The 140,871-nt window shown below is 54.0% G+C and overlaps 2 protein-coding genes across 5 annotated transcripts; one reads left to right on the top strand and one right to left on the bottom strand.

The window, feature by feature from the left end:
* Positions 1–45,199: 45,199 nt before the first annotated feature.
* On the bottom strand, positions 45,200–48,990 carry LOC128943791 (collagen alpha-1(I) chain-like). Its single transcript, XM_054286700.1, has 4 exons — positions 48,535–48,990; positions 46,781–48,415; positions 46,414–46,720; positions 45,200–45,390 (listed from the first exon to the last, which is right to left on the bottom strand). The coding sequence occupies exons 1-4, from the start codon at positions 48,988–48,990 to the stop codon at positions 45,200–45,202; spliced, it is 2,589 nt and encodes an 862-aa protein (XP_054142675.1).
* On the top strand, positions 47,658–94,349 carry LRFN5 (leucine rich repeat and fibronectin type III domain containing 5). 4 transcript variants are annotated; one of them, XM_054286838.1, is made up of 4 exons: positions 47,658–47,764; positions 84,959–86,366; positions 87,347–88,050; positions 93,948–94,349. In XM_054286838.1, exons 2-4 carry the CDS (start codon positions 84,979–84,981, stop codon positions 94,055–94,057), a joined length of 2,202 nt encoding a protein of 733 aa, XP_054142813.1. In that variant the 5' UTR covers positions 47,658–47,764; positions 84,959–84,978; the 3' UTR covers positions 94,058–94,349. The 4 variants fall into 4 exon arrangements, with proteins under 4 accessions (XP_054142813.1, XP_054142810.1, XP_054142811.1 ...); XM_054286835.1 differs by lacking the exon at positions 93,948–94,349 and having other exon boundaries at positions 87,347–88,521; XM_054286836.1 differs by lacking the exon at positions 93,948–94,349 and having other exon boundaries at positions 47,658–47,776; positions 87,347–88,521.
* Positions 94,350–140,871: the final 46,522 nt, after the last annotated feature.

Raw genomic sequence — 140,871 nt, 5'->3', positions numbered from 1 at the left:
GTGCAGTGTCTTCTGTGTAGTTTTTGTTATACAATTTTGCTATAATAAGCAAAAGTGCTTTATAAAAATGTTTGAGCCATAAACCAAAACACTTCAGTGTCTGAGGAGCCCAGCCAGTGCGTGGATGGGCACAGCTTGCAGAGAGGGCCCCACAGCTGACCCTCATGTGCAGGGTGGTGAGCCTGCCACGATGGACAGGAAGGGTAGAAGTTGCCTGTGTTCCACAGTGTGATCTCCTGTGCTCCACCACTCTGTGCTCAGGGCATTTAAAGTTAAAGACTTGGTGGTATTTTCTTCTGAGAATTTGTCCTAGTGATTTCTCAGTTATCTGTATTTTTGATCTCTGTAACAGTCCATCTTGGCAAAAAGCCCTATTTATTTACACATTTCTTTTCTTGCTTCAGAATTCTACCTGGTATTTTTATTTCCCAGCTCTTGCACTAAAGAAAGAGCAAGGAGACTATTTGCTTTCTCCAGCCACCTTATTTCTTCCAGACCTTCAGCACTTCCTGGCACACATTTTCCTCCTTGCCAGTTTGAGGAATCCCGTTGCATTTACACATTATTTAGACCTGTTCTCTGCTCCCCTTTTTGAACCACAGATTAATTTAGGTTGAAAAGGATGTCTGGAGGCGCTGATTCAGCTGTCTGCTCAAAGCATGGGCACTGTCACAGTCAGGCTGCTGACCCTGGGGGTCATTCCATGGTTTTGGGAGACACAGGAAACTTCCCTCAAAAAGCTGTTAGACCCCATTGCCTCCTTCGCCTGTTCCTATGTCTGTTCCTATGTTCCTAAACCACTCCTCCCTATTCCCTGATTGTCCCTTATCTTTGTACAGCCCCCAGACCAGGGTCAGCCTGAGAGAGAAACCGAGACCCTCTGTGTGTGGGTGCTGGGACCTGATCATCTCACAGGTGGCTGAATTAATCATTGGTGGATGTTATGCAAAGGCCCTTTTTGCTTCCCTACCCTGGGCCGTACCAGCAGCAGCTCAGCCTGCTGCACACTGCCTGTTCCCCAGTGCAGTGTGTGTGTCCCTGCTTTCCCAGGCCGTGCTGGGGACAGCTGAAGCCAGGACAAGCCACACTCACTGCTCATGCTTTCCCTCACCCGCACAACAGCCCTGTCCCCTTGGGCAGCTCTCAGGCTTCTCAGGCACAGCCTGCCCAGGCACAGCCGGGTGCTCACTGGCACTGGGGGCTTGGTACCTCTGGGCAGGGCCGGGCAGTGCCGCTCACTGGTGTCAGGAGCCAGGACATCCCTCTGGCCGTGCTGAGCAGCCAGACCCTGCCAGGGGGCCCAGAGACCCTGGCACAGAGCCCAGAATGCCCCTGTGGGTCTGATTATGGCTGTGGAGCAAGTTACCAACCTTGTATGAAGATCAGCAAGCCCCAACACTTAAAGTAGAATATTAGTGAAGTTATCACGGGGTGGAAATGTAGATTTTAGGGGTTTTGGTATAGGGGTTCAGGAGGCAAGATGGAGGGAACTAGGCCTATCCAGCCTTTCTCCTTCTTCTTGGCCTCCATCTTCTGCTGTGATGGTGGCACTTTGGGATTGGTTTAGAGTAGAAGCTCACTGTCTAACATAGGTGATAGGTATTGGAAAGTAATTGTAAATATTGTACACAAAGTTTTTAGTATAAAGACATAACACTGCCCTGGGGTGGCAGAGTGCCTCTGACTGTCCTGCTGAGTGAACCTTGGCATGGCAGGAGAAAATTTTTTATAGATAAGATAAAATATACAACCTTGAGACCAAGAAATGAAGAGCTCTGACTCCTTCTTCAAGCGCCGGGCTGGGAAAAGAGACTTTTGAACTTTTCTCAGGGTCACTGTGACAAGCTAGAGATCCTGACACACGGGCACCATAGCTCGTCCCATCACATCTGTAATTGCATGGTGTTCCCTTGGATGAGCTCTGGCAGGGAGCTTTCCTCTCAGCAGCCGAAGAGCACTGAGCTGACATGTTCTTTTTGCTATTTTAACTCACATCATCATTCCTGAATGGCAGAGATTAGTTTTCACAGCTCATCAGGGCCTCTGTACAACCCAGATTTTATTTCCTGCGTGCCCATCATTTTAATGCTCATCTTCACTGAATTTCACCCGGTGTGCCTCAGAGGGTGCGGGGAGCACTTTGCTGCCTGGTGGTGTTTCCTGTGCTCGTGTCTGTCAGGACTCCCCTGGAGGCTGCTGTGGCCATCATTCACCTGTGCCCACCTGAGCACAGGTGGTGTCCTCTGCCCTGCCAGGATGGGCCTGAGCTGGCCAGGGGCAGAGGGGACACACAGTGACAGCCCAACAGCCACCAGACAGGGCTGGGGCTGAGGCTGCTGCTGCCAAGGGTTTGGGGGTAGGGGTGGAGAAGAAGAACACCTTCATGGCAGCTTTTGGAAGCTGCAGCACTGCCCTCAGTGGGTGGTGAAACCATTGAGAGACCCTTCACTAGTCTGATTGGGTACAAATAAATGCCAGTGCAGAATTTTATTGAGGCATGGCCCTACCAGGACAGCCATTTATCAGTGATCTTCTCAGAATGGAGAGGGAAGACAAGACATCTGTCTGACAGGCATGTCTGCACTGAGTGGGCCTGGAGCTGACCATACCACAGAGGTGTGAGGCACTGAGAACGGATGGAGGGATAAAATGCTGGCAGGATAAGCCCTGCTATTTATTACAATAGCTTTACTTCTCCAGAAGTGCTCCTTGTCCTGTAGAGTCCTTGAGAGCTGCTGTTACTCATGTCAGACACAGCCAGCCTGACCCACTGTCACTGAGTGAGGCACATCCAGTGAGGCTGGGGAGCTGCTGGGCTGTGCAGGGGGAAACTGGGACATGGCCTGGCCACGCCACATTCCTGTTAATCACTTACATAAATTAGGTGTGACAGTCAGCCAGAAACTCCCCAGTTTTAGACAGGAAAGCTTGAGGGAATTTACCTCGCTTCACAAAGAATTGGCTGGATTTTCAGCTGGAGGTAAAGAAGGACCACACTAATATAAATATAAAAGTCTGTCCGGCAGAGCAGGTCCTGTGCTATGGGGAAGGCTTGAACCTTTGCCCTCGCATGAGAATCTTAGAATCACAGGATGGTTTGGGTCAAAAGGGACCTTTAGGCACCATCTAATCTCATGCCTTGCCACCAGCAGTGGCATCTTTCACTAGACCAGCTTGGTCCAGACCCCATCCAGGCTGAGATTGAATGTTTCTGGAAATGGGGCAGCCACTACTCTGGTGCCAGTCTTAAGAACTCACAAGCATTTTCTGCTCAAGACTTTTCCTCTCCTCTGTCATATTTACATGTTCTCCCAGGGCTTTTGGCCAAGCTGGTTAGTAATTTCTGTTAACTTCCTTTTAGTCTGAGCAATCCCAGCTCCCTTCAATGTCTCGTTGTGTACTCAGACACCTGTTCCTCCTGGTGCCAGTGACTGACAGCAGTAGCTGTGGGCAGGCCCCAAGCTGTTGAACAAGCCATTTGGGAATCATATTCTCTTTAGCCACTAGAATTATTGATAGCAGCTTTGCTTTCCTTTCTTGGGACACTTAACACTCAAGGATTTAATGATTTGGCCAATTGTGAGAATTAAGCTTTTAGCTCATGGTGGACTTCCAGCCCTACTCTCTGGCTGGGACGGGGTGATGCTCTCATTTTCTTTACAAGACCTGACCATGTTTGTTGTTTTGGTAGAAGCTGAATTGCTGAGGCTGTTGCTGATGCCCTGCAGCATGGCTGTGACTGCTCCCATGGCTATGACTGAACTGGCCCCATTCAAGCCACCAACTTGGCAGTGCTCCTGATGACCCTGGGAAGGGCTTAGTGCCTCCGTGGGCTGAGATTTGCCCTTTCCTCTGGCTCCTTGCTGCTCCTTTTTGGGTTGTGCTCCTTTGGTGCAGCAGATCCAGCACCCCTTGGTGCTGGGTCCTCATCCATCAGCTCCCAGCCAGCCCTGCCTGTGCAGCACGTGGAGAATGAGCAGGATTGCTTCACCTTCATCCCAACCAGGGCTGGGGCATCAGCCATGACTTACCTCTGCCCCCTTCTCCCATTTAATGCACTGCAGAGGATGGCCACAAACACTGGTGTTGAGATGTTAATGATCACCAAAATTACGTGCTACTTCTCTGCTGTGTAAATGTGGAGCATAGGGTGGAATTGCAATTGCGGAGCAATTGAATTGCTGTAATCCTTGCATGGAAAATGAGAGCAACATCAATGCCACCAAAGCTCCAAGAGCCTGGGGCTTACAATGTTCATCTATTTACAAGCTAACACTCTTCATAAAGGTTTAGAGAAAATATTGGTGATGTGCACACCACATATTGTCATCACAAAACCAAAATGGTACAACAGAATCTATTGATTTTTGTAGCTCAGACATTATATGGACACAAAAGAGGGCAAACTTTTGTCACAGCCCCAGGCCCTCAGGACTGAGCCCTCCCCTCTGTCCCTCCTGTCTCCATGTCCCACACGGACAGACTGCATGGAAACAGGCACTCTTTTAGCCAATAACTCACTCAAGAAGCACAGCTCTGTGAGGAGAGGCCAACCAACTCTCCTGATTCTTTGGTGCCAGCTTTGGGGTGTGAGGATGCTCCCGCACACCACTGACACACATTCCTGCCTGCCTGCACAGTTTATCTCCCAGACAGAGGGATGTGTGGAGCTATGGGTGCATGAAATACACCCAGCTGAAACAGGGCCGGGGCAGGTGGAGGGGACAGAGCTGTGTGCCCCACAGGTGTGCTGGCACTGGGGACAGCTGTGACACTGGGCAGGGCAAGTCTGCTGTTCAGCACAAATTGAGGCTGAAAAGACCCTCTAAAGGGAGCCATTTGGAAAAACATCCTGTGCCAAATGAAATAATGGTGTCCAGAACTAGAGCTGCTGCACAGTGTGTCCTGTGGCTGGTGGTGCTGGCAGGGGCATGGGCACTGAGCTGCCCTCACCAGGGTCATGCCGGGCACATGCTGGCACAGGCCTGGGCTGCTGCCAGCTGGGTCACTGGCTTTGCTCGTGATGCCACTGAGACCTAGGCCAGAAAATGACAAAATGGAAAGAAATCCTCTCTGGACCCCTGTGACTTTGATGCATGAATATTTTTTAGTCTCATTTCTGCCTACAGTGAGTGCTGGATCCAAATCCCCCCTGATCCCACTTGTCACCGAAGCTGTTTTCTGCCTTTCTCAACTGAAACTGTTGTTCATTTGCTCTGGGTTTGCCCTATGAATGATTTTTACCCAGCTGTTCACAGTGAGCTCCCCCTGCTACTTTCCTTGGGTCTTTATGGACGGCTGCACCTCCTCACTGGCTTCCAGGGGAAAATTCCACAGCTGTGGGCACTGCAGGGAGCTGTGCTGGGAGCAGGGTGCCAGGCTAGGCTCAGGGTCTGCTGTGGCTGGGCCAGCTGGGGACACCTCCCTGGCAGTGGCATTTGAGCACCAGTCTGGGCCAGGGACTGTGTGGGTGCTGTGCTGCAGGTTTCAGCTAAGGCAGAATGCCTGTGATACCTGTCTTGGTTTGGAAAGCCAGGAGTCTGCTGAGGAAGGCAGGCACCTCCCTGAAATGGAGAATGTGAACCCTCCCCACACCTCCCAATTGCTATAAATTTTACATTAACTGGCTTTTAGGCAAAAATATGGGAGCAGGAAATAACAGTTCTTTAATAGGGAAGGAAAAAAATCAAAGGATAAAATAAACAATGCAGTACACTAGAACAACACTGCCAGAGTCAGAACCCAACCTGACACCCTGTGGGTCAGGCTGCTGGCAGCAGTCCCACTGGAATTGTGGCTCAGCCCTCCTGCAGTGTCAGGGCTGGTTCTGCTGGAGCAGGGATCCTGGAGAAGGGTGCAGTCTCTTCCTCTGAAGATCCAGGGGAAGAAGAGGCAGCTGCTGTTCGTCTGGGCAATCCAGTGGAGAAGCCGTGCTGGTGTTCCAGAATCTCCAGATTATATCCAGGTAGGAATGCTTGGCTCCTCGCTCTGGGCTCACATCTGCCAATGGGATGCTGTAGTTCTTATCAGCCATGCAGGGACATTCAATGGCTGTTATCAGCAGGTGTCCCCTCCTGAGGGAGGTGTGAATGTGGTCACTCAAAGAGAGAGATAAGGCAAACTGCCCACTTGACAAAGATAATCTGCCATACAGATGGTAATGGAAAATATCTTGCATTGCAATCTTCAACAATACCCCATCAAGTATGGCTGCGATACCCTGTAAATCCCATCAAGCAATGTCAAACAGCCACGCATAATTCTATGCCTAAATTCTACATGAAGGCTGACTGTATGTTTTTAACTAGATAACTAACTCACAGGTAACATGAGCAGGTGAGGGTTGGTGTACACCACCCTTTTTTCCATTTCAGAGCAAACATGTCTAATCACAGGCTCTGGAATGTATCCAGATTGTTCTGGGTCCTTGTGAGGGCAAGGGATAAAAAAGGAAAATAATTCAAGTAATAAGGGAGCTGCAAGAAATTGTGAAGCAATAAGCACTGCAGTGGAGGAAGGCTTTATAATAAACTGTTCAAAAGGATGTGAAAGCAAAGGAAATGCTGCTGTCAGTGGAAGAGAAATAGTTTTATAGTTTTAAAGTCAATCCCTTTAACTGTACAAACTGTTAAATGAAAGGTTGTGTTTAACGAGTTGAAACAAGTTGCAAATTCTTGAAAGAAAGGGGATTGCTGAGACTGTGACACACATTAAATAGCTGCCAGGGCTGCCTGATGTGTATTTAAAGGAGGATCCTGTGTCTTCTGTAATTAATTTCATCACAAGTGTGATATGTGCATGCCTAACACATCACAGGAGAATGTGCAGATGTGGATTGTTCATAGCACTGTCATTAATTCCACCACTGCGGACAATCAGCTCATGGAAATCAGTTGCCAAATCCCAGCTGGATCCTGCAACACAGAGTTTGAACCCTTCTCAAGAGAGATGAAGTGCTGCATTCCTGGAAAGCGGAAATCAAAACTCTTGTGAATTGGATGGCCTCATTTGCTCTACAGCTAATTACACTTGGTCTGTTTCTGCTCCACATTAGCAACACCTTTTGAATACTTTAAGCAAAGAAAAACCCCAAAAAACCAAAAACTTCCCTGTGCTTGGGAGCAGGGCATCTGCCTCACTTGAAGCCAGCACTTGGTGGCCTGTCACAGACATCTTTTATGGAAAATCCTTTCCTTAGGATTTTTCCTCCTGAGAAGCTGACAGGCCTCAGGAACAAAATGTAAACAATGGTTATCTGCTGCTGTGGAATGGAACAGGTGCATCTGGGATTGGTCTCATGTGGTTGTTTGTAATTAATGGCCAATCAGAGTCAGCTGGCTCGGACAGAGAGCCGAGCCACAAACCTTTGTTATCATTCTGTTCTATTCTATCCTTAGCTCGCCTTCTGATGAAATCCTTTCTTCTATTCTTTTAGTATAGTTTTAATATAATATATATCATAAAATAATAAATCAGCCTTCTGAAACATGGAGTCAGATCCTCATCTCCTCTCATCCTGGGACCCCTGTGAACACCACCACAGTGGCCTTTGCTCCATGCAGGTTTTGGTGGTGCCCTGGCTCCTGGTAATGTCCAGGAAATGGCATTTTGAGGGGCTGGAGTTCACCATGACACCTGATAATGCCTGCAGGGACACTGGAGAGGACAGGGGAGCATCAAGGGCTGCACAGCACCCTACAGCACCCTATAGCACCCCACAGAACCCCACAGCACCCTATAGCACCCCACAGCACCTGCTCCTTCCAGCCACGCACCCCTCAGGGCAGAGCCTGAAACAGCTCCCAGGGGCTCAGGGATCCAGGGGATCAGCTCTGAGCTGGCTGCTCTCCAAGGGCCAGTGCCTGGCAGGGACTCATGGAGCAGCTTTCAGATATTCACAAACAACCTGAGAAATAAAGTGTGCAAGTGTAAAGTGTGCACTGATAGCTGAGCACCTAAAGTGGTTTAAGCTTAGGCTGGTGCATCCAGGACTGGACACAGCTGGGGTGTATGGAAGTGGGCTGGAGAGAGAATTGGTGCTCTGTGTCTGGGAACTCTCGCTGTTGAGGTGCAGACACCAGCTGCAGCAGGAATCAGGGTCCTCAGCTGCACATTCCTAAATCTGAGATTCTCTGAGGGTACAGCTGCACTGAACCGGGGCTGTGCTCAGCCCTGATGCCCTGACTGATGCCTGCTGAGTGTGGGGGGTGTGAGGCCAGTTCACAGTGTGTCACTGCATATATCACACCTGAGAGAACCACAATACACAGAGCATCACTACAGGATTTCAGAAGGCTTAAACCCACGCAGAGTAACACCACACCTCTTCAGAATGCTACATCTGCCCTTCTTATTCTTCAGTCCAGCCTTTTATCCCCTCGTGTTCATGCAGTGCCCCTGTGTGCCTTCTGCTCCCTTTGTGACTGGTCAGTGATTGCTCACCTGGGCACTCCATGGCTCACCTGTGCTGCTCACCTGGGCACTGCGTGGCTCAGTGCTGTCAGTGCTGCTCACGTGGGCACTCCATGGCTGTCAGTGCTGCCCACCTGGGCACTCCACGGCTCACCTGTGCTGCTCACCTGCTCCTCACAGCTGCACTCGCTGGGGATGGGGCTGAGCCAGCCCCAGTCCCAGTGACCCCAAACTGTGCCCCTGTCCTGGACCGGGAGCTGGGCAGAGCTTGGGCCCCTCCTGCTGCTGGTGGGGGCTGTGCCCCTCTGGGACCTGCTGCCCCCAGAACCCCCTGTGGTATCTGTCTGTCTGTCTGTCTGTGGTACCTGTCCGTGGTGCCTGTCCATGGTGTCTGTCTGCCTGGACCCTTCCCTTCCCCTCTGCTGCCAGCAGCTGCTGCCTGAGCCAGGGGAATGAAGATCCCTGGGCTCAGGACTCTTCCTCCCCCTCTCCTTTACCATCCCTGACACTGAGAACTGGCCCAGACAGACCAGGAGTCTGTCGGTGCCTTGCACTCATTATCAAACCTTGCACCCCTCAATCAGCAGCTTCTGGTTAATAATCAGGGACACCTGAACAGAAAAAGCCAGGGCCCTCTCTGCTCCCTGTCCTTGCTGCACCCACCTGGCCTGCGTGCCGTGTCCCAGAGCTGCCCATGTGGAAGGAGATGCTCTCTGTCTGTCCCTGAGGAAGCTCTCTGACAGCTCTCCTGATTCACCTCCCGCTTTGCCTCGGGCAGGACAGAGCAGAGCAAATCAGTTCTGGGGGCAGCAATCAGGAGCGCTATTAATAGGGCTGATTGCCAGTGACCTGGAAATGCTGCTGATCCTGCCAGGATGCAGCTCTGCTCCATGCTCCCAAACCAGCCTGGCTTTCCATGGAGCTGCCCAGTGCTGCAGCCTGGGATTGCTGTCAGGGGCCTTTTGTGAGCCAGCCCAGGGTGATGCCAACCATCCCTGCTGGTGTGCACGGGGTGTCACTGATCCGCCAGGGCTCTCCTCCTCTGGGAAACGAAATTGCAGTGAGCAACGGCACTGTCATTACTGTGAAAAACGCCAATCACGTGGTTTTAAAATTTTAAAAGTTTAATAGTAATAAAATGGTTATAAAAATAGTAATACAATTAGAGTAATAATAATTTGGACAATTTGGATTAGGACAATATGAGACAACAGAAACAAAGAGTTACAGACAGTCCAGGTACCTCTTTCTGGGCAGCACATGAACAGAAGATTAACCCTTAAAAGCAACAGCCTGTTGCATATTCATACAGCTCATCCATGATGCATAAATTCCATTCAAACACAGGATTCTTCGTCTGGATCCTAACAGCACCTTTGAGGTGGGAAGAAGTTCCTTTCTTCTGATAAGAGAGTAATAAATTCTCTTTCTCTGAAAGATTCAGGTGTCCTGTGGCTGCTATCTCCATGGGAGTCTTTTCTTTAAAAAAGTATCCTACATAGCATCGTTACTATTTTAACAATTTTTATAACCTATAACTATATTTAACACACTACTTAAGAGAACACAGCATTACTTTCTAACACAACCATATAATATTCATTTTAATATTTGCAAAAACCAATCATAAAATGCATGCATTTTTCACAATTATGCTCTCAGGAGTGGAGAGGTCTGCAGGCTTCCATGGAGGCATTTCTGATCAGGAATGAGACCATAAAGGAGGGTTCTCATTTCAAAGGGATTCAGCCTGGTTACCTCAGGCTCACAGTTTCTGTGATGACTAAAATAGAGCTGAAGGAAGGCTCTTGTCAGGAAGACTGATGCTACAATGCTCCCAAGCTTGAGAAGTATCTCATTGTTTTGAAGGAAAAAAACCCAAGTGGAACTGGGAGATGAACAGTGATTCCTTCAGTTGGTTTAAACTTGTGCTGAGGTCCCTTCTGCCTGAAGCTCTGAATTACCAGTTTAGGTTTAATCCTGATTTTCTTAAATAATCATAATTGTTCAGACCATGCGCAGTGCAGGCTCAGTTCAGCTCCCAGCTGAGTGTGCTTGGGTGGTGGCAGCCCCCGTGCCAGCACAGACATTCCCCTTGGCAAAGTGCCTTGGTACAGCTCTCCCAGAGAGGAACACAGAGACTGAGCCACAGACTCTGGGGAAGGGACACGTTCCCTGGCACACCCTGCAGTGCCTGTGCCAGCTGTCCTCAGCACAGGGAGCTGCATCCTGTGCCCTGGGCTGCACACAGCCTCCCCTGCGGCAGGAGCCCGTCCTGCTGCCACTCCTGGCTGCCCTCCCTCTGTGCTGGCATCCCTGGGGCAGTGCCCACCCCTGGCATCCCTGGGGCAGTGCCAAGCCGTGGGACATCCCTGTTCCCTGTACTGCCCCAGCCTCGACGCTGTGCCAGGGTATGTGTACTGGGGTGTGTACAGGAGTGTGCAGTGACACACAGGGGACATGTGGGGAAGATGAAACAGGAAAGCCTTACAAATACAATTGCCTGGCAAAAGGTTTTGAGAATATGGAAACTGTAAGCGAGATTGAAATGAAAGCAAGCTTTGAGATACCTCAGTTACTGAACAACTGGAAAACAATGGTGTGACCAGCTGAAGGTGATCCCCTTTGGATGGAACAACACCCTCTGCTTGCAGACAGGCCCAAGGGTCAGAGCAGACCCTGCAGCTCGGCAGAAGGGGCCAAAGAGGAGTTTTTAGGGTTTAAAATGTAACACAGTGTGGGAATGTAATGATTCTTATAGGCTGTATGGAAATGCTGTAGGATTTGTAACTTGTACTGGATTGGTTAGTGAGAATCAGAATATTCAGCACAGAAGAAGATTTATTGTATTGGAATGGGAATCTTGCTCTCTTGCACTTTCACTCTCTTATGCTTCTGCTCTCTTGCTCCTCTTACTCTCTCACCCTCTCATCCTCTCTGCCTCTCTCTCTCTGGGGCCTGCTCCAGCTGTGTTTGGCAGCTCCCAGCAGGGCCCTGCACCCAGGCCCTGTGCAATAAACCCCAAATCCCAGCAGGGCCCTGCACCCAGGCCCTCTGCAATAAACCACAGGTTCCAGACCTGGCTGCAGAGATCTCTCATCTCCGTCCATCCTGACTGTCCTACCCCCATCGGTCCCACACTCTGTGACACAGAGAAATTCCCCCTCTGCTCTCCCCTCCCCGTGTGCCCTCTCTGACCCTTCCCTTTTTTTTGCTCCTTCTCTGCCCCTTGGCTCCCCACACTTTTCAGGGTTTTGCATTACATGGCATTACTGAATCCCCTCGTTATAGGAGAAAATCCCATACCTGATCCCATTCAGCTTCCCAGCTATAGTTTATCCTGCTTTCATGTGGGCAATTATTTAACATGCTGTGCAGGATCCCTTTTATCCATTTTATTTCTAGGCAGTCTCCAAACCCCTGTGGCCTCAGCAGTGGCCCTTTCCCAGCAGGACAAGGTGGGGGACAGACAGCCAGGGGTGCTCCAGGCCCTGAGCTGGGCAGGGCAGGGCAGGGCTGGCTGTTCCCTGCCTCTGCCCAGCCCTGCAGTGCATTTGTGAGTCAGTAATGACTGGCACCAGTTACCCCCTGTGCCAGCCCTGCTGGTCCTCCTGTTCCTGAAATCAGCTGGATTTGTGTTATTCAGACACAAACCTGAGGAAGGCAGGAGTTACCTAGGAAAATCTGCTTTTAGTCAGAGCAAGAGCAATTCTGCCTTGGAAGGAGACAGAGTTGGCTGGGGCCTCCCATGCTTTCTCACTAAAGCATTCCCTGGGTGTCAGAGGGGCTGAGGTGGCTGGTGGATGTGCCAACACACTGACAGGAGGGACCATTCCCTCCTCCTGTCTGCTGCTCATGTACCTGTGAGAGCCCCTGGCACTGGGCACAGAGGCACAAAGGCACAAAGGCACCCCTGTGTGAGGCCTCCCAGCGCCCAGGGCAGGACCTGAGGTGTCAGGGCTGCCTGCCTGTGGGACAGAGCATGCAGAAAGCCCAGCAGAACCTTTGTGTGGCCACAGCTATGGCAGCCAGCAGCTCCTTCCAAAGCTGCCACCCATCAAAGCCTGGTGAGTCACTCCAGGTTCAGAGAACAGGGAGTTCCTTGAGTGTACATCTGACATGTTCACTAGGATGGAGAGCTCATCATCAAAATTTTCTGCCAGATACACAAATTATTTCTGAAGGTCTGTATTACCACTGTTTGTGGACAGAGTCACTGAAACTTTCCCTCTTAGAACAGCTGCTGTGAGTAATTTCATTGCTAAGCCATATGGCAGAGCTCTTATGTAATTTCATTTGAAAATGTGATTCCTCTGGTGGTGTCAGTGCTTCATCCTGGGCTGTTGCTGCTCCCGGTGTGCATGCTGGGCTCCTGGCACAGAGAGGAGCCCTGTGAGAGCAGGGGAGAGCAGAGCCCCCCAGGGCCAGGCTGGGACAGTGACCATCCCCAGGGGCTGCAGGGGCAGCCTGAGAGGGGGCACAGCCCCGCTCTGGTGCTTGTGAGACAGGAAGAGCTGACTGGGGGAAGGAAGAGAGCCCCCAAGGGCTGCTCTGAGCTTTCCATCCCAGAGCAAAGCCAGGCTCCAGCCATGGGGAGCAGGGTGTGGGAATCCACAAAATCAGAGGGGTTTGGGAAAGCTGCAGAAGGCAGGCCTCAGAGACAGCAGAACTGTGAGCAGAGCTAAGCAGCAGCCATGAGATTGGTCAGCAGAAAAATTATTTAAACCGTAGGAAAGCGAGGACAAATAGAACAATGGCCTGTGTCTTAATGCTTGGCTAGAATAGCTCTCTAAGCTACAGAAAAGTTTATCTAGTGAGATATTAAGAAGGTTAAAGCTTAATAATGGAGCTGTGTGCAATGTGTTTGAAGGCTCACAAGCAGGTATTGTATTTGAAATAAGCAAGCATTGTTTAACCAAAGGTACCTGTGCTTCCAGTGGTTGGATGGAACTACTGTCAATGTGCTTTTGCTTTGTGGGATTGGTCACAAAACTCATAAAGTGAGTTGTGACATTGAGTTCTGTGTCTGCTGCTTGAGATGTGAGCTGGTGGCATCTTCCCATAGCCCATGGAATGAGGTTGATGCTGGAAAATCAAACAGCCCGAGGTGTGTTCCCAGCAGCCCTGTCCTGTTTGTGGTCTGTAAATAGCCCACAGCTGGCGATACAGGTGGGCAGGCCAAGCACACGTCACTGGTTCATGGAAAATCACAGACACCCTCTCACATCAGCACTGGTGAGCCCACACCCGGGGTGCTGTCACCTTTAGTGCCAACAAACCCAAACAGGCACGGAGGCAGAGCTGGGGCTGGCACCTGCCACCCCTTGGGGCAGCCGGGGGGCTGGCCCTGCCCTGGGCAGCTGCAGGGTCTGCTGGCTCTTGTGGGGGCCTTTGGGGGGCACAGGGGAGGGGGCCAAAGGACAGAGCCTCAGCACAGCTTTGGGCACACTCAGGATTTCCCTGTGCTCCCTGCAAAGTTAGAGCAGAAATTATTTTCCAGACTAAGGGTGTATACGTTTGGCAGCCAGGGCGGTGCTCCCAGAGATGAGACCAGCAGCGGGAAATGGAGAGTACAATAAAGACCTTATTCACAAAGGTGTTAACTCACTGCTGCAGTTACACAGCTGTTTGTTCTTTAAAGGAGGAACTTAACACAGTAATAATGCAGTTATAATATTTGCCATTCTGCACACTAATAAAAGCCAAACAGTTTTCAGGAGTGATGCAAACAGTTCTGTCCCCTCTCCAGAAGGGCCTTTAGATCTCAGAGTTCACAGAAAACTTTTCCAGGGTACAGCATGCTCCAGACATTACCAGAATTCTGCCCATTTGTATTGTTGAGCCCAGAAGTGAGAACAGCACCTGAGCTGTGAGAATTTCCCTGCAGCCTGTGCCCCCTCCTGCCCCAGAGCCTTCATGCATTCACACCAGGCCCCTTTTCTGTCTGCAGAGCTCAGCCCCAAAACTTGATCTTCAAGCAAGTGCTGGAGCTCTTTCAACTCCCTCAGGAAACATTTCATCTTTTTCACTTTTACCCTGTTTTTAGAAACAAACTCACTGCTGCATTTCATCAGAATTTACTCACAGTTCCACTCCACTTGAACTTTCACTCCTGAAATCAATGAATCGTTTCATAAAAAATTCAGAGCAGATATTGCTGGGTGGTGAGGGAATGGTTCTTTACAAACTGCTTCTTTACAGAGAGCTGTTGATTAAATCCTCGCAGGCACTGCTGAGCCGCAGGGCTCTGTGGAGGTGGAGTGGGGAAGGTTTCCACAGAGAGCAGACAGGGTCTGGTGCCCATGCACCATCGGTGCTGGTTATTTATTGTGACTGCCCCCGAGGGCCAGGAGAGAGAGGGGTTTGTTAATGGAGCCCAGGCTGTCCCTGCTCCCGCGGCCTGCGATGCCCTCGGAGCGAAGGGAAGGGCACAGAGCCCCAGGCAGGGTCAGTGGTGTTTGTTAGAGATGTCCCTGCCTGACAATGAAACCTCTCAGGCACCGGCTGGGTGAAACATTCTGTATTTGCCAATTGGCTTAAAGGCAAAAGGGAGGAAAAGGAGTTCCCTGAACATTTCTACTCCTGTTTGCACAAAGACACCCAGGCACCTGTCCTCTGACCACAGAGGCCACCTAGGAAGGGCAAACAGTGAGTGCTCAATGCCCAAGCATTATTGAATATGATGTATATATAATATTTTATTTATATTTAATATATATTTAATATAATATTCCTCTTATTAAATATATTATTATATAATATATAGTATGTAATATATAGTGTATAATATATTATAATTACATATTATATATTATATATTACATATTATATATTATATAAATATAAATATATAAATATATAATATATAATAGGTGTTATTTTTATATATTATATATTAAATTATATATTAAATATAATATTATTATATTATTAAATATAATAATAAGAGGAAGATGAGAGAGAAATGTGAATAAATCAAATTATCAGGTTTTACCACCAGGTTTATTCTTTTATTTTCCCTTTTCTTTTCTTTTCTTTTCTTTTCTTTTCTTTTCTTTTCTTTTTTCTTTATTTTTTTTTTTTTTTCTTTAAGTGCAATTTGGTATAAAAGGAACTATTACCAGGAGATTGCATGGTAAACTGAGAAAAAAATGGAACTACAGCTTGGATTGTTATGGCATTTAACAGAAGTTACTAATGAAAAGGTGACAATAGTTGCATGCTGAAGGTTGCACTTGACTGAGATGGAGGGGATGCTGATAGAGCATCTCCAGTACATCAGTCAGTGCTGAGCACATGCTAACAGGAATTCAATTTATTCCCACCAACCTTTGCTCTTTCTCTTGTGAAAGGGTTTTAATTAGCTTATTGTGAATGGTCAGTAGCTGCTTACTCTGGAAGAGCCTTGCAGATTTAATGAAGCACCATTCTTTCTGAATTTGTGCTGGAGAAGTGACAATGACAAATTTTAAGCTGAATTACTTGCCATATGTGATCAGTTAATGGAAAACCTTGCTCATCCCAATTATTAATTACTGTCCTGTTATTTTCCCCATTAAGCAGCAGTCTGTGGCTTCAGCAGTGTGTCCAGCAGCCAACATGCTGCTGTCCCTGGCAAGAAAGCCATTTGGGCACAGGAAAATCCCTTTGGTCCGGGTCACAGGCACTATTACTGGTTTGGTGCTTTCTACATTAGACATTATTGTGCCTGACACAGTGAGAGCCCGTGCAGGAGTGCAGCTGGGGGAGGAGAGCTGGGCTCCCCAAGCAACACTGTTTAATTTTTGTTCATTTTCTCAAATACCCTCGAGCATCTCTGCGTTCTGGAGGCTCAGACAGGAGGGATTTTGGTCCATTAGGAGAAGATTAGCCCAAAATAAGAAGATGAGCCAGGTGCTGGCTGCACTGCAGCCCCCAAAGCTGTGGGAGATACCTGAGCAGGAGGCAGGGCAGCTGAACGTACCTGGACAGGTGTGAGGTGGGGCGAGGGCTGGGTGCTCCAAGGGTGCTGGAGCTCCTGCAGTGCCAGCACCTGCCCGGGTCACTGCCTATCCCTGGCCAGGGGCTGTGCACAAAGCCCCAACAGGACGGGCTGCTAGGAACGTGCCTTGAGCTGTTTGATTTTCCAGCATCAGCCTCATTCCATGGCTATGGCAATGGGAAGATGCCACCAGCTCACATCCCAGGCAGCAGACACAGAACTCAATGTCACAACTCACTTTACGAGTTTTGTGACCAATCCCACAAAGCAAAAGCACATTGACAGTAGTTCCATCCAACCACTGTAAGCACAGGTACCTTTGGTTAAACAATGCTTGCTTATTTCATATACAACACCTTCTTGTGAGCCTTCAAACACAACGCACACAGCTCCATTGTTAAGCTTAGAACTCCCTAATATCTTGCTAAATAAACTTTTCTGTAGCTTAGAGAGCTATTCAGACAAGCGTTAATACACAGGCCATTGTTCTATTTGTCCTTGCTTTCCTACAGTTTAAATCATTTTTCTGCTGACCAATCTCATGGCTGCTGCTTAGCTCCAATCCCTGTTCCACTGTCTCTGAGGCCTGCCTTGTGCAGCTTTCCCAAACTCTCTGATTTTGTGGATTCCCATAATTCCCCCTCTCTGTTAACCTAAAAAGAAACATTCATAGTCGTGTCATTTATTACTTGTGTTTCATAGCCATACTATAATATTTCTGCTTATTACTTGCTTAAAGCATTTTTGTGTGGATTTGTATATTCCCACAACTGCCCTGCGCTGTGGGGCAGCAGCATCACAGGAACAGTGAGCAGAGGGCTTGGGCTCCCTTTGCAGGAGCTGTTTGCACCTTTTCCTGCATCACCTGAGTTCATGATTCCTTCTGCACGCTTCAGGGGAGGCCAGGCTCCCACCTCAGCCAGAGCTTCACACTGGTGGCATTAGGTGATTTCTTAAGGACAAGGTCAGAGTTTTGATGGGATCAGATGATTTCTTAAGGACAAGGTCAGAGTTTTCCTGAAGATGGTGGTGAAGGTGGGAGCAAACAAAGCTGTCCCAGGTCAGGGGAGCAAGCACTGGAGACCCTTTATACCTTCCTAATGGCATTGCTTTATTTATTTACTTATTTCACTGAGTTCTGTATTGATCAGGTCCTCCAGCTCCATGTGCCATGGGTTATCACTGTGCTGGGAGAGCTGTGCTACCCACAGGACAGAGACAGGCTCACCATGGATTCATCAGCACCTTTGTACACCTGAGGCAGCAGCATTAAACAAAATAGTAAATATTCCAGCCCCCTGCAGCCAGGGCATCTGCCAGCTCCCAGCCTGGCTTCCCAAAGGAAAGCATGTGCTCATTCCTCTCTGCTGCCAGCTCCGAGTCAGGACAATGACCCAGATTCGTTCCTTGTGCAGGGAGAGACGGGAAAAGCTGCAGCAGCACAGGGCAGAACGCATCAGCCTTTCCAAGAGAGAGCTTAGCAATGGCAGCAATCACAAATGGGGACGGATTTTCATGAGGAGTCAATTCCATGCCTTTCAGCAGTGACTTCTGTCTGAAGATGATCTGTGCACACGCTGCAGCTAAAAACCTCACACAATTGACAGGACATAAACTCAACAGTTAAACACATTATAGAGACTGCTCAGGGAGATGAAAGGAGGCATTAAAAACAGCAAACCTTGTGTAAAGGTTAATTAAAACATTAATAATGCAAGGTTTCAATTGTTCATACATAAATAAAAAGACATTTAATGGTAGATATGCACTGAGCCTTGCTGCACTGGACATGACATTGGGATAGAGAGAGCACATGAGAGCCCTCCAGTGATGGGGGCCCGTCCCTGGGAAGGCTGTTCCAGTCAATGACCGCTCTCCTTGTTAAAATTTATTCTATAATGAGAGGAAACCTCTCCTGGCACAGCTTGTACCCACCACCCACTGCCTTCCTCATGGGCTCCTCCTGCAGAGAGACCTCTATCCTCCTCAGATCTGCCCTGTATGTCCTGGGCTGCCGGGCTGGGGAGAAGGGACTGAACTTCAGTCTTTGCTCACAGGGCAGGTTTGCCAGGGTCACCTGTACTGCCCTACTTTGGATCCTCTTTGACACCGGCCAGGGGCTATTTACAAATCACAAATGAGACGGGACTGCTGGGAACGTGCCTTGAGCTGTTTGATTTTTCCAGCATCAATCTCATTCCATGACTATGACAATGGGAAGATGCCAGCAGCTCACATCCCAGCAGCAGACACAGAACTCAGTGTCACAGCTCACTTTATGAGTTTTGTGACCAATCACACAAAGCAAAAGCACATTGACAGTAGTTCCATCCAACCACTGGAAGCACAGGTACCTTTGGTTAAACAATGCCTGCTTATTTCAAATACAATCCCTGCTTGTGAGCCTTCAAACACAACGCACACAGCTCCATTATTGTGCTTTAACCTTCCTAATATCTCACTGGATAAACTTTTCTGTAGCTTAAAGAGTTATTCTAGACAAGTGTTAATACACAGACCATTGTTCTAGTTGTCCTTGCTTTTCTACAGTTTAAATAATTTTTCTGCTGACCAATCTCATGGCTGCTGCTTAGCTCCAATCCCAGTTCTGCTGTCTCTGGGGCCCGCATCGTGCAGCTTTCCCAAACTCTCTGATTTTGTGGATTCCCACACTCTCCAGTCTGCTTTGTTTTTGGATTGTGGGGCCCAGAACTGGGCATGGCCAGCAGGGCTGGGGCCAGGCAGGGACACTGCTCTGCAGCCTGGAACCCACAATGGCCCTCACACAGCCCTGCCAGGGCTGCCACCCCCTCGTGTGCCCTTGGTGTGACCCCAGAGCATCCCTCGGAGCCGGCCGGCTCTGCACCTGCCCCTGTGACACACCGTGTCCCCCCCGTGTCCCCAGCACCGTGTGTCTGTGCAAACACTGCTTCTGTGGGGCCGTAATAACGCTCTCAGTTTCTCCCTTCAAGCTGTCTTTGACAAGTCATTTAGAGTTTGCCTGCTTTCATCAGCTTTTACAGCGTAGCAAAGTTGGCAGGCAATTCTCAACTACCTGACTTGTCTCTTGTCTGATGATTGATTTCCAGTGGGAGTAAGTTTTGATATTTGAAAAGATCCAACCTATTATTATTGAGCGTTTGAGCTGTGTAATGGCAGTATCTGTCTGACAAACCCAGAAGGATATTGGAGCAGAAGGCTCAAAGGCTTAAGGAAATTCTAGATCATGTATAAAATATTGCCCAGTGCATTGTCTCTGGTGTCAGACAGAGAATGCAGAGGCCACAATGTCAGGAGGATGCAGCCAAGTTGAGGGGAAAAAAGGTGCGCACGGAATATTTCAACAAAGTGAGGAGAAATGTTAGCTTCTGTGAAGAATGAAAGATATGGCAGACAATGGGATGAAAAGGCTGATTCTGACCTACATAGCCAGGCAGGATCCCTGCTGACAGAGAGGAAAATGATGCCTTTGATCTGCAGGGGATATCAAGGCTCTGGGCAGAGAGAGCTGATGAATCCTGCTGGAAAGGAAGAAATGACAGCAGCCCCAGTGGAGCCTGGCCCTCACTGCAGACAGGGCAGCAGCACACCTGGGGTGCAGCCAGGGCCCAGCTGAGCCTGGGGACAGGGCAGCAGGAACGTCCCCTTGGACAGGACAGCAGAAATGTCCCCTTGGGAGGGACAGGCCAGAGTCACCTCCTTGGCACAGACAAACTGACCCTGAGAGATGGGAGCCTCAGGGCTGGAGCTGGGCTGGCAGGGTCACAGCTGGGAGGGCTGCCAGGGGCTGGGGGCCAGAGGGGGACCTGAGAGTGCTAACAAGAGGCTGCTGGTGAACAGAGAGAGCCCTGGGAGCCCTGGGAGTGCTAACAAGAGGCTGCTGGTAACCAGAGAGAGCCCTGGGAGCCCTGCAAAGGAGCTGCTGGTGACCAGAGCAGCCCTGGGAGCCCTGCCAGGGGCTGCTGTCCAGCTCCAGCTGAGCTCACTGTCTTGCACAGGCAGGTGTGCTTTACCTGGAGAACAGGCAGAAGTTGCTGTCTCAGCCATGCAGGTGTCCCTTTGTGCCTCAGTGCCCGAGCCAGACCAGCTGCTCGGGTGTGGGACTCACTGCACAGAGCGTGGGCTCCCAAGGGCAGAGCACACACTGGGCTGGGAGCTGGGGCAGGGCCTGGTGCAGCAGGAAACCAGCTGCGAGTCTTGGAGAAACCCCTTCATTGTGCAGCAGATGGAAAAGACATTTGTTTTCTCCCTTGGTGCCAAGGAAAAGACCCCATCATCCCTCACCTCATTTCCAGGCACAGTCTCACCCAGAGCACTGCCATTGCTCCCCTGCCTCTGAGCCCAGCCTCACCTGAGTCACTGCTATTGCTCACCCATCCCCAGGTACAGCCTCACCTGGGTCACTGCTATTGCTCACCCATCCCCAGGTACAGCCTCACCTGGGTCACTGCTATTGCTCACCCATCCCCAGGTACAGCCTCACCTGAGTCACTGCTATTGCTCACCCATCCCCAGGTACAGCCTCACCTGGGTCACTGCTATTGCTCACCCATCCCCAGGTACAGCCTCACCTGGGTCACTGCTATTGCTCACCCATCCCCAGGTACAGCCTCACCTGGGTCACTGCTATTGCTCACCCATCCCCAGGTACAGCCTCACCTGGGTCACTGCTATTGCTCACCCATCCCCAGGTACAGCCTCACCTGGGTCACTGCTATTGCTCACCCATCCCCAGGTACAGCCTCACCTGGGTCACTGCTATTGCTCACCTGTCCCCAGGCACAGCCTTGTGTTTTCTCCTTCCTTTGGTCTGGGAGTTCAGACCAGCCTCAGCCCTGGCAAGGAACAGCTCAAATATACACCTGTATACACAAATATACACTTGTATATACAAATATGCACCTATATTTACAAATATACACTTGTATTTACAAATATACATCTGTATTTACAAATATACACCTGTATTTATAAATATACACCTGTGCATACAAATATACATCTGTATTTACAAATATACACCTGTGCATACAGCTGTACACCTGTGTTCCAGGCAGCAGCAGGTTTTGAGAGCAAGGGCAGGAGGTGCTGTTTCCCCATAGTGCCCAGGAAGCTGCAGTGCCACATTCAAATGCAGGGAGAGATGCTGCCTCATTAGCATATTATTCTCTTTTTACTAATCAAGTCAGCATGAATAATTTTGCTTCTGATTGTGTTTGATTGTATTAGGGGATGACAGACTTGAAAGTTCTTTTTTTAACAAGTCTGCAGGAGGCAGCAGCACCATTCCTGCTCTATTTTTAGTGGATGTTGCAGAGAGAGCTCTGTGCCTGTTTCACTGCCAGGATCGTACAGCTGGAATTCCAAGGGAGAAAAGAACACACAGCAGTGTTAAAGGAAGCTGTATACCCATCTGTGTGTTGTCCGAGGAGGTTAAAAGCAGCTCCTGCCTCCACTCTGGACTGACTGCAGTGCTTCTGGATGAACCCAGATGTGCCACGATGGCTTTAAAGCTCACGGCCAAAACTGCATTTTAAAAATCACACTTAACTTGCCTGCACTTACCATGCCCCAAAATGAAGTGGAGATGTTTTCTGCTCCAGTGACAAAGAGCAATTTACCTGTCATGGCTGAGGTTATAATTACAGGTGAAAGCTGTGTGAAAGTGGGAAGTGCATTTCCCTGTAGCATCAAACGCCAGTGCTGGTCCTTTCGGGTCACAGAGGTTCTGAGGCCACCCCACAGCACAGCTCCAGCCCCCAGTGAGGTCTGTGGGCAGCTGCTGTTTTCCCAAGGGGCGTTCCAGGTGGGATCTGCAGAGCAGTGAGAGTCCCCCGAGCTGCTGGAGCAGCCACAGCAGCCCCAAACCCTGGTGTGGGGCTGAGGACCCTCCTGTGGGTTCAGCCCCTGCATGAGGCTCCCTGGAGCTCTGAGAATGAGGGGCAGCACACCCAGGGGGCAGGCAAGGCCAGGGCAGGCAGGGCAGGGAGGGGTGTCCTGGGACCTGGCAATGGCCAGGGATGGCCAAACCCCGCAGGGAACGGGCCTGGCTCTGCTCCAATGGCCAAACCCCGCAGGGAACGGGCCTGGCTCTGCTCCAATGGCCAGGGATGGCCAAACCCCACAGGGAAAGGGGCTGGCTGTGCCCCAATGGCCAGGGATGGCCAAACCCCGCAGGGAACGGGCCTGGCTCTGCTCCAATGGCCAAACCCCGCAGGGAACGGGCCTGGCTCTGCTCCAATGGCCAAACCCCGCAGGGAACGGGCCTGGCTCTGCTCCAATGGCCAAGGATGGCCAAACCCTGCAGGGAAAGGGCCTGGCTCTGCTCCAATGGCCAAACCCCGCAGGGAACGGGCCTGGCTCTGCTCCAATGGCCAAACCCCGCAGGGAAAGGGCCTGGCTCTGCTCCAATGGCCAAACCCCGCAGGGAACAGGCCTGGCTGTGCTCCAATGGCCAAGGATGGCCAAACCCTGCAGGGAACGGGCCTGGCTCTGCTCCAATGGCCAAACCCCGCAGGGAACGGGCCTGGCTCTGCTCCAATGGCCAAGGATGGCCAAACCCTGCAGGGAAAGGGCCTGGCTCTGCTCCAATGGCCAAAGATTGGCCAAACCCCACAGGGAAAGGGCCTGGCTCTGCTCCAATGGCCAAACCCCGCAGGGAAAGGGCCTGGCTCTGCTCCAATGGCCAGGGATGGCCAAACCCCGCAGGGAACGGGCCTGGCTCTGCTCCAATGGCCAAACCCCGCAGGGAACGGGCCTGGCTCTGCTCCAATGGCCAGGGATGGCCAAACCCCACAGGGAAAGGGGCTGGCTGTGCCCCAATGGCCAGGGATGGCCAAACCCCGCAGGGAACGGGCCTGGCTCTGCTCCAATGGCCAAACCCTACAGGGAAAGGGCCTGGCTCTGCTCCAATGGCCAAACCCCGCAGGGAACGGGCCTGGCTCTGCTCCAATGGCCAAACCCCGCAGGGAAAGGGCCTGGCTCTGCTCCAATGGCCAAACCCCGCAGGGAACAGGCCTGGCTGTGCTCCAATGGCCAAGGATGGCCAAACCCTGCAGGGAACGGGCCTGGCTCTGCTCCAATGGCCAAACCCCGCAGGGAAAGGGCCTGGCTCTGCTCCAATGGCCAAACCCCGCAGGGAACGGGCCTGGCTCTGCTCCAATGGCCAAGGATGGCCAAACCCTGCAGGGAAAGGGCCTGGCTCTGCTCCAATGGCCAAAGATTGGCCAAACCCCACAGGGAAAGGGCCTGGCTCTGCTCCAATGGCCAAACCCCGCAGGGAAAGGGCCTGGCTCTGCTCCAATGGCCAGGGATGGCCAAACCCCGCAGGGAACGGGCCTGGCTCTGCTCCAATGGCCAAACCCCGCAGGGAACGGGCCTGGCTCTGCTCCAATGGCCAAACCCTACAGGGAAAGGGCCTGGCTCTGCTCCAATGGCCAAACCCCGCAGGGAACGGGCCTGGCTCTGCTCCAATGGCCAGGGATGGCCAAACCCCGCAGGGAACGGGCCTGGCTCTGCTCCAATGGCCAAACCCCGCAGGGAACGGGCCTGGCTCTGCTCCAATGGCCAAACCCTGCAGGGAAAGGGCCTGGCTCTGCTCCAATGGCCAAAGATTGGCCAAACCCCGCAGGGAACGGGGCTGGCTCTGCTCCAATGGCCAAACCCTGCAGGGAACGGGCCTGGCTCTGCTCCAATGGCCAAGGATGGCCAAACCCTGCAGGGAAAGGGCCTGGCTCTGCTCCAATGGCCAAAGATTGGCCAAACCCCACAGGGAAAGGGCCTGGCTCTGCTCCAATGGCCAAACCCCGCAGGGAAAGGGCCTGGCTCTGCTCCAATGGCCAGGGATGGCCAAACCCCGCAGGGAACGGGCCTGGCTCTGCTCCAATGGCCAAACCCCGCAGGGAACGGGCCTGGCTCTGCTCCAATAGCCAGGGATGGCCAAACCCCACAGGGAAAGGGGCTGGCTGTGCCCCAATGGCCAGGGATGGCCAAACCCCGCAGGGAACGGGCCTGGCTCTGCTCCAATGGCCATACCCTACAGGGAAAGGGCCTGGCTCTGCTCCAATGGCCAAACCCCGCAGGGAACGGGCCTGGCTCTGCTCCAATGGCCAAACCCCGCAGGGAAAGGGCCTGGCTCTGCTCCAATGGCCAAACCCCGCAGGGAACAGGCCTGGCTGTGCTCCAATGGCCAAGGATGGCCAAACCCTGCAGGGAACGGGCCTGGCTCTGCTCCAATGGCCAAACCCCGCAGGGAAAGGGCCTGGCTCTGCTCCAATGGCCAAACCCCGCAGGGAACGGGCCTGGCTCTGCTCCAATGGCCAAGGATGGCCAAACCCTGCAGGGAAAGGGCCTGGCTCTGCTCCAATGGCCAAAGATTGGCCAAACCCCACAGGGAAAGGGCCTGGCTCTGCTCCAATGGCCAAACCCCGCAGGGAAAGGGCCTGGCTCTGCTCCAATGGCCAGGGATGGCCAAACCCCGCAGGGAACGGGCCTGGCTCTGCTCCAATGGCCAAACCCCGCAGGGAACGGGCCTGGCTCTGCTCCAATGGCCAGGGATGGCCAAACCCCACAGGGAAAGGGGCTGGCTGTGCCCCAATGGCCAGGGATGGCCAAACCCCGCAGGGAACGGGCCTGGCTCTGCTCCAATGGCCAAACCCTACAGGGAAAGGGCCTGGCTCTGCTCCAATGGCCAAACCCCGCAGGGAACGGGCCTGGCTCTGCTCCAATGGCCAGGGATGGCCAAACCCCGCAGGGAACGGGCCTGGCTCTGCTCCAATGGCCAAACCCCGCAGGGAACGGGCCTGGCTCTGCTCCAATGGCCAAACCCTGCAGGGAAAGGGCCTGGCTCTGCTCCAATGGCCAAAGATTGGCCAAACCCCGCAGGGAACGGGGCTGGCTCTGCTCCAATGGCCAAACCCCGCAGGGAACGGGCCTGGCTCTGCTCCAATGGCCAAACCCCGCAGGGAAAGGGTCTGGCTGTGCCCCAATGGCCAAAGATTGGCCAAACCCCGCAGGGAAAGGGCCTGGCTGTGCTCCAATGGCCAGGGATGGCCAAACCCCGCAGGGAAAGGGCCTGGCTGTGCTCCAATGGCCAAGGATTGGCCAAACCCCACAGGAAAAGGGTCTGGCTCTGCTCCATGCCAGTGCCCAAACCCCACAGGGAAAGGGTCTGGCCACTCAGTGCTGTGCTCAGTGCCTCGGGTGTGACACAAACCCAGCCCCTGTGAGCATAGCTGTGACCCAGCCCTGCAGGGCCACAGCCACAGAGTGCCCTGGAGCCCACAGGGACTGACCCCAAAATCCAGCCCCGAGGCACTGCCCTCAGCATGGGGCACTGGGGCTGTGTAGGGAGCAGGGCTGGCTTGCCTGTCCTGGGGATGTCACTGCCATGGGGATGCCACTGCCATGGGGGATGTCACTGCCCTGGGGATGCCACTGCCATGGGGGATGTCACTGCCCTGGGGATGCCACAGCCCTGGGGATGCCACAGCCCTGGGAATGCCACTGCCATGGGGGATGTCACTGCCCTGGGGATGCCACAGCCCTGAGCATGTCACAGCCCTGGGGATGCCACAGCCCTGGGGATGTCACTGCCATGGGGGATGTCACTGCCATGGGGATGTCACTGCCATGGGGGATGTCACTGCCCTGGGGATGCCACAGCCCTGGGGATGTCACTGCCATGGGGGATGTCACTGCCCTGGGGATGCCACAGCCCTGAGCATGTCACAGCCCTGGGGATGCCACAGCCCTGGGGATGCCACTGCCATGGGGATGCCACTGCCATGGGGGATGTCACTGCCCTGGGGATGCCACAGCCCTGGGGATGCCACTGCCATGGGGGATGTCACTGCCCTGGGGATGCCACTGCCCTGAGCATGTCACAGCCCTGGGGATGCCACAGCCCTGGGGATGTCACTGCCATGGGGGATGTCACTGCCATGGGGATGTCACTGCCATGGGGGATGTCACTGCCCTGGGGATGCCACAGCCCTGGGGATGTCACTGCCATGGGGGATGTCACTGCCCTGGGGATGCCACAGCCCTGGGGATGCCACTGCCATGGGGGATGTCACTGCCCTGGGGATGCCACTGCCCTGAGCATGTCACAGCCCTGGGGATGCCACAGCCCTGGGGATGTCACTGCCATGGGGGATGTCACTGCCATGGGGATGCCACTGCCATGGGGGATGTCACTGCCCTGGGGATGTCACTGCCATGGGGGATGCCACAGCCCTGGGGATGCCACAGCCCTGGGGATGCCACAGCCCTGGGGATGTCACTGCCATGGGGGATGTCACTGCCCTGGGGATGTCACTGCCATGGGGATGCCACTGCCATGGGGGATGTCACTGCCCTGGGGATGTCACTGCCATGGGGGATGCCACAGCCCTGGGGATGCCACAGCCCTGGGGATGTCACAGCCCTGGGGGACACCACTGCCCTAGGGATGTCACTGCCATGGGGGATGTCACTGCCATGGGGATGTCACTGCCATGGGGGATGCCACTACCATGGGGGATGCCACAGACCTGGGGGACCCCACTGCCCTGGGCTTCTGGGGTACACTGGGAAGGAGTGGGGCCCATTTTCCTCTTGTAAGGCTCGCACTGAACTGGCTTCTGTAGTGTTCTGGGTCTGTGCCTTACAGAAGAATGCTTCAAATAAATCACCAAAACCATTTGGGGATAGGAAGAGAATTCTTATCTGGCAAGGGTTGAAGGGCTCCACCTGATTATCTTGCCTGAAATACAGCTAAATCCTGACTGTGGCGTGTGTTTTCAAGGAAAGCTTGTCTGGTACTAGGAAGCTTTTAAATCTGGTTGAAGAAACAAAGAGTCTGACTGAGAGCCAAAGAATGAAATGAACAGTAGGAAGGCAGGAGCTCTGGGAGTGCTGGGGACCAAAGCTGTGTCACACAGCCAAGGGACTGGGGCCTGCCCTGGTTCTGGCAGTGGCTGCAGCCAGGAGGAGTGTCCCAGGAGATGGGCAAGGGAAAGGCTCTGCTGCTGTGGGGATGCTGCAGGTGTGCTGGAACTCAGCGCATCCCTCCGGGTGTCCAGAGTTGCCAAGGACCCCGCTGGGGGGCTCGGAGACCCTGGCACACAGCCCAGAGCACCTGGGGATTTTATTGTGACCCCTGGAGCAAGTTACCAGCTTTGCATGAGGACGTGAGAGTCACAGAAGTTCAAATAGTATAATAATAAAATTATCACCAGGTGAAAATGTAGATTTTAGGATTTTTGGTATGGGGGTTATGGGAACAAGATGAAGGAATCTGGGCATGTCCAGCCTTCCTTCTTCTTCTTGTTCTCCATTTTCTGCAGTGATGTTGGCACTTTGGGATTGGGTTAGAGTGGAAGTGCACTGTCTAACACAGGTGATGGGTATTGGGAATTAAGTGTAAATATGTTATACGTAGTTTGTAGTGTAAAAGGACAACACAGAGTGCCTGTGGCTGCCCTGCTGAGCAGATCTCAGCTGGGCAGAAAGAAAATTTTATAGATAAGAGTTAATAAACAACCTCAAGAGTGAAAAGTGAAGAGCTCTGACTCGTTCTTCAGACGCACGGGCTGAAACAGAGACACCCTGCACATCCCGGGGCAGCAATTAACAACCAAAACCCGAGACAGGTGGAGGGGATCCTGCCCACGGTGCTGTGCTCCACCCTGCTGGAGCCAAGGGGCATTCAGAGCCGCACCCCAGGCTTTGTGGTGCTTATGAAATGAGGAGAACTGGATCCCCTGAACATCATCAACTCTTGGCTTGATGTGAGCCCAGGTGCTCTTTGACCTTCAGGGGTTACCTGTGGCACTGACACACCCTGCAGACACAGCACAGGGGTTACCTGTGGCACTGGGGTTACCTCTGGCACTGACACACCCTGCAGACACAGCACAGGGGTTACCTGTGGCACTGGGGTTACCTCTGGCACTGACACACCCTGCAGACACATCCCTGTGGTACAGGGGGGCAGGAGCTGCTCAGCTTTGGGGGTGAAAAGGAGATTGTGGACAAGTGAGACATTACCTGGCACTTCAGCTGAGTGCACACGCCCCTGCACACCCAGACAGGAAAATTTCATTTTTCTCCAGTGGATCCTAAGTAGGAGATTATAATAAGATTTTGTGCATAGTCTGTTGTTCTGCATGTTGACAATTCCAAGGCACACAGGAAAGCAAAAGGAGATAAGATGCAAAATGATTCTGTAACAGGTGCTGAAGATTTTCTGGGGAAGGGATTTCTTTCTTTGTTTGCGAAGCTTTCAAAAATATCACTGGCATTTATACAAAAAGGATGTTTTATTTTCCCCTGGAGGTGAACAGCCTGCTGCCTCCCACAGTGAGTTATCCTGTGGGCACTGCTAGCACAGGCAGAGGAGCTGCTTCTAGTGCAGGTGTCAGCACCCAGCAAGGCAAAAACATGATGGAGTTAATAATAGATGCAATACCAAGCCATTGTCAATAATTCCATCGCTCAGGTTCCTGGTGTCTGTGCTGCTGGCCCACAGCGCTGGGCAGGGAGAGCCTGGGAGCCTGCTCTGATGTCACTCTAGGACACAAAATAAACCAACATGGACACTGGAACTCTAAGGTAAGAAGAAGGGAAGTTTATTTCTTAACTCCAGTATTTATAGACTTTCAAAAGTGACAGTAGGTTGGAGAATGAAATTGCTGCTTCTCCAATGACAGTGGACAAACCAACAGTCTATCAAGCTTCTCCTCCTGCAGAAAAGAATGCAAAACCAATCATTATTTACATAAAACTGCCCGAGAAACTCCATTACAAGAACCTAAACATCAGAAGGCTTAGAAGGACTTAGAAGAACTTAGAAGAACAGGGTGACAGTCCAACTCCTGAGTGTGCCCAGAGGACTTTGGCTGGCACTGACCCAGCAGGGACGAGCACTCACTGCCCGTGTCTGGGGCCAGGACTTGGCAGACACACCCTGGGCACCTGAATACCCCTGGCAGCGCTGGGGGCAGAGGTGGCAATGGTGGCAGAGGTGGCAGTGTTGCTCCTCTGGGGTCTCACCAAGTGATGAATTTCTTTCCAGTCACTCGGGGTCACCATTTGTGATGGTGTTCACAGGGGTCTGAGGATGAGGGAAGAGACGAGGATCTGACTCCATGTTTCAGAAGGCTGATTTATTATTTTATGATATATATTACATTAAAACTATACTAAAAGAATAGAAGAAAGGAGTTCATCAGAAGGCTGGCTAAGAATAGAAAAAGAAAGAAGAATGTTAAACAAGGCTTGTGGCTCAGCTCTCTGTCAGAGCCAGCTGACTGTGATTGGCCATTAATTACAAACAACCACATGAGACCAATCCCAGCTGCACCTGTTGCATTCCACAGCAGCAGATAATCATTGTTTACATTTTGTTCCTGAGGCCTCCCAGCTTCTCAGGAGGAAAAATCCTAAGGGAAGGATTTTTATAAAAGATGTCTGTGGCACCTGACGGTGAGGTTTGGGTCCCTTCCAGTAAAGGTGTCAGAGACAGGCCCAGGACGCAGAAGCACCCCCTGAGCAGTGATGCTGTGCTTGTCTAGACCCTGCTCACCTGGAGCATGGTCTCACACCAGTGACAGAGCATTAAATCAGGAATTCCATTCCCCTGGCCCATCAAGGAGCTAACATGACAAACCGGCACTGAAATCATGCAATATATTATAAATGTGTGCCAGCCTGCATTAACTGCTGCTGGAGGAAACCCCCCAAAGCATGTCCCTGCAGTGTCCTGCAGTGTGCAACGTGTGTCACACTAAGGCTTCCCTGGAAGTGGGACCCACAGTTGTATCTGATGGCACCACAGCCAAAGGAACAGCCTCCGAGTGTCTGCCAGCCTTTGTGCAAGGCTCCAGCCGATGGATTTGTGATGAATGAATAAATAAATTCTTCTCTGCTCTCCTACAGAAGGCAGATTAGAAGCCAAAGAACAAATAAGAAGCACAGCAGAACAGCAAACAGATTTGCTTTGAGGAGGGGAAGCCACGACTGAGTTCCTGGACCATGAAGCTACAGGCTGCCTCAAATGAAATTAATTTACTGGCTTATACATTTCATCTGTAGAGATGTGGGCACCAGAATGTGCATCTGCAGGGCAGGTGGGGAGCTCTGGCAGGCCCCCATGTCACCCCCTGGCATGGTGCAGATGCCATGGGTGCATCAGGGACAGGGTGGGTGCTGCAGGCAGTGCCCTGTGCCAGCACCAGCCTGGCTGGCAGGGCCAGGTGAGCCATGGGGGGAGCCAGGGCTGGCTCTGCAGGGCCAGCAGGCACCACTGGCACGGCAGCAGCTCCCACCTTCTCCCCTCTCCCAGCCCTGCTCCAACCAAGCACTCTGCATTCCCATTCTCCAAATTGGGTTTTGCTCGTTTGGCCAAGCCCTAATTAATCTTCTGTCAAATGTTTTTCCCTCCTGCCAAAAGCAGGGCTCCTATTACTGTTTCTCACATCCACTTCTGCCTAGCAGGGTCTGTAAACAATGAATTTGCATAATGAGCAGGATTTATGAGCACCAGTTGCTCTCTGTGCAGGTGACCCTGTGACTCCAGGCAAGCCAAAGTGCAGGGATGCAGGGCAGGGCTGCAGCTGCAGCAGCTTTGGGAAGCTGCTCATTGTGTGGAGCCTTCCTGGCTTCTGGCTGCTCTTAGAAGCCAAAATGTCCTCCCAGAATGTGCTGGGCTCCCTCAGCAGTGCTGTGACAGGGCCTGGCCATGTCCAGTCACAGCAGTGCCGGTGGCACCACTGCTCTCACTGCGGACCCTTCTGGCAGCACCAGCCAACCTGCAGGGACAGACCCAACCCAGGAACAAACTGTTCATTGGTTATTGATCACTGATCACTCAACAAACCTGCAGGGACAGATTCCATCCAGAAACAAATTGTTATCTCCTGATCATTTATCAGTGATCACTGAGCAGACCTGCAGGGCCAGATCACATCCAGAAGCAAACCATTCATTGATTAGTGATCACTGAGCAAACCTGCAGGGCCAGATCCCATCCAGAAACAAACCATTCATTGATTAGTGATAACTGAGCAAACCTGCAGGGCCAGATCTCATCCAGAAGCAAACCATTCATTTATCAGTGATCACTGAGCAAACCTGCAGGGCCAGATCCAATCCAGAAGCAAACCATTCTCCCCTGATCATTTGTTAATGATCACTGAGCAAACCTGCAGGGCCAGATCCCATCCAGAAACAAACCATTCATTGATTAGTGATAACTGAGCAAACCTGCAGGGCCAGATCTCATCCAGAAGCAAACCATTCATTTATCAGTGATCACTGAGCAAACCTGCAGGGCCAGATCCAATCCAGAAGCAAACCATTCTCCCCTGATCATTTGTTAATGATCACTGAGCAAACCTGCAGGGCCAGATCCCATCCAGAAACAAACCACTCTCCCCCGATCATTTGTTAATGCTCCCTGTGCAGCCCCGTTGCAGGGCAAGGTCAGATTCTGGGGCTGAGCACAGTGCAGGGCAATGATTGGTGCCAATATCACACAACCAGCGGGGCCCTGCTGCTCTCTGCAGGCCCTGGCAGGAGGCTGCAGCCGGGCTCAGCCTGCCTCTGCTCCCAGGGACCACGCCAGGACAGGAGGAGATGGTGCCAGCTGTCCCTGTGACACTGCTGGGGATGGAGCGCACACGGGGACAGGGCTGGGCAGCCCTGACACCCCAGGAACGGCAATGGGAATGTGCAAACACCATATGGACAGCTCTGGGAAGGAGAACAGCTGGCTCTGGTTTCTTTGTTCCATATTGTGAGAGTTTGAGTGTGACCACCAAAGTTAGAAGCCAGAAATAACTGGATGTAGTGACAAATGGGAGGCAGTAATAGAAAGTTTGCTGGTGTTTCCCTGTGAGGGAAATGCCCCTAATTCCTTGGACAATGATAGGATCCAACATACTCACAGTTTTAATGATATTTTAAAGAATTTGGATAAAAATTTGGGTGAATTGAGGAGAAAGGTAAATTGTCTGGTTAAAAAGTTCAGTATTTCAAACTCATTTTGGCTTGGAATAGGAGAAAGAAATTGCTTTTCACGTCCTTTTCCAACAGATCTAGTTTACTAAATTTCCATGATGAGTCCAGCTCATCTTCGTTCTTAAATAATTCCAGAGGTGATGTGGAGAACTGCAAACCTGATCTCATATAAAACCTCCTGAGATGATAAAACTTGGGCTGGAATCTGAACTCATTGTGCAAATACAAGGTTTCTCTGAGCTTTGGGGAACATGTGGAGCTGGCAGCAAATGAGAGCCTTGCCGTACAGAACAGCTTAGTCAGCTCACCAGTGGGAATCTCAGATATTTCGTACAATATCAGGCTTTTCCAAGCATCACTGTAAATTTCCCACTTAATTTTATAACATCAAACCTGCCCTCATTTTCCCCTCCTCAATCTTCCATGTGCTCATGAGATCATGGAGTCCCTGCTGATGGCAAGCTGTGATAAATTAAGTTTATCACTTAAGAAAAAACGTGTTTGAATTATAGCCATTAACTCCAGCTGAAATAATTCTATGGATTCTCCTGAATGCAAAGAAATCCAGTCAGGACACCAGAGCTCTATAACTGTGTGATTTATATATAGAAATATGAAAGGCATTGGCTGCATTTATATTATATTATATTATATTATATTATATTATATTATATTATATTATATTATATTATACTATATTATATTATACTATATTATATTATATTATATTATATTATATTATATTATATTACATTACATTACATTATACTATATTACACTATATTATACTATATTATATGTTACGGTACGGTAAGTAATTTGATATATGATATATGATATATAATATATCCTATATTATATGTTATCTATTATATGTTATATGTTATATGTTGTATGTTATGTGTTATATGTTATATGTTATATGTTATGTGTTATATGTTATATGTTATATGTTATATGTTATATCCTAGCATACCATATAATATTTATCAATTATATTATATTATGTTATAGAATGTTATACTACATTATACTAAAGAATAGAGCAAGGACACAGACAGAAGGTTTAACAAGATACTAATGAAAACCCCGTGACTCTCCAGAGTCCCAACACAGCCTGACTGTGATTGGTCATTAAGTCAAAACAATTCACCTGTTGGATAAACAATCTCCAACCACATTCCAAAGCAGCAAACACAGAAGAAGCAATCAGATAATATTGTTTTCATTTTTCTCTGAGGCTTCTCAGCTTCCCAGAAGGGAAATCCTGGAGAAGGGACTTTTCCAGGAAATGTGAGAGTGACACGTTGTGCCAGCCCCTGCAGGTTTTCTGGATGGTTTTCCTCTGCTTTCCCCCAGAGCAAACCAGGGGCCCTTGGGCCAGAGGCCTCCTGCAAACCTGAATTGAGAACAGAAAATTCTGGAGGCAGCAAAGCTCCGAGGCACCGAGCTGGGCTCCGTGTGGCTGCAGAGGGTTGGGATGGCACAGCCCTGGGGAGAGCACCATGAGCTGGCGAGGCAGTGCTGCTGCTGTGATACTGAAGGGTCACCTGAACCCAAAACTGACTGAATACATTCACCACAGAAAGAACAATCCTGCCTTTTTATTTCAAGCAGAACCATTTCAGCCACTAGTCACCAGAAACTGGAGAGCGTTGGAGGATTGCAGGCTTTGATCTCCTTCCCAGTTAAATGCTGTCAGCCAGTGTGCAAGTCTGTCATCTTTGCTTTTAGGTCTGTCTCATTCCTGCACAACGCATTTTACTTGAATTTCGGCACATTTTCTGCCAGACTGCCAAATTTTCCGGCTACAGGATTTTATCTGCAAAGTCAGCCTGTGTTTTCAGACCTGGTCTGTTACTCCCAGCATGAGGCTTCAGCTCATGACAGAGTAACTGATTTGCACAGAGCTTTGGGATCTGGGATTTGGCAGCACACCCCTTCCTGGCACACCTCGTGCTGAATAAATGGTTATATGGACTTTTGGTTGGACCTAATGGCTGTTTGTGTCTCCTGCTGTATCTCTCACGGTGGGAAACAGGATTATCTTTCATCTTGCTGAAATAATAGACTTATAGCCCTGATAATCTGTATAGCTAAGGTAAAACTTGTAGATAGAGGTTATATTTTAATAGAAATATGGTAGATGAAGTCTCAGATGTGAAGTGCTCTGGTTTTTGAATAACTGTCTGTTTTCCTCCATTGGGTGTTGAGCTGAAGGATGATCTTCTCTGCCATAAATCTCCATAAACCTCCCTTGCTCATACCCTCGGTGCCTCGTGGCTGCAGCACCACCCCAGCTGTGAGAGATGAGCAGCATAATTCCGGTCTTTGAGGGGAAAATGGAAGGCTTGGAGTCCCCCCAGGCAGCAGTTTTAAAAATAGCCTCACTAAGCTGCTTATGTAAAAGATAATTTGATAAAAAATCCCCTATAAAATGGAGACTTGCCTTGCATTTCCATAGTACAGCATCAGGAAGGGGCACGCCTGGTGCTGCACTGAGCTGTGGGAAATGCAGGCAAGCTGGACACATAGGGAGGATTACTCTGGCTACCCACGTGCTCCAGGCTGCTTTCAACTGCCAACAAGGATGAAACAATAAAATAACATAAATAAAAAATAGAAATATAAAATATTTCAGGTATTTTTTACAACATTTTCTCCTTCATCCCCCTCTCAGAGGAAGACTCCCCTCCTGCCAGGAGACGTCAGAAGCCACAGGAATGGGGAGCTCTGAGTGCAGCCTGGCCTGAAAACCTGCTGGGAGAGCAGGGTGGGGCTCCAGTGCAGTTCCTGCAGCCTGGCCTGCAGGGTGGGGCTCCAGTGCAGTTCCTGCAGCCTGGCCTGCAGGGTGAGGCTCCAGCTGCACATCCCTGGGCACGTCCCTGTGGATAAGGGCTGGAGCAGTGCCTGTGGCACATCCCCATGGCACATCCCTGTGCCATATTGCACCAGCCCAGCACATGCAGTCCTTGCCCTCCTCCTGGCAGTGGGACAGGGCTGCTGTGGCTCTGCAGAGCTATTCGAGGCATTGGCAGGAATTATATGTATAATGTACCAGAGGCAAGGAGTGCTGGCCAGGAGCTCATGCAGGAGAGGGCCCAGAATGGATGAACACTGGTGGGACCCGTGCCAGCCCCAAGGGGCGGCAGAACCATTCTGCTGGGACTGCCCAGGCCCCAGGTCCTGCAGAAGGGGAGCCTTGCAGGGCCCCTCACCTTGCAGAAACCACCATTTGTCACATGCAAATGCTAAGTGTCTGACTAGGGAGTGCCATAATTAATGGCACACTGAGGAGCCGTGTGTCACTGATACATCACACACACATGACACATTGTCAGAGAAACCATTCCTCATTGCAAACCTGCCCTCTGCATTTTCGAGCCTCACAGCCCAGTTTACAAGCCCCAGTTCTGTGAGGTTTGGCTTGTTCAGGTATTCCCTTCAATGTGTCTTTTTCCTGGTTTTCATGCATTTATTCAGTCTGTACTAAGCACTGGTCATTACTTAGCACTGGATCACCTGGCAGGGAGCTCTGCCTGGAGTTTGGCTCTCAGGAGGTGCCTCATTTGTCTTGTGTTTGCCTTGAACATAAGTCATGAGCCACCAGGGCTGCTTGGAAATGCACCATTTTTCTGAAAGAAAAATGACCCTGCAAACCAAACACACAAACAAAGTGTAAATTGTATGGGGTTTTCATGGCCAGGTGTTGGCTGTGGGGGAATCACAAGGGTGGCTCTGTGAGGAGCTGCCAGAAGCTCCCCCTTTCCTGATGGAGGCAGTGCCAGTGGCTCTGAGAGGGATTCAGTGGTGGCTCCTGCAGCTGAACCCACCCAGACTCCTCATCCGTCCTGCTGCTCCTCTCCCTGGGTGCTGGTGTGAGTGAGAAGCTTGACTAGGCCAATATGCAAGCAGCAATCAATTTGTTAATTAATCTGGTAAAGTATGAGCAATACAGCGCTGGGTACAGTGGGGGAAGTTTTCCTTCCAGCTGCACACCCACAGGTGAGGCTCACAGGTATTTACAGGGGTACTCATCAGCTCTCTCAGCAGTTTCTATTCCAATTTTTACTCATCAGCAGTTTCTGTTCCCAATTTTTACATCACAATTCTACACACTACTGTGATTTTAATTTCTCAGGATGCATCTCAAAGGAGTATCCCCAGATGGTGACGGTCCAGTTTCCAAAAGAAGAAAGACGAATCCCATCTGGTGGGGTCCAGCTCCCCAGATGTGTGTCCACCTTTTAATTGCAGGGACTATAAATCTCATAACAGGGATGTCCAGCTTCCCTTTGGTCAAAACCATAAATCCTTGAGGTGATGTTCATCTTCCTTTCTCAAACTGTTTTTCTCTGCTTTATTAAGGTGTGAGATAAGCATATTTCCTTTATATATATTCCAAAGCTATAGTTTCAAGGATACAATATTCTAAAATTATACTTCAAAAGGTTATTATTGCAGAACTCTTCAAGGATTAACTACAAGCAAAAAGCAACATCCTTAACACTTTAATTCCAATGCTCCAAAATCAACCAGGATTAATTGCAAACAAAAGTAGGTTCAAAGGCCTTTTTCCATGCTTTACTTTCCTCAGTTATTATTGGAATTCACAACTGTACCATGGTGGGGCTCCACACATCTCACAATCACAAATACACACATTGCCTGTTTGTACCTGACACGAAACACAGCTTTGTATTTCACAGTGCTAATGGACGTATTCCCAAACTCATCACTGAACAGGGCAACAAGCAACTCTTAGGGAAGAAATTGCCATCTGCTGTGTGAAACAATGAGGGGAGAAAGCAAACAGGAGAGAAGAGAGAAGTACAACCACAGGCTGGGTTTCTTTTCTTTGTTAGTGCTAGGTTTTGGGAGAGTGGAATTGGAAAAAAATCCCTTAATTTAAACTTCATTCAATGTCAACCTCCTCAGCATCAAAGAACAGTAACAATCATGGTGGGTTGTTTAAACAAACCACAAACTGCCCACAAACCTGCTCTGAGGAACTGATAGGGATTCTGGGGTTCTAAGACACCGCTTGAGGAAAATAAAAAGCCAGGCTGTAATGGCATTTGGAGTGCCATTTTCTTCAGAAATGCTGCCTTATTTGCTTCCACAAGATTCCCTTGGACAGGTTTCCATCCTCATCATCTCAGCCAGGGGAGTGAACTGAGATTTCCCCACTCGTGAGAAGGCGCTGGTCGCTGAGTTTGACTGAGATTGAAATGCTGCCCCTGTTCAGATGCAAAGTCAGCAACCACAGGCCAGGGCACAGACTGGTTTTTGTAATGCAAACGAGATCCTCCCCAGCCCTCCACATGGAAGCCCTCCAGTCTTGTTACACAAGTCTTAAATTCATTATTAACAATGCAGCACTGCTAATTGTACAATTGTAATGTAGCATTTGGTAATTGCTCACTCTACAAACACTGTGAAGGCCTTAGAGAATGCATCTAATTATGGGCTTGACAGAAAGCAGGCTGGAAATCAGTCCAGGGCTGCAGCAGTGAGGGCTCAGCTTCCCCATGCTCACAGAGCACTGGCAGGGGGAGTTACCAGGAGCTGAGAAACACAGGAAAAGTAGGAAAACATTCCACTTTGGGGCTGGATGTTAAAATAAAAAGGAAAAGAACACCTGTGTGTGGAAGCAGCAGTGGGAAGATGAAGATCAGAAGTGAAACAAGCATTTTTGTGGAGGACAGCAGAGACGGGAGCAGCTCACCCAAGGGGCCAGGCGAGTTTCGCCTGCTGAAGTTGTTTTTCTTCAGCCCAGCCTGAGTTCATTTCCAAGAGAATTTCAAACAGCAGCAAACCCCAGACCCAGGGGCTCCAGGTGTGTGCCCTGTGGCAGGCCAGACTGGCAGGAGGCACCTGCCACTGCTCCTGAAGGGATGGAGCCAGGATCCTGTCCATGAGGGGTGACAATGGCACAGGAGCCAGGATCCTGTCCCTGGGAGGGGACAATGGCACAGGAGCTGCAGAGAGCTCCTTGTGGCCACAGCCGGGGGAGGGTAATTAGCAGTGAGAGGGTAATTAGCAGTGAGAGGGTAATTAGCAGCGCCAACTCCTGACCCCGGCGTTCTGATCTCCCTGACTCCTCTAAAGGAAGTTGTTAGTCAAGTCCTGTGCCTTCAATTACTGCTAATTACCGTGCAGCCATGGCATCCCGAGATTTCCAGCACAGGGAGGAAGTCCTGTGTGATTAGGGACCATCAGGCAGCTGTCTGAGGGGTTTCTGTGCAGCATATTCCTGACAAGATGCTTCGTGCCAAACAGGTGACTTTCAGTGATGTTTAATCTGCACATAATATTATCAAAATAAATCAGGCTGGCAGACTGAGACACAGCAGACGGCTCAAGTCCTGCTCTTGCACCTCTCAAAAACCAGAATCAAAGGGATCCCTGGAACCTTGTGAGTGTTCCTGTGTCTCCTGATAAATGTTTGGCAAACACAGTCCATAGCCAGCAGCCTGGTGTGTGCTGGGAGAGCATCACTGGGGCAGAGTGAGAGGGGACAGTGGCAGGAGGTGTCCAGGGAGAGCTGAGGGTCTGCAGTGCAGCCACTGCTCCCATCCCTGTAGCAGCATCCCCACATATCCCTGTCAGGAACTCAGCTGGGTCTGCTGGCTCTTGGGAGCAGAGCACACCGAGCTGGGGGTACAAAAGCCAGCTCACCCCACAGCCTGTGCAGTAAAGCCAGCTCACCCCGCAGCTCATGCAGTGGGTCCCACAGCAGTGGGGATGCTGAAAGGCCAGCTCACCCCACAGCCTGTGCAGTAAAGCCAGCTCACCCCACAGCCTGTGCAGTGGGTCCCACAGCAGCAGGATGCTGAGCTCTCCCTCCTCATCCTCCTTTAGTGCTGCAGGGGAGGCCCACACCATGCTGATGGAGGGGAGGAATGAACACTCACCCCTGGGCTGGGGTCTCTGCTCAGAGCTGTGGGATTCAGTCCTGGCTCATGCATGATGGAATCTCATTGGCTTGAGGGGTGAATGGGAGAATTCATGTCAATCCCTTGGGCAGAGGGGATCGACCCCTTGATGCTGTGCTTGGATGTTGTATCTCCTGCTGAGTTCATTAAAAAAGCCTAATTTGCAGAGCACTTTGTCCTGTGAGAGACCCAAAGGAGGGTGGCTGTGACCGTGTTCACAGGGGTCCCAGGATGACGGAAGAGACGAGGATCTGACTCCATGGTTCAGAAGGCTGATTTATTGTTTTATGATTTATATTGCATTAAAACTATACTAAAAGAATAGAAGAAAAGACTCCATCAGAAAGCTGGGTAAGAATAGAATAGCAAAGAATGATAACAAAGGTTTGTGGCTCAGCTCTCTGTCAGAGCCAGCTGACTGTGACTGGCCATTAATTAGAAACAACCACATGAGACCAATCCCAGATGCACCTGTTACATTCCAGAGCAGCAGATAACCATTGTTTGCATTTTGTTCTGAGGCCTCCCAGCTTCTCAGGAGCACAAATCCTGAGGGAAGGATTTTCCATACAAGATGTCTGTGACAGGTGGCAGCAGACCCTCCCTCGGCTCCTCTGCTGGCCGTGAGGAGGGGTGGCTGTGCCAGGCAGGGCCGAGCAGGGGTGCCCTCAGGAGCAGGGGCTGTCTGTGCCACCGAGCCCATTGGGACACTCAGGGTTTCCACCTGCTCAGAGAGCTGTGCCAGCAACACTGAGCCTGCAAAAACAAAAGAAGGGTGGGCAGCAGGAGGAATGGAGTGATTGTTAGCATCTCTGTGTCTCCAGAACGGGTTAAATCCAAGCCTGGCTCAGGACTCTGAACCTGGTTTGTGTTCTGAACATGCACAAGACCCTGGCAGTGAATGGCCAGGCCAGAGAGAAGAGCAGATTCTGGGCTGCAAACTCCGTGTCATGGTTCAGCTGAGGAATTCAGCACTTGGAAATTGCTCTGTCTCTGCCTTATTAGATTATCTTGCTGCTCTTTCTTCCTCCTCTGTAGGGTTCTTTATTCAGAATTTGCTCAAATATTTTCCTTCAGAAGATTTAATATCTCAAAGTGCAAATATCCAAACCCTGTATCATTCTGTAATTTCATACTCTGTAGTTCTTTCATATGCATATCAATCATTTGCCATCCTTTTGAAGGATGCAGCTTGAGCATTGGTAGTGAAAGAAAACCCATTCAGTGTTGATTTTAATTGAACAAGCTCGGAAGCAGTGGGGATCCATGCCAGACGCCAGTTCTCTCTTTTTTGAAGAGTTATTACCAGAATTCTTTTGCTTCTGTGTCTCTGGTTTTTTTTCCAATTAGCAGCTTCTCAAAAATATTAGTTATCTTATTATTTCCCCGGTTCTGCTTGTTTGGGATGCTTATGCATAATAATCACTGAATTCACTTTCTCCTCCCGTTGCAGTGGAATATTGCATTCCTTGTCTCTGCTGGAGCAACACTCCAGCCTGCATTCCAGAGCGATTTTTGAAGTGAAGATGAACTCATTTTTGGTGCAAGCTTTTCATTGTGGTTGTGGCAGTGGTGAGCTCCTGTGTACTCTAAACTGCAACTGTAGAGACTGTAAACATTATAAATTGAAGACTGCAAAGCTGTAAATAAAAGTTTATTCTTTCTTTTGTGTACAAATGAGGTGTAGAGCAGCTCTTCATTCTCCCACCATGGTGAGTTGAACATTATCCCTCAGCTAATGCTGCTTGGATAGAAGAGAGGAGATGGAATATCCAGAAGAGCAATATTTTGAATTACTGGACACTCTTTTCCGTGCAAAATTTGGCTTAAGAAAAATACTTAAATCAGCAGCTGGTAGAACAACAAATTCCTGTCTATTCTGGAAAGGAGCTCTACACATGGCTCGGGCAGTGCTGGGGGAATTGGGGCAGGCTGCTGATGGAGACTGAGAAGTCATCTGAACAAAAAAAGGAATAAATTGTGTAAGAAATAAATGTGAACAAGGAAGAACTTTAAGAGATTGAGACACAAAACTCCAACGTGAAGAGAGTGCAGGTGTTGAGGGAGCATGTTATTGAAATTCCAGAATCAAGGAGGAGGAGACAGGCAATGCAGCACATCTTTGTGTTCAGGCAGGCCAGGGGAGGGGCACTGAGCCCTGCTGGCACAGGACTGGGTACCTGTGCTGCCTGTCAGGTGGTGCCCATCCCATCTGCATGGCACCAGCATTTCTGGCTGCTGAAACCATGCAACCACAGCATCATCTAGATTGGAAAACCCCTCTGAGAGCATCGGGTCCAGCCACCCTCCCTGCGCTTTCCAGCTGTCCAGCGACTGGAAGCTGCCCTCAGGGATGGGCAGTCATTGTCCTTCCATCCAGCAGGCTCAATGTCACCTTCAGAAGCCAACGTGGAGCTGTTTTCCCCTGACCCAGCTCATCAGAGCCCAGCCCTGCTCACAGCCCTGGCTCTTTCCCTGGCTTTGCCTTGTGTGTCCAGCTGTGCTGGGCCCCTCAAATCCACAAGAACTCAAACCCACCAGTGTGTCTGTCCATAGAGGTGGAATGAGGGGCTGCCCAGGGTGCCAGCAGCCCTCTCCTCATGTCAGCTCTGCCCCAGCTCCATCCCACTCCTCAGCGCTGCCTGCCAGCCACAGTGGGCCCCTGGCAGCCCCCAGTGCTCTGACCCTGCCTGCCTGGGGAACACCAAGCCCCAATGCCTGCAGGTGACAGCCACACCTGTCAGAAGGAAATGGCCTTTTGCAGGTAACAGGGCTTTTGGGTCAGGCTATTTTTCTAAACTATCACTGGCCTTAGTCTCTATTTTTATTCACAGCCCTGCAATATATCTGTTTCTCCCCATAATATTTCCTCCACCCCTGTTTCCAAATTAAGCAATCCATGCTCTGGGCGAGCCCGTGTCCCTGCCAGGCCACCGTGGGGGTGAGAAAACCCAAGGTGTGGGGCACAGAGCTGGCTGAGGAGAGCCCTGAGCTGGTGGGCAGAGCCTGCCCACGGGTGTGGGCTGAGGCAGACAGGCTCCTTGCCAGCACAGCTGGCTTTTCCCAGTTGTGCCTCTGGACCTTCCCTGACAAAGCTGTGCCCGTGCAATGCAGAACTGAGGCAGGGGTGCCATCCCTGCAGGACACTCAGTGCTCATCTGTGCTCATCCACCACAGCTAAAGCACTTTTTAAATAAGCCAGGTACCAACAGCTAGAAGCCTTCAAATAATAATGCAAGAAATTAAAAAAAAATAGCACATTATTTTATTTCTCAAAGAACAAATCTGCTAAAAGATTAAGCAATCAGACATTACAATTACTTTGCTCATGACTTTAAATCTGTTTTTTTGATTAAAAATGCACAGAAGGGTGCACTCCAGCTACTATTATCTTGGTTTGGTTCCACCAGACGAAGCGAGTCCGTTTGAGGACAAGCCTGTCACCAGCCCGTGGTGGTTTTGGGTGTGAGGTGTCATTCACTGGCAGTGTGGGGCTGGCACACCAAGGCCAGGGCACCACCGCATGCTGGGGCTTCACCACCCACCAGGGCACCCCAGGGACAATGCCACACCTTAATAAAACCAGCTCACCTTAAATAAATCCAGAAGCAGTGCTGAGGGTCTGTGTGCCCTGGGCAGGTTCAGCACGGCCTGCCCTGAGCCTGCCGGGCCATGAGGGTAAGAGCTGGGGCACCAGGACAGCGTTCTCACCTCTGCCTGGCACCAGGACAGCGTTCTCACCTCTGGCCTGGCACCATGACAGCATTCTCACGTATGGCCTGGCACCAGGACAGCGTTCCCACGTATGGCCGGGCACCGGGACAGTGTTCTCACCTGTGGCCTGGCACCAGGACAGCATTCTCATGTCTGACCTGGCACCGGGACAGCGTTCTCATCTCTGCCTGGCACCATGACAGCGTTGTCACCTGTGGCCTGGCACCAGGACAGTGTTCTCACGTACGGCCTGGCACCAGGACAGTGTTCCCACCTCTGGCCGAGCACCAGGACAGCGTTCTCTCCTCTGGCCTGGCAGCAAGGAGACAGAGGGCTCCCGAGGAGCAGGATCGTTCCCTGCCGTTTTTGTACAATGCAACAGCTCCCCCATCTTACAGACTCAAGAACTCAAAGTGGGAAAGCATCCCCAGGAAAGGAGGGCTGGGCTCACTCTGCAGCTTCCCCCGTTCTCTGGAAGGACAGGCTGGCAGCACACGGTACCCGAGGCGTGCTCGTCTCCAAGGTGCTGCAGGGGAGAGAAATGCACTTCACGCAATGTGACATTTGACATTTCGGTGATTAGGGCAGCGAATTTCCTCCTCGTGAGGATGAACAGGCACTGCCGGCCGCAGACACTTTTGATGAGGTACCACGGTCTCTCCCAAGCAGCACCATGCACTCACTGCCTCTTGCCGTGCCTCCCGCCGGGCTGTCGGGAGCTGCGGATCCCGGCGCCGCTGCCCTGCAGTGCTGCTGCTCTCCTTTAGGGTGTACACGCGGCACACGATACCGGCTCCGAGCTGGGGAGGGGCCCGGAGAGCCGAGATCAGAGCGGAGATCAGTGCGAGATCAGTGCGGAGTGATGGAGAGCTGAGATCAGAGCCGAGAACAGTGCACAGTGATGGAGAGCCGAGATCAGAGCGGAGTGATGGAGAGCTGAGATCAGTGCACAGTGATGGAGAGCTGAGATCAGAGCCGAGATCAGTGCACAGTGATGGAGAGCCAAGATCAGAGCGGAGTGATGGAGAGCTGAGATCAGAGCCGAGATCAGAGCAGAGTGATGGAGCCGTGCTCAGAGCCGTGCTCAGTGCACAGTGATGGAGCCAGGCTCAGAGCCGTGCTCAGTGCACAGTGATGGAGAGCTGAGATCAGGGCCGTGCTCAGTGCACAGTGATGGAGAGCTGAGATCAGGGCCGTGCTCAGTGCACAGTGATGGAGCCAGGCTCAGAGCCGTGCTCAGTGCACAGTGACATTATCCCCGAGCAGCTCCTGGCACAGCTGCCACCACCGCCGCCACAGGCACCCTGCCCCTCCGGTGCCCCAGGTCCGGCAGCAACTCCCAGGGACGCTGCTGGCTCTGGGGACACCTCAGAGCACTGCTCGGGGCTGTGGCCTGGGGCTGGGGAGGAACTCTGAAGGGATGAGGGACAGCAGCCCCCTGTGGCACCGGGGTGCTCAGACACCCTGTCGCCAGCAGCTGCAGCACCGTGGCACTGTGCCAAGGCCCCAGATCCCTCCTTCCGGAGGTGACTGAGGGTTACAAAGTGCATAAAAGAGCTCTTTGTGTTATTTAAACAAAGCACTTTCCTCCAGGTCTCATTATTTCAACCAAGAAAAGGAAGTTATGAAATAATTTTAAAATTATACCTGTGAGGGGAAAAAGATTTCAGGTTAAAGATTTCAGGTTTCCAGTAAAAAAGCATTTTAACATTAGTTGGAGAGAGCAAGACAAAACCCCCAGCTTGTTCAGAAGGGTAGTAGGGGAGGCGACTGAGCCCAGCAGGGTGAGGGTGCCCAAGTCAGGGTGAATCCTGGGCAGAGCTCACCTGAGTAATCCTGAGCATCCCCAGTGCCAGGGCCACGCAGGACAGTGCTGTCCATGAGGTACACTGCCAGGCACTGGGAAGAACAATGCCAGGACACAGAGCTGGCCCTCCCCAGGGCACTGAGGTTTGTCCAGCACAGCCTGTCCCCTTGTCCCTGGGCATTGCAGCGAGCATTCAGGCACAGACACCCCACAGAGTCACTGGGGCAGCCAGGAACACCCCAGGAGAGAGCCCAGGGAGGGGGGAACAAGAGGGAGGGGAGCAGTTTTGGGTGAGAGCTGCACGGCACAGCAGCCACACACTGTCCCTCAGGTCTGGGTCCAGGATCAGACAGACGGGCTGTCCATCCCAGCCAGGAGCGAGCGAACCTCCCCACACACCCACAGCTCCCACACTCCGGGGCGCCCCAGGGAGGGGCAGTTCTCCCCCTGGGTACAGTAACTAGCTGCTGGTGTCAGTCTCATGTCCAGGAGGGATTTCAGGCTGACAGAAGATGCAGCAGCCCTTGCTCGAACACCTGAGGCCAGAGAGCACAGGACATTGCTTTGGCTGCCAGGATGTGCAGCTCCTGGGCTGGTACCAGTTCAGAGAGGTCTGAACCAGCCCTCACAGTGTGTTTGTGCCGGACGGTGCAAACCAGTGCACCCCCAGTGCACACGAGGCTCTGGGCACATGCTTCCACTGCATTTCCACCGAGCTTCTCCATGTTCCTATGGCCAGGGAAGCTGTACCCCGATGTTTGCCTCCCCTGCCAACAGCAGCCACACTGCTGGCATCACTGGCATGCCAGCCTCCCTGCTTCTGGGGCACCAGAGAACTGACAGAGCGGCAAATGCTTGAACCTGAAGCCCAAGACGCTGGTGGATGCCAGTCAAGACCACGGATGCTTTACCAGGGAGCATCTTATTGTCTCTCTTCTCTCTCCACAGGGGAGCACACTGTGAACGCCAAATCAGGGCTGAGCACGACAGTGCCTCCAGCTCCAAAGGAGACCGGTGCTCGGAGTGCGCGCGGGGCAGGACCGCCCCAGCAAAGCCAGCTGACATGAGTTCATTGAGGGAGAGAAGATTTAGACTCATTTCCTCCTGCCAGCCCCTCTCCCCTGTAACAGCTCGAACGAGCTCTGTGGAACAGCAGCTGGCACTTGGAGATAAACACTAACAGAGGCTCAGCCTGGCAGCCCTGCCCTGGACAGCTTCAGAGGCTGCCAGGAGGACAGAGGATGATGCAGCTCTGTGTTCCTTGCGAGACCAGGGTCACGAGCTGCTGTGGAGACCACTTCCAAGTTCTCAGGTCACACGGACAGCCCTGAGCCCAGGAATACCGATGCGCTCCCTCTTCTCACCCTTACCCAGCCAGACACTATATCCCAAAAAACTTTGGCATGGTATCAGCAGAGAGGCATGAGGACTGCCACGTCTCCTTCCCGTTCCTGGAACGGGGCTCCCACCATGTGCATCCCCAGGCAGAAGATGTGTCCCGGCAGCATTGCTCCCGCTGCCTCCGAGCTGCCGAGCAGTCCGTGGGTTTTCTCCCGCACCCTCGGCGGCGGTGGCGGCTGCAGAGTCCCGGGGCAGCCCCGGAGGAGCCGGCAATGCCTCCCGCGCCAGGGGAAGGGTGTCGGGGCAGACGGGGCCGTTGCCCGGTGGTGGCAGGGCAGCGCCTGCACATCCCTCCAGGTGCGGGGTCACTGCCCGCTGACGAGGTTCGTTAATTAGCTCCTCTTCCAGGCTCTGCAGGCAGAGCTCCTCTTCTTCGGGTCCTGCAACATCCCCGGCGTTTTCCCGCAAAAGAGCACTAGAAAAGGGTGCCCGTGTTCCATAGCACGAAATGCACTCTCCTCCTCCCTGTTAGAGATCCAGGAGACAGGTAACGATGCCGTAATCCCCAAAAGCGCTCCAGTTTACTGCCCCCACAGATGACCCAGCGTTTCCTTCTGCTGCCAGGACCATCCCTCCTAGAAGCGCGGTGTTGCAGTCCGTGCCCGCGCACCGGCGGGGCACGGGCAGGATGCGGGCAGCTGCGTGCCCCGAGGGTGGAGCGGAGCGGAGCTGCGGCCGCGCTCCCGCCCCGCGGGACGGTTCCGCCGGTGCATCCACCGGACCGATCGCCAGCTCAAACTCCGCGCACCGCCCGCGGCCGCGCCGCCCCCGCCCGCTCCGGACCCGGGGCGGGGCTCTGGCCCCGGGAGGGCTGTGGGGTGCCCCGGGGGCCGCGGCCGCTGTCGGCGCCCGTCGCCGCAGCCCGGCCCCGGCGTGGCGGGGCAGGCGGAGGCGTGTCCGTCTCCGCGCCGGTGCCCGCGCCTGGTCCCGCCCGGCGGCGCGCGGCCCCGAGCCCGGCGCGGCGGGGGGCGGCCCGGCCGCACGTCTGCGCGGCGGCGGCGGCGGTCGGGCGGGCGGCTGCGGCTCAGCCGTGCGTGCGGCGGGGCGGGGAGGGCCCGGCTGCTCCAGCCCGCCCCGGCGCGGCGCGGCGCGGGGGAGGCGGCGGCTGCTCCATGCGGCAGCGAGCGGCGCGGCTGCCCGCGGCCGGGGCCGGGGCCGGGGCCGGGCGGAGGCCGGCGGCGCGGAGGATGGGCGCAGCTGCCGCCGCCGCGGAGGGCCGAGCCGCGGGCGCCGCGCTCCCCGCTCTGCCCCGCCGCAGCGCCCGCCGCCGCGGCTGCTCCGCCTGAGCGCGCCCGGCGCGGAGCGGCGCGGAGCCGCATGGCCCTGCCGCCGGCCGCCCCGCGCTAGCGGCACCCGCACCCGGGAGGCGCCGGCCCGGCGGCGGGGCTGCCCGCGCCTCGGCCGCGTCCGTCTGTCCATCCGTCCGTCCGTCCAGCGCGGCGCCCGGCGCGCAGGATCCCGTAGCGGGGTGCGGAGCGGCAGCGCTTGGCGAGGATTAACCTGGCGCAGGTACGCGACAAGGTCAGCGCCGGCGGGAGCAGAGCGGGGCGGGCTGCCCGGTGCGGGGCGATGCGGACGGGCCGATGCGGGCGGGTTGTCCCGCGCCTTCCGCCCCCGCCGCGCGTGTGTGCATGTGCCGCCGCCCGCCCCGGCCGCCGCGCGGGGCCGTCCCCGGGCCGCCGTGCCCGTCCCGGCCGCGGGCAGCTCCGCCGCGGAGCCGCGGTAGGATGCGGGGGGTGAGCGCCGGCTCGGGGCGGAGCGGCGGGCAGCCCGCCTGCCGCCAGCGCCCGCAGCCCGCCGGGGCCCGGCCGCGGCCGCACCCGCAGGGGACGCGCTCCGGCCGCCGCCCGTCCCCGGAGGCACCAGGTAACGCGAGGGGAGTCGCTCCCGGCACATCTGCATTGCACCGCGGTACCGGCCCAGGGGACGGGGCGGGGGGGGAGGTGAGGGGCGGCCCGGCCGGTGCTGAACGTCCCGGTCAGGACGACCCCAGGGCGCGGCGGGGGCGCCGGGACGACGCCCTTCCCGGGAGGGCGGCGGCCGCGGGGAGCGCGGAGCGGCGGGGCGGGTGCCCGCGGACGGGCCGGGCCGGGCCTGGCCGCGCTGCCGCCGCTGCCCGCGGGACGGCGCCGGCGGCTGCCCGCGCTGAGCTGGGCTGGGCTGGGCTGGGGATACTGCGGGGCCGGAGATGCTGCCAGGCTGCGATGCTGCGGGGCCGCCCGTGCCGCGGCCGCCGCCCCCTCCGCGCCGCGCTGCCGCCGCCGCCGCCGCCCGGTTACCGGCACCGCTGGCGCTGCGGCGCTGCCCGAGCGGGCGGAGGCGCCGCTGTTCGCGTAGCCATCCCGGGGCGCTCTCGCGGGGCGCGGGGCTCTGCCGGAGGGCGCAGGAACCCCGCGGCTCCCCCGCCCCGGTCCTCCCGCCCCGTCCCACCGCCCCTGGCTGCCACACGCACCCCGCTCTCCCCGCGGCTCTGTCCCCAGGGCCGCCGCGGTCCCCTGCGTCCCGAGATGCGGTGCGCCCCCCTCTCCTTCGTGCCCTCCGCCCCCTCCGTGGCGAACGGCGCCGTGTGCGGGAGAAGGAATGTAGGACAGAATGGCCCTTCCCCGCCGGAAGGTTCCCGCTGGGGAGATGGCGGAGCAGCGGCGGAGAAGCCGGCGGAGCCTCGCAGCCATGTTGGTGTCGGAGCACCAGCCCCGGCGGCTCCGGGAGCCCGGCTGCCGTGCGGGAACCGGCATGTCTGGGCCAGGTGCACCGGGCAAGCCTCTTCCCGGGCTGGTCCTTCCCAGCATGGACCGGGGAACACCGGCTCTGCGGCTCCTCTGCATCCTGGCACAGCAGCTCTTCCTTTCCTCCCTTCCAGTCTGTTGCATCTCCGGGGCACTCATTATGTTGTGTGTGTGGAGCAGAGGCATGTGTTGGTTCCAGCTGTGGTCATGAACTCGGCCTCAGCAGTCCTGCAGACCAGGGGTGGGACAGCAGGTGCCCCCAGCCAAGCCCAGCCCCGTGTGGCCTTTGGCTGAGTGCCGTGGAGCCGGACAGGCTGGGTGTCCCTGCCCTTGGCCATCGCGCTGTCGTGCTGGTGGTGATGCTCCCCACCCACGCTTCCATTTCGCATGTTCCTGTGTGACACGTGGTGCCAGCTCGTTCCTTCTGAGCATCCTCGGGCGAGCCTGCGTGCTCAGGGCTGCTCGGGCCGGCACAGCCGGGCTGGCGAGGCCAGGTGGATCCGTGCTGGAATTGAAGCCTGCTTGGCTCCAGCTGTGCCTCTACAGATGGAGGGTCCGGGCTGGCCTGGCAGCAGCGATCCTGGCTGTGGCTGTGTCCAGGAGCATGGGGCAGTGCTGCCCAGATGGACTGTGTGTGCTGGCTCTGGTCTGTCCTGCTGTGCAGGGCTGCATCCCAGCTGCCTGGGGCTGCGTGCTCGGGGCTGTGTGTGCTGACTAGGGCTCCAAGGGCACCCTGGTCCTGTGTACAGCCACCCTCGGAGCTGGCCCGTGGGCTCTGGTATTCCAGAGTGGGTCCTGGCAGGCAGAGGTGTGCCAGGCCTGGCAATTCCACTGCTGGTCTGCGAGTCAGCTTTGGTTTTGCACAAGCAGCCGTAGCAGAGACTGAGTGTTCTCAGTGCCCAACACCTTCCCAATCCACGCTGCTAAATATATACTGTACTCAAGGGATTATGCATTTGTTTAAATGCATAATAAATGTGTTTAAATGTGTGAGGCTGGATCATAATGCACACCAGAACTTGCCAGTTTGGCCTCCAGTTACAAGCCTCTCTAAGATACATCTCCTGGCATATTACCTCATATTTCTGCTTTCAGAAAGAGCAGTTCTTGGTTTTATCATGGCAGGGCAGTCAGTGGAAGCACATCCTGGATATGTCAGGTACCCAGTGCAAGTTAAAGCTGAACTAGTTCTGTTCAGCAGACACTTCCAGGTGCAGGAGGAGACTTGAGATTGACCCATTCCACCAAAGACATGCAGATATGGAAGTGGGCTCCAGATTGTCCTATCCCAGTGAGAGCTGGTGGGCTGAGTGCTCGTCTCATCCCTACAGCCACGAGAAGCTGCACTCACTGCAGCTCTGCTCAGGATGGTGCCCCAGGGGCTTGGTTTGAATGTTTCATGCGGGTCTGTTGTCTGGAGAGGCTCCTGTTGGCCACTGAAGGTGTGAGTGGGGCCAGGGGGAGGAGGCTGAGAGGTGCCTCCTGGCCCAGGACCGGGGCTGGCTGGGGATGTGGGCAACCCAAGAAGAGATGTGGCTGAGCAGCATGGCGAGGAAAAACAGAACTTCCTTAATTTTCTGAGAAAGACTGGAGGGGATGCAAAGGCGGGTGCGTTGGAAGGATGGCCTTGGCACACTGGGTGCCTGCCTTGGGTAGGTGGAGCATGCCCAGGTGCCTGGAGGGCCTGTCCCTCCGCTGGGGCACGTGGGGTAGTTCAGAGGCTGGAGAGATAATGGCTTTGCACTGCTGATTGATCTGCCTGTGCTTTCAGATGTGGTGAGGCTGGGTTTTATGGAGCAATCTTTGCATATTCCCTGCACAAGCAGCTGGGCCGAGCGCCGCTCTAATGGCCTCGCTATTAGCGGGCTCAGAACCCGAGCCAGACTGAAAAGGCTGTGTAAGTGCTGCTCAAGCGTTTTGGGCCAGGCGTATTCCATGCATTAGGGAAGATTTGTACTCTTTGGACCAGACATCACTGAGTGTTGTCTATTTATACGCATCTAAATATATCCTCTGCAGTCTTCAGACTTTTCTAGCTAGTAGTAAAATTACTTTTCAATATCATGCTATTAAACCACGCTTGCTGACACTATCTGATGAAGTTTGTGCTGGGAGAGGCTTATGTGTGTGTGTTTGTTTTAAATAAAAACTATTCTTGAGGTAGTTACCTAAAATGCTTCGGAAACAAAAGCTTATTGCCTGTGTGACTGGGTAGCAGGGAGAAATTTAGTCAAACAGGAGCAGTGCTTGGAGACATGCTCAAGCCTGGGAAATCAAATCCAAACCTTTTCCAAAGTATAAGGTTTGTTGCTGAAGAGTGAACCATTCTTTCTAGAAAGTTTGTATCAAATAATCATGCACTTTGCAGCAAAATAGAAACATTTGCTTCAAATTAGTCAGATATACCTTCTGGTAGTCTGGAGTTTGAGATGTCGTTCTGAAAACAGAATGACTAATCTTGAAGTAAGGTGGGTTACGGAATTCCTCTGCAGTGCCCAGACCCAGGCTGGGAGGATGTTCCCTGCTGCAGGGCTGGGTCTGTGTGCTGGGTGCAGGTCTCTGGAGCTGCTGTGGCTCTCAGTGGGCTCCGAGGAGGGTGCAGACCTCGGCTGTGTCCCCCATAGCCCATGGGCTGCCTGGCTGGGTGCTGGGCACAGACATGGCTGGCTGATGCCTGCAGCCCAGCATGGAACAGTGATGGCCATCCTTTTGTTTTCTGTGGCAGCTCTTGCTGTCGGTTCTCTGAGAGCTGCGGCTGCAGAGGAAGGGAAGGGGTTGGTATTCACAGGGGAGCGGGTGAGGTGAGGAGAGGAGAAGGCAGGGCTCTTGGAGAGGGCCCTGGCCCTGAGCCCCTGGAGCCAAAGACAGCTGCTGGTCCCCTGGGCCACCCCAGGTCCCTTGGCTGGGGCTCTGGGCTCCACCAGCCAGAGGTCTGTGCTGTGGTGACATGCTGTGGTGGCAGGAGCTGTGTCCTGCCCTGTGGGCACAGGTTGGTGTGAGGATGACTGAGGTGTCCGAGGGCTCCTTGCCTATGTGCCCCATCCCATGTGGCTCGCTGACCACTGGGGCACAGGCTGGGCACACCATGAATGCTCCCTGAGGTGTCTGAGGGCTCCCTGCCCATGTGCCCCATCCCACCCGGCCACTGGGGCACAGGCTGGGCACACCATGAATGCTCCCTGAGGTGTCTGAGGGCTCCCTGCCCATGTGCCCCATCCCACCTGGCCACTGGGGCACAGGCTGGGCACACCATGAATGCTCCCTGAGGTGTCTGAGGGCTGTGTGCCCCTCCCACCCGGCCACTGGGGCACAGGCTGGGCACACCATGCCCTGAGCTGGGCAGCATGTCTCCATGGGATAAATGGCTGTACAAGTCCTGTTTGTTTCAAGCAGGCTGGATGATGCAGAAGGTGGTTTGTCACAGGGCTAACTGAGGCAGTGATGGCAGCCTTGGTGGGTGCCTCTAATTGTGTGGCATGTGACCTCAGAGTATTTGAGCCAGTTCCCAATGCTGCAGAGCTCGTGTCCAATGCTGTGGTTTTGAGTTTGCTCTTGTAGATGGGGCTTCTCCCCAGGAACTGTCTCATGGCAAAACATTTCCATGAAAACATATGATTAGGTAGCTTTGCTTTAAAGTGGAATATCTTTTTTCCCTTGAAGTTTTTATTTAGGCTTCTCTGTCAAGATCGTGTTGGAATTCTTTTGGATTGCAGACAGATAAAACTCTTCAGTTTTTGTTGCCTCAGCATTGTTTCATTGCCAGAGAGCTGATATTCCCTGCGTATTTATTTCCAATTATTTATGCTTCCTGGTCTCTGTAGTTGGCCATGGGGGATGGAGAAGCAGGAGCCCACCACAGTGAGCTGTGACAGCTTAGTCCTGCAGCAGGAGTCACCAGCTGTGGGACAGCAGTGTACAAGGAAAGCACAAACAAAGAGGAAAAGGCACGGTGGAGAAAGCCACACTGAGAGGAGTGCCCAGGATGTGTTCGTAGTCCCCTGGTGCTGCTGCTCCTGGGATTGGGATGGGATTGCCTTAGCACTGCTGGGCAGTCATGCAGAGACGTTCTGAGGCTGAGGTGCTAGTTCTCTGTGCTTAAGCCAGGCTTAAGAGTTTGCCTGCCATGTGAAATGCCCAGCACAGGGAGGCAGGTGCCACTGGCACAGGCAGGCAGGTGCCACGGGCGTAGCAGGCAGGTATCACTGGCACAGGCAGGCAGGTGCTGCTGGCACAGGGAGGCAGGTGCCGTGGGCACAGGAAGGCAGGTGCCGTGGGCACAGGCAGGGAAGTATCACTGGCCCAGCAGGCAGGTGCCACTGGCACAGGCAGGCAGGTGCCGTGGGCACAGGAAGGCAGGTGCCGTGGGCACAGGAAGGCAGATGCTGTGGGCACAGGCAGTCAGGTATCACTGGCACAGCAGGCAGGTGCCATGGGTGCAGGCAGGTGCCACTGGCACAGACAGGCAGGTATCACTGGCACAGGCAGGCAGGTGCTGTGGGCACAGGAAGGCAGATGCTGTGGGCACAGGCAGTCAGGTGCCACTGGCACAGGCAGGCAGGTGCCATGGGCACAGGCAGTCAGGAATCACTGGCACAGGCAGGTATCACTGGCACAGCAGGCAGGTGCTGTGGGTACAGGAAGGCAGATGCTGTGGGCACAGGCAGGCAGGTGCCATGGGCACAGGCAGTCAGGAATCACTGGCACAGGCAGGTATCACTGGCACAGCAGGCAGGTGCTGTGGGTACAGGCAGGAATCACTGGCACAGGCGGGTATCACTGGCACAGCAGGCAGGTGCTGTGCGTACAGGCAGGCAGGTGCCGTGGGTACAGGCAGGTATCACTGGCACAGCAGTCAGGAATCACTGGCACAGGCATCAATCACTGGCACAGCAGTCAGGAATCACTGGCACAGCAGGCAGGTGCCATGGACACAGGCGGTCAGGTATCACTGGCACAGGCAGGTGCTGTTGGGCACAGGTGGTCAGGAATCACTGGCACAGGCAAGTGACACTGGCACAGGCAGGCAGGTATCACTGGCACAGCAGGCAGGTGCCATGGACACAGGCGGTCAGGTATCACTGGCACAGGCAGGTGCTGTTGGGCACAGGTGGTCAGGAATCACTGGCACAGGCAAGTGACACTGGCACAGGCAGGCAGGTATCACTGGCACAGCAGGCAGGTGCCATGGACACAGGCAGTCAGGTATCACTGGCACAGCAGTCAGCAATCCCTGGCACAGGCAGGTGCCGCCGGCAGCGCGGCTGGGCCGCGGGAGCTGTGCCGTCGTTGCCGAGTTCTGCACCGCGCCGTGCCAGCCCTGATGTAAGGCTCCCCGAGAGGGCCCGTGGGAGCGGGTGTGAGTAAGGCGAGCGGGATGCGTCGCCCTGTGAGCCGTGAGTCAGTGCTGCTGCTGCCGGTACGGGCTGTTTCACTGGCAGGAGCCTGTGCTGCCGGCGGTGCTGCGTGAGCCGCTGCTGCCGCTGCTGGTGGTGGTGCTGCTGGTGCTGCTGCTGGTGCTGGTGCTGCTGCCAGAGCCGGGCGCTGCTGTGGGCAGGCTGGGTGTCACTGTGCCGTGGGCAGCTTTGGTGTCACTGTGCCGTGGGCACGCTGGGTGTCACTGTGCCGTGGGCAGCTTTGGTGTCACTGTGCCGTGGGCAGGCTGGGTGTCACTGTGCCGTAGGCAGCTTTGGTGTCACTGTGCCGTGGGCAGCTTTGGTGTCACTGTGCCGTGGGCAGGCTGGGTGTCACTGTGCCGTGGGCAGCTTTGGTGTCACTGTGCCGTGGGCAGGCTGGGTGTCACTGTGCCGTGGGCAGCTTTGGTGTCACTGTGCCGTGGGCAGGCTGGGTGTCACTGTGCCGTGGGCAGCTTTGGTGTCACTGTGCCGTGGGCAGCTTTGGTGTCACTGTGCCATGGGCAGGCTGGGTGTCACTGTGCCGTGGGCAGCTTTGGTGTCACTGTGCCGTGGGCAGGCTGGGTGTCACTGTGCCGTGGGCAGCTTTGGTGTCACTGTGCCATGGGCAGGCTGGGTGTCACTGTGCCGTGGGCAGCTTTGGTGTCACTGTGCCGTGGGCAGGCTGGGTGTCACTGTGCCGTGGGCAGCTTTGGTGTCACTGTGCCGTGGGCAGCTTTGGTGTCACTGTGCTGTGGGCAGCTTTGGTGTCACTGTGCCGTGGGCAGGCTGGGTGTCACTGTGCCGTGGGCAGCTTTGGTGTCACTGTGCCGTGGGCAGGCTGGGTGTCACTGTGCTGTGGGCAGCTTTGGTGTCACTGTGCTGTGGGCAGGCTGGGTGTCACTGTGCCGTGGGCAGCTTTGCTGTGCTCGTGGCTCCTCCCGACGTCAGCCTCGTGTCTCATCTCTGCCGGTGCCCAGCTGCAGTGACGCTGCTCTTGGGGACCAGGCTCCAAACTGCAGTTCCCTAGAAGTGACTGCTGCCTTCCTGTGTCTGAGCCTCAGCTTTGGCTGCCTCTGGGGACAGTCTGCTGTATCACAGGGGGGCAGGGAAGCCTCTGCACACCAACAGTACCCTGGGCAGAAGAGCACCGTGGCCCTGAATGCCACACCTGAGCCTGGGCAAGCTGACTAGACAGCTGAGCATCTTTCAGCTATGGTGTAAAGAACCAGGATAAGAGCACAGGCCCCAGTGTAGGCTCCAGTGCTGTCCTAGCAGGTCCTGTGCAGGAGTCCTTGGCATGGCTGTGATGGGTTAAAGATGTGCTGCAAGTGCCTCCAGGTGACCACCTGTCCTCATAGTGTGGGTGTGGTGACGTTCAGGCCCCATATGCTGTGCTGAGGACCAGGGATGGGGATGAACATGGGGACAATCAGCCACCCTGGTGACATGTGGCCTCAGAGGACCAGCCAGCAGAGCACCTGCATGGGGACTCCTTTGTGGGCTAGTTGTCGCTTGCTGCCCTGGCACATTGGGCCACTGAAAACAGATGTGTCCTTGTCCCCAGGCACATGGCAAGGATTGCATTTAGTGACTGGGGGGTGCAGCCTCCCTTCTAATACTCCACGTTCCTTGCACAGAGCCCCCTACTCATCTGCAGCTGGGTCCTGCAGGTGTCCCAATGCACCCCCTCTCTGCATTCCCCTTTTGGTGATCTGTGAGGATCCCTCCATCTGGTGTCCTGATGTGGCTGAAATGAGAGTTGCCTCCCAAGGGCTGACATTCCTGTTGTGTTCATTATTGCCCTGAGCTCGCCACACCTAGCCTGTGTTATTTAAGAAGCATTCTGCAAACATGCAGCTTCTGTGGATGGAATCAATGCCCTGTCCTTGCCTGCCCTAGAAGGGACACATGATAAAAGCCATGGAAAAAGGCACGGTAGGTCAGGGTGGGTGGTGGCAGCTGCTGTTACTGCCAGATGAGCACTCTGTAATTTCTAGGGGAACACATGAGGACAGTGTGTTTAAATGAGCATTGTGCTGGTATCCAGGTGGGTGCCAGCTGAGCTGCCCAGGTGAGTGCCCTGTGATTGTGGCACTGTGTGCCCCAGCTGCTCTGTTCAGCCCTGCCACGCTCCACCAGCTCTGCCAGGGCCTCCCGTGGTGTCCCCAACAGGCACAAAGGGCTCACTGAGTGAGCTTCATTTCTTCTAAGGAGCATTAAAGAAGCCAATCAATGTACAGAGTGTGTGACTGCACTTAAATTCCATCTGGAAAGTTATAACAATAAATAAAGAACAGTAACGAGGAGTGAAGTTTTCTGGCCAGAAGGATGCGAGACTTGGAATGCTGGGGAGAGGCTGGACTTGCTCCTTGCCATCTGGAATTTGGGTTTAGGTATTAATAAGGTATCCAAATGTTTCCCCAATGCTCAGTGATGCGTCCCTGGTTTGTACTGGGGATGTGAGGAGACGTGAAGGCTAAAGGAGGAGTGTGAAGGACAGCAGTGTTACAGATCAGAGGGATCACCCCTTCTCCAGGGGCACCACACGGTGTTCCTGTGATGGCAGGCACAGAAAATCTAACCCAGGCATCTGGGGAGCAGCGCACACATCTGGCAATCTGGGTGTCCCTGTAGGGACAGGATAGAGCATGCAGGTCCCAGCTGCACTGCATGCCCCATGCTCGGTGCCCTCCATGGTGCTGGTGTGGCCAACAGTGCTGTGTGGCCAGCATGTGTCTGTGCCCTGTTCCATCCCTGCCCTCAGCATGGCCAGCAGTGCTGTGTGGCCAGCATGTGTCCATGTCCTGTTCCATCCTTGTGTTCCATCCTTGCCCTCAGCATGGCCAGCAGTGCCAGCTGGAGCAGCAGGGATGGTGGTTCTGCTGCTGGAGTGGATTTTGTACAGCAGAGGCTTGGTCCTGAGCTGGGCTGTGTGTGCGTGAGGCCTAATGGAGCAGATACCTGCCTGCTGCAGGGCATGGTTTCCCTCTGCCAAGGCTTTTGAAGTGTGCTGAGTTTCACAGATATATGGTTTTGGTTTACATCTGCCGCAGCAAGTTGTGTGAGGCAGCAGAAGGGGATTTCTAGGGTGGGAGGATGGATGAGGAGCAGCCACATCCCCTCTGTGTGTGTCAGGACACTCAGGTGGGACTGTGTGGGCAAGGCCCGGTGAATTGAGTGTGGACAGGGGGCTGGAGGCACTGGGGGGGCTGCAGTGCTCCCCTGCCCACGATGCTGTGCCTGGAAGGGGCACTGGTGGGGGTCGCCCTGCCCTGCGCACTGCAGTGGGCAGCAGGGCTGGGGGCTGGAAGGCCAGGATCTGACTGCCAGCTGCTGCTGCTGGTGCTGGTTGTGCTGGTGGCAGCTCCACAGCCTCAGGAGCAGTGCTGGGGCTGCTGCCTGTGGAGAGAGCAGAGTGCTGGCTCAGCTCCCTGCCCAGCTCAGCCCAGAGCCGACTGCTGGCATATGACACTCGTTATCTCTGCAGCTCAGAAACGCAGTGCTCAGGGCATCCTGATGGATTTGCGACACTTCCCATGGGACTCTGTGCTCATAAACCAATTAAAGGATTACATCCTTGTAATGTGGAGAGTGTTCTTTGTTTATTAAGTAATGCAGGTATAATTCAATTAGTGACAGGCTGACCTGCTGATGTCAGATGTGGGTGCCAGGCAGGTTGGCCTCAAACTCTGCCCCCCCAGATGGGAGCAGCAGGAGCTGATGGGAGCAGCTGCCCCTCCTATAGCTCCCTGTGCCCAGCATGGAACCATGGGAGTTTGTTATGGCTTTTGCTGACCTGTTTCCTTTACAGAGTCACAGAATCCCAGAATGGTTTGGGTTGGAAGGGACCTTAGGGCTCATTCCACCCCCTGCCATGGCAGGGACACCTTCCACTGTCCCAGGCTGCTCCAAGGCCACTCCAGCCTGGCCTGGGGCACTGCCAGGGATCAGGGGCAGCCACAGCTGCTCTGAGCACCTGTGCCAGGGCCTGCCCACCCTCAGAGGGAGGAAGTTCTTTTGTAGAAATGAAATGGTTTATTATTATGAATGGTTTCAGGCTGGGCTGAGTGTGTACTGTTTGTGGTGGCTCAGAAAGGCCTGTGTCACCAAACGGTGTCCAGGGCACAGCCCGTGTCCCTGTGCCTCCCTCTGGGTGGCTGTGGGTAGCTGCAGTGCCCTCCCTGGCCCCAGAACAGGCTCTGCCATGTGCTGCTCCCTGTTCCTGCAGCAGCTTGGGCTGCATGAGTGCCTCGGGGTGCAGGCATGAAGTGTCTGCTCCTCTGGTGAGGTGCACAGTGCTGAGGGTCCTGTCCCCAGGGAGATCCCTCTGCTCTGGGCCCTGTGAGGTGCTCAGTGCAGAGTCCTGTGCCCAGGGAGATCCCTGTGCTCTTCTGGTCAGGGCCTGTCCCCAGGGAGATCCCTGCGCTCCTCTGGTCAGGGCCTGTGCCCAGGCAGATCCCTGCGCTCCTCTGGACAGGTCCTGTGCCCAGGGAGATCCCTGTGCTCCTCTGGTCAGGGCCTGTGCCCAGGGAGATCCCTGTGATCCTCTGGTCAGGGCCTGTCCCCAGGGAGATCCCTGCGCTCCTCTGGTCAGGGCCTGTCCCCAGGCAGATCCTGTGCTCCTCTGGTCAGGGCCTGTGCCCAGGCAGATCCCTGTGCTCCTCTGGTCAGGGCCTGTGCCCAGGGAGATCCCTGCGCTCCTCTGGTCAGGTCCTGTGCCCAGGCAGATCCTGTGCTCCTCTGGTCAGGGCCTGTGCCCAGGGAGATCCCTGTGCTCCTCTGGTCAGGGCCTGTCCCCAGGCAGATCCTGTGCTCCTCTGGTCAGGGCCTGTGCCCAGGCAGATCCCTGTGCTCCTCTGGTCAGGGCCTGTGCCCAGGCAGATCCCTGTGCTCCTCTGGTCAGCGCCTGTGCCCAGGGAGATCCCTGCGGTCCTCTGGTCAGGGCCTGTGCCCAGGGAGATCCCTGCGCTCCTCTGGTCAGGTCCTGTGCCCAGGGAGATCCCTGTGCTCCTCTGGTCAGGGCCTGTCCCCAGGGAGATCCCTGTGCTCCTCTGGTCAGGTCCTGTGCCCAGGGAGATCCCTGCGCTCCTCTGGTCAGGGCCTGTGCCCAGGCAGATCCCTGCGCTCCTCTGGTCAGGGCCTGTGCCCAGGCAGATCCCTGCGCTCCTCTGGTCAGGGCCTGTCCCCAGGCAGATCCTGTGCTCCTCTGGTCAGGGCCTGTGCCCAGGCAGATCCCTGCGCTCCTCTGGTCAGGGCCTGTGCCCAGGCAGATCCCTGTGCTCCTCTGGTCAGGGCCTGTGCCCAGGCAGATCCCTGTGCTCCTCTGGTCAGGGCCTGTGCCCAGGGAGATCCCTGTGCTCCTCTGGTCAGGGCCTGTCCCCAGGGAGATCCCTGCGCTCCTCTGGTCAGGGCCTGTCCCCAGGCAGATCCTGTGCTCCTCTGGTCAGGGCCTGTGCCCAGGCAGATCCCTGTGCTCCTCTGGTCAGGGCCTGTGCCCAGGCAGATCCCTGCGCTCCTCTGGTCAGGGCCTGTGCCCAGGGAGATCCCTGTGCTCCTCTGGTCAGGGCCTGTCCCCAGGGAGATCCCTGCGCTCCTCTGGTCAGGGCCTGTCCCCAGGCAGATCCTGTGCTCCTCTGGTCAGGGCCTGTGCACAGGGAGATCCCTGTGTTCCTCTGTTCAGGGCCTGTCCCCAGGCAGATCCTGTGCTCCTCTGGTCAGGGCCTGTCCCCAGGCAGATCCTGTGCTCCTCTGGTCAGGGCCTGTGCCCAGGCAGATCCCTGCGCTCCTCTGGTCAGGGCCTGTGCCCAGGCAGATCCCTGCGCTCCTCTGGTCAGGGCCTGTCCCCAGGCAGATCCCTGTGCTCTGGGCCCTGTGAGGCCCTCAGTGCAGAGTCGTGTCCCCATGGAGACCCTGTGCTCTGTTCCTCTGGCACAGCCCGGGGCAGGCCGAGGGCTCCAGGTGTTTTTCCCTCTGGAAAGGGGAGGTTAGGGCTGCTGGGTGGCTCGTGCTGCCTTGGCACTGCCTGGGCACCTGTCTGCCGGGAGAGATGAGCAGGAACAGTGGTGTAACACACCCTGTACAGCAGTGCAGGAGTGACTCTGGGGTAGAATAGGACTGATTCTGCAGATTTGGAGAATAAATTACAGTTCACATCTCAGTGAGGGGTGGTTTGCCCCTAGGTGAGTGACAGTGGAACTTGGACAGCATGCCACCAGTGTGTGACTGGGAACAACTGGGTGCAAGAGGTGTTTCCAGACTGCCAGACCTTTCCAGAAAGATCAGTATGTTTCAGTGTCCTGAATAATAAATGCTGCTCAGAAGCCTGCTCTGGTTTTCTGTGCAATCTTAGGACAGAATTGCACTTAGTTTGCTGCACATATCAAGCAAAACTTTAAGTGTTGAATGCAGATATAATGTGGCAAAGGAGGATCTGTACATGTGTGAGCTAATAGAAGCACAAAAGCAGCTTGTGTAGCCTGGCACTGCTGGAGGAAAATAAGCACCTGACAGCAGAATTATCTCTGAGGACCACAGACTGACTTGTAAACTGTGGAATAAATTGCTCTTATTTTGTAGCATTTATGTGCTCAGCTGCACTTCACAGGGTTTTGCCTGTCTGGCAATTCCTGTTTGTCAGGTGGAAGCCCTGGGCTGCTGGGGGCTGGCAGCTGGTGAGCTCTGAGCTGGGCAGAGGGCACAGCCTGGCAGAGAACGCCTTCCCTGGCAGGAAGTGCCAGGTGGAGGGGCCAGGAGGGTGAGCTTGGCAGAGGGGCTGAGGGTGTGCAGAGGGGGAGCTGTGCTGGCCCCCTCTCCCCTGCAGGGCAGTGGCAGCCCCAGCCCTGGGCAGAGGGTTCCTGCCCTCGTGGGCACTGGCACTGAGGGTTCCTGCCCTCGTGGGCGGTGGCACTGAGGGTTCCTGCCCTCGTGGGCACTGGCACTGAGGGTTCCTGCCCTCCTGGGCGGTGGCACTGAGGGTTCCTGCCCTCCTGGGCACTGGCACTGAGGGTTCCTGCCCTCGTGGGCAGTGGCACTGAGGGTTCCTGCCCTCGTGAGCACTGGCACTGAGGGTTCCTGCCCTCGTGGGCACCGGCACTGAGGGTTCCTGCCCTCCTGGGCACCGGCACTGAGGGTTCCTGCCCTCGTGGGCGGTGGCACTGAGGGTTCCTGCCCTCCTGGGCGGTGGCACTGAGGGTTCCTGCCCTCGTGGGCACTGGCACTGAAGGTTCCTGCCCTCCTGGGTGGTGGCACTGAGGGTTCCTGCCCTCGTGGGCACTGGCACTGAGGGTTCCTGCCCTCGTGGGCGGTGGCACTGAGGGTTCCTGCCCTCGTGGGCACTGGCACTGAGGGTTCCTGCCCTCCTGGGCGGTGGCACTGAGGGTTCCTGCCCTCCTGGGCACTGGCACTGAGGGTTCCTGCCCTCCTGGGCACCGGCACTGAGGGTTCCTGCCCTCGTGAGCACTGGCACTGAGGGTTCCTGCCCTCCTGGGCGGTGGCACTGAGGGTTCCTGCCCTCGTGGGCAGTGGCACTGAGGGTTCCTGCCCTCCTGGGCACCGGCACTGAGGGTTCCTGCCCTCGTGGGCACTGGCACTGAAGGTTCCTGCCCTCCTGGGTGGTGGCACTGAGGGTTCCTGCCCTCGTGGGCACTGGCACTGAGGGTTCCTGCCCTCGTGGGCGGTGGCACTGAGGGTTCCTGCCCTCGTGGGCACTGGCACTGAGGGTTCCTGCCCTCCTGGGCGGTGGCACTGAGGGTTCCTGCCCTCCTGGGCACTGGCACTGAGGGTTCCTGCCCTCCTGGGCACCGGCACTGAGGGTTCCTGCCCTCGTGAGCACTGGCACTGAGGGTTCCTGCCCTCCTGGGCGGTGGCACTGAGGGTTCCTGCCCTCGTGGGCAGTGGCACTGAGGGTTCCTGCCCTCCTGGGCACCGGCACTGAGGGTTCCTGCCCTCGTGGGCAGTGGCACTGAGGGTTCCTGCCCTCGTGGGCAGTGGCACTGAAGGTTCCTGCCCTCCTGGGCACCGGCACTGAGGGTTCCTGCCCTCGTGGGCAGTGGCACTGAAGGTTCCTGCCCTCCTGGGCACTGGCACTGAGGGTTCCTGCCCTCGTGGGCGGTGGCACTGAGGGTTCCTGCCCTCCTGGGCGGTGGCACTGAGGGTTCCTGCCCTCGTGGGCAGTGGCACTGAGGGTTCCTGCCCTCCTGGGCACCGGCACTGAGGGTTCCTGCCCTCGTGAGCACTGGCACTGAGGGTTCCTGCCCTCCTGGGCGGTGGCACTGAGGGTTCCTGCCCTCCTGGGCACCGGCACTGAGGGTTCCTGCCCTCCTGGGCGGTGGCACTGAGGGTTCCTGCCCTCCTGGGCACCGGCACTGAGGGTTCCTGCCCTCGTGGGCGGTGGCACTGAGGGTTCCTGCCCTCCTGGGCGGTGGTACTGAGGGTTCCTGCCCTCCTGGGCACCGGCACTGAGGGTTCCTGCCCTCCTGGGCGGTGGCACTGAGGGTTCCTGCCCTCCTGGGCACCGGCACTGAGGGTTCCTGCCCTCGTGGGCACCGGCACTGAGGGTTCCTGCCCTCGTGGGCACTGGCACTCAGGTGGCACAGGCTGCCTGAAGCACAGTGCTGCTCCTGGGGCTGCTCCTGCCTGTCTGAGACACTGTGAGACCTCGCAGGTGCTGCTTCTGTCACTGCAGCTCCAGCAGCTCCTTCCAGTCCTTCCAAAATGACGAGATGTGAATTGCTGCTCTTGGGGGACAGCAGTGGCAGCTCAGGATCTCCGTGCCCAGTGCCAGGCTGGCAGCTCTGTGTGCCCAGTGCCAGGCTGGCAGATCTCTGTGCCCAGTGCCAGGCTGGCAGCTCCCTATGCCCAGTGTAGGCTGGCAGCTCTGTGTGCCCAGTGCCAGGCTGGCAGATCTCTGTGCCCAGTGCCAGGCTGGCAGCTCCCTATGCCCAGTGTAGGCTGGCAGCTCTGTGTGCCCAGTGCCAGGCTGGCATCTCTCCATGCCCAGAGCCAGGCTGGCAGCTCTCCATACCCAGTGCAGGCCGGCAGCTCCCTGTGCCCAGTGCCAGGCAGTGCAGTGGTGCTGGGCTGCCTGCATGACCCGTGCAGTGGTGCTGGGGCTGCGGGCAGGAGAAGGAAGGGGCTGTAATGCTGGATGGGCACGGTGCTGGGGACAATGTGCTCCTGTGTCCCTGTCCTGCCCATGCTGGGCATGGAATGAGTCCTGCAGGAAGCTCTGTTTGTCAGACTGATGCCAGAAAGATTGTTCGCCTGACTTTTATGTACCCTCAGTATTCTTATCATGCATGCTTGTAAGTCCTTAAGTCTGATAACAGCATAGTCCTGGTGTTCTGATAGGCCAGGAGACCAAACATCCTAAAGGACTCCTAGTAAACCAAGGTCCCTTCTAGAACACATCCTGTGAATTGGAGATCTGGCCCATCCGGGGGAGAATTCCACAGATGGGGGAATGTCAGGCCATTCATCCAGGCCTCCCACTGGGGCATCCTTGCTAGATATGCTCATTTGTGAGGTCTGCAAATGGCATGTGTGACCCATGGTGTGCGTGCATTGCATTGCGTTCCACCTTGGTGCAGTGGTGTCCCAGTAAGGATCCTCATTAAAATACTGAGATAAAAACCTCTTATGCCGTAGCTGTATGTAAAACCAGGGAGAGGCATCAGGGCCTCATGACTGGTGTCAGTGCCCGTGTCACACAGCGGGTTTGTCACGCTCTGTCAGTGTCCCCAGGGTTAGCACAGGGCACAGGGCTGGTGGCTGGAGCCTCTGCTCTGCCTGTGGGCTGGGCTGCTGTCTGTCACCCTAGGTTATGGGGACACCGGCCTTCCAAACAGCATCACTTGCCTCTGCAGAAACTCTGTCTCTGTATAACTCCAGCTGTGCCCTGGTGCTGTGTGTGTGTGTGGAGTGCCCAGGTGTGGTGAGGAGATTGCAGAAGTGACTCTGACACTGGGGAGTACTTACATGAGCACAGCTGTGTCTCACTCAGGTTGTGTGGAGGACAGGCTGCCTGGGAGTGAGGAGATCCTTCTCTGGGAGACCCTGCTCTGGGAGATCTGGGAATTGCTTTGTTTCCTTCTGTGCGAGTTTAACTGAAGGCACATTCCCTAATTACCATGGGTGAGGCACTGGGGCATTGCCCTGTCCCTTCCCAGCTGTCCTGAGCTGTGACAGGCTGTAGACAGAGCTGCTGCATGGGAACCCAGTGTCCCCATGTCCTCCATCAGTGCCAGAGCAGCAGAGGAGCTGCTCTTGTGCCTGGCACTGCCCCAGGCTGTGACCGTGCTCACAGGGGTTCTTGGATGAGGGAAGAGACGAGGAGCTGACTCCATGTTTCACAAGGTTTGATTTATTATTTTATGATATATATTACATTAAAACTGTACTAAAAGAATAGAAGAGAAAGTTTCATCAGAAGGCTGGCTAAGAATACAATAGAATGGAATGATAACAAAGGCTTGTGTCTCAGACAGTCTGAACCAGCTGACTGTGATTGGCCATTAATTAGAAACAACCCCATGAGACCAATCCCAGATGCACCTGTTGCATCCCACAGCAGCAGATAATCATTGTTTGCATTTTGTTCCTGAGGCCTCTCAGCTTCTCAGGAGGAAAAATCCTAAGGAAAAGATTTTCCATAAGAAGATGTCTGCGACACACAGTCCTGTGCATGGGAGCTGTGTAGGGTCACTGTGCCCACAGAACCAGCAGTGCTGGAGCTGCTGACTGATGGAAGGGCTTGGAAACGAGCCAGTGCTGTGAGCAGGGTTGGAAGCGCTGCCCAGGGCATCATTCTGCTCTGCTCCGTCCCCTTGCTGGGACACTGAAGTAATTGAGTTTTCTCCAGCTCCCCCACCTCATTCTTAATTACAAAAGTGAACAAGAGGGCCAGACAGCAAATGAGATAGGCAAGGGAGAGCTTAGATTGCAAAGCTGAGAATGAAAAAAAAGGTTGTGGATTCCTTAAAGTAAGATTTCTTTTTTCCAGTGAAAGGTTTTCTTATTAAAAGAGATTCAATTTGCATTGGCTCTTTGCAGCAGAAATCAAGTGCATGCAAAAGAATTTGTGTATCTCAAGAATCTCCAGTACAGCAGGAAGGGCATAATGCCTTTGCTTTTCTGTTGTTTTCTTTAATATAAGAAAACTTGAATTAAAACAATGGTGAAAACTTTAAAAAGCCAATCAACAAGAACATAACTGTTGAAATGTCAGCAGAAGGCTGTGGTACTTGTCTGAGACTAGGATCTGCTGTCCCCTCACACTGTGCAGGACGTGCCCCTGTCCCACTGCTGTCACCTGTCCCCCTCCCTGGGGCCACTGCACCACGTTTGAGCTCAAACCTCTGGGTGCTTCCTGAGCTGTGACTGAGGGGCTGCTGCTCCTGTGTCAGCAAACAACCAGCACATTGTGGGGGCAGGCTTCTCTGCTAAAAATGGCATGTTTGGAATGCAAAGTGCCCTTCTCAGAGGTTTCCCACCTGATGATGTTCCCCTATACTTGGTCAGGTTTTGGTGTGGCCTGTCCGCATGGGGCTCTGTGGGTCCCTGGGCTGTGAGGGGCTGGGGCAGGCACCCCGAGCCTGCCTGGTTCCCTTTGTCACTGCAGGCACTGCTGGTGGCACTGAGCCCCTCAGCCTGGGGATTGGGGCTCTCCAGAAATAATTCTGAGGAGGAAGATGGATTCTTGATCTGTTCAGAGTGAAACAAAAGTTAAAAACTCCCAGTGACGTTCTCTCCATCATCTCTGTGTTTGCCTCTCACTTTCTCTCCCCTCCCTGTGCAAACCCAAGGAGTGTCTGAGCAGCAGGAGTGCCTGGATGGTGTTTGGGTTCTCTGTGTCCCCTCTGTCCCCTGTTCCCCCTGTTTGTCCCTTCCTGCCAGCCCAGCTGAGGTCAGGGGCTGGGCTGGGACAAGGACAGGTCACACAGACATAGACATGTTCCTGTGCCACGGAGCTGGGAGAGGAGTGTGGGAATCTGAAATGCAGGGAGCTCCCAGAGCTCTGGGCCTGTGAGCCAAAGCTGAGAATTGAACCCAGGATTTGATCTGAGCCCTTGGGAAAGGCTCCCAAACTGAGGTGCTGTGTGGTATTTTCTGTGGACCCCCACTGAAGAAAGGAAATGATGGATCTGACTCCATGTTCTTGGAAGGCTTATATTATATTATATTATATTATATCATATTATATTATATCATATTATATCATATTATATCATATCATATCATATCATATCATATCATATCATATCACATTATGCTATACTAAAGAATAGAGAAAGGATACAGACAGAGGGCTAAAAAGATACTAAAGAAAAACTCCTGACTCCTTCCAGAGTCCCGACACAGCCTGACTGTGATTGGTCATTAAGTCAAAACAATGAAACAATCACCTGTTGGATGAACAATCTCCAAACACATTCCAGAGCAGCAAACACAGGAGAAGCAAATCAGATAATTATTGTTTTCCTTTTGCTCTGAGGCTTCTCGGCTTCCCAGGAGAAAATCCTGGGCAAAGAGGATTTTCATCTGACAGTGACAGTGCTGGAAGTGAGAATGTGGATTTATTGTTTAAAGCAGAGACACGCTGAGCTAAGTAAATGAAAGTTTAGAGTTTTAGAGTTTAAGATATAAAAATAAAAGTAGTTCCAGAGGTAAACAAGGAGTTTAGAATACAGTACTGTTGTTTGTGTGCCATAACATAAGTGGCTAAGAAAGCTCACACTGTAGCATGGGTCCATAAGACAAAATATTTAAGGATTGGGTCAAAACCATAAATATCCTTGTTGCCAGTGGTTTTTTGTCAATAACTCATTAAAAAGTCTTGTAACTAAGACTCTTGTGTCCTTCTGAGCCATGCAGTGAAGATGTGAGCTGAACTCACCCTTCCTGCCTGTGTAGAAGATAAGAAAATAAACCAACAATCCATCCAAACCAACTCAGAGGTCCTGTCTCTAACTTACTCAGAACTCCCCACTAGTGAATTATCCCAGATGAGGAGCAGTGATGCATTTTTAAAGAGGACATTGTGTGGAGGGCAAAGTGTCTCTCTCTCTCTGCTTTGATTTCTGGGCATAATTTGAAGATAACTCAATTAGCTGCAGTAAAGTCATGCTGATTTACTCGAGGTAAGAGTTTGAGGTTCCTTGTTTTGTTCCTACAAGCATTTCCCTGCATGATGCTGCTCTGCCTCCTCTTGTGAGAGGGAAACTGTGTAATTCTCCTGATATTAATTAAGATAAGAGACAATTATGCCAAAATGTATTAAAAGGGAAATAAATAAGTGTAAAACATGCCCAAGCTCCAGATGGCAGTGCCTGGCCTGGCAGTCCAGCAGGGGCCTCTGTGGGAGCAGCTGTGGGGCTGAGGGGGGTCTGGCTGTGGTGCCACTTGGATCCACCTGGGCTTGGTTTGCCTTTGGAAATGTGCTGTATGGGGAAGGCTCACACAGGGGGGCACGCAGGGCACAGCTGTGCTGGGGCACCATGAGCTGGAGGGCGTCTGTGCATGCCCAAGTGGGGCACCCCGTGGGCTCCATCTCCTTGTGGTGGCAGCGCTGGGGGTGAGTGAGGAGATACTGTGTGCCAGAGCTGTGTGTGCTGTGTGCCAGAGCTGTGTGCTGTGTGCCAGAGCTGTGTGCTGATCCTGTGTGCCAGAGCTGTGTGTGCTGTGTGCCAGAGCTGTGTGCTGTGTGCTGTGTGCTGTGTGCCAGAGCTGTGTGCTGATCCTGTGTGCCAGAGCTGTGTGTGCTGTGTGCCAGAGCTGTGTGCTGTGTGCTGTGTGCCAGAGCTGTGTGCTGATCCTGTGTGCCAGAGCTGTGTGTGCTGTGTGCCAGAGCTGTGTGCTGATCCTGTGTGCCAGAGCTGTGTGTGCTGTGTGCCAGAGCTGTGTGCTGTGTGCCAGAGCTGTGTGCTGATCCTGTGTGCCAGAGCTGTGTGTGCTGTGTGCCAGAGCTGTGTGCTGTGTGCTGTGTGCCAGAGCTGTGTGCTGATCCTGTGTGCCAGAGCTGTGTGTGCTGTGTGCCAGAGCTGTGTGCTGTGTGCTGTGTGCTGTGTGCCAGAGCTGTGTGCTGATCCTGTGTGCCAGAGCTGTGTGTGCTGTGTGCCAGAGCTGTGTGCTGATCCTGTGTGCCAGAGCTGTGTGTGCTGTGTGCCAGAGCTGTGTGCTGTGTGCCAGAGCTGTGTGCTGATCCTGTGTGCCAGAGCTGTGTGTGCTGTGTGCCAGAGCTGTGTGCTGTGTGCCAGAGCTGTGTGCTGATCCTGTGTGCCAGAGCTGTGTGTGCTGTGTGCCAGAGCTGTGTGCTGTGTGCTGTGTGCTGTGTGCCAGAGCTGTGTGCTGATCCTGTGTGCCAGAGCTATGTGTGCTGGAGCTGTGTGCTGTGTGCTAGAGCTTTGTGCTGTGCTCTGGAGCCGGGTTCTGGAGCTGTGTGACAGTTCTGAGTGCCACACCTGTGTTCTGGAGCTGTGTGCTGACCCTGATGCTCAGAGCTGCTGACCCTGTGCCAGTGCTGCCCCTGATGCTCAGAGCAGGGCTTCTGCTGCTGGCTTGCCGTGCTGGTGCTGGGCAGGGCAGCCCAAGGGCAGGGGGAAGCTGCTGCCCCTGCAGGCTCCATCCCAAGCTCCATTCCCGGCCAGAAGGGCTGGAGGAGGCGGTGCTGGAGCTGGCAGTGCCCAGGGTGAGCTGCAGTGCTGGGCTCCCTTTTGCTGAAGGGTGAAGGGTTCTGGTGTCCCACATGGGCACACTGCAGGCTGCTGGGCAGTCCCAGCCAGTGCTGCTCACACCTGGTGGGTGTAACTCTGAGCTGCCTCTTGGGTTTGTTCAGAGCCGAGCACTGCTCCTGAGAGCCATGGGGAGCGAGTTTGGGAGGGTCAATATGGGAAAAGGTCACCAGGACCTCCCAAGATCTCTGCCTTCTCCAGGCCACGGCTGGAATGCCAGATGAAGGCTCCTCCAGCAGGGCTGCAGGCTTGTAGCACGATGGGCAGAGCCTGGCGTGGTCCTGAGCAGCTCCTGCACAGCTGGCCACAGCTGGATTGGGTGTGAACAGCGCACCTGCAGCCCTTGTGAGGCATTGCTGCAGGACCAGCCCCAGCTGTGCAGCTGGATTGTTTGGGCTGTGGGTGGCCATCTGTTGGCATCCGATCCTTGAGCTCTGTGGAATTCTTGCCATAGCAGCACGATTGATCAAATTTTGAAGCAGCAATTAAAATCTAAATTTCTTTGCCAAAGCCTTAAGTATGTCTCTTATCTGAAACGCTCAGACTCTGCTGAGTGAAGAACATTAGGACCAAGAGACCCATTAAATTTTCTGGCACAGACAAAGGAGATAAATCCTGCAAACTGATGGGATCGCATGTGGCAGAGCTGATGGTGTCTGCTTCATGCACTGAGATGTAGAGGAGGAAAATTACCTTTCAGAATAATTTCTCAGGGCTAGAAGTTTTGGAAATGGCTGTCTTTTCTTTTTCCAGAAATCTGTGTAAAGTGGTTTGATCTTGTCCAGCTGAAGGGAAACCTGTTTTATTTGCTTATGTCACTTTTTCTGTTCCACAAGGTGTTGGGAGCAGAGGAAAGGACACAGTGCCCCTGTGTCAGCCCTGGCCTGAGCAGTTCACACCATCTCTGGTCAGCTGTTCACAGGCTTTTCACAGCTGTCATTCTGATGTAGCTGAGGTCACAGACAGTCCTGGTGCAGCTTCTCCTGGTGGCAGTGATGCTGTGCCCCACTAATCCATGCAGGTCTGGGAGCTGTGGTTCATAGATGGGAGTAGCTCAGCTCTGAGCCCTGCTCTCTGGCCAGAGCTTCCATCCCAACAACTGCAAACACCAGTGCTGGCATTGCCCCAGTGGCCCTGGCTGCAGGGCTTAGTAGTGTGAGGTGACAGGGGGTGGAGAAGTGGCTAATTAACAGATGAAATAATGAGGCACGTGCTCGTTAGTGTCCTGCTGGCACCTTGTTCAAAGCTGTGGGTGGTGGGCACCTGCAGGGGTCTGCAGGGGCTGAGTTTCTGCTGCAGCTGCCCTTGGACCACCCTCTCATGCCCACATCCTGCCAGACACTGAATTACAGGACCAGCGGGGCTGCAGGAGCTTCCCAAGAGCCTCGAGTCGTGCCCCAGCCCAGAGCCCTGAGTGCCACCTCCAGGAACTCCTCCAGGGACGGGCACTCCCAGCCTCCCTGGGCCCCCGGCAGTGGCTGACAACCCTTTCCATGAAGAAATTCCTCCTATGCCCAAGGGTTTAATTCTTTGCTTCACTGCCCAGAAACGCATCTGCACACTGAGGGCCTTTTTTGTGCCTAAATATCTGCATTCTGAGATTGGTGGGAGTTTTGTAATGAACACATTGAGCATCCTTGGGTCAGGTACCAGGAGCAGGAGGAGAACTACACCCGAGATACAAACACAAGCCCGTTAAGGGCTGCACCTCACAAAGCAAAGCAGGAAATACTTTGGGGTGATACAAAAGTTTCCTGTGATTATTTCTGCTTGCCATGTGCAAAGGAGCAGCGAAGTGCAGACTTATTGCAGCTGTTTTCTACTGCTGCAGGAGCTAAGAAAAAGGTTAAAAAGTGGCAGTTTAAGTAAGGCAGTTTAAAAGTGGCAGAGCTGGATAACTGGTACCCAGGAGTATTAAAATAATTGGCCGAGGAGCTCCCTGAGACAGTAATGGTTTATTTTTAACAAATCCTGAAATGCTGAAGATGAACCAGAGGCATGGGAAAAGGGTAATGAAAATTGATAGAAAAATTAAATATGATTTAGTCTAGGGGGAATTGTGCCATCTGCTCCTCCTGGACTGGATCCCTCTGCCGCTCCCCTCCCTCACTGTTTGCGCCACTGGCTCTTCCTGCATTCCTGGACAATAAAGCAGGGACATCTCCTGTCCTGCCTGCTGCTGTTGGATGTTGCTGGGGCAGCACAGCCGTGCCAGCCTCTCTCCAGCCTGTCCTGGCACGTTTGGTGCTGATGCCACCAGAGGCTGTGTGGCAATGTTGCTGCTGGAGCCTGGTTCCATGGCAGTGCCACAGCTCCGGGTGTGCCCAGCCTGGCAGTGCCAGCTGGACAGCTGTGGGGTGTGACTGTGTGATGGGGGCTGACCAGCAAATGAGCATTCCCTGTCCCTGAGCGTGGGGACACCTGTCACTGACATCTTTTATAGAAAATCCTTTCCTTAGGAGTTTTCCTCCTGAGAAGCTGGGAGGCCTCAGGAACAAAATGTAAACAATGATTATCTGCTGCTGTGGAATGCAACAGGTGCATCTGGGATTGGTCTCATGGGGTTATTTCTAATTAATGGCCAATCACAGTCAGCTGGCTTGGACAGAGAGTCTGAGACACAAGCCTTTGTGATCATTCCTTCCTATTCTATTCTTAGCTAGCCTTCTGATGAAATCCTTTCTTCTATTCTTTTAGTATAGTTTTAGTGTAATATATCACATAAAATAATAAATCAGCCTTCTGAAACATGGAGCCAGATGCCCACTGTTCACCCATCCAAGGACCCCTGTGAACACGGTCACAGGCACCAGAGCCAGGTGGGTGTTCCTGATCCTGACTCACCAACCCCATCCCAGGCTGTGCAATTCTTTCACAGGATTCTGAGGTTCTGCTGTCTCCATCCCACCCAGCCCAGCTTTCCCCACGCGTATCCTTGTACATGGAAACACATTCCATCTCCAGCTGTGTCTGGGGCTGAGCAGCCCGTGCCTGAGCCTGTGCTGTCCTTGGCCAGGGTCCCTGGGCAGTGCCTGGGCTCCACTTCACCTCCCTTTACTCCTGTCCTCCCCTGACTCTGCTGCTGATCCCAGCTTGCTGTCTGTCCTGCTGCCAGGCTCTGTAGCATTTCCTGCAGCTTGCCATTACTTTCCTCTGTTCTTATTCCCTATATCAGGAAACCATAAATATGTATTTTAGAGCCGTCAGTTTTTTCGAGCGTGTGGAGTGCTGCCTCCTGAAAAATCCCAGCAGCAGATTTTGAGCCAAAGGGAAGATTGCAAAAATAGTTTCTCCCTTATGGCACATTGAAAGTTTCCCTTTTAGGCGAAATTGCCCAACCCTGACAGATGTATCTGAAGTTTTAAAAAATATGAGTCCCAGTATTTCACTTAAACTGTCATTCTTGGTAAAGGAAAATATTCCTTTTGGTATGGCCATTGATTTCCTTTGGATCTAAATAGGGGCTGAGGTCTGTTGGGTTCCTGCTGCAGCTCTGTGGTCAGAGAGATCTGTGCAGGTGCTGAGCAGCTGTTCCAGGCTGGCTCTGTGCTCAGTTTGTGCCCTGAGCTGCTGGGGCAGCTGCAGGGGCTGCCCAGAGCCTGTCCCTGCCCGTGCTGGGGCTGCCCAGAGCCTGTCCCTGCCCGTGCTGGGCTCACACTGTGCCCAGAGCCTGTCCCTGCCCGTGCTGGGGCTGCCCAGAGCCTGTCCCTGCCCGTGCTGGGCTCTGACCCTGCCCAGAGCCTGTCCCTGCCCGTGCTGGGCTCACACTGTGCCCAGAGCCTGTCCCTGCCCGTGCTGGGGCTGCCCAGAGCCTGTCCCTGCCCGTGCTGGGCTCTGACCCTGCCCAGAGCCTGTCCCTGCCCGTGCTGGGCTCACACTGTGCCCAGAGCCTGTCCCTGCCCGTGCTGGGGCTGCCCAGAGCCTGTCCCTGCCCGTGCTGGGTTGCTGGTGGAAAGGCTTGGAATGTTCTCTGGGTCGGGGAAGAGCCTCTGGTGGGGCTCACCTGTGGGGCAGTGTCACCTCATGTCACCCTTGGGGAGCTCCCTGGTGGGGCACAGGGTGCTCTGGCTGTGGCACCGTGCTGTGGGACACTGGGGGCTGCAGCAGCAGCAGCAGCAGCTTTGGGGCGCCCAGTCCCAGGGGAGTGCTGGGCTCCCTCTCTGGGCTGGTCTCAGCTTTAGCCACGGTATTTTAAATGTTCCACAGCGCGCCAGGGGCCACCCACAGCAGCCAGTGCCTGTCCTGCCAGGCTGCATTGCCTGGATTTCCAGACGAGATAACTCGGTGGATTAATTAGATAGTGAAGTGCTAATAGCGATTGAAAAGAGATGTGCTTGCTGTGTGCCCCGAGTTTGGATTTATTACTACTACTTTCTACATGGCCTATTAATTTTTGATGACTTTAGATAAATTGCATTCAGCTCGAAATAAATTAAAATAAGTGCATATAAATCATGTTCTATTCTTGGCTTCTGCAAAACAAATTTCCATTTCATCTCTTGTTGTCCTTCCTTTATTACACATATCCTGCCGGCGCGTGTCACCCGTTATTGTGATGGAAGTGTTTTATCTCCTTGAGATTCCCGGGGTCTGCCTTTGAAGTGCAGGGCTGCTGCAGACATGGCACGTCTTAGATCATCTCAGCAGCTAATTTGGCCACATCTGTTTGATTTACCAGTTAACAAGGCAGACCTAAATACTAAATAGGTGTTCTTCCATGAGAGCGATCTACAGTTTGTACCCAATACTCCTTGACATTAAATTAAACTTTGGAACTCAAAATCCAGCTTGTTTTATGACTCACATCCTCAAGTGATGTTCAGGCAAGTGTAGAGACAACCCTAATAAACGCCTGGTTTTAGATAGTGTTTAATTTACTATATGTTTATGTAAGGGTACGGTGACTAAGAACAGAATTGGCTCAGTTAATGCTGTGACGATTGCAGGATATCATTACGCAGATAATAAATGTCCATCTGCAGTAAATCATTGTTAGTTTACTTTTCATTTCATTTGGTGAGCTGTGCAGAAGCAAGGCCATGGAAGAAATAAGTTATGTTTACAGTGCTTGATAAAACCTGCGGACTGTTGAGGCTTGGCAATCTGCTTATGGTTAATCCCTGTTTTCTCTGCTGTGGCGTGCTGCAGTGTCACCCTTCACTGAGCTGGTTCCTCTGCTTCTGATTGCCCCAGTTAAACCTGTGTGTCTGGTGGGCATGCTGCGTTTGGTGGGCAGGCTGGGTTTGCCCACAGTGCCCTGTGGTTCCTTGGTTTCTGATTGCCCCCAGTTAAACTGTGTGTCTGGTGGGCATGCTGCGTTTGCCCACAGTGCCCTGGCCAGTCCCTGGCTCCCCCTTCACCCTCATCCCTCTCCAGTGCCCACTGGGGAATGAGAGTGTTGGTGCTTTAAAATGGTGGCATCTGTAGGCGAAGGAAACCCTAAGAACAATTTTGTTCACAGACTCATAGATCCCAGAATGGTTTGGTTGGGAAGGGGCCCTTGAAGTCCATCTTGTTCCATGCCTCTGGCATGGGCAAGAACACTTTCCACAAGACCAGCTTGCTCCAAGCCCTGCCCAATCTCGCCTTGAACACTTCTGGGTCTGAGGCATCAATTACCTCATTTTTCCATTGTCACCTGTTTATCACAGCAATAAGGTAGAAACAGCCAGCGCTGGGTATGCTGTGCCGCTGTGGGTGTGCCAGCATGCAGAGTGCCAGGGAGCTGTGTACCCACCTGTGTGTCCTGGGGCCTGTGTGCTCACCATGCCTGGAGCCACTCTGTGTGCCCCCTGGCTCCCCTCTGGCAGCCCCACACATGGCTCTGTGCTGTGGTCAGCACTGCAGGGAAGGGATGGCATCCATGGACAGGGACAGGCTGCAGAGGTGGCAGCGGGTGAGGCTCAGCACCACTAAGCTGGGTTCAGCGCTGGGCTCAGTGCTTGGTTCTGCTGGGCTCAGTGCTGGGCTCAGTGCTGGGTTCAGCGCTGGGCTCAGTGCTTGGTTCTGCTGGGCTCAGTGCTGGGCTCAGTGCTGGGCTCAGGGCTGGGTTCAGTGCTGAGCTCAGTGCTGGGCTCAGTGCTGGGTTCAGTGCTGGGCTCAGTGCTGGGCTCAGTGCTGGGTTCAGCGCTGGGCTCAGTGCTGGGCTCAGTGCTGGGCTCAGGGCTGGGTTCAGCGCTGGGCTCAGTGCTGGGCTCAGCGCTGGGCTCAGGGCCTGGCTCGGATCTGGGCTCAGTGCTGGGCTCAGTGCTGGGTTCAGTGCTGGGCTCAGTGCTGGGTTCAGTGCTGGGCTCAGGGCTGGGCTCAGTGCTGGGCTCAGGGCTGGGTTCAGTGCTGGGCTCAGTGCTGGGCTCAGTGCTGGGTTCAGTGCTGGGCTCAGTGCTGGGCTCAGTCCTTGGCTCAGTGCTGGGCTCAGTCCTTGGCTCAGTGCTGGGCTCAGTGCTGGGCTCAGTGCTGGGCTCAGTGCTGGGCTCAGGGCTGGGTTCAGTGCTGGGCTCAGTGCTGGGTTCAGTGCTGGGCTCAGGGCTGGGCTCAGTGCTGGGCTCAGGGCTGGGTTCAGTGCTGGGCTCAGTGCTGGGCTCAGTGCTGGGTTCAGTGCTGGGCTCAGTGCTGGGCTCAGTCCTTGGCTCAGTGCTGGGCTCAGTCCTTGGCTCAGTGCTGGGCTCAGGGCTGGGCTCAGTGCTGGGCTCAGTGCTGGGCTCAGGGCTGGGTTCAGTGCTGGGCTCAGTGCTGGGCTCAGTGCTGGGCTCAGTGCTGGGCTCAGGGCTGGGTTCAGTGCTGGGCTCAGTGCTGGGCTCAGTGCTGGGCTCAGTGCTGGGCTCAGGGCTGGGTTCAGTGCTGGGCTCAGTGCTGGGCTCAGTGCTGGGTTCAGTGCTGGGCTCAGTCCTTGACTCAGTGCTGGGCTCAGTGCTGGGCTCAGGGCTGGGTTCAGTGCTGGGCTCAGTCCTTGACTCAGTGCTGGGCTCAGTCCTTGGCTCAGTGCTGGGTTCAGTGCTGGGCTCAGTGCTGGGCTCAGTGCTGGGTTCAGTGCTGGGCTCAGTCCTTGACTCAGTGCTGGGCTCAGTCCTTGGCTCAGCGCTGGGTTCAGTGCTGGGCTCAGTGCTGGGCTCAGTCCTTGGCTCAGTGCTGGGCTCAGTGCTGGGCTCAGTGCTGGGCTCAGTTCTGGGCTCAGTCCTTGGTTCAGTGCTGGGCTCAGTCCTTGGTCCAGTGCTGGGCTCAGTGCTGGGTTCAGTGCTGGGCTCAGTGCTGGGCTCAGCGCTGGGCTCAGGGCTGGGCTCAGTCCTTGGTTCAGTGCTGGGCTCAGTGCTGGGCTCAGGGCCTGGTCCAGTGCTGGGCTCAGTGCTGGGTTCAATCCTTGTCTCAGTCCTTGGCTCAGTTCTGGCCTCAGTGCTGGGCTCAGTGCTGGGCTCAGTGCTGGGCTCAGTCCTTGGTCCAGTGCTGGGCTCAGTGCTGGGTTCAATCCTTGTCTCAGTCCTTGGCTCAGTTCTGGCCTCAGTGCTGGGCTCAGTGCTGGGCTCAGTGCTGGGCTCAATCCTTGTCTCAGTCCTTGGCTCAGTGCTGGGCTCAGTGCTGGGCTCAGTGCTGGATTCAAGGCCTGGTCCAGTGCTGGGCTCAGTGCTGGGTTCAATCCTTGTCTCAGTCCTTGGCTCAGTGCTGGGCTCAGGCCCCTCTCCCCATCCCTGGAGCAGCAGCAGGTGCCCCCAGCCCGGCTGTTTCCTCACGCACATCTATTAATACCTCACCGAGCTGCAGTCGTGCTCTGCTCTGCTGCTTGACTCATCCCCTGGATCACTCTGGGCTCTGTGTGAGGTACCAGAGCCTTGGAGAGCTGCCTGCACTGCAGCCCTGCAGTTAGGGAGCCCCTGGGCTCTGCTCCCTCTGCCTTTGCCCCAGGGCATGGCATGGCATGGCATGGCATGGCATGGCAGGAGCCCTCAGTGTGGCTGTGGGGCTGCTGGAAGCACTCTGCTGTGTCAGCAGCAGTGAGGGGCAATGCCCAGGATGTGCCCATGTCCCTGCTGGGAACACTCTGCTGTGTCAGCAGCAGTGAGGGGCAATGCCCAGGATGTGCCATGTCCCACAGAAACACTCTGGCTGTGACAGCAGCAGTGAGGGGCAATGCCCAGGATGTGCCCATGTCCCACAGAAACACTCTGCTGTGTCAGCAGCAGTGAGGGACAATGCCCAGGATGTGCCCATGTCCCTGCTGGGAACACTCTGCTGTGTCAGCAGCAGTGAGGGACAATGCCCAGGATGTGCCCGTGTCCCACAGAAACACTCTGCTGTGACAGCAGCAGTGAGGGACAATGCCCAGGATGTGCCCATGTCCCTGCTGGGAACACTCTGCTGTGTCAGCAGCAGTGAGGGACAATGCCCAGGATGTGCCATGTCCCACAGAAACACTCTGCTGTGACAGCAGCAGTGAGGGGCAATGCCCAGGATGTGCCCATGTCCCATAGAAACACTCTGCTGTGTCAGCAGCAGTGAGGGGCAATGCCCAGGATGTGCCCATGTCCCACAGAAACACTCTGGCTGTGACAGCAGCAGTGAGGGGCAATGCCCAGGATGTGCCCATGTCCCACAGAAACACTCTGGCTGTGACAGCAGCAGTGAGGGGCAATGCCCAGGATGTGCCCATGTCCCATAGAAACACTCTGCTGTGACAGCAGCAGTGAGGGGCAATGCCCAGGATGTGCCCATGTCCCACAGAAACACTCTGCTGTGTCAGCAGCAGTGAGGGACAATGCCCAGGATGTGCCCATGTCCCTGCTGGGAACACTCTGCTGTGTCAGCAGCAGTGAGGGACAATGCCCAGGATGTGCCATGTCCCACAGAAACACTCTGGCTGTGACAGCAGCAGTGAGGGGCAATGCCCAGGATGTGCCCATGTCCCATAGAAACACTCTGCTGTGACAGCAGCAGTGAGGGACAATGCCCAGGATGTGCCCATGTCCCATAGAAACACTCTGCTGTGTCAGCAGCAGTGAGGGACAATGCCCAGGATGTGCCCATGTCCCACAGAAACACTCTGCTGTGTCAGCAGCAGTGAGGGACAATGCCCAGGATGTGCCCATGTCCCTGCTGGGAACACTCTGCTGTGACAGCAGCAGTGAGGGGCAATGCCCAGGATGTGCCCATGTCCCTGCTGGGAACACTCTGCTGTGTCAGCAGCAGTGAGGGACAATGCCCAGGATGTGCCCATGTCCCATAGAAACACTCTGGCTGTGACAGCAGCAGTGAGGGGCAATGCCCAGGATGTGCCCATGTCCCATAGAAACACTCTGCTGTGTCAGCAGCAGTGAGGGACAATGCCCAGGATGTGCCCATGTCCCATAGAAACACTCTGCTGTGACAGCAGCAGTGAGGGGCAATGCCCAGGATGTGCCCATGTCCCACAGAAACACTCTGCTGTGTCAGCAGCAGTGAGGGACAATGCCCAGGATGTGCCCATGTCCCACAGAAACACTCTGCTGTGTCAGCAGCAGTGAGGGACAATGCCCAGGATGTGCCATGTCCCACAGAAACACTCTGCTGTGACAGCAGCAGTGAGGGACAATGCCCAGGATGTGCCCATGTCCCACAGAAACACTCTGCTGTGTCAGCAGCAGTGAGGGACAATGCCCAGGATGTGCCCATGTCCCATAGAAACACTCTGGCTGTGACAGCAGCAGTGAGGGGCAATGCCCAGGATGTGCCCATGTCCCACAGAAACACTCTGGCTGTGACAGCAGCAGTGAGGGACAATGCCCAGGATGTGCCCATGTCCCACAGAAACACTCTGGCTGTGACAGCAGCAGTGAGGGGCAATGCCCAGGATGTGCCCATGTCCCTGCTGGGAACACTCTGGCTGTGACAGCAGCAGTGAGGGACAATGCCCAGGATGTGCCCATGTCCCTGCTGGGAACACTCTGCTGTGACAGCAGCAGTGAGGGGCAATGCCCAGGATGTGCCCATGTCCCACAGAAACACTCTGCTGTGACATGTGCACTGCTGCAGGAGCCCCGTGGGGATTTTACCTTTCTGAGCACTTGGCATTGTTAGTGCTGTCTGCTGCAGACAATATGGAGCAATTCTAAAATAAAGTGCTTTAAAAAAGGATATTCTATTTTTCTCCTCAATTTCTGAACTTTATGGGCATGTTTTTAAGCTGTGTGTTGCAAGGGCAAGTGCTGGAGCTGTTTGTTGTGTAGAGGACAGGGGAAAGCCTGCACAAACCCAGAGATGGAGCTTTTGAGGAAGGAGCATCCATGATGTCAGGAGAGGCATTATCTCTGTGTGAGCTGGCAGCGCTGCCCCTGGCCCTCACTTTGGGCCCCTTGCTCCTGTTCCTGAGCTCCCCAGGGCTCTGGGGGTTTGCGGCTGTTTGGAGCTCTCTAACTGGGACCAGAGTTCAGGATTTCCCCGTCTCATGGCTCCCCGTGGGCATTCACCTCTCCAGTCCCGTAGCAAGGGTCAGACGTGGTGGCATTGTGGAGCTGCCTGGTGCTCCTGCCTGGTGCTCCTGGCCAGCTCAGCACTGGGGTGCTGGCACAGCCCCCAGACCAAACCTCCGGGCGAGTTGCTTTGATTCAAATGGTTTTTTCTCGGGTACTTTGTTTCCAATTCAGCAAAACCTGTTTGCAAACCACTGACCTTGGTGAAACTGAAGCTCCTGGTTCTCCACTTCACTGTTCCCAGCAGCTGGAGTGCCCCAGATCCCAGAATCTCCTTTCATATATTCTGGCATGGCTGGGGGGTGCCTGTGGTGGCTGGGCTGAGATTTCCCTTCCTCCATCCCCAGCAGATGAACATCGTCAGCTCCCAGACTATTTTTTCCTCCATCACGACACTGAATTTGCAGAGACTCTGAGAACCCTGGGTGGATTCCTTCCCACCCATCCTCCTGGAAGGGCAGCCAGGAGCTCTGTTGTGGCCTCAGCAGTGCCAGATGATGTCTGAGGCAGGCCCTGAGCTGGCAGCTGCTCCAGCAGCCCCTGGTGTGCCCGCTGGGCATCCCTGGCATGCTGGCCATGCAAACAGGAATTGGATGTTGTTTGCTAATTAACGGCTGTGCTATGAATTCCTCTGCTCCCGCGTGTTGTGTGATCCACGGTGTGTAAACGACCCTTTGGAGCACTGGCAGACGCTGCACTTCGTGTCCCAAAGAGGAGGAGGCAAAGCCCCAGCATGCAGTATGCTGGGCACCAGGAGCCACCACATTAGGTGGCATTTCAGTCCTGGGTTCCTTGGATCCATTCCAGGCAGGATTTCGAGTTCATTAGCACTTCCCCTGACCTCTGTGTGCTGCTGGAACAGGTGGGCAGCCATCCCCACAGCCTGCAGCTGGCTGGGTGCCAGGCTGTGCCTGCTGCTGGCCCTGGCAGTGCTGCTGGGGGCTCAGAGCAGCTGTGCCCACCGGGCTGGGCTTACTCTGCCCATTCCCACACCTGTCACAGCTCTATGGTGGCAGTCTGCCCTGAGGAATGCTGCCCAGAGGGTCTGTGTGTGCCCAGGAGGCACCAGGGCTGTTGGGCTGTCACCAGGAGCGGGTGGCTCCTCTGGAAGCGCTGGAGATCCTCTAGTGGGTCTCACAGAGCCCTGTGAGTGCTGGAGCTGGAGAGTGCCCCAGCTGTCCCTGCACCCTGCCTGTGCGTGGGCTCGGTCCCAGCAGCTCAGGGAGCCTCCTCTGTGCAGGGATGGCTGTTCTGCAGCTGCCAGGGCTGGGGCTGGCATGAGCCTGGCATCCCTGGGGAGGGAGCTGCAATGGAATGGGGGTCTGTGTTCTAGAGCTGGGCTGGAATGGAATGGAGGTCTGTGTTCCATGGATGGGCTGGAATGGAATGGAGGTGTGTATTCCAGGGCTGGAATGGAGGTCTGTGTTCTATAGATGGGCTGGAATGGAGGTGTGTGTTCCAGGGCTGGAATGGAGGTCTGTGTTCCAGAGCTGGAATGGAGGTGTGCGTTCCAGAGCTGGAATGGAGGTGTGCGTTCCAGAGCTGGAATGGAGGTCTGTGTTCCAGAGCTGGAATGGAGGTGTGTGTTCCAGAGCTGGAATGGAGGTCTGTGTTCTACAGATGGGCTGGAATGGAGGTCTGTGTTCCAGAGCTGGAATGGAGGTGTGTGTTCCAGAGCTGGAATGGAGGTCTGTGTTCCAGAGCTGGAATGGAGGTGTGTGTTCCAGGGCTGGGCTTGAACAGAGCTCTGTGTTTCAGAGCTGGGCTAGAGGTGATGTGAAGGCCAGAAGACCTGTGGGACACACCTGGCAGGGGAAGGACCATGGGAGTGTCACCCACTGTGAGGGGACATCTCACCTGAGAGTAGCCAGGGGAAGGTGGGCAGGGGTGGTAGGGCTGGAGGGGTCCCTGCCTCCATGAGCCCTGGCCCTGCCCAGCACCGTCAGGCCTGCTCCACACCTGAGAAATGGGGGAGGAAAAGTCTTCCTCATCTTCCTCTGCTCAGAGACAGGAGCAGAGCCTGGGGACTCCAGTCTGTCCTCCCCAGCCGATGGGAGAACAGGGGGGCTCCCAGCTCCTGCAGTGTGCTGGGCTCACAGGTTCCTGATGGGGGAACAGGGGGAGCTCCCACAGCATGCTGGGCTCACAGGTTCCTCCATTTGGAGACACAGTTCCCACCCTGTGTGACCATGCAGCCCGCAGCAACTCCAGCTCAGGTTTCGCAGACAGATTAATAACTCAAAGTGATCAAATGTAGCAACAGGATGGATGCAAAGAGCAGTATGTGTGAGAGGCTTTTTTTGTGAATCACAAATGTCACATGAAGAGCTTGCTACCCTTGTCCTGAGCAGTGCCCACCTTCCCAGCAAGCTGGCATTTGTTTTCTTTATGAAGGCAGTTTCCTTTCTTTTTTGTTATCTTTCCAGCAAGTAATGAGGATCACATATTGCTTTCATTAGTCCAAAAGGTGTTTCCTGCAATGAGCTCTCAGCCATGTCAGCGCTGCTAACTCTATAAAATTATCTGTGTGGGGGATGAGGTGTGCTGGGAGAGGAGGGGACACCTGTCCAGGCTGACTTTCAGCAGCTGTGGTTTTTGGTGAGTGTCTCTGGTGGGGCACTGGGCACTCTGGGAGGAAATGCTCTGTGTTTTCTCAGCAAGGAGGTGAAATGTTTCCCTGCAGCCAGGGATCATGCACATGGGGAGGATGGGCTGTCCCCATCCCTGCACAGCCTGGGGCACCAGCTGCCTCATGCAGATCCAGGTGTGCCTTTGCTCTTTCCATCGCTTGGGGCATCCAGGTGCCAAATCCTCGCTGGTCCTTTGCTCTTTCCATCGCTTGGGGCATCCAGGTGCCAAATCCTCGCTGGTCCTCCTGTCAGTCAGGGCTGGGGGTGCTCAGCTCTGGTCACCAGCCCCTCTCCATCAGCACCCCGGGCTCTGAGGGCTCAGTCCCTCCTCCTGTTCAGTGTCATTGCAGATGTGTGTGGGGTGCACTCGCCTCCCTGCCCAGGTCACTGGGAGGGTCACAGGACAGGACTGTCCCTAAACCCAGGGCATGGGTCACAGTGCTGGGGACTGGCCTTTCCATGGGGCTGCTCTTGCCCCATTTACTGCAGCCCTTTGAGCCTGATGTTCACTGATGGCATTGCATCCAGCCCTGGCTATTTAACCTGAGGATATTGGCACAGACAACATCCAAAACTCTTAACATCCAAAAACCCACCTCTGCTGCTAGGTAACTTTGTGGGAACCTTGTCATCCCAGCTGCTGTTTAAGTCATTTCATCTTGCAATGGTATTTCCAAACTCATGAACTTGCAGATTTGGGTTCAGGCCTGTGTTGGGCTTGGGTAGCTGTAGCAATGGACTTGGCTGAATCCAGGCACATGAGTTTAATCATGGCCATGAACTAAACTGGCAGCCTTAGGTTAGCAAATCTAATGAGTGTGGGGTCCCCAGGCAAGGCTGTCCATGGACCCCTGGCTGTGTGCAGGTGCCCTGAGCTGCTGAGCCCATTCCCATTCCCATCCAGTCCCTACCAGATGTGCATGAAAGGAGCAGAGGCCACCTGGAAAGGACAGGTGACAGTCCCTGGCCATGAATGCAGCTGCTGGGCTGGGAGGTGGCTGGTGGGTGACACCAGTGGGTCTGGGGGCTGCAGCAGGCAGTGTCCTTCACTGCTTGGCATTGCCATTCTCCTCCAGGTCCTTGTCACCTGCAGGGCCACCCTGATTTGCAGTGCTGTCACGAAATGAGTGCACAGAGCATAACTGAATGCTGCATGGCACTTTGCTTTCTGCTGCAGGTCATGGCAGTGAGAATGGTGCTGGTTATGGTGGTTTGGGAGCAGCTCCCAGCACTGCCCACGGCAGCACACTCTGCTTTGGACCACAGCAGCAGGCTTTGGTTTCTCCAGTGGGAACTCAAAAGCTGGAGTAGTCCTGAATACTTGCAGTCCCCAGAAGTATCAGGAAAAAGTACATTGATTGTGCTGCAAAGCAGGTTTAGGGCTGGCATTTTCACTAATCATTTTGTTGCCTCTGCTTGCACGGCACCACAGATTTGGTGTGGTTTAAGGATGGACTGGATAACAGGAGCAATTGTTGTTGTTCTGACGTTAAATGTCTTTAAATATCAATGACGATGCAAGAGCTCTGGTTCTGGCTAGCTGTGAAACTGCATTTCAGCTGAGCTTCATTAATGCATCTCTGGGGTGGTAATGGGTCTGAGTAATCTGATCTGAGCACGTATAACTGTGCCAGTCCCAAAGGGAGCTGAGTGCTTCAGTCGCAGCGTGGAGCCCCTCTGAGCCTGAAGCAATGGCACAATTCCCTCAGACACGTGCTGGGTGCTTCTCCAGGGACCCTGCTCCTGCTGTTCCAGGGAGGGGCACCCTGAGCCTCCCACCTGTGCCAGAGAGGGGCACCTTGAGCCTCCCACCTGTGCCAGGGAGGAGCACCCTGAGCCTCCCACCTGTGCCAGGGAGGAGCAACCTGAGCCTCCCACCTGTGCCAGGGAGGAGCACCCTGAGCCTCCCACCTGTTCACCTGCCCTAGCCTCCCATCCCCAGCCTCCCGCCCACGCTGGGAGCCCTTGGCACAGTCCCTGCTGGGTGACCTCGCTGAGCTGTGTGGGCACTGCTGCTGGCAGCCCTGCTCCCACTCACCACGAGGAGCGGGCCTGGCAGTGTGAGCAATAAAGCTGATTGAACCGCTGGGCTTTCCAGGGGGAGCCGGAAAGCTGTGATCAGCTAAAATTAGCCCAAGATCCGTTTTTATTTAGATCTCTGTTGTGGGGGCTTTTCTTGGGTTTTTGTTTTGCTTTGTTTTGTTTTTTGGGTGTTTTTTTTTTGTTTCATTTTGTTTTATTTGCATTTTTGGGGTTTGAATGACATAAAATCAGCTCCTTCTGAGTTTATTCTGAAAATAGCATTAAGAGCTTAAATGTTCAGTGGAGTTGGCTGTAAACCCATTGAGCTGCTGCGATTTCAAGGCCACTGAGAGTTTCAGCTTAGCAAGTGAAGCACACATGAGCCACTCCTCATTTTGTGTACCGGGACATTTGTCACTATGGCCAGCAGCCTGGGAGGGCAGGGGCTCTGCTGGGATGTGGAGCTGTGCTGGGCAGCAGGATGGGCTCGAGCAGGAGGGGCTCGAGGGGCAGCTTCCCAATGGCTTTGTCATTTGTATGAATGTCAGTGTGTACCCATGGAGCTGCAAACGTCCCTGACTCTCAGCTGCACTCCTGGCAGGCACTCCTGTGTCGGGATGGGGGGATGGAGAAGGACCAGGTAACACAGGGAGGGTGGCTGGTTGCCACCTGAACTTCAGTTCCATGGTTCAACCTCAGATTGTCTGTCTTGGCTCTTTTATTATGCCTGTCTTAACTCACAGAGACTAACTGCTGTCTGCTCTCCCTTGCAGGCTCTTGAATCTGTTCTACAATGGAAAAACTGCTTTTGTTTCTGCTGTTCATTGGCGTAGCGGTGCGAGCTCAGATCTGCCCCAAGCGCTGCGTCTGTCAGATCTTGTCTCCCAACCTCGCCACCCTGTGTGCCAAGAAAGGGCTCTTGTTTGTTCCTCCCAACATTGACAGGAGGACCGTGGAGCTGCGGCTGGCAGACAACTTTGTTACAAACATTAAAAGGAAAGACTTTGCCAACATGACCAGCCTGGTGGACCTGACGCTGTCCCGGAATACAATCAGTTTTATCACACCTCACGCGTTTGCCGACCTGCGCAATTTGCGGGCTCTGCATTTGAACAGCAACCGATTGACTAAGATCACTAATGACATGTTCAGTGGGCTCTCCAATCTCCACCACTTGATACTGAACAACAACCAGCTGACTTTAATTTCTTCCACAGCTTTTGACGATGTTTTAGCTCTCGAGGAATTGGATTTGTCTTACAACAATCTGGAAACCATCCCTTGGGATGCCGTGGAGAAAATGGTCAGTTTGCACACTCTCAGTCTTGACCACAACATGATTGACCATATTCCTAAGGGGACCTTCTCCCACCTGCACAAGATGACCAGGCTGGACGTCACGTCTAACAAACTGCAGAAGCTGCCGCCTGACCCGCTGTTCCAGCGCGCTCAGGTGCTGGCAACCTCAGGAATTATCAGCCCCTCGACGTTCGCGCTGAGCTTTGGTGGGAACCCCTTGCATTGCAACTGTGAGCTCTTGTGGCTGAGGCGCCTTTCCAGGGAGGACGACCTGGAGACCTGTGCCTCCCCGACGCTGCTGTCGGGCCGGTACTTCTGGTCCATCCCCGAGGAGGAGTTCCTGTGCGAGCCGCCGCTCATCACGCGGCACACGCACGAGCTGCGCGTGCTGGAGGGGCAGCGCGCGGCCCTGCGCTGCAAGGCCCGCGGCGACCCCGAGCCGGCCATCCACTGGATCTCGCCCGAGGGCAAGCTGATCTCCAACGCCACCAGGTCCACGGTCTACGACAACGGCACGCTCGACATCCTCATCACCACGGTGAAGGACACGGGCTCCTTCACCTGCATCGCCTCCAACCCCGCGGGGGAGGCCACGCAGACCGTGGACCTGCACATCATCAAACTGCCCCACCTGCTCAACAGCACAAACCACATCCACGAGCCTGACCCGGGCTCCTCGGATATCTCCACATCCACCAAGTCGGGCTCCAACGCCAGCAGTAGCAACGGGGATACTAAAGTCAGCCAGGATAAGAAGGTGGTTGTCGCAGAAGCGACGTCCTCCACGGCTCTGCTGAAATTCAATTTCCAGAGGAATATACCTGGGATCCGTATGTTCCAAATCCAGTACAATGGTACTTATGATGACTCCCTTGTTTACAGGTAAGGCAGCCCCAGCCTGCCCGGGTGGGACCGTGCTGGGTGTGTGGTGCTGCCGTGTGGCCCTGGCCCGGGCACCCCTGTGCTGCAGTTCCTGTGCCATGCCGTGCCAGCTGAGCACAGCCCAGCCCCAGCAGCTCGTGGTGGGAGCCTCAGGGAGGACTCATGCCATTTCTACTCACAAGCAGGAAAATTACTTAGAACAGTGCTATTTTTAGGTAATCCAAGTGGACTTCTAATCCTCTGAACTGATCTGAGAAAGGTTGTGAAGGTAGATGGATTAAATGGTGCCTAATGTGCTCAGCTTTGTGGAAGCACAGGAAAGACAGTGTCTGTGAGCATGTTCCTCACAGCACTTTCTGGTGATGCCCGTGCTGGGGAAGTGCAGGGGGGCTCTGTGCTGCCAGGTGTAGCTGTTGCACCCTTCAGCACTGGCTTTGCTCGGTCATTTCTTCTGTGCATTTCTTTATCCATTACTAGGACAAGGGGTGCTGGCTTTAAATGGAAAGAGGGTAGATGTAGATCAGGTAACTGAAAAACATTCTTCCCTGTGAGGACAGTGAGATCCTGGCACAGCTTCAGGGAAGTTATGGGTGCCTCATCCATGGAAGTGTCCAAGGCCAGGCTGGACAGGGCTTGGAGTTGCCTTGTCTGGTGGAAGATGTCCCTGCCCATGGCAGGAGGGTGAACTGGATGGTCTTTACATGTTGCTTCCAACCCAGGCCATTCTGTGATCCTGTGATTCCATGTTTTTGGTGTGGTGGTTCCAATGGGGGGCTGTGCCATGCTGAGCCGTGCCAGGGGCCTTGGCAGTGACTGCTGCTACATGGAAGGCCGGGCAGGAGCTGCTGGGGTTGGAGATGAGCCCCACGGGGACAGTGGACAAGCTGTGGTAGTGCCCAGCACAGCCTGGGCTGCCCCACAGGGTGGGAAGGCACCGCTGTGTCCGCAGGTTCATTCACACTGGCTTCCTTCTCCCCCAGAATGATACCTCCCACGAGCAAAACCTTTCTGGTGAACAACCTGGCCGCGGGGACGATGTACGACCTGTGCGTGCTGGCCATCTACGATGACGGGATCACCTCGCTGACGGCCACCAGGGTGGTGGGCTGCACGCAGTTCACCACCGAGCAGGATTACGTGCGCTGCCACTTCATGCAGTCCCAGTTCCTGGGCGGGACCATGATCATCATCATCGGTGGGATCATTGTGGCGTCCGTGCTCGTGTTCATCATCATCCTCATGATCCGCTACAAGGTGTGTAACAACAACGGGCAGCAGAAGGCCACCAAGGTCAGCAACGTGTACTCTCAGACCAACGGGGCTCAGATCCAGGGCTGCGGCGGGGCGCTGTCGCAGTCCATGTCCAAGCAGGCTCTCGGGCACGAGGAGGGCGTCCAGTGCTGCAAGGCCGCGGCCGACGGCGCCGCGCAGTCGCCGGACGCCGGCTCCGGCCAGGACTCGGCCACCACTACCTCGGCTTTGCCTCCCGCCTGGACTTCCAGCTCTCCCCTGCCGCAGAAGCAGAAGCGCAAGTCGGGGCCCAAGGCCGGCAGCGAGGCGCAGGGCGAGGCGGGCGGCAGCGCCGAGCCCCAGAACTCCAACAGGAACAACTCCACGGCCCTGGCGCTGGCCGGGCGCGGCCCCGAGGCGGCCCCCACGTACAAAAGAGCACAATCCAAGCCAAGTAAGTTCCTGACGCTGCCGGCCGAGGCCAGCCGCGCCAAGCGGCGGCGCTCGCTGGGCGGAGAGCTGCTGGAGCCCCGCGGCCCCGCCGGCCTGCGCTCCAAGCGCAGCATGTCCATGAACGGGATGCTGCTGCAGGCAGACTGCGCCCAGGGCGGAACGGCACCTTTCTCCAGTTCTGAGTGGATATTGGAAAGCACTGTGTGACCTGCTTTTTTTTCTTTTTTCTTTTTTTTTTTTTTTAAAGTTTTATTTTAACTAAAACCACCAAACGTTGTGTGAAACTCCCTTTCCCAGGGAATTGGATTTGGATGTCCACTGCTGTCTCGCTGATTAATGGCTTGTTCATGCGGGGTTCTGTATAAGCCACCCAGTGCACACGGGGGTTTATTTAGTTTTCGTTTGGTTTTATTTAATATCAAAACCGAAGGCAACATTCAGAGATTAAAAAAAAAAAAAAAAAGGAAAAAAAGATTAAGGGGCGAAAAAAAGCACGAAACAGCACCAGTGCCTTCCCTGCTCTAGGACTGGCTTCCTGGTTCTGCGGTAGCAGAAAACAAAAGAGAGAGTTTTCACAGAAAAAGCCTTTTATAAAGGAAATGCAATTTCCTCCAAGCTAACAAATAACCGCTTCTGGATCAATCAGTAAAATGATATTTTTTAAACCGGTCAGACTGTACATTTCTTTTCCGTGACAATGGTGTTGCCTTTGTTTTTAGGCAGATGCTGTACAGGAGCAACAACGCTGTGTTGTTATGTTGTGTAAAATAAAATATTCACTCGGTATGCCAGCCAGCCTCGGGTTACTGCCCTGCCGGGCTGGGCCTCGGTGCTGCTGCAGAGCTCCTGCCACGGCGCACCAGGAGCACCAGGAGGCACCAGGGCACGGGGCCATTCCCTGTGCTGGCTCTGGCTGGCTGGGGCTGGGCTGGGGAGCACTGGGAGCCTGCAGTGGCTCTCCCCGAGAGGAGCCTGAGCTGGGATCCTTCCTGAGAGATGCCTGAGCTGGGATCCCACACTGGCTCTCCCCAAGAGGTGCCTGAGCTGGGATCCCACAGCCTGAGCTGGGATCCCACACTGGCTGTCCCCGAGAGGTGCCTGCCCCACGTCCCAGGGCACCCAGACCTGGTGCAGGCAGTGCCCTGTCCTGCAGCCCTGGGCAGGGAGCTGGGCTGGGGCACCTCGGGGTGCTGGGCACAGCTGAGCAGGGCTGTGAGTAGGGACAGCAGGCAGGCAGGTGGGCAGACAGGTGGGCAGACAGGTGGCCGGGCAGGTGAGTAGGTGGGCAGAAGGGTGAGCATGCAGGTGGGCAGGTGGGCAGGCAGGTGGGCAGGTGAGCAGGCAGGTGGGCGGGCAGGCGGGCGGGCAGGTGGGCAGGCAGGTGGGCGGGCAGGAAGGTGGGCAGGCAGGTGGGCAGGAAGGTGAGCAATCAGGTGGGCAGGCAGGTGAGCAGGTGGGCAGAAGGATGAGCATGCAGGTGGGCAGGTGGGCAGATGTGCAGGCAGGTGGACAGGCAGGTGAGCAGACAGGTGTGCAGGCAGGTGGGCAGGTGAGCAGGTGAGCAGACAGGTGGGCAGGTGGGCAATCAGGTGGGCAGGCAGGTGGACAGGTGAGCAGGTGGGCGGGCAGGTGGGCAGGCAGGGCTGCAGCCAGCAGGATTGTGCCATTCAGCACCTCGGCTGGTCGGGTGTTGATGGCCATCTCCTGCTTTCCTAGACTCCTGGGCCATATTTGCTCAGAACTTTATGGTTTGGTCCAGTTCTCCTCAATCCCTGAGTGCACTGAGGGCCTGGAAGATGATGGTCTCACCTTTGAGCTGTTCCCAATTGCTGTGCCTGTGGCATGGAGTGCTTCTGGGCCACTCTGCAGGGACAGAACCCACAGCAGCAGGGGACAGCAGGTGCAGATTTCGTTGTGTGCATGGCAGCTGCTCTGCTCTCTGTAAAGGGAAGCCTGCAGTTAATATTAATTAAACTCATATGGTCATCATATTCAAATTAGAGACAGCTTAACTCTGAATATCTGAGCACTGTGCATTCTCAGATGCCAAATAACAGGTTCATGATGGGCTTTGTGACCATAAAAGAGAGAGAACAGTTAAATTTTATACCTTGTGCTTGCTCTTGGGGCACAGTCACTCGGGCACGTGCCCGAGGCCAGCCTGGCCCCAGCCAGCCCCAGGGCAGTTTGGGGGCACAGTGGGGCACAGCCCCTGGCACCCCTCTGTGTCCCTGGGGCTCTGCAGTGATGCTCCTGGCCACTGCGGGCTGCTCTGGGTGATTTCATTGCCTGTCACGGAAGGACAAAGTCAATGAGGGTGGTGTAAAGGACCTAAAAGGAAGAGGCTGCTTCTTTTTTAGGAACCCTTTTTGCTTCCCTCAGGAAATGCAGAGACCAAATAGGAAACAAAGCCTCAAAATGAGAAACCCTGCTTCCTGCTGGAAAAGTTTAAAAAAATGCAATAAATCCCTCCTTGGGTTGCTCTGGCGGCCCATGAGCAGTGCATGAACAGAAGGGAGCTGTCAAACACGTGCTGTGGGGGACAGGGGTGCCTGTGCAGGGCCTGCACTCTGATGCCAAGGGCTTTGCCCAGTGTGGGTCAAACGTGAAGGTCTGAGCCCCAGTGAGGGGCTGTGCTGGCAGAGGCACCTTATCCTCCTTCTGGAGTACAGGAGGATGTCACAGGTTTGCTGTGGAGTGGCTGGGTTTGATCATGCATTTTAAAAACACCCAATGAAAATGCTTTTCTATGTTGTCTAAAACTGGACCTAAATCTGTGTGATGTTTTGTCAAAGTGCTAAAATACTAATGGTGTCTTGTGGTTTAAGGAGGTTTATTTTTATATATTTGTAATTTTTCACTCAGAGGAATAGTTTTCTAAGCACTGCAGCTGATGTTCTGTCCATGGTGCCTCTGTGTCAAGCAGTGTGCAGGGACCTCATGGCCCTGTTTGGTTCCTTTCTGCTGGCATGCAGGAAAGGGGATCTGGGCGGCCAGGGGTTCCTCCCGTGCCAGCTACTCCCCTGGCTGACAGGATCATTCATCCCTTGGGAGTGCCCTGGGCATGGAATCACTGTTCCCACTGGAATAACCGTGCAGTGGGACATTGGGTTTATTCAGGCTCAATTCAAAGTGTAGGAAGCCTCATGGAGGAGGGAATTCTCTGTCCTTTCTGTTCTGCAAGAACCATTGCAAACTGTGAGACAGAGAGTGCTGAGATGCCCCTGGGTCAGAATAACTCCAGGTTATTTCCCCCAGGCTGCAATAACTGCTCAGCAGAGGTGATGGGATGGGGGATGTGCTGTGACCCAGCACCACCCCAGCCATGGAGGGCTGTGCAGGGGCTGAGCCCAGGGTGCCTCCCTGCCCTGGGGCATGGCCTGCCCAGTGGGGCTCTGTGTGCTGCTGCTCAGCCATGGATTATCGGGATTTTAGCCATGACAGGGTCTCTGTTCACAGGCCTCACCTGGGCTCTGTGTGCTGCTGCCCAGCCATGGATTATCAGGATTTTAGCCATGACAGGGTCTCTGTTCACAGGCCCTGGCGGAGGAGGAACTGCTGCAGGAAGTTCTGAGCTCTGTCTGCAGTGGCTGGAGCACAGCGTGTGCCCAGGCCCTCTCTGGAGGTGGGCTCTGCTGGGGCTGTGCTGGGCTGGGCTCTGGGAGTGCCCCAGACCAGCACAGGGTACTCCTGGCTCCAGGGACCAGGACAGCCCTGCTAGCATTGCTCTGGGAGTGCCCCAGACCAGCAGTGGCACGGAGCTGTGGTCCGTGGGCAGGCCTGGGCAGCTGTGTGTGCCCTCCAGAAGGGGCAGCAGGCCCTTGTGCCATGGCAGAGCGTGCCCGAAGCCATGGTGGGCACGAGCACAGAGAGGGGCATGCTGCTGCCTTGGGAGTGGCTTCAAACCAGGGATAAAGGCTGCAGCTGGCACCAGGGTCACCTCTCTGCCCATCAGCCATAAGGGCAGTGCCTGAGCCGCGCTGGAGCTCTGGGGCACTGGAGCCTGAGCAGTGCCACTCACACGTGGGCACAGCTGTCTGTCAGCCCTGTGGTCGCTGAGGAATGTTCACCTCCCTGCTCCTGGTGCTGCTGCCCCTCAGGGGCACCATCACCGCCCAAGAGCTGCACCAGCAGCAGACCCCAGTTGCACAGTGCCTTCTCCTGGCAGTGATGCTAATGTTGGTCAGAGTTCTGGTTTAACAGTACCAAACTGGCCAGTCCTTAGGCTCTTGCTCACCAAAAACGTGGTTCTGCTGTTTGCCCTTTGCAAATGTGTCCTGGCTGTGTGCTGGGCCCAGGCCAAAGCCTGGGCTGCCCAACCCCGCTGTGCTGGATTGCTGTGCCACCCCAGGTGGCTCAGAGCTGCACTTTAGCAGTGTCTGGGTCAGGAATATGAGGGCTGAGCCCAGGCTGGTGTGCCTGGCTTGGTGCAGGCTGGTTTTGCTCCTGCAGCGCCAGGCTGCTGCTCTGGTGCTGTGTGCAAGCTGTGCCACCTCCTCTGCAGGGAAATTCCCCTGGGAGAGAGGAAATCCAGGCAGGGTTGGAGCCCAGCCCCTCAATGGGCACACAGGGACCCCACCTGGCCTGAGGCCAGTCTGTGCTGTGGGGGCTTGTTTTCTTATGTATCACAACGGTTCTATCATCATTATATGTTGTCTTGTACCTCAAGAGTTCTATTATCATTGTAGTGCAAGGGTTCCATGTCCTCAGAGTCTCATACCTCCTCAATGTTTGTCACAGGCAGCTCCTCTAAGCACTCACTGTTCCTGGTCCTTACAGCAACCCTCTGACTCCAGATCCCACCAATCCACTCTTTTATACCACTGTTCTTATTGGCTACAGGCGCTGCTTGTTATCATCTAGCCTGCTCCCAATACTTAGTAATAGGGTCCAGCTGCAGCTCGTTGGGGGATAAGATTGCAATCTGCATTACCTTCATTTACCCATACTGTGTGCCCTGCAGGGGCTGTGACCCACAGCACCCACAGAGGAGTTTGGGTGGTGCCTGGTTGGTGTTGGCACATGGCAGTGGCACACCTGCCCTCCCCCAGGTAAGTGGGGCTGTGCTGGGTGCCAGGAGGTGGCACAGCTGTCCCATGGGCTGTCCCTGTGCCCTGGGCAGGACAGTGGCACATGGCACACCCTGGTTGCAGTGACCTCAGGAAGGTGGGTGCTGTGTCTGTGCCCCCCTTTGCTCTGCCCTGGTGTCCCCAGCTCTGTGTGACCCCCTGGCAGTGTGCAGAGCTGGGGTCCCTGCCCTGGACAAAGGCTTGGCCTGTGCAAGGGCAGCAGCAAATCTAGAAAGTGGAGAACTCTCTGGTTCTGGAACAATGAGCTTTGCTGGTTCTGCTGGGTGTTCTGGTGTTGTCTTGCAGGATTTTCCCTGAAGCAGAAGCAGCAGCAGTGCTGTGCTTGGTGACACTTGTGGCAGAGGTGTGGGTGGGGACATTGGGTCCTGTTAGCCCTGTCCCCTGTTATCCCAGTCCCCTGTTAGCCCAGTCCCCTGTCCCCTGCCATGCTGTGCTGCCCAGCCCCTGCAGGGCACAGGACACCAAGTCAGGGGGTGCTAGGGCTGAGGGCAGGGTTTGCTGCTGCTTCCTGCCCAGAGTGGCTCTGTGGCAGCTCCTGGTGGGTGCTGTGCCCAGAATGGCCCCAGGGCAGCTCCTCGTGGGTGCAGTGCCCAGAATGGCCCCTGGGCAGCTCCTGGTGGGTGCAGTGCCCAGAATGGCCCCAGGGCAGCTCCTGCTGGGGTCCCACATCAGTGTCACCTGGGCCATGGCAGGGCAGGTGCTGCTCGCCGTGCCCTCACTGTGTGTATTCTCTCTGTGCAGAGGCCAGGGCACCATGCAGGGTGCTGCTGCTCGCCGTGCCCTCACTGTGTGTGTTCTCTCTATGCAGAAGCCAGGGCCCCTCTGCAGGACACCAGCCCCAGTGCCCTCCCTGAACACGCTGCCACAGATGCTGCTCCTCGGCAGAAGTCGCTCCGGTTCAGCCTCTCCCAGGACTGACCTCTGGCTCTCCCTGCGGAACCTTTACTTGAAGCTGCAGCCCAGGCCCCCCAGGCCGGCTGCCTCGAGGAACTGTCTTCCCCTCACAGGATTCCCATCTGCCACTCCAAGTCTGAAATTCCTGTTTTTTCTGGTGTCCAGGTTTTTTATAACTGAAAATGACGACGAAGAATCTGGTGGCAGCAGCTGGTCCCAGTCATGTTCCATGTCACCAGTGGTGAGCTCACGAGCTGTAAACATGGTAGCTTCAATCACCTGAACAAATAAATGTTTTACTACAACGGCATGGGCATGGTGCTTGATCCAGGGGTTGTGCCTGGCAGGTTGGGTGATCCAGAGGGACCCCATGGTGCCAGGGGTCTGTGCCCATGGAGGGACCCCATGGTGCCCCGGGTCTGTGCCCACACAGGGACCCCATGGTGCCCTGGGTCTGTGCCCACACATGAACCCCATGGTGCCCGGGGCTTGTGCCCACACATGAACCCCATGGTGCCCTGGGTCTGTGCCCACACATGAACCCCATGGTGCCCTGGGTCTGTGCCCACACAGGGACCCCATGGTGCCTGGGGTCTGTGCCCACATGAACCTCATGGTGCCCGGGGTCTGTGCCCATGAAGGACCCCATGGTGCCAGGGGTCTGTGCCCATGGAGGGACCCCATGGTGCCCGGGGTCTGTGCCCACACATGAACCCCATGGTGCCCGGGGTCTGTGCCCACATGAACCTCATGGTGCCCGGGGTCTGTGCCCATGAAGGACCCCATGGTGCCCGGGGTCTGTGCCCACACATGAACCCCATGGTGCCTGGGGTCTGTGCCCACATGAACCTCATGGTGCCCGGGGCCTGTGCCCATGAAGGACCCCATGGTGCCCGGGGCTTGTGCCCACACATGAACCCCATGGTGCCCGGGGTCTGTGCCCACACATGAACCCCATGGTGCCTGGGGTCTGTGCCCACATGAACCTCATGGTGCCCGGGGTCTGTGCCCATGAAGGACCCCATGGTGCCAGGGGTCTGTGCCCATGGAGGGACCCCATGGTGCCAGGGGTCTGTGCCCACACATGAACCCCATGGTGCCCGGGGTCTGTGCCCACACATGAACCCCATGGTGCCTGGGGTCTGTGCCCACATGAACCTCATGGTGCCCGGGGTCTGTGCCCACACATGAACCCCATGGTGCCCGGGGTCTGTGCCCATGAAGGACCCCATGGTGCCCGGGTCTGTGCCCACACATGAACCCCATGGTGCCTGGGGTCTGTGCCCACATGAACCTCATGGTGCCCGGGGTCTGTGCCCACACATGAACCCCATGGTGCCTGGGGTCTGTGCCCACATGAACCTCATGGTGCCCGGGGTCTGTGCCCACACAAGGAGCCCATGGTGCCATGAGGCAGGCAGAGCACAGGGTGCCAGCAGTGCCGTGGGGCACTGTCAGCCCTAACAGGACAGCCTGGGGTGGGGGGACAGCTGGGCACTGGCCTGGGACTCTCACGCTGCCCCAGTCCCTCCATCCACACAGCCTCTCCTTGTTCCTCTAACAAGACCAAAGGGGTTTTTGGGATTTTTTTCCCTTTTCTCCCTTGTCAGCATTCCATCTGGCTCACAGATATAATTAGAGCTTTCTCAGAAGTGAATCACCCAGCCTTGACATGACTTCAGATCCCAGCTCTGGTGTGCATGTCCTGTCACCAGGCCTGGCTGCCCAGATGGGCTCTCCTGGTGCCTCTGCTCCTGCTGGAGGCTGGTCTTGCCCAGATGGGCTCTCCTGGTGCTCCCTGTGGGGCTGCTCCTGCCCAGATGGGCTCTCCGGGTGCGCCCTGTAATCCACAACAAACCCAGGCTGTGTGCAGTGCAGGACATCACTGCTCAGGCTTCCAGAGGAAAAGAGCAATGATCCAATCCTGACCAAAGCCTTGGCTTTCCCCTTGCAGTGCCCCTCAGCACGGCATTCATCACTGGATGGACCATGGAGCATCTGCCCAGGGTCTGTGGGGCCACTGCTACCAGGCAGGAAAAGCTGGATGAGATAAGGAGGATGGCACCACAGTGCTGTGTGCCTAAAGGCACAGCAATCGCATTTCCCAGTAACACTGGGAACAGCCCAGTCCTGCAGAGTGATTTCAGGCTGCAATATGCACTACCACATGTGAGCTCATGCTGCTGAGGGGCAGTGACTGCACTGCTCAGAAACACTCATTCATTCTGAGTGGCCTCATATTCGTCTTCATTACTTAGGAGTGTTCATCACTGAAAAATGTTCTGACTCCTGAAGTCCTACAGCCCTGCTGAAATTTGAAATGGATGGAATCTAATCTGTATCTGGGCTGCCTTCCTGGCAGTGTCTCAGAGGGACAGTGTGGGTAATTCAGTGCTGGGCTGGAACCTTCCCTGGACATTAGGGAGATGAACAGTTTTCTGTGCCTCAGCATGTTGTGCCAGGGCTGCTGAGCAGGCAGGGGAGAATCAGGACTCTGGTGCTGCTGCTGTCCAGCTGCTGCCCAGGGGGCTCAGGGTGGGTGCTGGGAGCAGGGAGGGCAGTGTGGGGCACCACTGTCCATGGAGGCTTGTGGGAGCCAAGGGGGTAAAGCTGTGAGTGAGCTGGCTGAGCCCAGGAATGGCTCTGCTCTCAGCAGGGACCAGGGCAGGGACCACGGGGATCCTCCATGCAGGCAATGTTTGTGGGATTGAGCATAGAGCAAGGCAGGCCATGTTTGTGATTGAGCATGGAGCCAGGCAGGCCATGTTTGTGGGACTGAGCATGGAGCCAGGCAGGCCATGTTTGTGATTGAGCATGGAGCAAGGCAGGCCATGTGTCTGGGATTCAGCATGGAGCAAGGCAGGCCATGTTTGTGGGACTGAGCATGGAGCCAGGCAGGCCATGTTTGTGATTGAGCATGGAGCAAGGCAGGCCATGTGTCTGGGATTCAGCATGGAGCAAGGCAGGCCATGTTTGTGGGATTGAGCATGGAGCAAGGCAGGCCATGTGTCTGGGATTGAGCATGGAGCAAGGCAGGCCATGTTTGTGGGATTCAGCATGGAGCAAGGCCGGCCATGTTTGTGGGACTGAGCATGGAGCAAGGCAGGCCATGTTGCTGCGATCCAGCATGGAGCAAGGCAGGCCATGTTTGTGGGATTGAGCATGGAGCAAGGCAGGCCATGTTGCTGCGATCCAGCATGGAGCAAGGCAGGCCATGTTTGTGGGATTGAGCATAGAGCCAGGCAGGCCATGTTTGTGGGATTGAGCATGGAGCTAGGCAGGCCATGTTTGTGGGATTGAGCATGGAGCGAGGCAGGCCATGTTTGGGATTGAGCATGGAGCAAGGCAGGCCATGTTTGGGATTGAGCATGGAGCCAGGCAGGCCATGTGTCTGGGATTGAGCATGGAGCCAGGCAGGCCATGTTTGTGGGACTGAGCATGGAGCAAGGCAGGCCATGTTGCTGTGATCCAGCATGGAGCAAGGCAGGCCATGTTTGTGGGATTGAGCATGGAGCCAGGCAGGCCATGTTGCTGCGATCCAGCATGGAGCAAGGCAGGCCGTGTTTGTGGGATTGAGCATGGAGCGAGGCAGGCCATGTTTGTGGGACTGAGCATGGAGCAAGGCTGGCCATGTTTGTGGGATTGAGCATGGAGCCAGGCAGGCCATGTTTGGGACTGAGCATGGAGCAAGGCAGGCCATGTTTGTGGGATTGAGCATGGAGCCAGGCAGGCCATGTTTGGGATTGAGCATGGAGCCAGGCAGGCCATGTTTGTGGGATTGAGCATGGAGCCAGGCAGGCCATGTTTGGGATTGAGCATGGAGCAAGGCAGGCCATGTTGCTTTGATCCAGCATGGAGCCAGGCAGGCCATGTTTGTGGGATTGAGCATGGAGCAAGGCAGGCCATGTTTGTGGGATTGAGCATGGAGTAAAGCAGGCCATGTTTGTGGGATTGAGCATGGAGCCAGGCGGGCCATGTTAGTGATTGAGCATGGAGCAAGGCAGGCCGTGTTTGTGGGATTGAGCATGGAGCAAGGCAGGCCATGTTTGGGATTGAGCATGGAGCAAGGCAGGCCATGTCTGGGATTGAGCATGGAGCAAGGCAGGCCATGTTTGTGGGATTGAGCATGGAGCCAGGCAGGCCATGTTTGGGATTGAGCATGGAGCAAGGCAGGCCATGTCTGGGATTGAGCATGGAGCAAGGCAGGCCATGTTTGTGGGATTGAGCATGGAGCCAGGCAGGCCATGTTGCTGCGATCCAGCATGGAGCAAGGCAGGCCATGTTTGTGGGATTCAGCATGGAGCAAGGCAGGCCATGTTTGGGATTGAGCATGGAGCCAGGCAGGCCATGTTTGTGGGATTGAGCATGGAGCAAGGCAGGCCATGTCTGGGATTGAGCATGGAGCCAGGCAGGCCATGTTTGTGGGATTGAGCATGGAGCCAGGCAGGCCATGTTGCTGCTATCCAGCATGGAGCAAGGCAGGCCATGTTTGTGGGATTGAGCATGGAGCAAGGCAGGCCATGTTGCTGCGATCCAGCATGGAGCAAGGCAGGCCATGTTTGTGGGATTGAGCATGGTGCAAGGCAGGCCATGTTGCTGCGATCCAGCATGGAGCAAGGCAGGCCATGTTTGTTGGATTCAGCATGGAGCAAGGCAGGCCATGTTGCTGCGATCCAGCATGGAGCAAGGCAGGCCATGTTTGTGGGATTCAGCATGGAGCAAGGTAGGCCATGTTGCTGCGATCCAGCATGGAGCAAGGCAGGCCATGTGTCTGGGATTCAGCATGGAGCATGGCAATATGGGTTCACCCAAACCCTGCAGAACAGGGATGGCACTGCCTGTGGGAGCTCAGGCACTCGGGTGGCACTGGAGTTACCTGCCAGGTGCCAAACTGCCTCTCCTTTCTCTCCAGGTGTTCCATGCTACTGTGCCACATCCAGGGTGATGGAGCCAGTGCCAGCTGAGGAGCAGGGGAGATGAAGGTACAGGGAACCAGCTGCACTGCTCAGCCCAGAACAGCCCAGCTCAGCCCAGCACAGCAGCCAGGGTGTGGGGCTGCCCCAGCTGGGGCTGGCAGGCACTGGGGGAGCAGGGAGGGACAAGAGGCTGCTCCTGGGTTTCAGGGTGCAGCAGGATTGGCAGCAGGGTGAGCCCACAGCAGTGACAGGCAGAGATTTCCCTGCTTTGCTGAGATCAAAGGGCAGCTGTAAGAAGAGAAAGAGTGGCTGGGATGGCCTCTCCTTCAGGGTGGGGGAAGTTCTGCTGTGCCCGGGAGGGATGGCAGCTGGGCTGGAGGGTGGCTCTGCTGTGTGCAGAGGAGGGGATGTGTGTGTGAGATCAGCCTCCAAGGGAACACCTTCCCTGCAAGTGTGCTGCTTGTTGTGCACTTCATTGAAACCAGAGAAAATTCAAAGTCAAGTGTGTTTGCCTAGTGTTTTTGTAGAGTTGAAACCTCTTACAGGAGATGGTGGAAGGCAAACCCTTAGAGAGCATTTATTTTGTAGTTACAATAAAAGCCATTCTGTGAAGAAAAAGGAGTCAGGTGTAGCTGTTCCAGGAGGCTCTTGCTGTAACCTGTCCAAACCTGGGCTCGGGCTGCCCTGAAGGTCGGGGCTCAGGGGGTCACCAATGTCACAGGACAGAGGAGGGGGTGCCTGGGGAGTGTGTGGCTTTTGGGATGGTGACAATCCCATGGGGTGGTGACGGTCCCTGTAGGATGGTGGCAGTCCCTGTGGGATGGTGATGGTCCCTGTGGGGTGGTGACAGTCCCCCTGGGATGCTCCACAGGGCTTGGCCAGCAGTGCTGGGGGGTTTTGAGCTCCTTACACAGTGACTCTATCTGACACTACAGTAAAAGGTGTCAGGTGGAAATTTGAGCTGCAGAAGCATGGGGGGAACGCTGCTGTTCAAAACCATGCTGCATGCTTACTGTGCTGGGTAAACTCCTGCCTGGAGCTCTGTGCAGCCTCAGTGCTGCTTCTCCAACAGGGCTGAGATCTGTCTGTGGTTTCTGCTGATGCAGTGGATAAATGTGGTGCACAAGTGTCCTTTCTGTCCCCATTACCGCCTCACATTAACTGAACAAATGACTGGTGGAGCTTGGCTGGGAGGCTGCTGCTTGTGCTGTGGAGTGATGCAGCAGGGTACAAATTGCACAGAGCATCCTGACAGGTTGTAATAAACTGAGCTTCAAAAGATTCCTGCACTATGGGAGAGCTGGGGCTCTCTTTCTCATTTGGCCACAGAGGAAGGTTATTGATGGTGCACCGACATTGCAGAGGCACACGGTGTGCCTGGGCTGTGCTGGTGGGAGTGCCTGCCCTGGGTCCAAACTCCAGGCAGCCTTGGCACTCCTAAGGCAAAGGCTGTCCTGAATAGTGCAGGGAGGAGGGTGATGGGGTTCAGAGAGGACCTCCTGGTGCACCATTGATTGCAGCTGATGGCAAAGGTTGTGTTCATGGAATCACAGGAGGGTTTGGGCTGGAAGGGACCTTAAAGCTCATCCCATCCCAGCCCTGCCCTGACAGGGACACCTCCCACTGTCCCAGGCTGCTCCCAGCCCTGTCCAGCCTGGCCTGGGGCACTGCCAGGGATGGGGAGCCCACAGCTGCTCTGGGCACCTGTGCCAGGGCATCTCCACCTTCGCTGTAAAAAAACTTACTGATCTCCAATTCCTGTTTCTGTAGCTCATGGTAGATCGTGTGTTTCTTTCCTGCCTTCACTGATCAGAGATCTGAATGTAGATGCTTAAATAAGATCCAGGACACGATGCCAGTGGAGAGAGGAGGCTCTGCTCCTGCGGTCAGGGGGTGCTGGGTGGGGGTTGCTGCCCTGGAAGCACCAGGCAGGGCAGGTGAAGGAGAGCAGGGCAGGGTGGCTGGGTGCAGGGTGGGTGGGTGCAGGGTAGGTGCAGCGTGGGTGCAGGAGTGCGGAGCAGGGCGGGTGGGTACAGGATGGGTGGGTGCAGGGTGGGTGCAGGATGGGTGAGTGCAGGGTGGCTGCAGGGTGGGTGCAGGAGAGCAGGGCAGGGTGGCTGGGTGCAGGGTGGGTGGGTGCAGGGTAGGTGCAGGGTGGGTGGGTGCAGGGTGGGTGCAGGGTGGGTGGGTGCAGGGTGGCTGCAGGGTGGGTGCAGGGTAGGTGCAGGGTGGGTGGGTGCAGGGTGGGTGCAGGATGGGTGAGTGCAGGGTGGCTGCAGGGTGGGTGCAGGGTAGGTGCAGGGTGGCTGGGTGCAGGGTGGGTGGGTGCAGGGTAGGTGCAGGGTGTAGGGTGGCTGGGTGCAGGGTAGGTGCAGCGTGGGTGCAGGGTGGCTGCAGGGTGGGTGCAGGGTGGCTGCAGGGTGGGTGCAGGAGAGCAGGGCAGGGTGGCAGGGCGCAGGGTGGGTGGGTGCAGGGTAGGTGCAGGGTGTAGGGTGGCTGGGTGCAGGGTAGGTGCAGCGTGGGTGCAGGGTGGCTGCAGGGTGGGTGCAGGAGAGCAGGGCAGGGTGGCAGGGCGCAGGGTGGGTGGGTGCAGGGTAGGTGCAGGGTGTAGGGTGGCTGGGTGCAGGGTAGGTGCAGCATGGGTGCAGGGTGGCTGCAGGATGGGTGCAGGAGTGCTGAGCAGGGCGGGTGGGTGCAGGATGAGTGCAGGGTGGGTGTGGGATTCCCGGCGTTCCCTGGCTCGCACTGGGTCAGCCCCCTGGCCCTGGCGTGCACCGGGGAGGGGCTGCTGTGCCCCAGTCTCTCTCTCACTCGGTTCTGATGGCAGTGACAGCTGCAGAGCCAGCACACTGTCCTCGGCAGGGTCCTGTGGCAGGAATCTGCTCCAAAGGCACATGCAGCTCTTCAGGCACTTCTGCTTCCTTCCTTCGCTGCATTTGTGGCATGGAGCAAGGGCCAGTGACTGAGGACAAAATCCCTGTAATTTGATAATTAATTTGATGTGTAATCCCTTTAGTTTAATCCCTGTCATTGCTGAAATTTGCCATCCACAGCAGCACTGGCCGTGGTGGGTGGACCCACAGCAGTTGGTGCTGGGTGGGTGCTCCATCCAGGGGAGGCTGTGCTGTCACTCAGCAGATTTACAGCGCTGAGGGCCTCTCTGTTAACAAACTCCCTGAAAACTGCCTTAAAAAGAATCTCAGGCTTGTAGCATCTCCAGCTCTGCCAGGGCCTGGTGCTGGCAGGGTACCCCCAGGACCTGCCTTCCTCTGCCCTCCCTCTCCTCAGCTGGCTGGGGTGGAGGGGGCCTTGGGAAACACAAACCCCCACAATTCCTTAAAGAAAATAAAAAAACACAAGGTGAATTAAGGAAGGGGTGGAACAGAGCTGAGCAGATGTTTCTATGCTGGTATTTTTTTTTTTTTATTTAGAGGAATTAGAGATACAGCAAAATATGCTTTAGAGTTTTTTTTGTTGCTGTTTTTGTTTTGGTTTGGTTTTATTTTTTTTTTCTGTTGGATTTCATCTTCGCATTGTGAAATAATAAAACCTAGCCCTGATCAGATCCAGGCAAACCTTTGTAGTTCCCAAGCATGTACTGACGCTTTGAAGGAAGGAAAAAAAGGGGAGGGGAGGGGAATCTGCAACACATTCAACAGGGTTTCACATTAAATCTTCATTATCTTTATCCCACCGGGGGTGTGATAGCCCTGCATGTGCCAGCTGTGCACAGCTGGATGCTCTGGAGCACAGCAAAGCCCCGAGGAGGAGCACGGGATGGGAGGGAGGCTGGGAGGGTGTGGGGGTCTGGGTCCCCCCGGTGCCCGGCCAGCTCCGGCCCGAGCACTGCGGGGTGGTTGATTAGCAGGGTGCTTAGCAGCGCCATTCATTTATATCTCCGTGTCTCAGGGGGGTCCCGTGGGTGTGTGGGGCAGGACCAGCCCCAGCCCCGCTGGATGCTGCCCTGGAGCATCCCCGGGGCCGCGGTGCTGCCCTTGGCCCGGGAGGGCGGTGGGGACACTGCCTGCCCTCTCTGGGCACTGCCCAGAGGCAATAAAACCAGGGGTAATAAAAACACCTGGAGTTAACACAGGGAGTGACAGTGGGGCAATGAAAACACCTGGAGCTAACACAGGGAGTGATGGGGGGAGCTGCTGTTCCCCCTCGCTGTCCCAAATTATCTTTTGTACGGCTACAACAGTGTGACTGACTTGGGCAAAAACATTGTCTTTAAGGGCTCCTTTTCATCTCATCTGTTTGTTGTTGGTTTCCCCCACCCCCCCCCAAAAAAGGGGTTTGTTTACTTTTGCTATCTAGTGTCTCTACCTTTGCTTTACATTTAGTCTTAGAGCCATTTGTCTTTACCCTATTCAGAATCAATGAAGTGGTTCAAAAGGAGGATTTGCATGAGAAAGGTGTATTTTAGCAGTGCTCTTAGAGTGCTGGTGTGTTTTGGTTGGCTTGTTTTTGTTTTGGTTTTTTGGGGAGTGGTTAGATTTGACTTTCCTTTAGGTTTTCGTTGTTGTTATGAGGGCTTTTGTTAATTTTGGTTTTGTATTTTTTTTTAAGAACTTGCTTTGTCTCATGTCCCTTTTCTGGCTGGAACTTCTTGAATTCTCATACATTTCCCACTGTTGTCCTTGCCAGTACCAAAGTAATTTCAGATACCTTTTCCCCATCCAAATGTGCTAAGGAAACAAATCACCTCTGGAAGGGTTGTTCGTGTGAGGTTTCCCCTTGCAGTTCCATTAAGGGGTGTGAGGTGTTCCCTGTTCCTTTCCTGGGGAGAGGGGACTCAGACCTGGGAAAGCAGTGATGGATGGGAGAGAGGGAACCCCGTGGGTGCTGCATGGTCACCTGCCCCGCCAGGGTCACTTAGGGGCAATGGAAATGGACATCCCTGAGCAGCAACACCTGGGCAGGGAACCCAGCCTGGCTGTGGGGCTGCTCACCAGCTGCTGTCCATGGCTCCTGAGGAAATCACCTGTTTATTTCAATGTCCTAACACAGGGACACAGCCAGGCCATGGCTGCTGGGGCTGCTCATCGTTCCTTCTCGGGTTTTGGTTGTTAATGGCTGCTCTGAGATGTGCAGGGTGTCTCTGTTTCGGCCCGCGCGTCTGAAGAACGAGTCAGAGCTCTTCGCTTTTTGGTCTTGAGGTTGTTTATTAATTCTTATCTATAAAATTTTTAAAATTTTCTTTCTGCCCAGCCGAGATCTGCTCAGCAGGGCAGCCACAGGCACTCTGACCGCCCCCGAGGTGGTGTTGTCCTTTTATACTACAAACTACATATAGCATATTTACACTTAATTCCCAATACCCATCACCTGTGTTAGACAGTGCACTTCCACTCTAAACCAATCTCAAAGTGCTAGCATCACTGCAGAAAATGGAGACCAAGAAGAAGAAGAAGGAAGGCTGGACATGCCCAGATTCCTTCATCTTGTCCCCATAACCCCCATACCAAAAATCCTAAAATCTACATTTTCACCCTGTGGTAATTTTATTATTATACTATTTAAACTTCTGTGGCTTTCAGGTCCTCATGCAAAGCTGGTAATTTGTTCCACAGGTCATAATCAAATCCCCAGGCGTTCTGGGCTGCGTGCCAGGGTCTCTGAGCCCCCTGGCAGGGTCCTTGGCAACTCTGGACACCCGGAGGGATGCACTGAGTTCTAACAGTTCCTGAGGAAATCACCAGTTTATTTCAATGTCCTAACACAGGGACACAGTCAGGCCATGGCTGCTGGGGCTGCTCACCAGCCAGTGTTCATGGCTCCTGAGGAAATTACCAGCTTATTTCAATGTTCCAGCACAGGGACACAGCCAGCCATGGCTGCTGGAGCTGTTTTTCTGCACAGCTTCAGCCCTTCCTGCTGCATTCAAGTCCAATAAATGAACCCCAGGTTTCCCCCTGGTGCCAGTGTCAGGGCAGGTGAGTGCAGAGGAGCCCCTGGTGCATCCCTGGGTGCCAGGCTCGGCTGGGGCAGGGCCTGGTTCATCCACTGGCCTGCAGCCTCTCGAGGGCTTGGATTGAATGCTCTGAGCTGCAAACTGATTGTGATGAATCCCTTCAGTATTCTACTTTTAGTTCTGCCCAGACACTCTGGGCAGTCCTGCTGTTTGTTATGGAGATTTTGCTGTAAAACACTGAAAATGCTGTATTCTTGGCTGCTTGCCTGTATACTTGGGCTAAGGAAGTTTCCTGACCTTGGAAAGGTGAAAAAAAAGGCAGGCAAATGCATCCATGTGATGTTTAAGAAAATCATAAATCCAAGCTGGAATGAGAAGTAATTTAGTCATCCCTTTGGAGCTGTTTTCTATAAGAAAATGTGTACTGAGTATCCAATTTGCATCCAGTTGCTTTGATATCAATGGTACAAGACAGTATGAATTTCTTAAAAGACGAAATTTGAATTTGCCCAGCGTTTGTGGGTAGCCCAGAGCCAGGCTGGCAGCTGGAGCTGGGGCTGGAGCAGGTTCCTCTGGGCAGCTCTGGGGGCTGTGCTGGGATGTGACAACTTGTTTTGCACAGAGAGTGTCCTTTGAAAAGCTGCTGGGAGACAGCTGGGCCAGGACTGTGAGTGTGCTGCTGCATTTTGAAGGTTCTAAAGCAAAGGGAACTCCTGCAGATTGCAGCCATGAGCTCAGGGTGAGATCCAGCCCTGCAGCACTGAGGGCTCGGGAGGAGCCGTGGGAGCTCCTGCTGCTCACACCACGAGGCTGGGCTGGCTGTGGGACTGTTCTCCTCCATCAAAGGTGGGCAAAGCCAGGGAGCTGCCAGCCAGGGACATCCTTGTTCCTGCTGCTCACATGGTGAGGCTTGGCTGGCTCCACTGTTCTCCACCACCAAGGGTGGGTAAAGCCCTAGAGCAGGGCACTGCTGCCAGCCAGGGACATCCCTGTTCCCTGTGCTGCCCCAGCCTCTGCTGTGCCAGGGGATGTGTACTGGGGTGTGCAGTGACAAGGGGACAGCTGTTGGGGAAGATGAAGCAGGAAAGCCTTATCAATATGATTGCCTGGAAAAAGATTTGGAGAATATGGAAACTATAAGCGAGACTGAAATGAAAGCAAGCTTTGAGATACCTCAGTAACTGAACAACTGGAAAACAATGGTGTGGCCAGCTGAAGGTGATCCCCTTTGGATGGAACAACACCCTCTGCTTGCAGACAGGCCCAAGGCTCAGAGCAGACCCTGCAGCTTGGCAGAAGGGGCCCAAAGAGGAGTTTTTAGGGTTTGAAATGTAACACAGTGTGGGAATGTAATGATTCTTATAGGCTGTATGGAAATGCTGTAGGATTTGTGTCTTGTACTGGATTGGTTAGTGAGAATTAGAATATTCAACACAGAAGAAGATTTAGGGTATTGTAACTGGAAACTTGATCTCTTATCCTCCTTTACTCTCTCATCCTCCGTACCACGCTCTTGCCTTCTCTCTCTTTACCACTCTACCTCTTTGGGGCCTGCTCCAGCTGTGGCTGGCAGCTCCCAGCAGGGCCCTGCACCCAGGCCCTTTGCAATAAACCACAAGTTCCAAGCCCTGGATTCAGAGATCTCTCGTCTCTGTCCCCACTGTCCTACCCCACAACGCTCCTACAGACGGCTGTGCTCTGTCCCTCTCTGCTGTCTCTGAGGAGCGGATGTGGGGAGCTGGAAGGGCCTGCCCTCACCCCAGCAGTGTCCATGGAGCAGTGACAGTGAGGACACTCCTGGGCCAGCAGAGCCAGCATGGGAGGGTGGGCATGGCTCTGGCACCTCTGGCCATTGCTGCCAGGGTGCCTCCCGTTCCCTGAGCATCCTCCCCAGTGTTTTATAATGGCTCAGCTGGTTTGGATATTTTTCCTCACCAGATGAGCTACCCAATATCTCATCAGTTTTAATGTTGCTGTTGCTAGGAGAGCTCTGTGGGCTCTGTGCCCATCAGGAGGTCTATCCCAGTGTCAGCTCTGCGCCGGGGGCAGCGCCTTGCCCTGGGGCAGAACAACCCCTGCTGCCACAGTTTGCTTTGGCTGTAGTTAACTCCCTTTAATGACAGACTCACTGATGCTAATGAGGAGCTCTGCTGAGTGCTGGGACCCCTCTGTGACCCCCAGTACGTGCCAGTGGGGCGTGGAGAAGCAGTGCAGGACGGGTCAGCACCCCCAGTCCCCAGCTCCAGGAGCTCCTGCTTCCAGAAACACCAGAGAATTCACCTGGGGGATTTTAGTTGTGTTTTAATCACTTTTAAATAATGGTTAGCTAGTGTGGAGCGTAATGTTAGTGCTGCTGTAACTGGACTAATGATAACTGCTGCTCTGACTTCAGTGGGGCTGGTAAAACACTCATGGGAGCAGCAGCAAACCCAACCCAGCACTGCACTGCCCTGACACCCTCAGTGTGACAATTTCCTGGATGTGCTTTCATACCAAGCCATAACACCTCCTCTGAGGTACCTTGGGTTTCACTGGGTGAGCCCGCCTAATTGTCCGTGCGTTCATTACTGAGAAAACTCTGCTTTTATTGGAAGAGATGAGCATTTTTAGGCATGGAAAGTGACTGCTCATGGCAGGACCCTGGCAGACATCCTCACTGCACACCCAGGGCTGCTCTGTGGCATTCCTGCCCTGCTCCTGCTGCTGCAGTGGGAGTGTCACTGCTGTCTCCTCTGACTGCTCCTGGTGACAACCACCTCCCCTGGCCCTTGGGGACTGTCCTGGTTTGGGGACACCTGGGACAGGTACCTGTGACCGTGTTCACAGGGGTTCTTGGATTGGGGAAGAGATGAGGATCTGACTCCATGTTTCAGAAGGCTGATTTATTATTTTATGATATATATATATTACATTAAAACTGTACTAAGAGAATAGAAGAAAAGGTTTCATCAGAAGACTTGATAAGAATAGGATTGGAAAGAATGATGACAAAAGCTTCTGTCTTGGAGTCTCTGTCTGAGCCAGCTGACTGTGATTGGCCATTAATTAGAAACAACCCCATGAGACCAATCCCAGATGCACCTGTTGCATTCCACAGCAGCAGATAACCATTGTTTGCATTTTGTTCCTGAGGTCTCTCAGCTTCTCAGGAGGAAAAAATCCTAAGGAAAGGATTTTCCATAAAAGATGCCTGTGCCAGGCACCCCGAGAGCTGCAGGGACTCCCCAGCTGCATGGTCCCAGCACTTCCTGGAAGGACAATTCTCCTCAGCCCACAGCAGCTTTGGTTTGGAATCCACACACCCTCCACTGAAAGCATTTTGTAAACATTAATGTAAGTTTATACTCATGGAATAAACAAACAAAAACTGGAATTTGCTTCAGAGGCTGGTGTGACAGCTGTACCGGGAGCACAGCTCTTTGAGATGGCACTTTTATTTTTTTTTTCCTTCTTGTTGGCATTTCACTGAAGAAAGGATTTAAAATACAGCACATTTTAAGGGTATGAATAATCATATTGACTATCTGATTTACATTGACTTAAGTAAAGACTAAGAGCTTAGAGAAGTAATTTGCCATTTGGGGGTGTTTCACCCTGGTTTTGTGGAAGGTTTTTGATTGGAAAACAAATGCAAAGCAGAGAACGTGTAAGAAGCAGACACAGCCAAACAACTGAACCAATGTTTTGCAAACCCTGTAAAACTTTCCACTGCTGTTGATGCAAACCCTGTGATCAGGCTGCACCAAAGCTGCTGTGGATCAGTGATCCTCATGTCCTTGAGAGCACAGGAGAGGCCCAGGGAGCAGCAGAGCTCTGGTGCCAAGCATGGGGAGGATAAATGGGTTTATGGGCTGGCTGTGGGAGCTGTGCTCCCCTGCCCTGCCCTGGGTGTGCTGTGGGGCTGGTACATGGAGGGACTGTGGAATGGTCAGGGTGGGCAATGGAGTAAAAGAAAAGGGGCACAAAGTGCAGCTCCCTGGCAGTGCCCAGACCCTGCATAAGCCTTTGTGGGGATTCTTCTGGTGCTGCTGGTGCAGATCTTACCTCTGAGCCATAAAGGACTTTATTGAGCCTCAGGTCCCTTTGTCCACCCTGGCTCACTGACAGACCAGAGCACTGGCCCAGCCTGGGCAAATTGACGACATCTCAGGATGGTCAAAATCCAGTGGTTTTTTGTTTTGTTTTTTTTTTTTTTTCTTTTTTTTTTGCTTTGTTTTTGTTTTTGTTTTTGTTGGAACATCTCTGCCTGCAGGTGTGACACTTGTCACCAGCTTTACTGTGTGCTCGGTGCAGAGATGAGCCCTGGCAGAGCAGCCCTGCTCACCTCCAGAAGTGCCCTTTGCTGTGATGTGAGGACACTGTTCTGCAGAAATCAAAATTCTATCTCAATTAATGAGAACCTTTGCAGTTTGTTTAAAGCGCAATAGCTAACTGGGCCCCACTTGGTTTGGGTGCCTGGCACTGCTTTGGTACCCCTGTGTCAGTGTCTGGTTGCTGTCAGTGTGAGGACAAAGCCTTTCCTCTGTGCCTTGGGAAGCTCCAGATTGATCTGTCACCACAGGGGCACAGGGGACAGCTGTCCTGCACAGACACCAGCTTCAGCATTTCTGGGGAATGAGCTGATTTACTGCCACCTTGGCACAGGGGACGTCACAGGCTGGTGGGGAATCTGTGCTGAGCCCTGTGAGCTGCCCAGGCAGCCTTTGCCATGGAGAAAGGGCCCTGGGGTCTGTGTGAGGGTCTGTGGGCCATGGGAGGGTGGCTGTGTCCCACAGCAGTGTCACAGGGCTGCCCTGCTGGGTTCAGCTCTGCTCTGGGACCCTCCTGCTGCTCTGGGACCCTCCTGCTGCTCTGGGACCCCTCTGGGGCCCCTCAGGCCCTGGCAGCAGCCCCTGTAGGGGTGATGGTGAGGAACAGTGGCTGACACAGGAGGTGGCTCTGCAGGTTGCTCCCACAGGGATGCTGGGCTGGAGCTGCTGTCCCTGCTGTCCCTGCTGTCCCTGCTGTGTCCCTGCTGTCCTTGCTGTCCCTGCTGTGTCCCTGCTGTGTCCCTGCTGTGTCCCTGCTGTCCTTGCTGTCCCTGCTGTGTCCCTGCCCTGTCCCTGCTGTCCTTGCTGTCCCTGCTGTGTCCCTGCCGTGTCCCTGCTGTGTCCCTGCTGTGTCCCTGCTGCCCCTGCTGTGTCCCTGCCGTGTCCCTGCCGTGTCCCTGCCCTGTCCCTGCCCTGTCCCTGCTGTGTCCCTGCTGTCCCTGGTGTCCCTCTGTGTCCCTGCATCCCCTCCTTCCCAGCCAAAGGGGAGATCTGTGCTGAGTGTCACCTAAGTGCTGCTCAGATGACACTGACCCACTTCAGAGGATTTGTCTGATCCCTTGCTAAGTGGCTCAGTCTCCTTTACACTCAACATAAACAATCTTTTCCCATATCCAATTAAGATTTCTCCTGGGTCCAGGTGACACTTCACTCCCTGTTCACAGGCTCCTCTCCCTGCTCAGGAGAGCTCCAGCTGGTGCTGGGAGGTGTGGGGAGGGGACAATTTCCTTGCTTGTTTTTCTGGTCAATTAGTCAATTCAGCAGTGTTTCACACAGCCACAGCCACAGAATAATTGGTCAGGCTGCACTTTCCTGGGATGCAGTGTGGGACTGATGCCTCGAGTGCTGCAGTGGTGCTGCCTGTGAGCTGTGAGCCCGCTGGGGCACCCTGGCACTACTGGGGTTGTCTGCCGGCTGCCAGGGCCAACCTGGGGGTGAGGAGTGTGGGGAATCTCCCTGGCAGGGCCTTCCATGGGACCCTGTCTGTTGGGGAAGATGAAGCAGGAAAGCCTTATCAATATGATTGCCTGGAAAAAGATTTGGAGAATATGGAAACTATAAGCGAGATTGAAATGAAAGCAAGCTTTGAGATCCCTCAGTCACTGAACAACTGGAAAACAATGGTATGGCCAGCTGAAGGTGATCCCCTTTGGATGGAACAACACCCTCTGCTTGCAGACAGGCCCAAGCGTCAGAGCAGACCCTGCAGCTTGGCAGAAGGAGCCAAAGAGGAGTTTTTAGGGTTTAAAATGTAACACAGTGTGGTAATGTAATGATTCCTAGGCTGTAGGATTTGTGTCTTGTACTGGATTGGTTAGTGAGAATCAGAATATTCAGCACAGAAGATTTATTGTATTGTAAAGGGAACCTCGCTGTCTTAACCCTTACTCTTAGCTCTTGCCTTTTACTCTCTTACCCCTCTTACCCCTTTTACTCTGTCACCCTCTCATCCTCTCTCCCCATCTCTTCTCTCGGGCCTGCTCCAGCTGTGTTTGGCAGCTCCCAGCAGGGCCCTGCACCCAGGCCCTCTGCAATAAACCCCAAATCCCAGCAGGGCCCTGCACCCAGGCCCTTTGCAATAAACCCCAAATTCCTGACCTGGCTGCAGAGATCTCTCGTGTCCGTCTGTCCTGACCGTGCGACCCCCTGTCTCTCCTACACCTGTCCCCTGCTTCTCCAGAGGGGTGATGCTGCTGCTGCATCATCCTGTGCACCCCCCATGGTCAGGTGCCAGTCCCACCTCTTGCTGGCTGTGGATCACCACTTGAGCAGGGAATTACACTCTAGAAATGATATTTTTAGAGGTATTTTTTTCCTGTGAGGAGTGTCCTGATGTCTGAGTGACACAAAACCTTTCTGAGCTCCTTTTTCCTCCCGCAGCCCTGCCACTGCGGGAGCAGCCAGCTGAGCTGTCTCCTGCATCTCCAGGGGTTTCTGCTCATCTAGCTGGTCAATTATACTTTAGCAATGCCTTCAAAGGCATTTTGTTTGCACAGGTGTCACTGAAGATTAAGTTTAGCATATGAAGTCTATTATTTGGAGCTCATGCTTCCCCTATTCCCAGGAAAAGACTTGGCTCAGTTGTCAGAGCCTTGGAGAGGTTTGCAGAGCTGGCAGCCAGAAATACAAACAGCTCCTAACAGCTCTTTTAATCCAGCAGAAATAAAGTCTAGAGAAGCCAGCCAGTGAGGGCTCAAAGCTGACAGACCCAGGCAGGAGAGCACAGGCAGGGCTGGGTGGATGGCTGGGATGTCATTTCTGTGGGGTTCAGGGCTGTTGGGACCCAAATTTGAGGACGTGGTTTGGTGGTGAGCGTGGTGGTGGTGGGGCTATGTTGATGGTTGGACTTGGTGACCTTAGAGGCTTTTTTCCAAAGTTAATGATTCTGAATTAATGGTTATGAATTAATGATACTGACCTGTAAAAGGTCAGTAGAGGAATCTGTACTTTGCTTTTCACTGTTCCCTTCTCTCCTTGGGTTAAGGGATCAATAATGAGTATTAGTATTATACAATACTAATTGTATAATACAATTCAAGCTATATACACTATATATGCTACAATACTAGATTATATCTACTATATACAGCATTATAGTATACAATAATTAGTGCTGAGGATATCTTTGAATGATAGCTGAAACGTGCATCAGGACAAACTGTTCAGTGATCCCTCATCCATGACTGGTAAAACTCCTTGTGAGATTAATCATGTGGGAAATCTCTAGCGCTTTAGGAGAGCTCCTGCCCTGCTAGGGGTCAGGAGTGGCAGGGTGTGTGGCTGGAGTGCCCATGCCAAAGGTTCTCCAGTGCCATGAGGCACCACCATTCCCTCCTCTGCTTGTCCAGGAGATGCAGCTGCCCTGCTGCTACTTCCAGCATGAAATGGACTCTGCCTCCAGAGCTGGGCTTGGTGAGGGTCCCTGGGAGCAGCCCCCAGCTGGAGCCTGGAGCAGCCTCTCCCAGCCTGGCATGGTTGTTTGCTCCTGTCTGTCCTGGTCCTGGCGTGGGGGTTCTCTCCTGCCTCTCCCAGCCCTGGCAGGGACACCTTCCACTGTCCCAGCCTGCTTCAAACCCTGTCCAGCCTGGCCTTGGGCACTGCCAGAGATGGGGTAGCCACAGCTTCCCTGGGCACCCTGTGCCAGGGCCTCCCCTGACAGTATTACAATTTAAACATTTATGACCCAAACTGAAAACATACCTCTGGTAATATTTTAATATTGATAGGCAGAATTGTGATTCACCCTCCCAGGGAAGAATTTCTTCCCAATATCCCATCTAAATCTCCTCTCTTTCAGCTCAGAGCTATTTCCCCTTGTCCTGTGGCTTGCTTGCCCTTGCAAAACCTCCCTCCTTTCTGCAGAGCTTTTCCTTTCACAGCTTTTGGGCAGTCCTGCAGCCCCAGCGGTGCTGATTGGACTGTTCCAGTTTTCAGTGACATTTCGTGGAGCTGCATTCATGTTTCTAAGGCTGCTGGTGGTGCAGCTGCTCTCAGGTATTACCTCCTCAGCTGTGCAGAGGTTAAGTGTACATTAACAGCCACTTTCCTTGGGCACTCTCTCCAGACTCACCTCTGAAGGGGTTTTTAAAAGAACTGCCTTTTCTGCAATGTGACCTTTTCAGCTGAGAAATTACCGAAGCAGGACAGCTCTCATCACACTTGCTTCTAAGACTTATTCTTTTTGCTTGTAAAATAACCCAAGTAACTCTTCATTTTCTGTCTTAAATCACTGCAAGGAGCTCCCTGGCTGCCTGGGGGCTGTGAGCTGATCGATCGGCAGGGGAATTTGGTGTCTGACCTGGGCCTGGAGGTGCCCTTGGTGCTGTGGGGCATCACAGGGCAGCCAGGGCTGCTGTCAGGGCAGCTGAGTGCTCACAGCTCATGCTTATTGTGGTTTATTTGTGGTAACTCACGAGGCCTCACAACTCACATTTATTGCCCATGGGTTATTTGTGATAACTCACGAGGCCTCACGGCTCATGTTTAATGCCCTTGGTTTATTTGTGGTAACTCATGAGGCCTCACAGCTCATGTTTATTGCCCATTGCTGATGGATCTGCAGAGGCAGACAGTGTCTGACCTGGGCCTGGAGGTGCCCTGGGCCACCCTTGGGGCAACCAGAGCTGCTGTCAGGGCAGCTGAGTGCTCACAGCTCACGTTTATTGTGGTTTATTTGTGGTAACTCATGAGGCCTCACAGCTCACGTTTATTGCCCGTGGTTTATTTGTGGTACCTCACGAGGCTGTTGGGTTCCGTGTTTCCTTTCTCCTACAGGAAATCCATGGTGAAACAGCAAAATCTCAGTACTGTGGAGCTGCAATCTGCTTTACCTTGGGCAACCTTTACTTTTGGGCTGCTCATTTGGTACCTCTGGGAAGTTTCCATCTGACACAACACCAGCACTGCTCTGAGGGGCAGTGATGATGTTCTCAACGTCCTTTCTCTTGTCTTGGGGTTTGTTTTCTTTTCCTTTATCCCATAGAATGAGACACAGAGCCACAAGCCTTTTGGGAAACCTGATCTTGTGGAATATTGACCCTGAGCCAGGCCTGTGCCCCCAGGGGCCACAGAGCCAGGAGGGAATCTCAGCTCACCCACACCATGTTTTTCTCACCCCAGGTGCCATGAGCTCCTCCCACTCCTCCATCCTCCCTTGCAGCCCTGCTGGGATCTCCATGGAGCCAGTTTCCTGCCCACCATGGATGTTCTGCCTTTACCCGTGCCCTGAATGAGGCTCTTTCCCTGAGCCCAGCCAGCTGCAGCCCTGCATTTGTTATCCCAGAGCTGTGCAGTGCAGCCCTGCTGGGATCTCCATGGAGCCAGTTTCCTGCCCACCATGAATGTTCTGCCTTTACCCCTGCCATGAATGAGGCCCTTGCTCTGAGCCCAGCCAGCTGCAACCCTGCATTTGTTTTCCCAGAGCTGTGCAGTGCAGCCCTGCCCTCCCCGGCTGCTGCCTGAGTCGGCTCCCCTCCTTCCCTCCCAAGGGCTCTGAGCACAGCCCTGTGATCACAGAGGATTTCTCCTGGGCATTTCACCATCCACAGGGCCTCAGAAGCTCTGTGTGAGCTCGTGTGACCTGTGAGTGTGCAAGAAATGTCTTTGTTAGGCACCAGAACAAAGGGAGAGCTGGTGCTGTGACAGCCAGGGCTGGGACATGGCAGGGCAGTGCAGGAGGGGTGGCTGCAGGTGAGGATGCTGTCCCTGCAGTGAGGATCCTGTCCCTGTGCTCAGGATCCTGTCCCTGCTGCTCAGGATCCTGTCCCTGCTGCTCAGGGTCCTGTCCCTGTCCCTGCTGCTCAGGATCCTGTCCCTGCTGCTCAGGATCCTGTCCCTGCTGCTCAGGGTCCTGTCCCTGTCCCTGCTGCTCAGGGTCCTGTCCCTGCTGCTCAGGGTCCTGTCCCTGTCCCTGCAGTGACCACAGCTGGGAGGTGAGCAGGGCTCTGCTCCCCCACATGGGAATGGGGGTTTTTTAGTAGAATCATGGTTTGGTTTGAAAGTGACCTTACACACCCTCCTGTTCCTCCCACTGTCCCAGTGTCCCCAGTGTCCAGCCTGGCCTTGGGCACTGCCAGGGATCCAGGGGCAGCCACAGCTGTGCCAAGGCCTGCCCACCCTGCCAGGGAACAATTCCCAATGTCCCAATTCCCAATATCCCACCCAGCCCTGCCCTCTGAGTCCCGTGCCAAGGCACCCTTAGCTCCCCGTCCCTCTGGTGCAGGGCTGGGCTCTGCTCTTCCCCATTATCCTTTTGCTGCAGCTCTGGAGGTAATTAACACTTCTCGGGAGCATGGAGGCTTCTCAAAGTGCTCACCATCTGGTCTCACTTACCACATTAATCATAGTCCAAGGAACAAACTAGTTTGGAGCTGAGGTTTCCCGAGTAACTGGATTTCTCTGTTTTAGATGTTGTTATTGATAAGTCTGAAGTTTTGCAAGATACCTTATGTTCCTGTCATTTCTTCAATGGAAGAAAGCAAATAAAGATAGCTCAAAACCCTCAAATCTGAAAACAAAACTTGGACTCTTCTGATTTTGCAGCAAAGCTTGGGAAGACAGGATGCTGCATTTCTGACAGTATTACAATTTAAACTTTCATGACCCAAACCGAAAACATACCTCTGGCAATATTTTAATATTGATAGGCAAAATTGTGATTCATCAACATCAAACTGTTTAATTCATTAGCCAACAACTTCTAGGCAGTGTGGGAATACATTTAAAAGAGAATGAGATGAGACCACATATTAATTATGCAGTCACTGCACAAATTGATAATTATATGTCACAAAGAGCTCCCTATGTATTAACACTTTAGAACCTGCTTCCTGCCCTGATTTGAGAGTTCTTTTGAGGTACAGGGATATGATGTATTTTTAAGTCAAAAATGGTAGGCAGAACCAAACATGAAAAGGTGACGTAAGCAGCCCATGGTTTTGGTGGAGGTGAAGTTCTGAAACTCTCTGATCCCCATATGTGTGTGACTCTCATGCATAATTGTTGGTAAGAATTGCCATAAACACTTTTGTGCCACAAAATTATCTTACTGCCTTGGAGAATTTTGTCCCTGACCCCACGGCTGTATTAACCCTGTGTCTCTCCTTGGGACAGTCAATGGAGGAGTAGCAGCTGTGGGGTGTGCACAGGGATGGGATGCGATGGGATGGGATGCGATGGGATGCAATGGGATGGGATGGGATGGGATGGGATGGGATCCATGGGATGGGATGGGATGCGATGGGATGGGATGCGATGGGATGGGATGCGATGGGATGGGATGGGATGCGATGGGAAATGCCCCCTGTGCTGCAAGGGCTGGGCTGCAGCACAGAGCTGTTTTCCTGGGAAGGAGCCATGTGTGGCAAAACATCTTGGAATGGTGGGGAAATGCTGTCTGTGCCCAAGACAGAAGCTGGAGATTTGCCTTTGCCATACTGCTGATGTTTAATGTTTAATTGCTCTGCAATGTGGCAAAGCACGAAAAAAAATTTCTAAATTTGTCCTGGAGCTATGAAAGCTGCTGGAAGCTCTCAAAGCTGGAGCTGGAAGCCAGAAGGAGCCATGGGGAGCCTGAGCCAAGGCAGCCTCTGCTGAGGGTGCAGGGCACAGAGCTGGGCTGGGGGACTCAGCAGAGCAGGGACTTTGGGAACAGAACCCCTCTGAGGCTGGAGGGACACAGCAGGGCTCTCACTGTCACGTTTTCTGAAAATTCCCTTCGCCAGGATTAATTCTGCCGGGAAGCCTCAGAGAAAAATGTAAATAATAATTATCTGATTGCTTCTCCAGTATTTGCTGCTTTGGAATCTGGTCTGGGGATTGTTTCATTGGTTTCATGTGAATTGTTTTAAATTAATGACCAATCACCATCAGCTGTGTCTGACCAATCACCATCAGCTGTGTCAGACTCTGAGGAGTCAGTTATGAGTTATTATTCATTCTTGTTTAGCCTTCTGTCTGTATCCTTCTCCTTCTTTAGTATAGTTTTATTATAGCATTCCATAATATAATGTAGTATAATGCGATATAATGTGATATGATATGATATGATATGATAATAATATATCAGTCTTCTGAGAACATGAAGTCAGATTCTCATCTCTCACCTCGTCCTGGGGACCCTTACAAACTCAACACAGGACCAGACCCCTGGGCCTGCCCTACAGCCCTGGAGAAGAACCAGGCCCTGCATGGCCCTTGAACCCTCAGCCCAGCCCAGCGCAGCCCAGCCCAGCTCAGCCCAGCCCAGCTCAGCTCACTCAGCTCCCACCATCTCCTCCTGCAGCCACTGAGGGTGCCTGCCAGCCTGAGAGCAGCTCCAGCTCCGTCGTTTTCCGACCAAAGATCTCCAGCTCCACCCTGCCTTGCCTTGCCTTGCCTGTGACATATTGGTTTAGGTGAGATTTCAGTCACAGCCAAATGTTATGCACATTTGGCTGGAGCAATTCTTTCAAGCATGTTTTCCTAAATTAGGGTTGATGGTGATAATGCTCCTACTTCTTGGCTCTTGCCTGCTACTGGCTGAGATTTCATCTGCTAAGAACCATGTTTCTAAAAACTCACAATCTGCTTTTGCAGTTACTTCACATGGTATGTGAAAACACTTCTTAACAACACTGCAGTCAGAAGCTTTGCTATTTCCATGGTGTAATTGATTTTGCATGTTAAACACTCGTGTTTCTTCTCCTTGGCAAAGAGATGCTATTTTATTAAACAGGTTCTTCTATGTCTCATTATTGTGGAATTGTTTCTGAGGGTGGGGCAAATTATTATGGCCCTAATCTGAAATTCTCTGCCAAAAGGGCTGGGCACTGCCCAGGGAGCAGCTGTGAATGCCAATATGAAAAAGCTGCATTTCTGGTCAGGTATGAGGGTGCTCTTTGCCAGTGAGGGCAGTTCATGGGTTCACCAGATCAGAGAATAGTCTGTCTGCATTAGACCCCAAAACACAGGTTCCAAAAGGCACCTGGATGCTCAGCAAAGACATTTCTATCACACTAGGGAGAACCATGGGGGTGGCCCAAGGAAAAGGACTGGATGCCGAGGAAGAACCCTGTGACAGAAACCTCTGTCCCTGTCCCAGGCTGGCGGCCACAGCCTGGAGAGGCTTTTGCTGTCACAACCCAGGCACAGCAACCACAATATATTTTCCTTGGAAAGGATAAAACCAAACCAGCTCATCTGTAACTTGCTGGCAGCAGGGAGAAAACTGCCTGGTGCTGTGATTCTCCAGACTCTGTGTAGATGTTTTGTGTAATTTTAGATACCCTGGCAATTGGCAGTGATTCATAGCAGCCCTGCTGCTGCTTTCCTCCCCATCCCCAGCAGCTTCTGCCCCTGGCACCACATCAGCACATCCTCATCATGAGCTGGGGGGACCTGGCTCTGCCCATGGGTTCAGCTCAGTGAAGCTTTGCCTTGCTGGGGCTGGGTGTTGGGGGAGATGAACCAGGAAAGCCTTATCAATATGATTGCCTGGAAAAAGATTTGGAGAATATGGAAACTATAAGCGAGATTGAAATGAAAGCAAGCTTTGAGATACCTCAGTCACTGAACAACTGGAAAACAATGGTGTGGCCAGCTGAAGGTGATCCCCTTTTGATGGAACAACACCCTCTGCTTGCGGACAGGCCCAAGGGTCAGAGCAGACCCTGCAGCTTGGCAGAAGGGGCCCAAAGAGGAGTTTTTAGGGTTTGAAATGTAACACAGTATGGGAATGTAATGATTCTTATAGGCTGTGTGTAAATGCTGTTGGATTTGTATCTGCACCCAGGCCCTGTGCAATAAACCCCAAGTTCCACAACCTGGCTGCAGAGATCTCTCATCTCTGTCCATCCCCACTGTCCTACCCCCTGTCAATCCTACAGCTAGAGAAGAAGGACTCAAAATCCAGGGAGAAGGACTCCCTGTGCTCCTGCATGCCTGCAAGGTCAAAAGCAGATCAGTGTTTATCCACTCAGCATCCCCTGCAGGAGCACAGAGGGAAGCAGTGGATGGTGCTGGTAGTGGCTTTGTGAGCTTGGAGGGCAGGCTGGGCTGCCTCCAGGCTGGCCATGGCTCAGGGGATGGAGCTGAGGAATGAGACACAAAGGCTGGCACAGCTTATTGCAGGGAGAAGAATATCTGCTGTTCCGACACAGGGTGGGAGAGAGGCCGAGGTGCCAGCCTTGTGCGGATGGGTGCAATGGTGCCTACCTAACCCTGGTCACTGCTGCACTGATTGCTCCTGTGCAGAATTTGTGTGATTTGTTACTTTTGTGATGTTTTTCCTTTCTTTTGGTTGGTGCTGTTAGGAAAATTAATCCACAAATACCAGAGGTTTATGTCCAAAAAGGAGACAGAGGAGTCCTTTGACTTTGCTCCAATAAAGGGAGAGGCCATGGGGCATTCCCCTAGGTTCTCTCACATTTTTGGAGGACACAGCCTCCCTTTTTATCCCAATTTCCCTGCTGCATTTCCCTCTTTCTCTCTTTCCCCATTTCTGAGGTACTTGAGAGGTTCAGACTTCCCAGAACACCTGATAACAGAGATTCCCCTCTAATGTATAACCCTCCCTTTTAATTTTTAATTGTTATGGAAGTTAGGGGTTTTTCTTCCCCATTGTTTCTTTCATCTTTCAATGTCTAATTTCATTTATCAGCAAATCTAAAGTTTATTTGTAAAGGCAAATCTCTTTTTCCATTCATCAATCAGTGGAATCCTTCCCATTGTTTCTTTTGTCTCCCAGTGCTGGTTTTACTTAGCAGCAGCCCCACAGCTTGTTTGGAAAGACAAATCCTTCATTCCTCTCAGTTTTCCCAGCTGTTTGTGGGGGCACAAATTCCCTGGGGCAGCGAGGGTGTCCTGGGCAGGGCAGGGGCTCCTCCATCTGACCCCAGAGCAGCCCCATGGCACTGCCCAATGCTGTGAGATTTGGGGTGATCCCTGGGGATCCAGGCGTGGCAGGGGCGCCCAGCTGGCCCTGTGGGGCTGGGAGCTGCAGCTGTCACTGCTGGGGTGGCCCAGCCTGCTTCTCCCAGCCGGTGATGCACAAATTGTCCAAGCAAAGCAGATCTCAGTTCAGAATCTGGCCGGTATAGAATGGTAATAACTGAAGCAATGAGCTGTTCCACCCCTACAAATGCACACAAATGGAACAGGAATGCAGCATGGGGGGTGCTGGAAGGATTCAGGCTCTGCTGTGGCTGGGTGAGAGCAGAAAACACCTGTGACTGTGTTCACAGGGGTCCCAGGATGAGGGAAGGGATGAGGATCTGACTCCATGTTTCACAAGGCTGATTTATTATTTTATGATATATATTACATTAAAACTACACTAAAAGAATAGAAGAAAGGATTTCATCAGAAGGCTAGCTAAGAATAGAAGAGAAAAGAATGATAACAAAGGCTTTTGGCTCGGACAGAGAGTCTGAGCCAGCTGACTGTGATTGGCCATTAATCAGAAACAACCACATGAGACCAATCCCAGATGCACCTGTTGCATTCCACAGCAGCAGATAACCATTGTTCACATTTTGTTCCTGAGGCCTCCCAGCTTCTCAGGAAGACAAATCCTAAGGAAAGGATTTTCCATAAAAGATGTCTGTGACAGACACCTGCTCTAAAGGCCACAGAATTAACTAACACATGGGAAAGGCCCAGCTTAGCAGGGGTGCCCTGACTGGGGGAAACAGGATCCTCTCACTGCATTTCCTCTCCTCTGGCAGATCTAAAGTTCTATGTTTAAACCCTGTCTTATTCCAGCTGTCATTTGCATAAAACCTAAGCACTAGTGTCTATTTTTAGTGCTGCTGGGATGCTCATCCTGGAGGGGAGGTGGGAGCAGTCTGACAGCTCTGGCTGAGCAGGGATCCCAGCGCAGATGAGGTGTTTGGGTTTCCCACACACCGCCAAACCCTCACCTCCCTGCAAGGAAAACGCTTCTGCACTCATCTTCTGCAGGGAGGAGGGATTGAGCTATTGGGTGAGGCTTCATTCTGCACCTTGGGGTGACAACTCTAGGTTTCTCTTGCCTTTAAAGCTGTCTGTCCAGGTTTACATGCAGGAGTGAGATGAGGTTCCAGAATATTGTTTGTTTCAAATGAACACAAGCTGCTCAGGGTGAGCCAGCAGCAGAATTTACCTGCAGGTGCTTGAATGCAGGTCTGACAGGAGGTGTGTGGGGTTAGGGTGAGATGGATTTGTGTGCTGGTGTTCACAGGCGTCGCAGGATGAGGGAAGAGACGAGGATCTGACTCCATGTTTCAGAAGGCTGATTTATTATTTTATCATATATATTACATTAATACTATACAAAAAGAATAGAAGAAAAGGTCTCATCAGAAGGGAAGCTAAGAATAGAATAGAAAAGAATGATAACAAAGATTTGTGGCTCAGACTCTCTGTCTGAGCCAGCTGACTGTGATTGGCCATTAATTAGAAACAACCACATGAGACCAATCCCACATGCACCTGTTGCATTCCACAGCAGCAGATAACCATTGTTTGCATTTTGTTCCTGAGGTCTCTCAGCTTCTCAGGAGGAAAAAATCCTAAGGAAAGGATTTTTCATGAAAGATGTCTGTGACAATTTTAAGGTGCAGGTGCTTTTCCATGGGTGTGTTCTGCTCGTGTTCTGCTTGGCTGGATGAGGGGCAGGACATGCAGCACCAAAGGGCGCAGGTGCTGTGATGTTCTCCCAAACCGTGTGAGTCAGAGTGCCCCAGCTGGCACAGGGACACGGTGGAGCACGGCAGGTTCAACATTCCAGGCAGGTTAAACACTCCAAACTAGGGCTTCAATCATTTCCCTTTGGTTTTGGAAAGCGACAAGTAAGTCCCAGGGACACGCTGAGAACCTTCTCTGAGCCAAGAAAATGTTTACAAATCCCAGTGCAACAACCCAATCGATAAATCCATATATCCTGCTCTGCCTTATCAGAGTCAAAAGAGCCACAAATAGTTGGAGGTTGGTGGAGAAGATGGGATTTTTTTTCTTTATTTGTTTTCTTATTTTTTCTCTCAGGATTTTGTTTCACTGCAAGGGGAAGCTCTTTATTTAAGAAGAAATGAAAACTCCACAAGATGTATTTTGACAAGAGTAGGTTGCTACAGAATTGCTGTAGTGAGCATTGAGGTGTTGGTACAGCCTGGAAAGCAAACCCCAGGGCTTGAGAATGACAGGGCAGGTGGGATTGCATTGCAGAGAGGGGCAGAGAGTCCGCAGAGCTCCTGGGGATGCTGCCAGGGGTGCTCTGCACCGTGGCAAACCCAGTGTGGAGGTTTCTGGGGGCTGCAGTCACAGCTGGAGGTGCTGGGGAGGCACCAGTGCAGCTGAGGCTGCAGAGGTGCAGGGGGATCAGTGTGACCCTGGCCAGGTCTGCTCCTGTGACCGTGTTCACAGGGGTTCTTGAACTGAGCAACAGACGAGGATCTGACTCCATGTTTCAGAAGGCTGATTTATTATTTCATGACATATATTATATTAAAACTATACTAAAAGAATAGAAGAAGGGATTTCATCAGAAGGCTAGCTAAGAATAGAATAGGAAGAATGATAACAAAGGTTTGTGGCTCGGCTCTCTGTCTGAGCCAGCTGACTGTGATTGGCCATTAATCAGAAACAACCCCATGAGACCAATCCCAGGTGCACCTGTTGCATTCCACAGCAGCGGATAACCATTGTTTACATTTTGTTCCTGAGGCCTCCCAGCTTCTCAGGAGGACAAATCCTAAGGAAAGGATTTTCCATAAAAGATGTCTGTGCCACAAGCCTGCCCAGCTGGCAGCACACCGCAGTGTGCCCGAGCCCTGGGTGGGTCAGCACTGCCCCTGCCCGTGCCCCTGCCCAGGGGTCAGCCCTGTCCCTGCTGCAGCAGGACAGGGCCCCGGGAGCCCCCAGGGCACAATGAAATCACAAATGGGAACAGCTGCATCACAGAGCTGTGGCTCCAGGACAGCCAGTGAGCCAGCACCAGTGCTGTGCTGCAAAGGTGAGTGATGACAAACTGGGCACTGCAGTTTGGACAAATGACTCATTTTAATTTCTAGATTTAATTATCAACAGTAAACTCTTAAATACCCATCGCAGACAAGCGAACCTCTGTGCCTTCCTTGTGTTTGATGTGCTAAGCATAAATATTCAGCTCAGTCTCTCAAGAAAACATGAGGTTTTACACAAGAACAACTCTCCCAGATGAGCAGGATTTATAGCTCCAAAATGGTCTGGTTTCATCATTTGTGAAAGCTTTAACCTTTCAAGCATTTCCAAACCTATTTTAGCATGCAGGGAGTAGTGATGCAGAGACATTAACATTAAAACTTTGTGTGTCTCCAGTGAATATTCTTACAACAAGGAGCATAACATATAATTTTGTTTATTTCCTTTTCTAATATTTCAATGCTGTTTGCTTCCATGAAGGAAAAACAAAAGAATAGTCTTATAAAATTAACAAATATTGCAAAGCTTTAGATGCCAATTAAGGTGAGTAATTTAATGTGTAGATAGCAGTGCGTGACAACTCTGTGCCTCGCCTGCCTGTTCACCAGCTCGCGCTGGAAACTTGAGACAGAGCTGCTGAAGCATTTCACACTGCCTTGAAGGGCTTTTTAATGGATTTTCAGATTTCTTTTCAGTCTTCAGATGATCCTGTTAATGCCTGGGAAAACCAACCAACCAACCAACCAACCCAAAGGAAGCAAGAGCAGATGGAATAAATCACGGCATCCTTGGTGACTCGGTGTCACATGCACAGATCAGGTGTTTACCTCGTTTCCATCCTCACAAGCTGCTGACATCCCAAACACTGAGCTCCTGCCTCCAGTGCTCACTGTCTGTGAGTCCTTGGGCTGTGGAGCATCTGCCACTGTCATGCTCTAGAAACGCGGCAAATGTGGGTGATGGAGCAGCTGCTTGATGGTTTGGGTGGTGATTCTGATCTGGGTTTGCCTCAAATACCAGCAGAAAGAGAGCAGTGCAGAGTACCCACCTCACTTTGGCAGAATTGTCAACCAGGACTGTGCTCTGAAAACACAGCCCCAAAAACCTGCAGGAAAATGTCACAGCAGGACATTATGCACTGCCCTTAGTGCTGCTGAAGGTCAGCTGGGGAGAGCCATGGGAGCAGGGCTGGGGGATCTCAGCAGGGTCTGCAGGATGCTCACAGCCCCTGCCTTGCCCAGGAGCTGCCAGCGCCACTGCCCAGGGCTGGGGCTGGGGCTGGTGTCACAGACTTGTTTTATGAAAATCCTTTCCTTAGGGTTTGTCCTCCTGAGAAGCTGGGAGGCCTCAGGAACAAAATGTAAACAATGGTTATCTGCTGCTGTGGAATGCAACAGGTGCATCTGGGATTGGCCCATCTTGGATGTTTGTAATTAATGGCCAATCACACTCAGCTGGCTCGGACAGAGAGCTGAGCCACAAACTTTTGTTATCATTCTTTCCTATTCTATTCTTAGCCAGCCTTCTGATGAAATCCTTTCTTCTATTCTTTTATTATAGTTCTAATGTATCATAAAATAATAAGTCAGCCTTCTGAAACCTGGAGTCAGATCCTCGTCTCTTCCCTCATCCTCAGACCCCTGTGAACACCATCACAGGGTGGTTCTGACCCAGCATCTCCATCAGCTGCTCTGAGATCTCCTCATGTCCTCACAGCAGAAATCAGCAGGCTCCAGGGTCCCGGGGTGACATCAAATATTCAGCACTGAGATAAGCATTGCACTGACTCACTCAGCCTGCCCAGGCGAGTGTCAGGGCTGCCCTCCATCAGCGCTGGAGAGCTCCCAGTGATGGTTAAGGACAGTTGGAATGAGCTGAATGGGTAATGCACTCCTCAGTGCCGTGATGCACCGTGCAGAGCAGCGTGAGCCCTGTGCTGCGACGGAACCCGGGGCAGGGATCATTGGAGCTGCTGTGGAACCCGGGGCAGGGATCATTGGAGCTGCCCAGAGGAACCCGGGGCAGGGATCATTGGAGCTGCTGTGGAACCCGGGGCAGGGATCATTGGAGCTGCTGTGGAACCCGGGGCAGGGATCATTGGAGCTGCCACGGAACCCGGGGCAGGGATCATTTGGGCTGCCCAGAGGAACCCGGGGCAGGGATCATTGGAGCTGCTGTGGAACCCAGGGCAGGGATCATTGGAGCTGCCCAGAGGAACCCGGGGCAGGGATCATTGGAGCTGCTGCGGAACCCGGGGCAGGGATCATTGGAGCTGCCCAGCGGAACCCGGGGCAGGGATCATTGGAGCTGCTGCGGAACCCGGGGCAGGGATCATTGGAGCTGCCCAGAGGAACCCGGGGCAGGGATCATTGGAGCTGCCCAGCGGAACCCGGGGCAGGGATCATTTGGGCTGCCCAGAGGAACCCGGGGCAGGGATCATTGGAGCTGCCCAGAGGAACCCGGGGCAGGGATCATTGGAGCTGCCCAGAGGAACCCGGGGCAGGGATCATTGGAGCTGCCCAGAGGAACCCGGGGCAGGGATCATTGGAGCTGCCCAGAGGAACCCGGGGCAGGGATCATTGGAGCTGCCCAGCGGAACCCGGGGCAGGGATCATTGGAGCTGCTGTGGAACCCGGGGCAGGGATCATTTGGGCTGCCCAGAGGAACCCGGGGCAGGGATCATTGGAGCTGCCCAGAGGAACCCGGGGCAGGGATCATTGGAGCTGCTGTGGAACCCGGGGCAGGGATCATTGGAGCTGCCCAGAGGAACCCGGGGCAGGGATCATTGGAGCTGCTGTGGAACCCGGGGCAGGGATCATTGGAGCTGCCCAGAGGAACCCGGGGCAGGGATCATTGGAGCTGCCCAGAGGAACCCGGGGCAGGGATCATTGGAGCTGCCCAGAGAAACCCGGGGCAGGGATCATTGGAGCTGCTGTGGAACCCGGGGCAGGGATCATTGGAGCTGCCCAGAGGAACCCGGGGCAGGGATCATTGGAGCTGCCACGGAACCTGGGGCAGGGATCATTGGAGCTGCCCAGAGGAACCCGGGGCAGGGATCATTGGAGCTGCCCAGAGAAACCCGGGGCAGGGATCATTGGAGCTGCCCAGGCTCTGCACCAGCAGCAATCGATGCTGCACGGCAGGGAGGGCTCAGGGAAATGGGGCATGCTGAGCACGGGCAGCAGCACCTGCGGCACCTGGAGCTGCTCGTCACTGCACTAATGGGGCCATCCCTCACCTGCCTCGCTTTCTGCTGACTGAAATCTTAATCCTGGTGCACTGAATTAAACAAAATTCTGCCATTCTGCAACCCCTGCAAAAAGAAAGGTGCACAGCTGCACCCTGGCCACTCTGGGCACCCTGTGCCAGGGCCTCACCCCCCTCACATGGGAGAATTTCTTCCACATCCCACCGAGCCCTTCCCTGTAAGTGGAAAGCCATTCTGCCTTGTCTTGTCACTCCAGGCCCTTGTCCAAGTTCCCTCTCCAGCTCTCTTGCAGTGAATTCTCATCATCTGATTTTTCTAACCCACTTGGAGAAACTGTGTCCTGCCTCAGCTCTGTGCTCTGCTTTGGCTCAGGGGGCTCTGGAGGAAACTTTCTGGCCTGTTTTCAAGGAGACTAACTGAACAGAAAAGGTAAGGAAAAGTGGGGACAAATGGAAAGTTCCTTATTTTTTGGAAATGAAGTTAATAGCATAGAATGGAATAGAATGGAATAGAATAGCATAGCATAGCACAGCACATCATAGAATAGAATAGAATAGAATAGAATAGAATAGAATAGAATAGAATAGGAAATAATCCCCTGAAAGGTAAGGCTGGAGGATGACTGGCTCAGCAGCAATCTTCAGCAAATGATCTGGGAGCTGGCCTGACCTGCAGGATGGCTGGGATTCAGTGAAGTGTGTGTGATCAAGGCAGTGTTTGGGCACTGTGAAGAGAGGAACAAGCTCCACATTCCTTTCCTAAGGTCTAAGCCTTATCTGAGCAGGTAAAGCCGCACCTGGGGCCACCTACTCCCTTTGCCTTGTGTTTCTCCTCATGGTGAGAGCTGTGATGCTCCTGCTCCACTGGAGACCCTGGGGTCACCTCTGGGAGAGCAAATGCCCGAATACCCAAATACCCAACTGCCCAAATGCCCAAGTGCCCAATTTCCCAAATGCCAGGCACTAGGGCTCCTGTGGGCAGGGGAGGCTGCTGAGAGGCAAAGGCAATGTTGTGGCTGTCACCACCTGCCCAGCCAAGGACACACATCCCTGCCAGTGAGAAGGGACAGTGCCACGTTGTGCCCACCTGTGCCCACCTGTGCAGGTGTTGGAGAGCTCTGGGGTAACCCCAGCTCATCCCTCAGCAATCCGGGGTGCAGGAGGGGCACTGATGTGCCCAGAGCCCTGCCAGCCCTCCCCGAGGTGCCACTCCTGGGGCAGACAGGGCACAGGAGGGGGAGGCAGCCACTCTCAGCTCACCTGGAACCTGGCTGAGAAACTGTCGTGAAATCCTAACGGCTTCCCCCTGCCAGGGGGCAGGGCTGGATGGGATATTGGGATGGAATCCTTCCCTGGCAGGGTGGGCAGCCCTGGCACAGGTGCCCAGAGCAGCTGTGGCTGCCCCTGGATCCCTGGCAGTGTCCAAGGCCAGGCTGGACACTGGGGCACCCTGGGACAGCGGGAGGTGTCCCTGCCATGGCAGGGGTTTCTAACAGGAACTGTTCCAACTCTGGGATTCCTGTTGTACTCTGGGATTCCTGTTAAACTCTGAGGTTCCTCCCCACCCAACCCCTCTGTGCCTGTGTCACCTGTGACCCTCAGCTGCTTGCTGACCCTTCCCCACACTGCTGACCCCCCTGCTCCTCACTGCTCCTTTTAGCTCATGGAGCACCAGAATGACAAAATGCAGCTCGTTGTGACCTCCCAAACTGCTGCCACCCCCGAGGTGCTGTGTGAGGAGGAAGCTCTGCTTGATTTCCTTTCTAACCCATTTAATGAGGAAGGATCCCAAACAGGTGGCACTGGAAGTGTTTAGATGCACAGGCATATGTTTTGCTGTCATAACAGTGTGGCTCATTACGTGGGGATGGAATTCAAGGAAGTTGATGTATTTATTGCCTATGAGGGAGCCACAGCAGTACTGGGTGCTGCAGTCCTGTCTGTAGCATGTGAGAGCCTGAATCTCTGAAAGTTCAGCTGAGGCCAACAGAAGAATAATAATATTAATTATTCTGCTGTAAAAGAAACATTGCCTCTGTGCTTTTTGTACCTTTTTACTGTTTCATACCCTTAAGCAACTATTTACTAATGCTTTGTGCTTTACAAGGTTGCAAAGACAATGTTCCTTTTCTCTTTGTTTACCTTGGCTTTTTCAGTTTGTTTCTGCTCATGCTGGTGGGGGGTGCTTTGGGTTTTGTTTTCCTGTTACCCTGAGGCTCTTCAGCATTTCAAATCACGTGTGTCACTTGGGTTTGCACGTACATCACCTGGATCATCACATACATCATTGAATTGCTTTTTACAGCATTCAGCTGTACCTGCGGGTGGTGATAAATGAGGTACCCATGGCCCATTGTGCAGGGGACCTTATCTGAGCAGGTAAAGCCACACCTGAGCAGGTAAAGCCACACCTGGGGTCACCTGTTCCCTTTGCCTCGTGTTTCTCCTCATGGTGGGATCTGTGGTGATACTGCTCCACTGCAGACCCTGGATTTGGGCATCTGCTCTCCCTGCAGGGCTGGCAGGGCTGGTGTCACTGTGTCACCTGTGTCACCTGTGTGTCACCTGTGTCACCTGTGTCACCAACAGGTCCTACCAGGTGTGTGCCAGCTCTGCAGGGCCTGGTTGGGCTGGTGTCACTGTGTCACCTGTGTCACCTGTGTCACCTGCCAGGTGTGTGCCATCTGCGCAGGGCATGGCTGGGCTGGTGTCACCTGTGTGTCACCTGTGTGTCACCTGTGTCACCTGTGTCACAAACAGGTCCTACCAGGTGTGTACCAGCTCTGCAGGGTTGGCTGAGCTGCTGTCACTGTGTCACCTGTCTGTCACAGGCAGCTCCTTCCAGGTGTGTGCCAGCTCTGCAGAGCCTGGTTGGGCTGGTGTCACTGTGCCACCTGTGTCACCTGTGTCACCTGTGTCACCTGCCAGGTGTGTGCCAGCTCTGCAGGGCCTGGCAGGGCTGGTGTCACTGTGTCACTGTGTCACCTGTCTGTCACAGGCAGCTCCTTCCAGGTGTGTGCCAGCTCTGCAGGGCTGGCAGTGCTGCTGTCACTGTGTCACTGTGTCACCTGTGTCCCAGGCAGGTGCTGCCAGCTCTGCAGCAGCCACAGAGGGTCACAGAGCTTGTCTGAGGCTGCCCCTGCCCCTGGGGGCACAGCTGGCATTAAAGCTGTCCAGGTGGGCTGCTGGGGAGCCAGCCTTGCTGTAGTCAGGTAATTCTGTTCCCATCACTCCAGGGCTGTAATAAGAGGAAATTCTGGTTACAGCAATGCTGCAGCCGCCTCGCTGAGGCTCCAGTGCCCAGCTCTGTGAAACAGGATTAATTAACTCTGTGCCAGCAGCAGCAGCAGCAGCGAGCTGCCCCGTGCTGCCAGGGATGCTGAGCTCCACTGGGACACCCAGGGATGATGTGACACAGAAACTGTCCTTGGGTGGACTGCGTGATCCTGGTGGGCCCCACTTACCCCAGCGTGTCCTGTGGTTCTGGGATCCTGTGGAAATGAACAAACACTGAAGCATTTACCCACACCTCGAGCCAAATAAACAAGCCTGAGAACTGGGCTCCTGCCATACCTGCTGCTTATCAGGTCAGACCTTAATTGTGGTGCTTAGGCGTGATTAACAGGTGTCTTGATTAGCGTGCCAGAAATAGATCCTGCTCTGCAGAGAGGCTTATGTGTGCTGGGAATGGCAAGGAAGGAGTGGGCAGGGAGGGGGCACAGCCTGGCCCCAGAGCCTCCCAGTGCCTGAGGGGCTCCTTGCTGAGCTGTGGTGGTGTTAGCACTGGCACAAGGCCCTGCCAGAGCCCTGGTGTGGTTACACTGGCACACAGCCCTGCCAGAGCCCTGGTGTGGTTACACTGGCACAATGCCCTGCCAGAGCCCTAGTGTGGCACAAAGCCCTACCAGAGCCCTGGTGTGGCACAATGCCCTGCCAGAGCCCTGGTGTGGTTGGCACTGGCACACAGCCCTGCCAGAGCCCTGGTGTGGTTACACTGGCACAATGCCCTGCCAGAGCCCTGGTTCGGTTGGCACTGGCACAATGCCCTGCCAGAGCCCTGGTGTGGTTACACTGGCACAATGCCCTGCCAGAGCCCTGGTGTGGTTACACTGGCACACAGCTCTGCCAGAGCCCTGGTTCGGTTGGCACTGGCACAATGCCCTGCCAGAGCCCTGGTGTGGTTACACTGGCACAAGGCTCTGCCAGAGCCCTGGTGTGGTTACACTGGCACAATGCCCTGCCAGAGCCCTGGTGTGGTTAGAACTGGCACAATGCCCTGCCAGAGCCCTGGTGTGGTTACACTGGCACAATGCCCTGCCAGAGCCCTGGTGTGGTTGGCACTGGCACAATGCCCTGCCAGAGCCCTGGTGTGGTTACACTGGCACAATGCCCTGCCAGAGCCCTGGTGTGGCACAATGCCCTGCCAGAGCCCTGGTGTGGTTGGCACTGGCACAATGCCCTGCCAGAGCCCTGGTGTGGTTACACTGGCACAAGGCTCTGCCAGAGCCCTGGTGTGGTTACACTGGCACAATGCCCTGCCAGAGCCCTGGTGTGGTTGGCACTGGCACAATGCCCTGCCAGAGCCCTGGTGTGGCACAATGCCCTGCCAGAGCCCTGGTGTGGTTACACTGGCACACAGCCCTGCCAGAGCCCTGGTGTGGCACAATGCCCTGCCAGAGCCCTGGTGTGGTTGGCACTGGCACAAGGCCCTGCCAGAGCCCTGGTGTGGCACACAGCCCTGCCAGAGCCCTGGTGTGGCACAATGCCCTGCCAGAGCCCTGGTGTGGTTACACTGGCACACAGCCCTGCCAGAGCCCTGGTGTGGCACAATGCCCTGCCAGGTAATGAGGTCAGAGCAGAACCCAGCATTCATCCTCCTGTGCCACAGGACAGCAGGCTCACGGCTCACTCCCTGCAGAAAGGGTTTCTGTTAATAAATAAAAGGTCCAAGCAGGAAACTTCTGACCTCTGATTGTAATTCCACAGGATCGCCGTGGCACTGGGAACTGGGAAATCAGTGTCCTGTCCATAAAGCTGTGCCATGGAGGATCTGCCACCCTGCAGCCACATCAGGGAGCACTGTGAGGATGAGGAGACTGCCTGCTGAGGGGATGAGGGAGGCAGGAAAGGAGATTTCTGCTCTCGAGGCTTCCCTTGCTGCCCCTGCATTTCCCCTGAGTTTGTGCTGGGAAGCAGATGGAGAGGGCAGCGCTGCTTGTTTTCCTGCAAGGGCAGGGATGGGAGCTGTGGCTTTCCCTTCCTGCAGAGCAAACCCAGCGCTCTCAGCTGTGCTCTGCACACAGCCCCTGGCAGGGCTGGGCTGGGACACTCCTGCCCAAACCCAGCCCTGAGCCAGGCTGAGCCCTCACCATGGCCCTGCCCTGTGCAACTCCAGAGCAGGAATCCTTATTTGGGGATGGAATAAAAATACGTGTCATGAAAACAGTTCCTGCAGGCAGGAATTCCCACTTCCCAAAACATCCCTTCCCAGACCACCGCAGGCCTCCCACACCCAACTTCTGCCCCTGTACTTCTTTCTGGGCAGTACGAGCCCAAAAAAGGCCCCACGTTAACAGAGGATTAACCCTTAAAAGCAGCAGCCTGTTGCATATTCATACAGCTCATACATGGTGCATAAATTCCATTCAAACACAGGATTCTGTCTAGGCAGTGTCAGCTTCTTCCTTTTAATCCTAATAGCGCCTTTGAGGTGGGAACAAGTTCATTTCTTCTGATAATGGAGCAATAAATTCTTTTTCTCTGAGAGATTTAGGTATCCTGGGGCTGCTATCTGATGCAAGTGCCTCATTCCTTTCTTAAAAAAAATCCCACTAACATAGTTCTTCTTTTAACTACAAAAGTTTCCTTCTAACTACAAGACTACATTTATCATATTATTAAAGTGTTAATACAGCCCTACTAATCAATACATCAAAATACATATGGTAAATATCTGTGTAGAGCCATATAATGTGCATTTTTCACACAATTAATCCACAGTTCTGTCCTCCTCGTTTCCCACAGACAGGACCTGGGCATGGTCCAGGTGCCAGTGGCTCTCTCTGTGGTGTGTCCCCCATCCCCTGGGTGCAGATGCCTGCAAATGTCTGGTTTGGGAAGAGCAGTTGTCTCATCTTGACACTCTCTATTTCCCTTCCCAAAGTCAGGATTAAGTCTTCTAATAAGCATGCTTTTCCCCATTCTCAATTAAAGCACAATAATTCGGCTCCTGCTTGGCTTGTAACTGCTCAGATTCACTGCCCGGGCTCCATGCGCAGATTAAGGGATTTGCACATTGCAGAGCCAGAGGGGACTGGTGATCCTTTCCTCCCAGCAGAGGCCCCAGGAGCTCCTCCAGCACTGCTGGCTGAGTTAGACAACTGCAGAGCAGCAGCAAAACCAGCAACACCAATCCCAGCCTGATTCCAAAGCCCCAGCCCGTGACCAGTGTGTCAGACCCCTGGTGTCACAGCCCTGGTGTCAGACCCCTGGTGTCACAGCCCTGGTGTCACATCCCTGGTGTCACACCCCTGGTGTCAGACCCCTGGTGTCAGACCCCTGGTGTCACAGCCCTGGTGTCACATCCCTGGTGTCACAGCCCTGGTGTCACACCCCTGGTGTCAGACCCCTGGTGTCAGACCCCTGGTGTCACAGCCCTGGTGTCAGACCCCTGGTGTCAGACCCCTGGTGTCACAGCCCTGGTGTCACACCCCTGGTGTCAGACCCCTGGTGTCAGACCCCTGGTGTCACAGCCCTGGTGTCACATCCCTGGTGTCAGACCCCTGGTGTCACAGCCCTGGTGTCACAGCCCTGGTGTCACACCCCTGGTGTCAGACCCCTGGTGTCACACCCCTGGTGTCACATCCCTGGTGTCAGACCCCTGGTGTCACACCCCTGGTGTCACAGCCCTGGTGTCACAGCCCTGGTGTCAGACCCCTGGTGTCACACCCCTGGTGTCACAGCCCTGGTGTCACAGCCCTGGTGTCACACCCCTGGTGTCACATCCCTGGTGTCACAGCCCTGGTGTCACAGCCCTGGTGTCAGACCCCTGGTGTCACATCCCTGGTGTCACATCCCTGGTGTCACACCCCTGGTGTCAGACCCCTGGTGTCACACCCCTGGTGTCACAGCCCTGGTGTCACATCCCTGGTGTCACATCCCTGGTGTCAGACCCCTGGTGTCACATCCCTGGTGTCACATCCCTGGTGTCACACCCCTGGTGTCAGACCCCTGGTGTCACATCCCTGGTGTCACATCCCTGGTGTCACACCCCTGGTGTCAGACCCCTGGTGTCACACCCCTGGTGTCACAGCCCTGGTGTCACATCCCTGGTGTCAGACCCCTGGTGTCACACCCCTGGTGTCAGACCCCTGGTGTCACATCCCTGGTGTCACACCCCTGGTGTCAGACCCCTGGTGTCACACCCCTGGTGTCACACCCCTGGTGTCAGACCCCTGGTGTCACAGCCCTGGTGTCACATCCCTGGTGTCAGACCCCTGGTGTCACAGCCCTGGTGTCACATCCCTGGTGTCACAGCCCTGGTGTCACATCCCTGGTGTCAGACCCCTGGTGTCACACCCCTGGTGTCACACCCCTGGTGTCAGACCCCTGGTGTCACACCCCTGGTGTCACACCCCTGGTGTCAGACCCCTGGTGTCACATCCCTGGTGTCACACCCCTGGTGTCACATCCCTGGTGTCAGACCCCTGGTGTCACACCCCTGGTGTCACATCCCTGGTGTCACAGCCCTGGTGTCACATCCCTGGTGTCAGACCCCTGGTGTCACACCCCTGGTGTCACACCCCTGGTGTTACATCCCTGGTATCAGACCCCTGGTGTCACACCCCTGGTGTCACATCCCTGGTGTCACAGCCCTGGTGTCACATCCCTGGTGTCAGACCCCTGGTGTCACACCCCTGGTGTCACACCCCTGGTGTTACATCCCTGGTATCAGACCCCTGGTGTCACACCCCTGGTGTCACATCCCTGGTATCACATCCCTGGTGTCACACCCCTGGTGTCACAGCCCTGGTGTCACAGCCCTGGTGGTGACTGCTGTGCAGCAGAGCCTGTCCAGCCCTTGCCAGCAGTGCCCCAGCTCCAGCCCCATCCAGGCTGACCCCGGGGCCCCCACACCCACAGCTGTGCCCTGCCCAGCCCTGGCAGTGCCCCAGGCCAGCCTGGACGGGGCTGGCAGAAACCTGGGACAGTGCAAGGGGTCCCTGCCCAGGGTAGGGGGTGGAAGGAGAGGAGCTTCAAGGTTCCTTCCAACCCAGACCGCTCTGGCATTCTGTGCTTCTATGAAAACTCCCCTTTCCCCACATTCTGGCTTCCCTGGGAGGTGTCCCCTGACCGTCCCAGAGGCAGCACTTCCAGGTGTGCCTTGGACCCTGGTTTATGGCTCTGTCCCTGCAGGAACAGCTTCCCCAGGCTCCCACACCCTCTGGGATGCTGACCCAGCTGTGGGCACTGCTGGAGCTCCCTTGAGTGCCCTGTGAGACCCTTGAGATTGGAATCCTGTCCAAGAAGAAGGTCATTATTCTGTCAAAGCAGCCCAGGCTGTATCTTGTTCTCCTGATGATTTTCCCAGCTCCTGCCTGTCCCTGCCCTGCTGTGGGGCTGACAGGGCTGTGATGGTCTGGGCATCCCTGTGCTGGGGCTGCAGTGCTGATCCTCCTCCCTTCTTCCCTCCCAGCTGTGCCACACAGCCACAGCGAGACCTGCAGTGCTGATCCCCCTCCTTCCCTCTCAGTGAGACCTGACCAGCTCTGACACAGCCCTCTGATGTTACCTTTCTAATGAATACTCCAATTTAATAATTCAGGAAATTTATTAAATTATCAAAATATAAATTTGGGAAAAGCCACAAGCAATTCCCACTCTGCGCCAGGCGATCAGAGTCGGGGACACTCAGGATTTGGCCTCAAAGCCCCTGTGGTGTCCAAGTGTCATTTCTAAGAGGTCTGTTTTACACAGCCCTTTGGGGTCTGGAAGGGGCCCTTCTTTAGCATATTTTAGCATATTATCATGGGTTTTTCTTTCTTGCTGCCACACTTTCCAGAACTGGTGGATAATTCCTGGCATCCTGTCAGGCGAAAACTTCCTGGGATAAACTTCTGATGATGCCTATCAAATGCCTCCTGCTGGGGTCTTGTCAGATGAAAAAGATCCCTTGAAATATCCATCCCTGGAGACAGTGTCCTCCTGGTGCTGGAATCTCCATCCTTATCACTTAACCTATTATTGCTTCCTGCCCAACACTGACTTGGTACACAAAATGCTGTGGTTTTCATTTCCTTTAGCAAAAATTATTTTATAACATATATCACACATGTATCTCTACTCTTCCATGCTACCTGCAGCATTGCCTGGTTTTAGACAAATGCCAGCTAAAATGATTCTACAACCCAGTGATAATTTTTGGGGCAGATGTTACTGTATTTTTGCCAAATCTGACATGAGTTTCCCAGAGAGGGACCACCTGACAGCAGCACCAGGGGCCCTTGCACAGCTGATCCCCACCTTTAGGAGAGGGACAATGAGATATTCAGAATCTGGCTGGGCAGCACAGGCTGGGTTTGTGCTGCTGGGCATGGATGGGTTTGACCTGAGCTGCTTCACCCCTGTTCCAGATTGCAATGCAAGATGTTCTCAATTACAGTCTGCATGGCAGATTACCTTTGTCAAGTGGGCAGTTTGCCTTATCTCTCTCTTTGAGTGACCACATTCACACCTCCCTCAGGAGGGGACACCTGCTGATAACAGCTATTGAATGTCCCTGCATGGCTGATAAGAACTACAGCATCCCATTGGGAGATGTGAGCCCAGGGGGAGGAGCCAAGCATTCCTACCTGGATATAATCTGGAGATTCTGGAACACCAGCGCGGCTTCTCCACTGGATTCCCCAGAGGAACAGCAGCTGCCTCTTCTTCCCCTGGATCTTCAGAGGAAGAGACTGCACCTTTCTCCAGGATCCCTGCTCCAGCAGAACCAGCCCTGACACTGCAGGAGGGCTGAGCCACAATTCCAATGGGACTGCTGCCAGCAGCCTGACCCACAGGGTGTCAGGTTGGGTTCTGACTCTGGCAGTGTTGGTTTGGTTACTGCATTGTTTATTTTATCCTTTTATTTTCTTCCCTATTAAAGAACTGTTATTTCCTGCTCCCATATTTTTGCCTGAGAGCCCCTTAATTTAAAATTTATAGCAATTGGGAGGTGTGGGGAGGATTCACATTCTCCATTTCAGGGGGAGGCTCCTGCCCTCCTCAGCAGACACCTGGCTTTCCAAACCAAGACAACCCCCTAAGGCACAGCCCTGACGTTTGTCTGACGCTGCCTGTGTCCACGGAACTACACACATCTGAGCTGGGAAGGAGTTAATTGCTTTTCCCAATTCTGTGGTAGCTATCACTGTGATCTAATAGAAAACTGAGCTTAATTAGGCTTGTTCCAGGGGGACTGAGGAGGTGTTTTCCAGCTGCAGTGCTCATGGCTAATGAAGTGTGGCTGTGGGCTGTGCTGGTGCTCCCCAGCCCTGGTGCCAGCTGCACACAGCTGTGCTCTGCACAGCAGCCTCGAGTGCATCTCCTGAGCAGCATCGTGCTTGCCCCAGGTGTGCAGGTGATTCAGAGAGTGCTGTAAGAAGGGAGGCAGCCCAGCCATGTTCATCCATCCAGCTCTGCTCCTGGACACACACCTGAGATGCTTTCATGCTCCAAGGCACGCTCCTGGCAATCCACTGAGGGAGCAGAGGACGTTCAGGATTTAATTACAAATTACCAAACAGCAAAACCACTTCAGTTGTGTTAGCTTTACCTGAATCTTGCTAAGAATTAGCAGAAAATATCTTCAAGAAATAAACTGTTTTGACAGGAATGTCTCTAAGCACTCTTAACTAAAGGTAAAAATCAGTATTTATTTCAATGTTGATGTCTGTACAGGTAAATATTGCTTCCAGATCTGTTATTACAGGCCCATCTGACTGAGCAGATGTAGGTGCCAGATTCTGGAGGGGAGGATTGCCACCTGAGCCTGACAAATTTTGGAAAATCAGGCTGAAATATTCAATTGAAGTCCTGGCCTGGCCCACGGAGCTTCAGGAGTTACTCAGAGGGGAGATGGGGCTGCACAGCACCAGGTCACTGCTGCAGGCTGCAGGGAGGCAGGAGGACCCCGGAATTTCCCAGCTGCTAATTAAATCCCAGAGGACTTAGAGGAAATTGTGGAGAGCGGAAAAGATGAAAGAGAAACCCAAATGAAGCGCCTGAGCACGTGTTCAAGAAACCCTTTTAAAGGAGATTTAAATTAAAAAACTGTCTGAAAACAGCCTTTGTGCCAAACCATTCCCAAGATCAAAGATCATTAACACCTCGATTATCCATTGTGACCGTATTCACAGGGGTCCCAGGATGAGGGAAGAGATGAGGATCTGACTCCATGTTTATTGCACCGAGCCAAGCGGCACCGAGAGCTCCTGCACAGCCCCGGAGCCTTCTGCTGCCTTCGAGGAAGAGGGGGAGCTCTTCCTCCCTTCTCCATCCCCCAAGAGCAGTCTGAGGAGCCCCTTGAACCCACTGCTACTGACCAGCCATCCCCAGTAATGCAAATCCAAAGGAGCAGTAACAGTGCCTATTAATTAATTATTAACCTATCAATGCTGTGCCGTTGCAGGAATTATGCATTTGTTTTTCTGAACCTCCCTGAAGCACTTCACTCTCCTGAAATCAGCCATCTTCTTCCTCACACTGCTCACAAATGCTATTTATTAATAACATTTATTATAATTAGCCATCTTCTTCCTCACACTGCTCACAAATGTAGTTTATTGTTCAGGTGAGCTCAGTGCCACTGTCCCCACTGTCCCCACTGTCCCCACTGCCTGCTCCAGCTTCACCTGCCCTGGGTCCTGCCCCGGGTGAGCCCTCCCACCTGGATGAAGCAATCCTCACTGACTGCAGAGGTAAGAATGACCATTTGGTGTTTAAAGAGCCTATTTCTTCTGTGTTTCAACAGCAGAAAAAGTACCCAGAAGACAGGAGAATAAATTGATATTTAAGCCTTTGTATTGAAAACCAAACCTGACTCTATTGCAGGTCACCTGTATTTAGCACAAAGTGTGAAAACAGAAGAATACTTACAGAGAGCACTGGGTCAAAGCCTTGTACTCTCGTTTTTACTGAGGCTTCCTCTGGACATATTCAGTTCAGGGTAATATTATTTAGTGACAAATTAAAAATAAATTAGGGAATTCCCTCTATTAATGTTTTTTTGCCAAAATGTCCATTATATTTATAATTTGCGTGCACAATTATTAGGATAATTTCTGGAATGAATACCAAACAGGCAGGCAGTGATAAAGAGCTGAGCACACCTCACAGGCAGGGCTGAGCCCTGTCCTGGGCTGTGGGGGCTTCCCCAGGGCGGTGGGAGAGGCCACAAGGGACCATCGCCAGCCTGTGCCACCCCCCTGTGCCACTGCTGCCCTGTGCCAGGGCCACTGGAGCCATTCCCAGGGGTTCCTGGGTCACCCCAAACCTGGGTCACCTGTGCTGGGTCATTCCCAGGGGTTCCTGGGTCCCCCCAAACCTGTGTTACCTGTGCTGGGTCATTCCCAGGGGTTCCTGGGTCCCCTCCCCACCTGGGTCACCAGGGCTCCCTCCCAGCCCTGTCCTGGGGCTTGGCACGTGCCATGAGCATCCCAGGGGTGCTGGCAGCTCGGGGAGGTGTTCGTCTGTCCAGCTGTGTGTCCATCCAGCTCCATGAGCTCTCCTGCTACCCAGCCTTGCCCTGGCTCCTGCAGCAACTCGTGGAGCTGGTGCTATGGGGACAGCAGAGCCAGGGACTCTGTGCAATGGGTCACATTGTGTGACAGTGTTCACAGGGGACTCAGGGCGAGGGAAGAGACGAGGACCTGACTCCATGGTTCAGAAGGCTGATTTATTATTTTATGATATACATTACATTAAAACTATACTAAAAGAATAGAAGAAAGGATTTCATCAGAAGGCTGGCTAAGAATAGAAAGCAAAGAATGATAACAAAGGTTTGTGGCTCGGGCTCTCTGTCAGAGCCAGCTGACTGTGATTGGGCATTAATTAGAAACAACTACATGAGACCAATCCCAGATGCACCTGTTGCATTCCACAGCAGCAGATAACCATTGTTTACATTTTGTTCCTGAGGCCTCCCAGCTTCTCAGGAGGAAAAATCCTAAGGAAAGGATTTTCCATAAAAGATGTCTGCGACAACATTGCCCTTTGCTCACTGACTCCTACTCCCATTCCTCCTCTTGCTTTGATGGGCAAGAGGCTTTTAATCAATTTAAGTGGGGCTCTCTGAGGGCTGGCAGGATGCTAGGCTGGCTGATAAAGTGCATTTCAGTGTGTGACTGTGCCGTGTGCCCAGCACATCTCTGAATGTCAGAGGCCGTGGCAGAGCTCTGGATCTCTCTCTCTGTAATGTGGAGTAAAAATGCCTTCATTCCTTTGGGTTCGAAATCCCATCTCCTGCTGCAAGGCCACGCGTAGCTCAGGGCAATCCTTCTCCTGTCTCTCCGGAGATGGGCCCATTACTGCAAGTGCTCATGGTGAAAAAGAGCACAGTGTAAAACCAAAGGTTAAAAAACAGCCACAGGGCTTAATCTCCTTGTAAAGGTGAAGATCATGTGTGTTTTACCTCTGGCTTGTACTTTGTTTAAAGATAAGGTTGCCTGGATGAGGTTGTAAAGCGTGAAAAAGCATTTCTAAGAAACACTGATTTAAAAAGTGATGGCAGAATGTGTAAGTGAGCAAACAACCCAGCATGGCTTATTGCACGGCACAGCTATTAAAAGGAAGAGAAAATGTGGAATAATCTATATAATCTATGAAAAGAATATAACAGATTCTTTCACATGGAAACAATAACAGCAAAAGGGCACGTTTACATTTTATTTGCAGATTTTTGTACACAAGATGAATAGGCTGTTGGTGAATTATTGCAACTATTACATTTAATATGAATCCTTACAATCAATAAAAAGCGAGGACAAAAAGCCACTGCCACTGTACAGCAGGTTAGAATATGGCTGAAATTTGTGCTGGGAGCCTGAATTCAGACAAGATTTTTATTTCCCTGCCCAAGGAGGGTTGATGTTTGTCGCTATAGGACACAAAAGAACACAAGCGCACACCGCTGTTCTCAAGGTGAAGGAAAAAGGGAATTTTAACTTCTGACTCCAACATTTATAGTTTTCCAAGAGTGACAGCGGACTGGAGGGTGACAGTGCCACCTCTCCAATGACACTGGACAAACCAACAGCCCATCAACTTTCTCCTCCTCCATAAAGGAATGCAGAACAATGAGTTATTTACATAAAGCGTGTGAGAAAGTTCACTACAAGAATGTCAACATCAGAAGGCTTAGAAAGTCTTAAAAAACCAGAATGACAGATGTTGTTCCAACAGTGTGCTGTGGGCAGGGGGTCCCTGTGCAGGGGCCTTGGCTCACAGAGCAGAGTGAAGAGCCCCAGTGCCTTGTGCCCAGCACTGTGCGGTGGGTGCAGGAACCTCCAGAACTGCTGTGGAGGGCTCATTGAC

The sequence above is a fragment of the Melozone crissalis genome, unplaced genomic scaffold (assembly GCF_028551555.1).
Source record: "Melozone crissalis strain CALT ecotype California unplaced genomic scaffold, PUWL_Pcris_2 ptg000056l_1, whole genome shotgun sequence".
In the NCBI taxonomy this organism is placed as follows: domain Eukaryota; kingdom Metazoa; phylum Chordata; class Aves; order Passeriformes; family Passerellidae; genus Melozone; species Melozone crissalis.
Note: the sequence above shows the minus strand (reverse complement) of the source record. Positions and strands in the feature narration are given on the sequence as shown.

Coding starts and splice junctions, on each gene's coding strand:
- LOC128943791 (XM_054286700.1), bottom strand. CDS start 48,990: ATGCCGGTTCCCGCACGGCAGCCGGGCTCCCGGAGCCGCCGGGGCTGG. Junction 46,721..46,780: donor CTGGGTCATCTGTGGGGGCA/GTAAACTGGAGC, acceptor GATCTCTAACAG/GGAGGAGGAGAGTGCATTTC. Junction 45,391..46,413: donor AGCCGCCACCGCCGCCGAGG/GTGCGGGAGAAA, acceptor CTCTGGCCTCAG/GTGTTCGAGCAAGGGCTGCT.
- LRFN5 (XM_054286835.1), top strand. CDS start 84,979: ATGGAAAAACTGCTTTTGTTTCTGCTGTTCATTGGCGTAGCGGTGCGA. Junction 86,367..87,346: donor GATGACTCCCTTGTTTACAG/GTAAGGCAGCCC, acceptor CTTCTCCCCCAG/AATGATACCTCCCACGAGCA.